At 44.5% G+C, this 144,179-nt stretch overlaps 1 protein-coding gene and 1 long non-coding RNA gene across 4 annotated transcripts; one reads left to right on the forward strand and one right to left on the reverse strand.

The window, feature by feature from the left end:
* Nucleotides 1–2,089: 2,089 nt before the first annotated feature.
* ZFHX3 (zinc finger homeobox 3) lies at nucleotides 2,090–83,415 on the reverse strand. 3 transcript variants are annotated; one of them, XM_040409300.1, is made up of 10 exons: nucleotides 83,042–83,415; nucleotides 49,234–51,995; nucleotides 47,554–48,047; nucleotides 29,394–29,628; nucleotides 16,710–16,817; nucleotides 16,420–16,544; nucleotides 16,150–16,350; nucleotides 13,478–13,583; nucleotides 7,008–12,467; nucleotides 2,090–4,060 (listed from the first exon to the last, which is right to left on the reverse strand). In XM_040409300.1, exons 2-10 carry the CDS (start codon nucleotides 51,947–51,949, stop codon nucleotides 2,571–2,573), a joined length of 10,935 nt encoding a protein of 3,644 aa, XP_040265234.1. In that variant the 5' UTR covers nucleotides 51,950–51,995; nucleotides 83,042–83,415; the 3' UTR covers nucleotides 2,090–2,570. The 3 variants fall into 3 exon arrangements, with proteins under 3 accessions (XP_040265234.1, XP_040265235.1, XP_040265233.1); XM_040409301.1 differs by having other exon boundaries at nucleotides 7,707–12,467; nucleotides 47,554–48,050; XM_040409299.1 differs by having other exon boundaries at nucleotides 47,554–48,050.
* A 2,051-nt stretch (nucleotides 83,416–85,466) lies between these two features.
* Nucleotides 85,467–102,048, forward strand: LOC120980697. The gene is made up of 3 exons (XR_005774563.1): nucleotides 85,467–85,730; nucleotides 100,361–101,681; nucleotides 101,715–102,048. It is a non-coding gene; the product is annotated as an uncharacterized LOC120980697 (long non-coding RNA).
* The last annotated feature ends 42,131 nt before the right edge of the window (nucleotides 102,049–144,179 follow it).

Genomic DNA, 144,179 nt, shown 5'->3' on the forward strand with positions numbered 1-144,179 from the left:
TTATTCTATTAATATGACGACTGTACAATCTGATAATGGTAACAGGCAGAGTGGACCCAGCATGCATGTGGAACCTGCATTCCCTGTATTTTACAGTGGCCATTATGGCACATAACAGGTAGTATTTAGTGTTAAGTTCCCGTCTTATAGAGATCGCCTTGACGCTGGCAGACAGGCCCAAATTATTTTGTACAAAATGTATTTGCCCAGAATATCAAATTCACAAAATAAGTGTAGCATTAGCACCAGATTATTATCTATAACTATGGCATTATTGTACATTATTTGTGTTTGCAAAGTGCTGTTGCATTGTTTTTTTCCCTTGTGTTTCTAGCCATGGCGACGTGCACCTGCGCATTGGGATGTGCTGACTGACCCCCTTTTTCATGCAGTTGTACAATCTGATATACAGGGCCATAATTCAGCAACCGCACACTTCTGTGAAGCTCCATAGGTCTATGATTATGCAGATGGGCATAAAGCAGTAATACTTGTGGAGCACAATATGGCAGCAAATGCAATGCAATGGCTCATGATGGTAGTAGTAAACAGTGATGGTCAGTTCGCAGTGTTCGCCAGCGAACACATGCGGGCTGCCATCTTTAGTAAGGTAGACTCACCCGTCCGGCGATGCACAGGTAAGCCCTTACCTGTGCCTGTGCCGGGAGCCGGTCTGAAATCAAATGCGGTCACCGGGAGCAGGCAGTTCCGAGAACAGCCCGATGAAACAAACGCTCAATAATGACCTGTATTCTCTTACCTTTCTAAAACTGTTACTGCATGATAAAATCCATACTATTAGAGTCAATAACAGAGTTATTTCTTATTTAAACTTTGACTATTGTCTTCCTTGAAGCAACCTGAGCAAAAAAAATAGCATTGCTGTAGACCAGTTGATAAGTTATATAACCACACACCAATTCCATATAACAGACATAGTTTTCCATCTTGTGTGATATACTGGACACAGATTAGTTCTTTGGATCCGTAACATGGTGGTAGCTCGTATGCGTATGTGTGCGTATAAGTCAAACAAAGCCTTCCGGGCCAACACACAAGGGAGGCTTCTCTTTGGATTTTATTTAAAGCATCAGTTTTCATTCAAAAAAAAAAAATATATAAGAAATGTGTGTGCACACGTCTGTGTGTGACAATGTATCTATGCATACATATACACACACGCATGTATACATACACATACAAATGGTTATTTTTTTTTCCACTTTTTTTTGTTTTTTCTTCAAAACAAAACAGACCTCTGCCTACTGACATGAAACAGAGTAAACAGGTAACACTGGGGATGGGAAAAGTGTGCGGATTACAAACACCAAACAACAGGGAATATTACAACCTTTACCGGCAAACCTTCTCCCCCCAAATCCCGACGTCAGGCTGTGTTGCAAGTAAAGCTCATCTGGGGCGAGGGCAGCGCCTGTAACACGCTATGTACAGCACTGCTAATGCAGGCTATGAAGAGCTATGTCTCCCACTGGGAGGGAAAAAAAAAATAAAAAAATTCTAATAAATTTATTTTTAGCAGTGAACGATCCCTGCTGGTAAGAGCCGAGTAATCTTAAAAAAAAAAATAAATAAAAAAAATAAAAAATAATAATATATATATATATATATATATATATATATATATATATGTAACAATAAAAGGGAATGGGTAGAGGGAAAGCTGTCTTTTGGTTAAAGAGCTAACAGGTTGGTTTACAATGTGGCACGTGGGGCATTCACGACCCACGACATGTGTCAAAATGAGAAACGCCTTTGGACACAAAAAAAACTTAAAAATAAAAATACACAAAGGATCATATCCATGTCTGAAAACTGTCTTGAATGAATGGCCTCATCTACAAGAAATACAGAAAGTCTGTTCATTACTCTTTAAAGTATATATATATATATATTTTTTTTTTGAGCTGTGGTTCCTGGATGTGGAAATAATAAAGCATGAATGCCACCCAACAATTTTTGTCCCATGGGAGGCATTTTTTTTTTTTAAACACAGTCCTGAATATTTTTTTTTTTTCTGCCCGGTTAAGTTAGCAATTACTTAAAAAAAAAAAAAAAAAAAGTTACTGAACCAAAAGAAAAAAAATTAAAATAAAATCATAAAAAAATAAAATAAAATAAATACATATATACACACACATATATATCCCTATCCATATATATGTATATATAAAATTCCAAGACCAGAGTCAGAACACGGTGTGAACATTTGACCTGAGAATAACACAATTCCATTGGTTTCTTCTTAACAAAGCCATTCTAGATGAGCAAAAGGGCTGCCGATCTCCACAAAAAGGGACAAGAAAAGGTTGGGCCCAGTTCCCTGTGTTACAGCCGGATGCGACACTAGGTTAAAGGGGAAGAAAACAGGGCAGTGGGTTAGGTGCAGGAATTAAAAATCCACACTGGGGGGGAGGGAGGGGTTCCTCTTTTTTTTTGGTTAAAAGCTTTGGAATTTGCAGTATTTTGTTTGTGAAACTGGTTTTGTTATTTATCTTTTATTATTTAAAATTCATATTTATTATTATTATATCATCGTCCAACTCCGAAGTCTACAGTCGTAAAGAACCCACTCCCACAGCAGTTCGAGAGCCGTCCTCGTGACAGCTTGGGTTCTCAGGAGCGCCTACGGGACTTCCCACCCTGTCAGACTTTTGGCTGAGGTCCGAATCAGATTCCTCAGAGAAACCGTCTGTTGGAAAGGAGGTCGCAACCCCTGAGGTGCTGCACGGGCTTGAGGTAACTGTTGAGGATGAGGAGAATGTGGGGAGAGGAGGTGGTTTTCTGGGAGTACTGTGAGACCAAGTCTTTGTGGAGGCGTGGGGAGAAGCAGAAGGGGAAGGAGGTGAGCGGCTGGCTTTGGAGTCAGCCGCGGACTGAGAGGTAGATGCGGTGTCAGGATTGGGGAAGCAGGCAGAGTGAGGTAATAAACTAGGGTGCTCTTTGGCATTTCTTGCTGTTCTTTTGATTGTTCTGTGTTTGTGCAAGGGTGACTCCAGATGTTGACGCAGAGCATCGCTCCCACACATAGTGGCCTCACAGCCTAAGCAGCGGTAGGAGCCGCTACTGTCACCAGTGGGGACACAGGTCACAAACTCTTGCAGGTTAACCACAGATTGGCCAAAGTAGCAGAGGGACTTCACATGGCTAATAGCCGCCTCCTCACTGCTGAAGCTCAGCTCACACTTCCGGCAGACCAACTTGTACTGCACCTTTGGGACTATAAGTGGGTCCAAGAGACAGTCTGCACCTTGGTTTTCCACTTCTTCTGGGTGCTTTTTGGAGTGCAATACCTCAAGGGCTGCAGGGTTACGTTCTTCCATCTTTGGGGAGTCTTTGGCAGGGTCTTTGTTAGAGGGAGAAACAATAGAAGGTGTTGGGGTTTGGCTTGCTTTGGGCTGTTGCTGCTGCAGTCTTTGATGGTGGTGATGTTGCTGCTGCTGTTTTTGCTGCTGCATTTGGAGCTGGCGCTGCTGCTGCTGTAGGGCTTCTTGTAAGCTTTGCTGATACTGTTGATATTGTTGTAGCAACGAATTTGGTGAAATCCCCATCAGAGCTTGGGAGATTGCTGGGTTGTAAGGGAACAGACTTTCCATTCCATACATTGGCTGCAGGTAACCACCCGGCAAGGCTCCTGGAATCTGAGCACTGTAGTAAGGAGAAAAGCCAGGAACAAAGTAAGGAAGAAACTGGCTCGTGAGCAAGGCAGATGGATCCGATGTCAAGGCTGCTTGCAAAGCCTGCAGCTGGGATGGATCTACCACATACTCCATGCCAGGCATCGAGCTGGAAGTGGATGCTTGAGTTTCCCCCTTCTCTTTCTTTAGTGCTTTCACCCTTTCCTTCTCTTTCAACTTCTCACCGTCTTTTTCTTTCTGCAACTCTTGAGGTTGGGGAGCAGGTACAGGGAGCGTCTGTGAAGGGATGCTGGGGCTTAACGACTTGGGAGGCTGTTTGTTTGGTTGCCCAGAAGTAGGGAGCCCAGGTGAAGGAACTGTGGTGTTGGACATGCCCATCACATTGGATTTGGGAGAACTTAAAGCTGGAATCAATAAAAGAAGAAAAAAAAATTAGTCAACTGAATGGTTTCGAAAAAGAAAAATGACTATTACGTATGTAGACTAACAATTTAGGCTCTGCACTCCTAATCTGCTTTCTTCATTAACAGCATATGGCGGATAACCACATGCAGTAATATTAACATAACTATTCCTCTTAAGAAAAATAAAATGGACATTTCTTCTAACAATGGCACGAATTGGCTTGCATTAGACATACCCCAAGGACACCTAATAGTAGGAGATGTAGTAGCATATGGAAAGATGCTAGTAATATAAGACAATGTCTAGAGTGAGTGGACTTGATGTGTGGTGCAGGTGCGATTCATTATGGACCATTCGGATGGATTCAGAATGTGTGGTCTCTATATACCGGATGCTATGTGGCAAGTCCAGTCACCACAAAACAATGGCAATAAATCTCACCCCATAGGCGGGAACTTGGAGAGTTCCAACGTGTTCTGATCTCCTATTAAAATAACATTACTGCAGAGCCACGAATGAGCAATACTAAAAGCATCAAATGAGTTATCCCACAAACAACATTCACCCCCGGTCAACAGGAGAAGGCATAATTACTGGTGAGGTCAACTGCTAACATCCCCGCTGAACACGAGAATGGGAGTCCCATCTTGCCCTGCTTGTGCATGTCCACTGCTGCTCCATTCAACGCTATGACACTGCCAATAATAGGCAAGAACTGTACTTGGCTAGCCTCGGCAGTCTATGGAACAGCTGTGGACATGCGTGAGCGCCGCTCCACTCAAACGGAGGAACACCCGTTTTTCGTGACTGGCAGAGGTCCCAGCGCTCCAACCCCAACGATTGGGGACAAATATCATTTGTGGAAAACCCCTTTAAGGGGCTGGAGTAAGATTGACATATGCCTTCCAGTTAAAATGATACATTGTAATGTCTGACAATGCAATCAGTAATGAGAATACGAGTACAAAGGCCTCAGCCTGGTCCAACCAGGAACGTAATAATCTATATCTGTGATGGCTAACCTCCGGCGCTCCAGCTGTGGTGAAACATGCACACTTGCTTGGCTGTTCTCAGAACTCCACAGAAATGAATGGAGCATGCTGGGAGTGGTAGTTTCACCACAGCTGGAGTGCCGGAGGTTAGCCATCACTGGTCTATATCATCAAGCATGCCTGAAGGAACAAACACAAAGCACAGACTTCTAGAACGCTTAAATCAGCTGCACTTGGCTAAATCTGCCATATATAGTGTGTATTTAAATTTATTAGTGCTTTTCCCATAAAATAATGTTCTAAAATTATCCAAAACTATGACATGAATGGTGGAAGATGGAACTTCTTAAAATTAAAGGGAATGAGTCATCAGAAAATGACCTATTGTTTAAATCAAGTTTTTGTGTTAAACATTTTTTAAGATTTTTTTGGTGGTAATTTTTAATTTTATATGTCAATAGCTGTACTAAAAAAAATAAAAAATAAAATAAACCTGAAATTCAGCAGTTTTGGTACTTCTCCACTATGACTACTAATAGGCGCCACTTCTTGGTATGTACAGTTCACGTTAATCTGCTCCCCCTTGACCCATAGGTCATGCCTAGAAAACTGTCCCATTACAGTCAGTGAGGTCCCCTCTTGGCTATTGTGTGTATGGCCCATGGTCGCTGCGAGAAAGCATCTCTCTTACCCTAAGTTCACACCTGAGCGTTTTACAGCGCGTTCCTACGCGCTGTAAAACGCACAACAAGGAGAAACCAATGCTTCCCTATGGGAATGGTTCTCACCTGGGCGTTTTACAGCGCGTACGATCGCGCTGTAAAACGCCCGACGCTCAAACAAGTACTTGAGCGTTTTTTTTGGCCGTTTGTCGTGCGTTCCTGTACATAGACTTTCGGGAACGTGCGACAATGTGTGTTCGCTTGTCTCTGTATGCGCGCTTGTAAACGCCCGTACAATCGCGCATACAGAGCGCTCCTTTCAGAACGCTCAGGTGTGAACCCGGGTAAAAGCTGTTAGAATCAGCTCATGCAAAATGGCAGCGCCCATAACCATGTTAATAGAATAAAAAAATATATATATAAAAAATATAATAATCTACAGTCAGAAAATAACATTAGAAAAAAATAAAATGTGTCACCATCTGGTTCTTACTGGAAGAAAACATTTTCTGTGATACTTCCCTTTATTAGGATTGTCTGGGGGAACATTAAAAAGCCAGAATGTGTTAAAATAAAAAATGAAGCATTACCAACCTCACCAATACCTCGCTGCTGCTCCAGTCTCCAATTTCTGGTGTTGGCGCAACAAGCAGGAAGGGGCTGGAAATACCTGCTCAGCCAATCACTGGCTGAGGTGGGTCACTGCTGCAGCCAGTGATCGGCTGTGCGGGCAGCTCCAGCCATTTCCTGTGGGTTGAGCCAAGACCAGAAAGTGGAGAGCAGTGGGGATCGGAGCAGTGTCGGAATGATGGTGGCGGGGAATTAGTGAGTAATGCTTGTTATTTTTTTAAAAATTTTAACCCATCCTGGGCTTTTAAAAAATAAAAAAAATATTCCACCAGACAACACCTTTAATATATATAAAAAAATAAAATAAAATAAAAGACTTGATAGTTGACATGTCATTACTAGGCTACATGCACACGAACGTATTTTGTTTCCGTGTCCGTTCCATTTTTTTTGCAGATAGGATGCGGACCCATTCATTTCAATGGGTCAGCAAAAAATGCTGACAGCACACAGTGTGCTGTCCGCATCAGTATGTCCGTTCCGTAGCCCCACAAAAAAAAAATAGAACATGTCCTATTCTTGTCCGTTTTAGGCATTGTTACAATGGATCCGCAAAAAAACACACAAAAAAACGGATGGCAAAACACATACGGTCGTGTGCATGTAGCCTTAACCTGATATCAGAACACTTTCACGACTACTCTCACTCATCTGGTGCCCACCTGTATTAGCAGGGGTAAATCCTGGCAAAGATGGGCTGTTGATACCGGGTAACAGTACTGGAGGGATACCTTGTAGGGATGAGTATGGTGTTGGAAGATTGAGTGCTTGTAGGGAGGGGTTTTCAAACACACCCTGTTGTTGTGGAGTCAAACCCAGAACCTCATTGGCTTTTTTAATTCTATCCAACTCTTGCTGAGCCATTAGTTGTCTAACAGTGGCCGGATCAAAGTACTCTTTCTCCTTGTCTAACTGGCTTCCAATAGCTTCCTTAACTTTGGAGATATGCTGCAGGGAGAAGATATGATCTCGCACGGACAGACGTGCGCTATATTTAATACCACACAAAGTGCACTCTGTTTTGGGTCCCTCATAGTTAGTTTGGTTTATACCGAAGTGCTTGGCCATACTAAGTTTGGACTTCTTGTCTTTTGCCCGGGCATTTTGAAACCACACTTGGACAACTCTCTTTGGCAGTCCAATATCATTGCCCAGGACTTCACACTCCAACATGGTTGGTGTTCTATAATCATTAAAACAGGATTTGAGTACTTTCAGCTGAAGATTTGTCATTTGTGTTCGAAATCTTTTTTGACCAGGTCGATCCCCACTGTCCCCAGACTTGCCAGCGGAGCCGCTTGCACCTGGGCTAGGAGAACAAGGATCTGCCAGACTGGAAGTTTCACTATAATCAATTATACCTTCATTCTCATACTCTTTGCTGTAATAGCTTGGAGCAGGGCTGACCAATCCAGAAGACATTTGGTCCTCATACTCCGACATGGCCAACATGGCAGATTTCTGCAAGCAGTCACTAGTTGCAGATGTAGATTTGTTGTCGGCCAACATGCCCGTTGTGCTGTCGTTGTCGGCATTGCCTTCATCTCCTGTTGTGGTGTCAGTTATAGCAGTATTCACTGAGGAGCAATCATCGTTGTCTAATTTAGTCTGATCAAAGCTTAAATTGACAGATGAGATGGAAGGGCTCTCAAAATCTTCCATGCCTTCTACTTTAATGGATGATGGGCTGAGCAGAGTCCGAGGAGAAAGATCTATAGATTTACTCACTGGGGAAAGGGAAATACACTGTCCATCATTGCTGTTATGTGGCAAGTTATGAAATGCATTACTGTCAAAAAGATCTTTCATGTGGATTCCTCCATCACAATCAACCAGCATTGCTGATAAATTCATATTATAGCCAGCTCGTTTTGCTTCATGCCAATGTCGGGACCGTATGTGAGCTTCCAGTGCAGTTTTTGCCTTAAATAAAGCTCGGCAAAAAGGGCAACGTCTGTGAGCCTGTGCTGGGCCAACCGCTCTAAACTGACCTTTTCTTTCCCTTGCACGAGTGTTCTGAAACCACACCTGAACCACCCTCTTCTTCAGTCCGACTTCATGGGCAATATGATCCAGCATTTTACGTGTTGGGTTAGAATCTAGCAAGTATTTCTGGTACAAGATCTCTAGTTGCTCCGGTGTAATTGTGGTTCTTAATCGCTTGTCCCTATGTGGTTCATCGCCACCTGTTCCGCTATCGTTCTCCCCTGGACTTGCACTAGCTTTTTCTTCCAGTTTTCTCTTGAGAGAGTTCATTGTGGAGGATGGTGTTGAAGGAGACGTAGCCGAACCAGTTGGCATTTGAGAAAGTCCCCCAGAAAGCAGCTGTCCAGCTAGAAGTGGATTACTGGGGTCGAAAAGCATAAAGGACATATCTATTGGTCGATCCAAAAACTGAGGATGAATAAACTGATTCTGAGCACTAAGAAAATGGAGCTGCTGATGCTCTTGCCAATGTTCAAAGGAAGGGAATGCCAGCTTGCACTGATCACATTGATATGGAATTAACTGATGTGACAAATTGGGCAACTGTTGAGTTGTCGAATGAAGGGACTTCATAGGATGGTGAGAGATCTGCACCGTGTTTGGACTTGACTGAGTCATAGAACAGTGCGAGGCTTGCGTTTGCATGGATGGAGAGGAGATTGGTGGAAGCTTTTGTGGCGTTGCACTAGATTTTTGTTCGGATTGATCCTGCTGTGGAGGTTGAGACTGTGCGCTCTGAGGCTGCTGCAGCTCTTGCTTTGGTTGCTGTGGCTGTTCTTGAGTTTGGTTTTGCTGCGTCCTTGGAAATTCAAAAGGCTTTGGTTTATCATCTTGGGTAGTGTCCGATTTAGTACTATACACAGAAGGCTCATCCATGTCCATCAAATGTTGAGAGAAAGATGTGCAGGCTGTGTTTGTAGACGTTGAAGCTGCATTGCTAAAAGATTGAAAGGGCATAGGAGTACTACATGATGAGCTTGATGGAGTCAGCAAGTCAGTAGCATCCATCGAATCCTCATTTTGGCTGTCATAATGCAGATCTTCATCTTCATCTTTATAGCACAACTTTTTCTGATGTTTAATAAGGTCAAAAATCCTCTGAAACACCAAACTGCACTTTTTACATTGGTAGTTTAAGTTGCTCGTACGGATATACCGGTCATTTGATAGCTCTCGTCTCTCTCCTTCCTTGCCATCAGCTTGGTTTTCGTAGTTCTTTCGTGCTTTTTGCCGAGCATTCTGGAACCAGACCACAATAACGCGTGTAGGAAGGTTGAGTAGATTTGAAAGCTGCTCAAATTCATCATCTTTTGGATAGGCATTGGCATCAAAAAAGTCTTGGAGAACGCGAAGCTGGTAGTCTGTAAAGCGCGTTCTGGAAGACCTCTTATTTCCCCAGTATTCATGTTTTTGAGGCTCTGGAGATGGCGGCCTAGAATCAATCTTCAGTTCTTCCAAGCTAGTAATGGGAGGATTATTAAAATTATAAGGGGAATCTTTGTTGCGTTGACGCTCCTTAAAAAGAGTGTTTCTAAACCAGTGCTTAATGACTTTTTGTGGCAATGCAGATTTATCAGCCATTTCTTTAATCTGTTCCTCACTTGGGGAATTATTGATATCGAAATATTGCCTTAGTACTCTTAGTTGATCATCAGTGATCCTGGTCCTTGGCCTCTTGTTTTGCTGCTGCAGGAGATTGGGATTTAATTGATGTTGATATAACTGGGCCAAGTCGGCAGAAAGGGTGTCTACTGACCCCAACTGTGGTTGCAACTGGGCTGGCATTGACTGCATGGGCATTGTTTGCATCATGAGCGGTGAAAAAATTGGCAGTTCCATTGGCATTGAAAGTTGAGCTAATGACACCGATGACTGTGCTGGTGAAATGCTAGGCGGAGTGAGAGAAGGAGCAGAGACCGGCATGGTTGGTGTGACAGCAGGTTGTGGAGTTGCTGGAGGAGGTGGCGGAGGTGGTGGTGGTGGAGGAGGAGGTGGCGGGGGTGGTGGGGCAGCCTCTGGCGTTTGAGGCCTCAATGGATATAACTTATCATAGTGGTCTCTGTATTGCTTGGCAAATTGTTCTAGTCGCTTAAAGGGCAAATAGCGTTGGTGAACATGCTCCTGGTGGCTTTTGAGTATAAGTATATTGGAGAAAAGCTTTCCACATGAGCTGCATTCTAATTTCTCTAAACAGTCGGTTTGTTCACTCTTCCCATTCTTTTTCTGTGCTTTCTGTTTGTTTTCATTGTATTGAATTACAAGTTCAAAACCAAAATTTTCGAGCAAGGCTTTGGTGGCATTCCCTCGAGCATCTGAAGCAATACGAGGTGGAAGCAAAAGAGTCTCTGAAGAGGAGGAACTAGTCGCAAAGTCTTTCTTTTCTTTACACTTCAAAGAATCGGATACAGACTCACTAACTGCTGTCATTTCATCCGCTCTCTCGGACAACTCTTTTTCTTTCTTTAGCTCCTTTAGACTTTCTTTCCCAGATTTGTTCTTTTGTTCTGATGGCTGCAGAAGTGTGGAGTGAGTCTCGGACATGCACGCCTGAATTTGCTGCTGTTGGAGGAGATGCGAATGGTGAGGATGAGCTTGTTGTGCAAGTTGTAGTGGAGTCTTCATGTCTTCAAGCAAACCTGCGCTACTTCCTGTCAAAGTTAGCGTGCCACTAGTCAGGGGCAAACTGACTTCTGGGTTGAACTGGAAATCCGTACTGGGGATGTAGAAAGGAAACAGTAAGTGTTGCTGCTGCTGGAGTTGAAGCAATGTCTCAGTGGTCATGGGAAAATGAGGGAGAAGAGTTTGGTTCAACAGTTGAGATTGCAAGATGGCAGCTTGCTGTTGCAGCTCTTGCTGGAAATGGGCTTGCACCTGTGCCTGGGCGTGTGCCAATGTCTGGGCTTGTTGTTGTTGCTGCTGCTGCTGTTGTTGATGCTGCCGGGAAGCTATCATGTCTGCTAATTTTTTACGGTTAACATCTTTGTGTTCAGGAGGGCAAGAAACGCCAGCTGCAATTAGACCAGTTGGGCAAGTGTTGACCACTGGTTCAGAAGGCGCTTGACTCATGGAACTGGAGCTCACTGCAGGTGTAACTGTTGTTGTACAGGTTGAAATGGTGGTGACACTGCTACTGACAGGATTTGAGGTTGTTGTGGAGGTCGCAGACGTACAAGTACTGCTGGCGCTAACTCCACTGCTGCTACCACTTGCTGCTTCTAGTTTTGCTGCACGGGCCTTTGTTTGGTGTAAAACAGACCTCATATGGATTTCAAGAGTGGAGCTCTGGCTGTATGCAACATTACAGGTGTTGCACTTGAACGGTTTGTTGTCTGGGCTACTGGTGGGCTCGGGCTGCCCAGTTGTTGATTCTTGCAATGCTCTCTTAAGTTTGTGCAGATGAGAGACAGAATTGTAATGGACCAACAGAATGTTCTTCTGGGTGAAAGACTCTTTGCATACTGTACACTTATAGGGTCGGGATGGATCCAAAAACTTCTCCATTGTAAAATTTGGGCCCTTACGGAAAGGAAGCGCTCGCTTCGGTTCAGAACCGGAGTCCTCTTGCAAAGACCCTGAATCACTCCCTGTGGGACTCTGCTTATCTTCTAGATCACTCTCATCCTCCTTTTCATCATCTACCAGCATGCTCTGATCATCTGCCATTGAAGCATCTCCCACATTTGTAATGTCTCCATTTACTAAAAGCCCACTGTACAGCTGCTGAATGTCAGACTCGCTCAGCTCCAGATGGCTGGTTTCCAGATGCTTCTTAAGAGCTTGGAATGTGCGGAAGCTTCTCTGGCAAAGACAGCACATGGTGGCAGCACGGATCACGTGATACTGTGAATGCAACTGAAGCTTTTCAATGGTCTTGAAAGCTAAGCTGCACTGGTTGCAGCGATACTTGTAAACGTGGCGATCAGAGACTGGCAATTGAGGGCGCTTGTTGTGAACTTCGTTGAAATGCGTCTGGAGAGCAGCAGAGGTTTTAAACACTTGGTTACATCCTTTCTTCCAACATAAGAATCCCGAATCTTCTCTCGCAGAATTGCTGTCACCTGCAGGTGCTTTCTGTTCTGTACTCAGCTCAGTCCCTTCAGGAACAGCTGCACTCCTAGACACCGCTTCAGCCGGTTCTAAAAAAATAAATAAAAAGAGGGAAGAAAAAAACAAGACTGTAACTATACGAGTAAAGGCCTGACTCCTAAACACACTCCTCAGCATCCCATTTAAATGCTTTTTTGACTATTTTTTCCCCCAGTAAGGCTCTAGCAGACTGCGTTTGCGGGTCTATGTTTATCATATATTGTGGAAAAAGCTAACACGCTAAATGTATCCTAGATAGGGATGAGCAAACTTATTTGTTTCATCAGCAACAGTTCTTCACCTGTGAAGGGCTGTCCCTGCAGGTGAAGAAGTGTCTACCCGTCTCTTGAATGACAGGTTCGGACACCTCACCTGGCCCTGACAATCTCGCGCCTCAGCCACTGCCCCAAGTAGCGCAGAGGCTTGGCTTCCGCTTCCAAAGCAGCGACTGTTCATGCACAGTTACCCAGAAGTATAGCGGAACATGCACCGACGCTGCCCCAGGCGCAAGATTGTCAGGGCCAGGTGAGATGTCTAGCCCTGTCAATCAAGAGGCAGGTGGGTGTTTCGTCACCTGCAGGTATCGCCCCTCACACTCTTTGCTGATGGGACAAATCAATTTGTTAAAATCAAAATCGCTCATCATCACTAAGGATGCCGTTTTTTATGCAGTTTTTGAGGCTAAAAACACGAGTGGGTTGAAAACAAGTGGAGAAGCTGTATCGGCCTTTAATACTTTGTCACCTGTTATGATCCACACGCATCAATACGTGTGAACGTGTGGCAGCGCCCTGAACCTAATATTTCATTCACCTGCGAGGCCAAAGGAGTGTCCTTTTAGCCTCCACTGGGGTCGGCATACCTTTTTTACTTTTCAACTGTATCAGGTCGCAAAACAGTTTTTAAAAATATATACTTTTTAACAATGGGAGTCTACGGGATGCCTATACGTTGCCGTACGCCGAAGGTATACACTGGGAAATCTCCCTGGTGTATACCACCGACAAAAGGCTCCAGCGCAGTGTACGCAGAGCCTAAGAGGAAGTTGACTCGCCCTTACCTGAAACCTTCTCTGTATTTTCAGAGATGGATGCAGTTTTCTCTCTCTCCGGTGAACTGACTGGTAAGAACATACTGCTCGGCATAAGCATCTCTGGAGAAGTTACCTACAGACAAGAAACAGGATCTTAAGTACAAGAGTCCAAGCAACCATCATGCCTCACCCCAAAGAATGTCTGAGAGTGTCCCCAGCTGCTCAACAAGCCCTCGTCACTCAGGAGGTGGCCTGCTCTAATTATCAGTACACACTAAAAGAATAATCTTCTAATTAATATTTTTTCCCCTTTCCACTGAATCCTGACTTTGATCACAAAGGGTGTTTTGTCACAGGCGGCCAATTACAGAGATGCACGGGAAGCCCCCCTCCTCCCTCCTCAATCTACCAAGCACATATTAACACCCCTAATTAATTCAGACTGCTAAAGATAAACGAGTGTGTCGTGTTCCTGAGTGAAAGGAGCAGCCTGTTTCCTTAAACTGAGAGATACATAGTCGCCCCCCCCATGTGCATTGTGAAGACACAAGAGATTTTTGAAAGATCGGTTATTAGGAAAAAAAAAAAAAAGCCTTGACACAATGGGGTTAATAATAAAACAGGCTCCAAAAACCGCATGGACAAAACTCGTCAGAAACCTCTTCAAATGTGGTGACAGAAGAGATGGCAAGCAAACAGGAAAACATGTCACATGTCAGCGTTCGGTTGAACAAGTGAGATATTCCAGTCTCGGCAGCGGAGGAAATTAAAGAGTGCACGTTTTTAATTAATCAGATTTTATGGCGATTTATTTGCTATCCATTATTATTTACATGTGGCATTATGTGCACAAAAGATCCCGCCTCGCGTCATCTGGGCGCTAGTATCTGTCTCGAAACGCGTCCAGTACTGTTCCTAATTAATCCGGCATACAGCGTAACCTGTGTTTTGCGCAATGACATAATCAAACAAGGGGGGAAACAAAGGCTTCTTGTCTGATCTTCTCCACTGCGAGGACATTACAGGAAGAGGCATGCGGGATCACAGGCACGGACACATTCTCATTTAAAGGCAAGGGGAGGAATATGTGTCCGCTAAATCCCCACACCCGGCGAGAGCAAAGCTGTATGCAGAGTCTCGGAGAATTCCAGCTCCACAAGACAGCTCTATAATTGTTTTCATACACTTTAATTAGAAAACCTTGCCTGGCCTTGAATAATAAGAGAAAGACTTCTGTACTTGAAAGGTTGAAGTCAATCAAGTGTGAATGACGGCAGACGAGGAGGTGAGCGGGAGACGTTGTCTGCTCTCTACTTTAATCATCTTTCCTGATTGGAATTCTGGCAGGTTTTGAGAGGTCTAATGGGCCTGCTACCTTCTCTGTGCCTCCTGCCTCCGGCATCACATATCAGCTGATCGTACCCAACCCGGCAAACAAAGCATCCAACAACCCATAGGCAACTGAAGCATGAATCAGAACTTAAAGACGGCGCGCCCGGAAAAGTGCCGGCACTGCACCTGTATCCGAGCTCCATCGCCGTCCCTCAGAGCTGAAAGCACACAGTGGCCAGCGTAAATAATGTCCTGCCTAGCACACAGCACGGCTTCTGCAATACACAGCTGCTTGGCCAGATATGTAAATTGCATCATTAAGGAGCACACTGCACCGCTCTGTGCGCCCACTGATCTCTGACTTGCGGGTCAGCGATGCAACGTGTCAGCTGGCTCTCCACTGGCTGCCCATCACGCAGGATAATTACATGCTAATTGTGTGAGGAGGCCCAGCTGATAGAACATGGCCACATTTTCGGAGGCTGTTTACACCATGCTGGGGTCTAAGAGGTGTAAGCTGGACTCTTAGGCCTGCCCTGTAACCCAGCTATTTTTCTTTGCATATTGCAATGAAGGAAGAGGGGTTGGAGGGGGGGGGGCAGCATGCGGCGGATAGATTGAGAAAATCGCCTGACAGTAAAGGGAGCGCTAAGGACACAGACAAAGAAAAGAGGAAAGAGGTCAGGAAAGAAAGAAAAAGCGAGGTCCAACATGCAAATCCCACTTGCAGACAGACTGCGTATTTCCATTACAAAGAGCGCAAAGGTTGGAGAGAAAAACTCGTTAGCAAGGGGAGGATATTAAGGTCACTTTGCATTTACACCGTCTAATTGGCAAACATGAGCCAAGCAGCTTCCACTTAAGGTCCCGGCAATTGTGTGCAAACGACAGCGGAGACAAAACGAAGGTGGCGAGGGGCCGAAAGGCAAGCAAGAGACAGCGTGGTTAAATAAGAGGGCAAGGAAATGGCTGGATGCTGCGGCCATCAAAGCCAGGACTATCCACAGCAGCGTACAGGAGTGAGGGCAGCACAGGCATACGGTCAGGGAAGCGAGGTGACCATTTGCTATGCTCGGGGCAGGCCGAGTGCACGACCGCGGTAACGCAGGATAGGCAGCAGAATCAAAGCCATGGTTGCCGTGGTAACAGACTTGACACCGGGCAGGTTGCAAAGAGCTGTCTGAGTTATTATTAGGGACATTACGTGAATACGAGAAGCACATGCGCACAGCGGTGCCGAGACCATCATCAATGACTTGGACGTCCTCTCCTGCACATGACGAGCGCTTATTCATTCACTGAAAGAATAGTCCTTTAAGATACTAGAACGTACTCCATACGACAAGAACCGTGCCCGGCCCACTCACCGTGACGATAAGCTTTTCCACGCAGTCGGGCGCCACGCTGTGCAAATGGGTGAGGTGCAGCTGCAGGTGGATCTTGTTGTTTAGCATGTCCTGGCAGAGCGGGCACCTCAGCATGGGCTGGACAGAGTGCTGGGTCATGGCGTGGACTCTCAGACGGTTCACATCCGAGTTGCTGTACTTGCAGTATGGACACTGGTAGAGCTGAGAGGGGCCGACAGTTAGTAATGGATCGCAAAAAAGATGAGCAGAAGCCATAACGGCGGACGCTACCTGCTCGATTTTCTTCTCGTCGGCACACTTCTGTCGCTTGGCCAAAGGAGGTTCAGTGTTTGAGACCGACGATAGCTTGGCAGGCATGGAGTCTGGATGATCCTTCTCAGCAAGGACAGAAGATGCTGGAATGAAAAAAAATAAAAAATGAAATGAAGCTAATATCATTCCTTGACCAGCTAGTTTTTCTTCTTGGGTAAAACGCCTGGTGCGTGGCCGAAAGAAGCAACAGTCATACTAAATTCATAGACCTGTGTGACTTCTGCATCCACTGGAGGACGGCTCTTTACCTGCACCTCTGCTGCTCTCCGTGGATCCTTCAGGCTCCTGGTCTTTCGGGGCTTCATCTGGGTCAGCAGCAGCTTCACAAGAGCCATCGGCGTCTTCAGTAGGATCGTCTGCAAAGAAAAAAGGCATTGGAGAATGAAGACGGAGGTTGTGGATATGTGCGCACACGCTCACACATATACAGTCATATATATTCAGCTCATCCATGTACCGCAAAGAAAACCTTCGAACGCGACTCCCTGGGCTCTCACTATAAACTACACCGACCATAGTTAATATATGGCATGATCTGATGAGATGTTGCAGTCCCAGAGTGCAGAATGCTTTATTCCAAGGCTCAGCCAGGAAAAAACTAAATTTGGAGCACACATTGTTCTTAACAAGCCCGGGAAAGAAAAAAAAAAAAAAGGGATTCATTTGTGAAGTAGAACGGAGAGGTTTCTTTTCAGAGGAGAGCTGCAAATTACCAGACAAGGGCCTTCTTTATTGTGGTGTTCCTGTGATTGCTCGGCCACTCGGCCTGGCTGCCACAGTGCAGCTCCTCGTGCGGCCTACAGGTGTCACCCTTAGCATAGCGAGGCAGCGAGCGAGAGCGGAGGAGACAACGTGCCAGAGGAACGCGAGGCTTGGGAGAGACTAAATGACTTCCTAGGTCATAATGTCTGATGTAGAAGAAACACAGTCGTCATCCCTGCTGCAAAATGAATTTCTGCACAGCCTAAACAAGAAGCTGTAAGAAAAAACAAAAAAAACCTGGCTCTGGATAGAGAGGATTCCCAGAGCATCCAGCTTCAGAGAGACATGAGAAAGAATATATAAAATGACATTAATGCAAAAAGGCTCACGGCTACAGTATATGGCGAGCACCTAGTGTGTGTGTAAGGTCTAATTCACAACAGTCGGCAGTACTGCGTCCGTTTACAAATAATAACTAGGATCTAAAATACAATCCACTGAATACGTATCTAATATGGTGCAACTATTTTGCATTTCCATTGAGTTCTATGGGGAATTTTCTACCCTCCGATGATGCATGCTGCATATTTTTTTATTTTTTCAGCATCCATGCACAAAAACATTCATGTAATACATTCACCATTACAGGGGCGATGCGCAGACAATACTGCGCTCATAATTTCGGAGCGGCATTCCACAAGTCCACGTTTTCCACACGTCACTATGTACATAAGGGTAATGCAACGTGAAACAACCGCGCCCGCCGAATGAGCTGTACGTTTATGTAACAGGCAAGTGCGCTTCTTAGATATCCATAACTAATGTTGCATATTTAAGATTTTTTTATTTTTTTGCTCTCCCTTTCACGCTGCGCGGCTCTATCTGCCCGTAGACCTTCTGCAGAAAATGTCGTAAGCAGAGGCAAATTCTGTATGGCAGCTCCTAGCGGAGCGTAAAGCTATTATGTCCTGTCATGGCGAGAATGAATCTCTCACTCCCTCAAAACGTACCCGTGTTCAAATCACCATGAGAAATGTAATTTCAATGTCAGTGGGACAATGGCAGACATGCACTGGAGAGGCCCCTCCTGCGGGGGAGGGGGCAGAGAGAAACAACCCGGCGTCCGCACAAAACCCATCCACATAATAACACATGTACAGAATCAATACGTGTATGCCAGCGCCCGTCAATAACGCAGTTAAAAATAGATCTCACAAGAGCGGCTGCCACGCCGATGTAAAAACCACGGCACGTCAGGTGCCCAGAATCCGTGCAGAAATGCACGCGGCACCAAAGTCATCGAATCATGGGCGGGCGACGACATCGGGTTGGAAAGTTTCAACGTGATTAGGTAATAAAAAAGAAAATAAAAATAAAAAAAAAAGTTTTCTAGGCTCAATTTTATCCTCTATAAAAATTAATTAAATAAGCCATAAGCCCCCAACGGTTTTGGTCTATAGGGGAAGCTGGGATCAACTTAAAGGGGTTGTGCAATGGGTTAATACTGATGACCGATCCTCTCGGCCCCCCCGCCAATCAACGGTTTAAAGAGGTAGCGGCACTGCTTCCCTCACCTGTGTGTCGTCTCCTACTAGAGGCAGCCCAGTGCCATTACAACTGCTCGAACCCAAAATGGCTACCGTCCTCTTCCCCCCTGCTCTATTTAACCCCTACGCCCCTCCCCTCCTCCTTAAACCCACCAATCCGGACCTCCTGCCTCCACCCCACCCTTCTGCTATGCCAATCCTATTCTCCCTGGGGCTCCCTAACCATACCCCCCCCCCCCCCCCCCAGTCATGTGGGCCTACGCTTAGGGGCCCCCCTTCCCCCCTTCCCCCCTTTTCAGTCCGGCCATTTCCTTACAACTGCTCGAACCCGGCCAATCTGATATTGAGGACCCACCCTGAGGACAGGTCTTCACTATTAACCCACTGCGCAACCTTTTTAAAGGGATTGTCCAGTTTACAGTTTTGATATATCCCATCAGGCAGAGGGGGTCCTCTGTTCAGGATGGCCATAGTGGAGTCCAGTTACTAAGAGGGTCTCCCCGGGTCTGGAGGACCAGTCCTGTCTCTGCATTACACAGACATCTCATTCATATGAATGGGCACTGTGTAATACTTCATTTCCCCAGTGGTGGCGCTGCAGGAAAATTTACTGCCAAGTTTCCTACCAGATTACTGCAGATCCAAGGTGAGGGACACTGTCATCGTCTCATTGTCAATGGACCCTTGTAACAAGCAGTGACTGTCCAAAGCGGAGAACCCCTTTAAAGCACATGATGTCATGAATTTGAAGGGGACCCCCTACAATGTAACGCCAACCGAAGTGGAACCTTAACAGCTTGTGAAGTGTGAATCTACATTCTCTCAAGGAGAAGGTCGCAGCATTTATAAGAAGGAAGGGTTGTAAAACGCAGTTTGGAGGTGGATAGTATCCACTCACTTATGGGGGTGGAAAAATGGTTACTTTCTTCTGGAAACAGTGCCACATCTGTCCACAGGCTGTATCTGGTATTGCAGATCAGCTCAACTCAGCTGCAATACCACACACCACCTGTGAACATGTGTGGCGCCGTTTGTGGAAGAAATGTCTTTGGAAGGGATGTTTTTATAATCCTGTAAAACACGTGATCTCAATGTGTGAAGAAACCCCCCTCCGTGTAACGCTCGTGACTGCTGAATCTCACTTGTAAAGAAATATAAATACAAAAAAATAAAAAGATCTGCCCAGTGCAGGAATGTAGAGATGATAATCCGCCTTGTATCGACACAGGTGAGAGAATCCTCTGCACCTCTCATACCCACACAACCCTGACGGCGAGAGGTCTCAGACTCTCGATCAATCTGCCACACATATGGTGCATTCAGTGCTGCGTGTAATCAATATGCAAATCGTCTTCTGCATTGATCCAGTATTAATTTTCAATTAGGGAGCTCACAAGAGGTCTGTGCAGGTCAATACGGGAAGCAGCAGACAAGTTGAGAAGTAGCAGATTCCAGGGGGCTCGGCTGAGACCTCACTGAAGAGCATTCGCCTCGCCCTGAGCCTCCATGCACTCCAACGCCATCATCTCCGGCCATCAGCCACCCGCAGCCCCCCGTAGACGGCCGCTACACTGTGTCCACACAACGAGATAACGGGTCTGCCCACCATTCGTGGTGCTGGCGGCTCATCATTTACAGGGTCGTCCTCTTCCTACTCAATATATTGAAGGAGTCTTAAAAAGCTGTTTGACAACCCAAGTGAAAGCAACTTATTTTTTTGTTGTCATCCAGCTTTTGCAGAAACTGGTCTTAAAAATTTCTAATTTACAGACAAAATCCTATATTTCTATTGTCCTATATTTTGAGTAGAAGACAACGGGGTGCAGCAGCGGCACGGCCAAGGTAAGTCAGTCGCCACTGGTTTCAATATGAAATGATTTTCAAGATCCAAAAGTAATGCGTTTCAGGGCCAAACCGGCACCTTCGTCAGACCAAATTAAGTCAGTCCCCGAAACGCAATACTTAAAGGGGTCCTCTCACTTCAACAAATGACGACATTTATTATGTAGACAAAGTGAATACAAGGCACTTACTAATATATTGTGATTCTCCATATTGCCGCCTTTTCTGGCTTGATTCATTTTTCCATCACATTATACATGGCTTGTTTCCACGGATACGACCACCCTGTAATCCCATCAGTGGTGGTCGTGCTTGCACGCTATATGAAAAAAAAAAAAAGTGCGAGACTATGCGCGCTCCTGCGGTGACGGCCACCAGAGAGGCTGTTGCTTTTTCCTATATTGTGCAAGCACGACCACCGCTGCTGGATTGCAGGGTTGTTGTAACCATGGATACGAGCAGTGTATAATGTGATGGAAAAAATGAACTCAGCCAGCGAAGGAAGCAATATGGAGAATCACAATACATTAGTAAGTGGCTTGTATTAACTTCCTCTACATAATAAAATGCAATTTGCTTAAGTGACACAACCCCTTTAAGAAACCAGCAAAAACGTAATTACCGTGATCGCACCACTGCTGCATCCCCATTCTACACACGGGAGGAGATTTATCAAAAAGGGTGCAAATGAAAACTAGCTTTATTGCCCATAGCAACCAATCCGATTCCTCCTTTCACTTTTCAGAGGTCCTTTGGAAAATGAAAGGTGGATACTGAGGATAGGTCATCAATATCTGCAGTCTGGACAGCCCCTTTAACATGGCAGCCTACAGGCGATGGAGTCCACTTTCTGCGCATACAATAGAGGTATAGGTTCAGACATCCTGATAGATACCTCCGATTGACCCTGCAAAACGTAGTGTAAAAGTAGGTTTTTTAGGATGGGAATGGGGGTTAATGTAAATAACGGATATTATTCACTAAATGCAGGAAGCCATCAAGCAATACACCACAGGACACACGTTTCACGGTGAACGGACCGCAGCATCCCCGTCGCATCCCGGTGGCTGGCCGCACTCCGACAGACGACCCTTTGAAGGACACAGCGCCCTTCTTTCCAATCCACTGCGCGTCGCCGTTTCTCGACTGTACGCTAAACGGCAAGTGCGCACACCAGCAATGTAAGCCACTAAGCCTAATTGGTCACCGCATAGCAGTAATTAGTGCTCGGCTCGTTAATGAGCAAAATCTTTATTGGCTCCATTGATCAGTGGACCATCCGCCTAACCAATGGCAGGCGTAACGAGCTGGTTTATTGGCATAGCAATTAATTAAATCAATTTCTAGCCGGCAGCTGCCACTTGTTCCAAGCTTGTTAGGAGACTGTGACCGGGCAAACGTCAAATGCGTGAGGGACAAGCATCCTCCCTGTGTGCCCAAAGACGCCCTGTGCCAAGGATGCCAGCCTTGGTCCACGCAGGTGGTGCCAGCACATAGGCTTTACCAAGATCTGAGCACTGCGGGCGTTCTCCTTCAGTGGTTTGGTTGAGCCGTTATGTTAAGATTTCCCCCAAAAATAAAAATATATATTTTTTTAAATAGATCTGAGAACAAACAATACGAAATCAAAGAGCGCCACTCTAATGAAGAAGTCAGCCGCTCCTTCAGCCATCTCCATTTCGCTTGGTACCCAAGAATAAAAAGCCCTTGAATCAGGCGGTAATTACAGCTTCTCTTCTAAGTCCTAACTGCAGATCAATGGCACATTTTAAGATGCATTGATTTACAATTAGCATGGCTTCCCCACTTAAGGCTTTCGGAGAAAATTCACTTTTCTGCTCCGTACAGTGTGCTCCGGTAAACGTGGCAAAAGATCTCAAGGGTGCCGCCCGTGGATGCCCTCTCCTGGCCTTTCAGGGTGGAGGGGCGTCACTGAAAGACTGAAATGTAGGCATTGTGGATTACACCTCCTTCATCTAGATAATCAAGGTGGAACCATCAAGATGCCCTATAGAGCATACAAGAATGGGGGTGCAAGAAAATGGGGATACCGGAATACCCGCTTAAAGGGGGTTTCACCCTTACCATAGGTCATTACTTTATGATCAGTGGGTCTCTCACCTCTGGGACCCCAATGATCTTGAGAGTCAGTGTGTGGCCCCTTCACTGTTTTTCCCTCCCCAGCAGCACTCTTGGCCATGCAGCTGTGCAGAACGACACCCTTAAAGGGGTGATCCCATGATTAATGTACAAAATGAAAATCAGATGCCATATAGTACATGGCAAACTCTTACTGACAAAGCTAGGACCAGCCCTGTACCTCACGTGGATCCAGAGATCTCCCCATTCATGGCTCCAATTATTCCTCTAGATTTATTTCAGAAGCGTGTCCCTTCTGCTGCAGTTCTCTCCTCATCACAGCTCAGGGGGTTGTGTCCCTTCTGCTACAGTTCTCTCCTCATCACAGCTCAGGGGGTTGTGTCCCTTCTGCTGCAGTGCTCTCCTCATCACAGCTCAGGGGGTTGTGTCCCTTCTGCTGCAGTTCTCTCCTCATCACCGCTCAGGGGGTTGTGTCCCTTCTGCTGCAGTTCTCTCCTCATCACCGCTCAGGGGGTTGTGTCCCTTCTGCTGCATTTCTCTCCTCATCACAGCTCAGGGGTTGTGTCCTTTCTGCTGCAGCTGGTTGCACTGAGCACGTGCTTCCACCTCGGTTTGCAGGACAAAGAAATTAGAAAAACAGCAGTGGTACCGCTCTACCATTTCATTGAATAACTCGGTAGTGTTCAGATCTAGATGCAGGTTAGTAAAATGTAGAATATTATTTGTGGGACAACCCCTTTAAAAGGGCAGAAAAACAAGTTGCAAAAAATCAGGTGTATTTTGGGGCAAATCCATGCGAGGCACCTGCTGAGGTTGCCACATGGTAAAACGCGACATGTTCATTTTTCTTTCGACAACGCCTTTAGAGCATATCCCCACTGAAAGCAATGGAAAGAGTATCGTAAGTGCTTTTAAGAAGTTTTGGGTGTGGAAAATGCACCGAAATCTGCATCAGGAAAACCTGCTGTAAGTGAATGGGGTCAGCAGCAGGTCCCTACAGCGCTTGGTGTCCAGATGCACCGCTGTGCTAGGAAAACTCAGCAGGGGACCCCCCCAAAAACGGCGATGGCACATCCTGCCGCTATGCCGTCACTTTAAGATGGGAATACCAATAAATGGGGCTTTGGCGCTACGTCGAGGTCATCCCCGCCTCTCCCTGCAAACACTGACCAGAGATGTATCCAGCCATTGAACTTTGGCTCAAGATGGTGAAACAGTTGAACGCTGTGAAGAGGGCGGTATCATTTTGTGCTGCACTGTGGAATTTGGTTCTGCTGGGGCGGTATTCTGCGCTGCACTACAGTATTGCAAGCCCCGCCGACTAAGGTTGTCCCCGCCTACTTGTTTGGCCCGTCTTCTGTCAGTTTGAACCCACCTACAACATGGGGCCGCTTTTCCACTTTTTTCCGCTTTTCCAATCCATGCAGATAAAAATCTGACACGAGCTGAGCCCTCGAAGCACAAATGAATAAAAAAATATTTAAAAAACTGCAAGATGGAAAGGTAACCTAAAAAAATAAAAATAAATCCCGTTGGCGTATTAACATAGGGATCCACACGTCCTTCAAACAAAAGGATGAGGTGAAAATTCCAAGCGAGAGAATGCACTTTGCTCCGTTTCATAGAAGCAAATGGATTTGGTGCTTTTTATACATTAATCAATCAATATTACTGGCCGTCCACGAGCGGCACAGCCAAGATAGGAGTGACCTCCCAGGCAGACAGGACACTTTAATGCTTAGAAGACAGCTCAGAGCTTAGCAACTTTGCGAATATGTTTGTGCCTGATTAGCCCTGGAAGGCAGCGGCTGTGAGCAGTGCACTAAATATGACAAGGTTAGTCGTTTTCAATTTGCGCAGGGAGACGAAATGAGTGACTGGGGGGGGGGGGGGTTACATGTGAGCGGAAGGAGGCGGGTGAGCGAACTGTCCCACTTGTACATGAGGAGAGTCTGCATTCTTCCAGTCTTCGGGAGCTTGCAAGGCACTGAGACTATAATTAAAAAGTGGTCTTCAAAAGACACACAGACGAGGCGGCCATCTTGTTGCCTGATGCAATATTCAGCCCGTCGTCGGCTCACTATGCAGGAGGCCTCACCCGGATGCGATTGGCTGCTCGACCTGTCCTATGCATCCTGCCCAGCTTTCTTACTAGGGCACTCCAGCTGCTGTGAAACTACAACTCTCAGCATGCACACTTACTCGGTGGTTCTTGTAAATCCCATAGAAGTGAAAGGAGGAGTTGTAGTATCGGAACAGCTGGAGTGGTGGAGGTTGCCGATCCCTGTGGTGGGGATATGAAGCGTATAGAAGGTAGATCCAGTAGATGACAACCAATCCCAGATGACGTGGAAACTGAGGAGGGGCGTCCAAAACAGACAATCCCTTTAACTAACCAAAAATGGCTACCCCCGATATTTGCCATCTCACTAGGATTATGTTGCTTTTAGAATGGTTTAGGCTTCCTGCACACTATGTGGATTCTCGTGCGGAAAAAACTCTGCGTTAAACAGATCAGACAAATCTCATGCAGAAAATGGCCCGCCATGTGGATTTTGAAATCTGAAGCAATTTTTTTTTGTGTGCAGATTTCAACCCTTTCCAATGAAAGGGTAATATCCGCAGCGAAAACCGCATCAAATCCGTAAAGAACACACGTGGGTTTGATCAAATCCTGCAGTGCTACTTTAGAGGGGATCTGTCGGCTCTCCCACAAATTCTGGATCATTTTCCTTAGAGCTTTGCATTGTGCCCTTCCTCCGTTATTCCTCCTAGAAATTCATAAACTAATTGTCAACTGGGTGCTACCATTCTCCTAGTCCGTTTGGAGCGTCTCTACGCAGCCTGGACGGTCTCGCAGCATGCAGGGAAACCTCTCCTACGTGGTAACCACCAGTTATCAACGCATTCATGGGAACGGCACCGAAAATACTGCAGAGCTCGTCGCGCAGTGTAGTGGCCGTGCCCGCTTACTGCAACGCTCACCATTCACTTCTGTGGGACGGAGCTGCAGTAACCAGGCAGGGCCACACAGGGCAGCAATATACATGGCCAGGAAACTGCCTTGCACATGCTGTATAATTGTTTGTGGCGGTGCCGAGAACGGCAGATATGCGAGATAAAGCAGTGGTGGTGAAACGCTCCACACCCCCTCCCTCGGTACCACCTCACCGACTGGTACAAGAATGTGATCAACAAAGGAGATAATTATGAATCCTGTTTGTAAGGTATAAATCATGTTTTGGGCATCTCCGAATTACAAAAACTGCTAAAACGCAAGGTAAAAGGGGATCTCCTCATCTCAACATCTGGGGGGAAAAAAAGCATATAAATAAAAAATTTAAAAAAAAAATACTCTGATCATACCTCCCCGCGAAAAAGACACTGAGGCGGAACCAAACGGACCCATCCACGCGGTTTGTTGGGCACTGCTGGCGTCCATCATGTGTTGGATTTGGTTCATTTTCATACATTTTTCTGCTCTTATGATGCAGCGGAAAACTTGACGGCAGAGTGAAGGGCGTCTGATAGAAATCCATGGACATATTAAACTGTAAGCGGTGAGATGAACTTTTTATTTTTTTGGGATATTCGCGTCTCGCCCCAGCCTTGCCCTGTTACCTCGCTCGCACAGCCAGGGGCAGATTACATAGAAGCTGGAATTACCCAGCAAACACTTTAATGCAAAAAAAATTGAGGAGGATGAAGAGTTTCATATCCTCGTCCAAGTGGCCGTGCTCAGAGCAGGGGAGAGCAAACAAGAAACAGGCTGCATGGCATTGCTGACATTCCTGAGCCGGCTCTCCTCCTGTCTCCTGAAGCCTCCTGGTAGCAGAAGATTAGTAGGGTGCCAGCCAGAGGAGACAAAGGGGAAGCCGCAAGGTCTCTCACCGCTAAAAATGCACTTGCGTTTTCTTATAAAGAAAAGAAAATATAAATAAAAATGTCGCCATATGTTACACGGGCAACTATTTAACTGCCGTATGGCGCACAGTGCGATTTTTAAGGCGTGCTTTGTGTCCGACATTCCGATTTGGCTTATATCCCAAGTCATGTGAAGGATCAAGCAGCGACATATAGCGGCTAACTTGGTGTGGATTCTGTGCCAAAAACGCCACACAGAATTATATAAACGGGAGGTCATTATTTATGGGAGCAACCACGCCAAGAAAGGACATGCCTTGGCATGGACACCGCTATAAAGCGTGGCCACATGAGTGGCAGCGCAGCCTCGCTCGGAGACTATTCCGTGTAACGGTGTAGCTGCCTGGCGGCTTTTTGGCACAGAATCAGTGCCAAATTCTGAATGCAAATGCTGCAGTGTGAACGGCCCCTAATAGGTGGCACTAAAGAGGCAGCTTTCTTCCTCCTGGATGAGAGCTCATTTGCATACACTTTTCCCAGTCTAACCTATGAGCCAACCAGAGCCCCACTAGACTTGTGTAATATCCCAGCATGCTCTGTACCTGCAGGCTACAATATTGGTTTCTGGATTGATGCCGACTAGGGGCAGTCACTGAGGTGGTGCTGCTGCTGCCTGGAGAGTCACACTGGCCAGGTCCTTAAGCCTGCTCCTCCTGGCTTAAGTAAACTCTCAAGGCTGGGATGTATCATTACAAGACAGCTTCAACGGCATCCAGCGCAAGATGAGGCCAAGGCCAGTACACCTTGCTGCACTGCGCATGTGCCAGATACCTGCATCGCTGGCTTTGTTTCTTTTTTTTGCGCAGTGAAGTGTAGTGTGCTGGCTTGGGCTACATCTGCAAATGTGCTGGATGCCTCCTGAGCTGAATTGCAATGACGGATTCCCACTTACGGGACTTCAATCAAGCTCGGGAGGATCCTGCTTAGGAACCCAGCCAGAGTGACTCTTCAGGCAGCAGCCCCGCCTCCCGGACTCCTTCCTAGTCATTTGCATGCAAGGCTTGCTGTCTTCAAACCTTTTTATAAAGTATAAGGGCATGTTCATAAAAATAATCAGTGACCGTACAAGTCTGTCATGGCGCCTGTGTGTCCTGTAAACAGTGTACATTGCTGCGGAATATGTTGGTGCTATGATAAAGAGATTGTGGTGTGCATCGGAAGTCCATACAAAAACTGCGCTCGCATCACTGTGGCACTTATCCGCCTCGTGGAAACCAAGCACCACAGGGCGAGCCTTGTACCCGGGTGTTTGCTGCAGGCAGGGTCCTGCATTGAAAAGCCATGTATCTGTATTCTTGTGGTACAGCTTAGTCAGACAATAGGGAACATATTGAGTGTGAAGGAGCTGTATGCACACATGACTGACATGAGATGCTTCACAGAGGGGGCCAGAGAAAGAGAGGGGTAAAGGCCCAAATGATGGGGTTAATGAGATACAGACTCTCCTCGTGCACACAGACACAAAGCATCAGGGCCATGAAGTCCGAACAGGAGAGCGGGGAGGAGACAACTGGTGGAATCAGAGTCTGACAGTAACACTCAACCTCTTCCTGTCCAAACAAAAGCTCCCTTCAAGGAGCGGGCTTTGTGCTCGGGATCCCTTGTAGACCCCCACCCTCTCCAGCCCCACACACTCTCTACAGAGACCTGTAACAATGAGGGCAATGTGCAAGAGGAGAGATGCCAAGGACTCGGCAGAGATTAACACAATCTGCTGAAACAATACGTCCACTAAGAAGATTCGGTCTCACTGGAGGAATGTAGGAGGCCGGCCCGCCATCTTTATTTGACCGTGTATGCAAACGGCCGCCTCTGAGAAGGAGGGAAACGATGCAATAAGGCTGCAGAACGTAACAAAACTGAAGTGTGCGATGTTCCCTAGTTCAGTCCAGGGAGAGGCGGACTGCGGTGCTCCTCAATGGGACGACAGACCTAAAGTCCAGAGAAATCCCTGCCCCCATGTTCCTCAGTGCTACTGTATAACAAATCCTAAGATCTAATGGTGTGCACGGGGAATATTTGCAAGGCTCTGGTCATATCAAGATATTAGAATATATCAAAGGTATATGTTGGGAGTACTCCGTGAAGAAAACCTCCAACATATGTCCCTGGCTATAATGTTATACATATTGCATTTTGCCGTGTCCATCAGGGGAATGTATAGCCACACGGATGACATCCATGGCACATAGGCTACCCATGTTGGAACCCCCTGTATTGCAGACTGCAATCTTCCATACAATAGAAAAAACGCATACCAACATATACCAGCTCAAAGGAGGCCAAACACACACCCTTATGGCCTCCAAAAAGGTGAACTGGAGCCTATGGACACATTGGACATATGCATCCAGAGCTTTTACGGCTTTTACGGCTGCAAAACACAACCTGCTGCGACAAAAGGCGCAGTCTGTTGTGCTTTCCTATACAGTAAAACATAATTTTTTTTTTAATTAACGATACTGGCAAAAAATGCTTTGCTTTTGTGTGTCTGAAACTAGACAAAAGTTGAAGCTGCACAGCAGGCACAAGTGAGAAAACGACACTCCATGTGGCATCCCAGGAGCAGTATGGGTAGGATCGTCTGTCTCTCCAGATACTTGTATAGTCTCATTATTGCAGCAATTAGCGGAAAGTGCCCCAAGGGGAAGATGGAGGAAAAGGTTAGTGTGGTTGGAAAATCTGCAGCTACATAAAAAGCAGATGTGTCTACATAAACACAGGTGTGCGCGTACGTTCCGGTGAGTGTCACATGTGCGATGGGTGCTCACGACCCACCAATGAAGGACATGAGAAAAAAATGAGAAAATCACTAACCGGGTTCTGTAGGAGGTGAAGACGTCCTGATGGTAAAGATCTGGCCGAGGTCTTCGTCCTCTTCTGGAAGTCCTTTCTGGAGCCTCTGCAGTTTGCGCAGACTTTCACTGCGTTGGTGTTTCATAGAACGGACATGTTGAATTAAGTTCAGCTTGGCCTTGGTGGAGTAAGAGCATAGCACGCAGTGGTAGTAGGACGACTCTCCCTCGATCCCGCTCTCGTGCTGTTGTAAGTGCTGCAGAAATAGAGAAGCGAAAGGTAATGCGGGTCTGAAGGGCTAGCCGTTCACACACGACTGATATGCTGCAGATCTTCTATTGCAGAACTGCAGGGAGAAAATGTGCAGCCCATCACAGTACCAGCAAAGCGGATGACATTTTCCCAAAAATTCAGCAGCGGAAACTGACCTGCAGTGCAGATTTTCAATTTGAGGCATGTGAATTTATGCTTCGGAGATCTCCCTTTGCAACGCATAAAGTGACATCCGAGGCAAAGCCACAGCAACTCAGATTTTGCAATGGAAACAAAATCCGTGGTAGTAATACCACTGTGCAAGGACTACACGGCAAGGTTGGTCGTGCGACACAAAGATTGAAGCGGTGCACCGTGGCAAGGCAAGTGAAGCTTATTAATCTGGTTGCGTTACGACACCTGACATGATGCAACAGCATCTTCTGGATTTTGTTTCGCAAATTGCAAGAGAGACTTTATACCATGGAGTTCAATGTAAGCGGCAGATGACCCCCGACTCACTTGTGACAGGTCAGCATTTATTTTAATTTTTTTAATGAGTGTTGCAGAATCGCACCTTAAAATAGCCGTGCAACTTCAATGCAACAGCACAACATTGAGTAGTCCAGGCTGCCATAGCACTTGCTATCGGGACCAGAGGTTGGTGGGACCCAAATAGGGTCCTTTTGATCACACCTGGCGCTGACTCCCCCTAATGTACAGAGGGTGTGGCATTTGCAGAGAGAGCAGAGTGTCTAGGAGTAACGGCAACGCCCCCGTTGCTCCTAGAAGCTCTTAGTTTTTCTCAGCAATGCGGGCACATATGAACATGGCACAAACACAGATGCCATCAGCTGCCGGGCGCACACGCAACAGGTCAGCCAGTCATAGGGACAAAACTGCCCTTTAGTTATTGCTACGTATTCATTTTCTAACACTTGATGGTGGGTGGGCTCCATCTTATTTTGCAATGGGGCCCTATGAACGATAGGTACACTCATGCTTTAGCCCTAGCTAAAAGTGAACGGCAGAATATTCCCAGCCCTTTTTCATAGTTTCTGAGAAAGCTAGGTGAAATCAAATATGGCCACAAGTCCCCAGGGAAGTGTCACCCGATTCCTTTACAGTCCTAGACGGCACTATTGACTAACTATGCGGTAATATAGGGGCGGATGACACATCACTATAACTCGGCAACTTTCCTATTCAGTCATCTGGGAAACCTAAGTAGTAAAGCCATCGTGAGCTGTAAAAGCAGCCATATTGGTTGCCGCTCCGAAATCAATCTATATCAAAAGGAAAATTCCGAAAATAAAAACCCAGATACAAGGCTTTATGTGCTAAGGGGCGGTGCATGGTACAGGGTTTTAAAATAGAAGATAAAACCGCTGTGTCATGCTCCGTCCCCTCCAGTATATACAAGTCTGGAGTGTTCCTTTAAGGACTCCGGATCTACAAGTGGATCAACCCAGATAGGCCACAAGAAGCTGCTCCGACACGGTCTCTTAAAGGCTCATCACTCGAAAGGCCGTTGTTAAACCAGAAATATATGAACCCTGAAAGGAGGAGAAGCTGTCCCTGCCAGATTTACGTGCGGCCATCAGCGCATGTGTCAGCGCATCGATTGCTAGAAAGCTTGTGGGGCTTTTTCTCTCTCCCAACAATAGGAAACTTCTAACATCTGGTTCTTCACGCATGGAAAGCGAAATATTGATCAGGTTTAGCTGAAGCACCACTTTAAACCAGAACAGACAGAAGTACATTCTGATGGAAGGCGGCGAATACCCGGGGGATGAGGGACGGAAGCTTGCACGGCTTTGTGTATGCTGTCCGTACCAAAAACAGCGAGCAGCATCGTCATGCCAAAGAACGACCAGTACTGGTATCACAAGCATACCTCCCAAAGGTCCCTCTACTGGAAGGACAGTCCTTACTTTCTACTGCTATACGAGGTAGAATTTCCACCAAAGATTTTGCCGCAGTTCGGCAAAATCTGCAAAAAAATTTAAAATAAATCCATAGCGAAATCCGCATGTGTTACACGCAGAGCTGCCACAGAATTTTCCGAAATGCATTGCAAAGGAGATAATCCGCGGCACGAATACTACAGATTCTGACGACACAGCAGGTCAGTGTATAATGCAGATTCTTTTCTGCAGAACGCGGATGAGATTTGCGAGAATCTCATCCACTTTGTTGGCACAGTAATACGCTGCAGATTTCGCAACGGCAAACCTGCAACGGATCCGCCTTGTGTGAACATAACCTGAAAGGTTTCCGCTTTTGACCTGGGAGACAGGGGTGTATTAAAAAACGTACTATATTGTTGTCTGTCTACTTACTCTATATTAGACCTCAACTTTTTTTTTTTTTTTAAATGCACATCGAGAGGACCTCCAGTAGAAAGAATTAGTGCAAGCAGATGGGATGCTCACCTCACAGTTGTGCAGGAGGCACAACACTCTGCTGCGCCTCTAAGTTTAGGCCACCACGGGCGGCCGCTCACTCAGAGAGCAGAGATCGGACCAGACATAGAATCCAGGAACACCGTGAAAGAAGTGGAGCTGCTCGCCTTGGTGGAACGAAGAGTGGACGAGTAGAAATTCTATTGCCAGGAATAACATGTCCAAAATGGCCCCTTCTTCAGTTCCAAACCAGTAACGTCCTGGCAATAAAGAACTTTTACTCATCCACTCTTCTTCGTTCCACCGAGACGAGCAGCTCCGGCCACACGAATGTTCGGACGGCAGCTACAGAAGGTGCATGGCCAGCTTTACACATTCTATACACAGACACGTGAATACACACACACACCACCATCACTACCCCCTATCCCCTCCCAAAGGCGCAGAGGCCTCTTTCTCAGCTTCTTTCAGATCTTCACAAGCTCCGGTCATAAATCATATTGTCTTCAGCTGGAGAATCCATCTCTTTAATGAAAAAGTTATGTGAAAGCAGCTGTTCTCCCAGTCCTGTTCCAAATAGTCCATAAAAGTCTACGGCTGGTTACATCCTCACTGTCCACCACCTGCAGACAGGCCTGGAATTTCCTGGCGAATCGGGGAGGGCTACGGCCCTGCACATCATTCATTTTCCTCTCAAGCAAAAGCTCATATTTCCACGTGACATCCCCCCCTGTCCATACAAACAGCACACGGTAAAATGGCCGTCTGGGTTGGCTTACAAAACAAACATCTTTAGATTGTGAGCTTTGTGCGCAAGCAATGTGCATAGATCCTTTAGGTCAGTGCCATATACTATTATAGCCTCTGACCTGTGAAACTACAACCCCCAGCGTGGCAGTCAGGGCTGATCAAAGCTAATCTATGGCCTGGCAGCAGCTGAATCCCAGCCATAACTTGTGGCTGGGCTCTCGACGTCTTTACCCATGCAGCAGATGTAGGCGAGCCGTCCAGCAGAGAAATGTAATATACTACTAGGTTGATATTGCACAATCGCAGTATAACAAGATGCAAAAGTTACTTTTCTTTATCTGCTCTATTATTAATATTCTGCAACAATATGCGGACATGACTCATGACAATCTGGTGGGAAGAAGGAAAAAGAAAAGTAAGAATTAGCAGAACTTTATCAATGTGGAAGGAAAATTATATTACAGCCTGTGATGTAAGGAGCGCCGCCCTGGTGGCTACACCTATCTTGGCTTTACAGCATGGAAGGGAAACGCTATGGATATTCTGCGGCTATGGTAATCTAAAGGGTATAGTCACATGAGGCAGATTTGTTGCAGAAATTTCTGAACGGGGCTAGCAGAAATCTACGCGCGTGTGGCGGAAACATCCCTATTCATAAACGGATTATTAATGGCAGAAATGTCTGCACCAAACCTGCTGCATGCGAATATGTCTCATCTGCTGTACTAGAGCATACTGGCGTCATATGGGGGGGGTATCTTCAGCTTTTGACCCCACGCTATAAGCCGGTGTGGATATCTGCTAACAAGCCGTGGCTCCAGTCTAGCCCTCCAAAGTACCAGACAATCCTCTGGTGGGCACAGGCTCCGAGACCATCGTGGGCTTTAAAGGTCCAGGAGAAAAAAAAACAAACACAAAAAAAAACACAACCGTTTCGAGCTGATCACTTGCCCTTAGGATCTACTTCTTTGAATCAAAACCTATTAGACTTTATTGAGGATATGGAGTTTGGGCCCAGAGAATAATTTCCTCTGGTGGTCCCAAGGAACCCCATTCAGCTACTGGGTGGCTCTCACTAAAGGTGGACCTTCTCCTTCCATTTATTATATGGATGTCCACTAGAATCTGAAGTAACATATTTTTTGCCAGCAAGGCAAGGCAGCAGCTAGGTCTAATGATAGGACGACAGTGGTCATGGCTAGGATAGCAGAATAGTGGCGATTCCATAGAAATGAATAGGATTGCTGCGTCAGTCACAAAAAAATCCAACACTGCTGGATTTTTGGTGGCTCATGTTGCAACCTTATTCATTTCTGTTGGATCACCATTACACTGCGATCCGGCCTGCACCCAGTGTCGCCCTACCCTTAGGGTGCATCCACACTGTGTATACATTGCCTCCGACTTATGCCCACGGGCAAAAAGGTATACTGTGGTTTGGACGTTTTTTAGCGTAGTCCACAATGTTAGCTAAAAACAGCTACGCCAACGTATACCAGGCAGAGCATGGCCCAAAGGATACTCGTCTGGCCTGTGTCGGGTTAATGAGGGCCTATAGATACATATGATGTAAGCGCTGGAAGCTTTCCCAGTACTTGCGCCAAACACGCCCTGCAAGCACAGTGTGAGAGCGGTCATAGATAAAGGCATTATAGTTTACAGGTAGTTTAAATTAAAACAACATATGGCTGCCGGTAAGGCAAGAACCACATGTTGTGTCCCTTTACTCAGGAAAAATACGGTTTACATTTTCTAAAAAAATAAATGTATTCGCCTCTTATTGCGCATTTAGTATTTTAAGTCCGTGCCAAGGTCTGCGATGCAGCGAGATGCGGTTGTTTACAATTATTTGTGCTTTTATTCTGATCTCTTGGCTTTTACTGTAACGTTTCGCACACGGCGGCCGTGCCTGTATAACAGGGGTTAAGAGAAGTGGCATGAACGCTGGAGGAAACGAAGACGCACAAAAATTATTTGCATCGTGTGGCACAGAAAAAGAGCGGCACATAGATGAGTGCCAAGGTGACGAAACCTCGGGACAGGATTAGGAAAACAAGAGAAGAAGAAGATTACACGGGCTTCCCCCGTGCTCACAGGCGTCATTTTTCCCCCCAAGTAGGCTCGGCTCGCGAATGAAGGTGGCATGCCTAAACTACTCCGCTCAATACTAGTCCATGCTAGCCACAGCTACGTCCCCAGAGCCCCCCATTGGTGGCATCTGTGAAGGCGCTGGCATTACGTGCAGTTGTTGATTAGTGCCATGTTAGAAACAAAAGCAACGAGGCAGCTAATATTCACCGTGGGGCACAGGCCTGGGAATCACCAGGAGGTCTTTATAACAGCGGGGCACAAAGGCATCCTGCCCATGTAAGTACTAGGACTCTGCTGGATTACTAGCGGTGAAATAGCAGGGTGCAGGAAATTAATGGAATTAATGGTGGTTTACGGTGGCATGGCCTAAGAGTCAATGAATCAGATTGAAAGGGCTTTTCTAGTTTTATGCCAGTAAATCTTAATCCTTTTCAACTTAATAAAGCTCCCGGATATCATGGAATGTTAAGTTATGAAATAAAAGAAACCCCTATCCATTACTCACCTGTAAAGTACTCCGCCAATCAAGGGATGCCACTCCAGTAGTCCCCGCCCGATCCTGCAGCGTTGACACCATGTACATCATTCACGTGAAAGCTGCAGCCAATCATTCCTTTAAATAGTGACGCTTGCACGTATGGCACATAATCGCAGAGGTCAGGGATAGGCTGCAGGTGGTCACATGAATGATGTACGTGATGTCATCGTTGCCAGACACCATCGGAGCAGTGGCGCCGACATGGCGTAGATTCACGGGCGAGTAATGGGCTTTTATTTATTTTTTATAATTTTATACCATTTCCTGCTACTAAACTCCCAGACAACCCCTTGAATTGCATCATAATAAAAAGTTCTGCAACTATCTAATATACTTTGTTTCACTTCCTCATTATTATAAGATGTATGCATGCTGTCACTGGCTGAAAGAATTTTTGCATACATCAAGAGGTTCTGACCTTAAACTTCTCACAGCTGAGAGTTTGCTACAATGTATGCAGACTTCGCAGTCATCCAGACGCCAGGCTGATACCTTGTACTGAGCTGCATGGACAGGTGGACAGATTTGAGCAGCCATGTTCTGTATAGATAAAGGCACTTGACAATGAAACATAATGTAAATTGGTCACTTCCATCATATGGCAGCTGGATGTATTTTAGGTGAGTATATCTTTAAGGCTGAATTCACAGAGAGCATTTGGCAGTGTTCTGCAAGTTTTATTTGTTTTCAAAAATGCTGAGTTAGACGTTACCTTAAAGCCCATAGAATGATACAATTTTTTTTTTACACACAAACACATAGGTTTTTGGCTAGTTTTACCCCCCAAAATAAAGCATGCTCAGTATATGGCCTTTTACCCCATAGTCTTCTGTTAAAGACTCTGAAAAAGTCCAGAAAAAAAAATTGCATGTTACAAAAGTATAAAATGCAACAAAAAACAAAACACTATGAAAAATGCTTAAAATTCAAGGTGGCGTTAGGGTAGGACTGTTTTTTTGCCCCTTTATTTCAAAGAGGACTCAAAAGATAACTTGTTTTTAGGATGACTGTTACTTGTAAAAGGTCCACAACATCTAAAACATCCAACGGGTCCCTCAAGCTTTAAAACTGAGCAAAAGCCAAAAGGGACTTCAAAATACAGCCAAAAAAGTAACCTCTCCGCCGAAACAGAGCGAGCCAAGCAGTCATTATTGAGAAGAAGGGCTTCTAGGAGATTAAGAAGGTTTCTGCTGTAATCCCACAGCGGAGGATCTCTAACAAGTAACCACAGGTCAGCCAGGCCACCGCCGTGTAATAAAGACAATGTCTAGGAACGTTCTATTCCTCTGGGCCCAATGAGGTACACAGAACAACCCACCCACCAGATCTTGCCCTTATTTTTGTGGAATTTATCAGCAGTTATGCATAGGACGTAATAAATTATCCGTCATTACTACAGCACTTGGAAGGAGCATTATGTGGACTGTAATAAAGGCATTAGGAGTATTCAGAATGCAAAAAGTTTCACTGGGTATTTCTGGCCCAAAGCATTTCTCAAAACTATGATACACAGAGGAATGTTGGGGGGGCAAACCATCAAGTGCGTATAGTGGTGTCCAAAATGACAACTGAGCGTTCTCCTGACAGGGTACTCTTATGTAGTTTAACTGAGTAGGGGGACACTTGGCTTAGGAACACTGGCCAAGAAATGTAGCAGTGCAGGGACAATTCAAGGCAACTATATCAAAGATGACTACTAAGGCTACTTTCACACACTCGCGTTTGGTGCAGATTCGTCATGGATCTGCACAGACAGATCCGCTCAGATAATACAACCGCCTGCATCCGTATCATCTTTAACATGGCCAAGACGGATCAGTCTTGAACACCATTAAAAGTCAATGGAGGACAGATCCGTTTTATATTGGTGTCAGAGAAAACGGATCCGTCTCCATTGACTTACAATGTGTGCCAGGACGGATTGGCTCAGTTTCATCAGACAGACACCAAAACGCTGCAAGCAGCCTCCAAGGCGGAATGGAGACGGAACGGATGCGTTCTGAGCGGATCTTTTTACATTCAGAATGCGTTAGGGCAAAACTGATCCGTTTTGGACCGCCAAAACGCCAGTGTGAAAGTAGCCTTAAATGCTACCTCAAACCTTCCGATTGTCCTGGCTTGTGACCACTACGATGCTACCTCAAACCTTCCAATTGTCCTGGCTTGTGACCACTACGATGCTACCTCAAACCTTCCGATTGTCCTGGCTTGTGACCACTACGATGCTACCTCAAACCTTCCGATTGACTTGGCTTGTGACCACTACGATGCTACCTCAAACCTTCCAATTGTCCTGGCTTGTGACCACCACAATGCTACCTCAAACCTTCCGATTGTCCTGGCTTGTGACCACTACGATGCTACCTCAAACCTTCCGATTGTCCTGGCTTGTGACCACTACGATGCTACCTCAAACCTTCCGATTGTCCTGGCTTGTGACCACTACGATGCTACCTCAAACCTTCCGATTGTCCTGGCTTGTGACCACTACGATGCTACCTCAAACCTTCCGATTGTCCTGGCTTGTGACCACTATGATGCTACCTCAAACCTTCCGATTGTCCTGGCTTGTGACCGCTACGATGCTACCTCAAACCTTCCGATTGTCCTGGCTTGTGACCGCTACGATGCTACCTCAAACCTTCCGATTGTCCTGGCTTGTGACCACTACAATGCTACTGCAAACCTTCCGATTGTCCTTGCTTGTGAAAAATATCCGGTTTCACCTTAAACTGCTAGATCATGTTGTGGTCACCAATTAATGCAAGGATAAAATTTTCTGGACCAGCATCATACATCTTTCCTGGGGTATCCGTGATTTGGATTCCAACACTGTCTAGGCAAAGAGGGCCATACACCCCTGGAGCCCATTGATCAGTAAGCACAGAATTGCCACTGTTGAAGTATAGATTTGCTTCCACAATGGACCTTGCAACGTTTTTGAAACCTCAATTCTGATAAGGTTCCCCTTACATTACGGATGTAGGGTTCTGCAAAACCGGACCAAGCCATGTCCTGAAAAGCAGTAACGTGGGTAACGCTGAACTCAATATTCAAGCCCTGTGTCGCTAAGAAGCCAAGCAATAACCTAAGATACTTTTCATGCCTCTCTGTCTCTATGCTTGGGACATTTATTCTTCATTGAGATGAGCACTTAGCACATATATCAGAACCAGGTCGCCCAGTCACAGCCTCGAGAACCTGCGGTGACAATGGTCAATTAGATAATTATTCAAATTTAAACCAAAAGGACAAATGGTCAATCAGACGCATCGGAGTCTTAATTTTTTTAGCCTCATTAAAAGCCAATATATTTAGACTTTCAGATTAAGAGCTTCCAAGCTTGCCGCGCGGTAAATCAAGCCGATCAGAGGCAGCAAAGTCTGTGGCACTTTAACTTTAAATAATGCAATAATTATTGGATTTCATTATTTTTTTTTTTTTTATAACCGAAGTGCTGGAATGTAAACAATGGATATGTAATTGCAGGAAGGGGAATCAATACGGCCAATCGTTTTCAGCCATGTTAATTGTAAATACAATTGCTCCAAGATGTAAGCTTGTTCTTCGCGCTCCCAGAATCACCCTAACGGATGACGGAGTCCAACTTTCCCATTACGGCTGCTCGTTCCTTTAAGAGGTTCTCAATCAGGTCTGATCAATCTGTCAAGATAATGCATGGATTAAGTAAGACTCCTTCAAACACAGCTTCCCAATCAATAGCCCAAACGGGCTTAATGAGGAGGGGCCGAAACCCACAGGGAACTTGCGCCAGTAGCTGCCTGAGCATGTCTTTGGACTCTTCGTACAGGCTGATAAACAGACCATCTCTTAATGAGCTTGCAGTTTATGCATGCTTCACTAAGCATTAAGCCGCTCCCCTCCCGGGACGGGAAAACAAAATAGATTAACACAAAACAATACGGTCCCAAATTAGCTCCATCTTGGATTGCCTTCTTCTTGCGTTAATTGTGCTTGGAAGTGAGGATAACATTTATCAATGCCGTGCCAGGTTTCATCCCTGGAGTAAGTGTCTCTCTCTCTCTTTTCTCACTGGTGGGTCTTGAGCGCTTTGAAAATTAAGCACACCACTGCCCTGGAGAGATTCATCGCCTCGGATAAAATAGACGTTGCCTAAAGCGACTATTGTGTCATGAGACGGAGCAGGGAAATCGCCACCGTTTTCCTGAGCAGAGGCCAAATTTTTCCCTGGTGAGGGCTAAGGCCTAGTCGGAGTTGGAGACCTCGAGTAGGGATGGAATTCGCACAGATTGCAACGGGGATAAAAGGGGCGGCTTTGAAAAACAAAAACAATAGGCCTGTGTTGTCTTAGCAAGAGGTGAACGGACCCCCCCTGCCCTTAATCCAAACATCATCAGGATGCACACACAACCCCTAAGTGAGAGCAAGCGAGAAATGAAAGTGCAACCTTATACAGACATCTGCTACCTCTGCCACCGATTCTAGGAGATTAATTTCCAAGAAGCTTGGATGCACAGAAAGCCTGTAGTGTGAGGGGAGGAGGGTACGAGAGGATGAGGCTGGGGTCACAGCCTTCTCCTTGTCTCTATTGTGTTAGCTTTGATGCATGCTGTTTTCAGGCCTCATAATGCTGAGCCAGGGCCTTGTCCTTAGGAAACGGCAAAGAGGCCTGCATGTTTCCTAGCAACCTCCTGACAGCCAGCTGGCAATATCCCAGCTGGGGCGACTAAGAAATAGGTGATGCTTCTGGACAGATAAATAAACAGGAGGGCGAGTCACTGGAGGAAAAGCACAAAGGGAGGGAAGCTTCAGACCTCCACACCCAGGAGAAGACTATACACCATACGGTATGTCCCATCCTCACATCTAAAATGACCCTGCGCTGGTTGGGCTGCCTGGATTACACCCATGACTGACAGCGAGCAAGCCCGAACGGGTCCGTAACTACAGAAGTGGCTCAAATACATCAGAAATAGGGAGAGGCTCCCTTCACCTACCAAACGTTAACCCATTATTGCGTACACTCTACCCTGGCGCGGTCTACCTTGCAAATAATACGTCATTGCAGGGAGTTTCTAGGATATTCAGAGCAAATAGAGGGGTCTCCCCCGTTTATAATCTTCACTTTTTTGTGGAGAGCGGCTGCAAAGAGTCTCACGATCTGCAGGAGCTGTCCTGTTCTGGAGTATACAGACAGCCCATTGAATTGAATGGACAAATGTGTAATGTTCTATGTGGCCTGTGGTGGCGCTGCAGGGAAACTGCTCACTTCCTGCCAAGTTTACTCATAGATTGGCGCTGATCGCTGGGGTTCCCAGCAGCAAGACACTATGTGGTCCCTTCTAAACAGTAGGGATGTGGGCAGAGCTTGGGTTTTGCAGGTTACGGGCTCCCAGCTTCCCTTAGTACACATGCGTCTGTTTGTGAATGGCGCACGTGTACGGAATCTCAACCATACATAAGCGACACCACCTATACAAACACCACAGGAGTGTACAGATACAGCAGAGCGGAATTTGTCATTTGTGGGCTCATGGTGTAGTAAAGCAAAAGGAAGTAAGCCAACTAGCAGGCCCATGTAAAAGGCATAGATAATTCCTATATATTTATTCAGGATTGCAAGAAAAAAAAAAAAAAAACACTCTGCATGTTCACAAAGTTACATGCATAGGCCCGGCACACAAATGCACACTATGGTGGGTGCATTCTTTTTTTTGTACCCATATTATAGACAAAACAGCCTTTGGTTCATCAGAACCGGAGTTAGAACATCATAGGCTTTTATAGCTTGGGGGGAGCTGAAAAAGAGTGGATATTGTAAGCGGCCTATGGGGTGGGTATATGGGATTGTGGTTATGGAAGGAAAATACACCCCAGTAAACGTGGACGAAATAATCATCAGACCAATGGTAATGAAATTACTGAGACAAAGTCTCCAAAACCTTAGGCCCTAGTATTAAGTTTGCACGCCCCAAGGCTAGATTTTTTTTTTCCTGGCTCAGAGCCCTCTCTAGCCATTTGGTATGTAAAAAAAAAAAAAAAAAAAAAAAAGCACAGTTGTTAATATCCAGCTCGACACGTAAGGCTTGCAAATCTGCAAAAATCTGCTCTTGCTCTTTTTTTTTTCTCCCTGCAAATGAGAGCAGGAGGCATGTACGAGTGGGAACTAATAAAATCACACCCAAGTTTCCCCGTCTAATTTATCATAAACAGACACGAGCAAAGCAGCTTTGTGCAGGATTAGAAGCTTCATTCTGCTGCGCTGCCGAGAGATGATTACACAGGGGCCAAAAATCTCCATTGTCTCTTTAAGAGAGAAGTCGGTGCAGGAAAAAAAAAAAAAAACACAGACGGGGAGAGAGAGAGAAAGAATAAGAGAACCATTGCCTGCGCTCTCCCCCACCAAAAACCCCGAGGCCTCTTGTGTGTGTACTAACCACAAGCCTTTGAGTGCCTCATGTATTTACAAACTGAGGCATGTTCAAATCAAAGGGGATACCACATGACATAATTCACATTAAAATGTCAGCAGACTGACAATTTATAGAGCCAATCTGCGGAAGGTGAGGAGCAGTAAAGCCTGGGTAATTGTTTAATGCCTACTTAAACCAACGGTGGCTTCGCCTTGGGGAAAAGCGTCACGTGCCGCTGTGAGCTGTCAGCCGGCATGTGCCAGGGGGACTGGAGTTGTGCCAGTCCAGAGATAACAGCTTTCACTTGTAGCTGAGCCGGCCCCATTATATGGCGAGAGCCGACACTCCACCTTCCCCACTAGACAAACAGAAGCTCCCCATATGGTTGCAAGCTGCCAGTTCGGAGCGCCTGCATTTTGTTAGTTTTAATGCGGCCTATCTGTCAGAGCAGTCCCCAAAGACCTGAGCCTTGTCATTCCCCAGCCTACTGGAAATGACAAACACGGAGGAACATCGCGAGGAGAGGAGACACTGAGCAGACGCAACATCCCCAGGCGCAGCGCTGAACAGGTTAAGGTTCCTGAGCTAAAAAGGATAGACAATGGTTAAACTTCTTAAAGACTCGGACCACCGAAACCAGTCGTTGTGGTAGCCGTTTCAATCTGTGGAATGTGGCACGTTGAGACTCGCGAGGTCTGGGTACGTTCAGCGACACCTCCTCCCTCCCTTCTACCTCATTAACTGGAACACATTAAAACAAGTGTGCTTTGGGACCAGAAAATGAGACTGTTAAACTAGGCTCCTCTAATCCTCATCAACTGTGGGAAACGAGGCCGCATCAATTATGCTGAATCAACATATCAACAGTTATTCCTCCACCACTTCCGCAACGGGGAAACGGGCCGACGGGAGTCCCTCATTGCTTTCTGGATTCAACCCCAAAATCCTGCCATCCCGAAGCACGGCTCGGAAGCTGGCCATAAAGGAAGGGATTTCAGACGGCCCGTTTTTAGGAATGGCTTGTTGGTTATGGCTGGTCTGTGTAGGGTGTGACTAGGCCGTAATCAAAACCACAGCCTGAACAAAACAATGGATCTACGGCCTGGTCTGGGCTTCCACTGATGGTCTGACATGAATGAATCCACTATAGGTCATTTCAAATCTGCATCAGAAGGCCTCTGTCACACTCCTCTGTGTCCCAAGAAGAGTGCAAATGGTCTAAATTGGCCTTCTGAAGCCATCCAAGGTCTGTAGCGTTTGCCCAACTTAAAGGATCTGACACTGGGGTGCCGCACATGCACGCTCTTCATGCCTGGGCAACCCTCATAAGGAGGTAAATTCAAAAGGGTTGTCCGGCCTATGCGCAAGCAACTAAACGGGACCGAATCTGTGCCATAAAAACACAACAACAGTGACATGCCGTTCAAGCAGATGTGACCACCGAGGTCTGTTATTGGCCACGGGAGCAAGCCCTTTCCTGGTCCTGCTGGGATTGGACTGCGGACAGTCTGTTTTTTTATATTGGGGCACAGGTCAGGACCATTGAGGTTGTCAGCTCCTAGGTCAGACCATCCCTTTCATGTATTATCAGTATATTTAGATGCATCTACTATTAGCCAATAAGTCACCTAAACCTGACCGTACATAGCTAATTGTAGGGAGAAAACTTGGAAATTATGGATAAGGCAAAAGTGCAACTGCCGGGTGCCGAAAGGCAGGCCAGTGTCTCAGCAATCATCCGTGTGGTATTCAGTCTACAGTTTATTGTAGACTCAGAGCTGTTGGTCGCGTCCATAATACACACAAATCTACGTATGTCAGCCGGTGGTGAACAACAAATTCTTTCCATAGTATATAGTACTCAGTGTCTGCAATGGCAAGAAATTACCTATAGTAAATATATCCAACAGTCTAGACCAGGGATGGCCAACCTCAGGCTATCCAGCTGTTGCAAAACTACAACTCCCATCATGCCTGGACAGTCCGACATCAGGGCATGGTGGGAGTTGTAGTTTTACAACAGCTGGAGAGGCGCAGGTTGGCCATGCCTGGTCTAGACTGACCCTTGCGTCAATACCCCAAAAAACTCAAAAGTGCTCTATTGGCAGTCTATACGACCCGAACCTCATAGAATCAGTGATAGACTGCCATGTGAGATCTCCGAGACCAACGTAAAAACGTCTAAACACAAGAGGCAGGCATTCATACAGACAAAACAAGCAGACTGGCACAGGCGGTAAGCACAATGCAAATCCAAAGGCAAATAATTAGAGTCCTTTATACAGAACAGCACAAGGACACCTAGGGGGTCTCCAGCGCACAGAAATGTGCCCACAATAGCTCACCGGGCCTTATATTTCCATGTCTACACATTGTGCAATTGGCCTCGTCACCGAGCATGGACTGCGTGCCAACACGTGCTTACCTTGGCGCCATACCCTGAACTAAAGCAATTCTATAAAGGAATTTTCATACACCCTATTGTGGAATTCTGAGTTAATATTAGGGGTCTTCAGGAGCCTCATCTCTTGGCCAGGGTAGAGAGAGTGTTCACAAAGCGTGTCTCTTGGTCTGGAGGACCAGACCTGTTCTGCATTACAAGGACAACCTATGCTGTGAACAGACACTGTGTAATGCTTCATCTTACCTGTGGTGGCGCTGCAGAGAAATTGGACACTTACTGTCAGGTATACAGCTGATCGACATAAGGAGGCCAATTAGCGTTATTGATTATTGCCAAGGGACCCATCTAACATGTAAGGAGAACCCCAAAAAAACTTCTACTGCTAAGCAAACTGGATGTACTATAGCGATATATACCCTTGCAAGAAGGCCGGTCTACCCAGGTCTATTTAAAATTAAATGGGTTGTCTCAGCTGGAACATTGGTAGCACATGGCTAGGATATGCCACCAGTGTCAGATAGGTGCAGGGTCCAAAGGGTGGGACCGACACCCATCTCTAGAACAGAGTGCAAAAAGTTCAGGAGAGCGCACATCGCATGCGCAGCCACCCTTCATTCATTTCTATGGAAACTCCGAAAATAACTGGAGCAATGCGCTCGACTATTTCCCATTGAAATTAATGCAGAGTGGGCCGCACAAGCCCGACCAACACTTCATTCAATACTCGGCTATTTTTGGCGCTCCCATAAAAATGAACGGAGTGCGGTCGACCAATGCACAGTGCATTCTCTATGGAAGCTTTGTTCTAGACATAGGTTCGGGTCCCAAAAGGTGGCATATCCTAGCAATAGATTACCAATATTCCAGGTGAGACAACCCCTTTAAAGGGGTCCTCTCACTTCAGTAAGTGGCATTTATCATGTAGAGAAAGTTAATACAAGGCACTTACTAATGTATTGTTATTGTCCATTTTGCATCCTTTGCTGGCTGGATTCATTTTTCCATCACATTATACACTGCTTGTTACCGTGGTTACAGACCACCCTGCAATCCATCAGTGGTGGTCGTGCTTGCGCAATATAGGAAAAAGCACCAGCCTATGTGCACTCCCATGGTCCCGGCCACCAGAGAGGCTGACTCTTTCTCCTACAGTGTGCAAGCACGACCACCACTGATGGATTGCAGGATGGTCTGTAACCATGGAAACAAGCAGCGTATCATGTGATGGAAAAATGAATCCAGCCAGCAAAGGAGGCAAAATGGAGAATCACAATACATTAGTAAGTGCCTTGTATTAACTTTCTCTACATGATAAATGCCACTTACTGAAGTGAGAGGACCCCTTTAAGTAAAGGTATATATGGCATCCATCCATCCAATTTCCATAACATTTTCAGTGCCAACATGATCTGCAGAGTTGTACAATCCTAACAATGCATCTTCTCCGTTTGGTCTACATAGGTCCTCTTTTTTGCAAGTCAACGTGGATCCTCCCCAAAACTGCACTAACCTGAACCTGAATGTTCGAAAGGGCGAAAAGGAAGACGACTAATCTGAACCCGGAGAAACACGAAAAATATTTTTTTTTTGTCCTGGTCAGTTCCAAAAAAGGCAAATTGTCGAAGTCATTAAAAGGCTGGACTCTGCCAGAGATTGTGCAGGGAAAAAAGCCAAGTTGTTCAATGTTCACCTTCAACCAAAACCAGATTTTTGCATCTTTTCTACCTCTGAACTGTCTTTCCAGACACGGCCCCGCAAAGAGAAAGGCCACTTCATGGTGCTCTTGGGTGCACAGAGTTTTGCACACTGTCTTGGCATCTGGAGGGTTTTCTGTATCTGACAGTGTAGAAGTTGATTACATGCAGTTAACTCTGCTCTAACCTGATTATGGATGTGCCAGCCTAATGGATTACATTTGCAAGAGGAAACATAAACATGCAATCAATCTCAATCCACCTCAGATGTGAACTCTTGGTCTGAGGACCACTCTCGTCCACGGTCTCTTTTCCGACCCCGCAGGAGTGTGGTCAGAGTCGGGGGAGATGCTGCACTATGACATTCCCATTAATAGAGAGAGGGTAGGGGAAATGTGGGATAGGTTCAGTCTGCGGAGTGGATGCAATGAGCGTGGCTGGGAAGGTAGGTGGAAGAAGCCCGATGAGATTTATGGGGAACTGTACCTGACCGTTCATACTAAAGCCATTATGGAATGATTAGAGAGGAGGGCGAGGCTTTAAGTCCAGTGAAAATCAATAGAAATGTCTGGAGGAATTCTATGGGGCGAGCAAAAGGCTATTTACGGGATTTTCACTGCCTCTATTTTTACAGCACACAGTTGTTAGAGAATCGGATAGCCAGGAAAGGGGTGGGGGCATGGACTGGGATATAATGGGAAAAAAAAAAAAAGTTGAAATATATATCCATTACCCTACTACCCTGCACCACTGACTACATTGCATTATGCTAATGAAGAAAATGGAAAAACGGACACCCAATTAGGGTCTCATGGTCTCGTCACAATAAATTGAGAACGGCTAGGTTAGATTTACAGTGCGGGGTCTAGCTGGACGCTACTTCCACAAAGGAATCCGTGACCAACCCGAATTCTCCTCAATACAAAAAATACACAGCACATAAAAGATCTTTACACTTATTACAATTTAAAGGGGTTTCTGAGAATTTTATACTGATGACCTATCCACTGGATAGTCTGATCAGTGGGGGGGTCTGACACCCGGGACCCCCACTGATCATCTGGTTGAGAAGGCACCGGCATGCGCAGTAGCATCTCTGCTCAACAAGCACAGCGCCGTACAGTGTCCGTGCTTGGCCCCATTCACTTCTATGGGGCTGAGCTGCGCCTAGGTCATGTGACTGATGAACGTGATGTTACATAACCTAGGCAAAGCTGATGCCTTCCCAAACAACTGATCGGCTGGGGTCTCGCATGTCGGACCCCCACCGATCAGATACTGATGATCTATCCTGGATAGGTCATCAGTTAAAAAAAAAAATCTTGGAAACCCCCTTTAAATAGCAATACCCCTTAGACTGAGCCAATAACTATTACTTCAGACCCCCTTATACACACACACGCTCGGCTCAGCCAAATGTATGTGTGTTCTCAATGGGGCGAGAGGAATAAGCTGCTATCAGACACCTCTGGTGGTGGCCTATCTCCATTGAGAACAAAAGTCAGGAATGTTGAAAGCCAACATGCTCAATGCTTTTTTGGGACACCCTCATACACATTTGATGGTCAGCCAGTCCTACTAGCATTGCTAAACTGACTGATGTTCACAAAGGTCATTGCTACTACAGGACTAACAATTGTGTGGTATTTTACCTTGTACAGCTTGAGGCTAGCCTCGTGTCTGGCGTTCACAGTGTGCAGACGGAGCTTGTCCAGGCTGTTGGTGTAATAGTCACAGGCATTGCACTTGAGATGCACTGGGTTCCCAATGGCTACACATTTCAACCTCCACTCGTTGGCTTTGCCTCCTTCTTTGATATGAGCCACAAGCTGGTACTTCTGAATATGTTTGTCAGTTTTACAATGCAGCTGGAAGTTGGCCTTCAGCTGAGTGTTATAGCGACATAAATTACACTGGTAACAATCTCCCACCACCGACTTCCATTCTTCCTCAGGCAGACTGCGTTCCGCTCCCATATGGAGGCCGAGCATGTCCAGGTTATCCGTGGTGAAGCGGTTACACACTGCACACTGGAAAAGTTTCAGGGAAGGGTCGTTGGTTTGCGTGAAACTCTCACCCAGGTTCATGAGTTCCTCCGACACCAGCTGTCCTCCTCCCAGCCGCATGTCAAGTGGGATTTCACCACCTACTTCAAGTGAACAAAAGTCAAGAGTTAATAGCTGAAAAACTCTACAGCAATATTTCATGTTCCTATATGTCGGTATCTCTTCTTCTAGCATTCAAACAGTCCTAACATTAATACTACCTGCCTAATATTGTATAGGTCCCCCTTGAGCAGCCATAATACCTCAGACCTATCAAGTCATGAACTCCACAAGATTTCTGAAGGTGTCCACCATTAACGTGTTCACCATTAACGAGCACATTGGATCCGGCGAACCCCACCCCCCTACAAATATCTATTAGATATTGGACACGCAAGACCCTTTGCTGGGTCACCAGTAGTCCTCTTTTGGTAGGTACTGACCATTGCATATCAGGAACGCCCCCCATAACACCTGCCATATTGGAGATGCCCTGATGCAGAAGTCTAAAGGTCCTTACGCTTGCCCATTTTTGCTGCCTAATATATCTCGCCCTCTGACGGGTGCCATTTTAAGGATATAATCAAGTATGTATTTGTAATATCTTGCACTTCCACGCTAGTCATCTCCACCGAAATGGGCCACAAACACTGCCCCCAATGTTTTTAATAGCGGCAATCGATACAAAACCACAGTGATGTCTTCTGAAGATCATAAGAGGGATATTACCGTCTCCTGCTGATAAGCATCAGGCTCAAGGGGACAATGGTATATACAAACCCTAGGGCTGAACTCTCCACCGTGACTACTGTACATTGTTATTCAGAGACTTTTAATGTGCAATCTTGGTTATAGCGCAATGGAATCTCAAAAATATGTCTGACGTGTAAAATAAACAGTGCGCTGTAGATAAAAATCAGATTTTCATCATAAAAGTGAGCAGCATGTTAAACGGAGTTCAGGACCACTCTCCCGGCCATGTACATACGTATCTAGGTTGGACCTGTGTTTATAAAGTCCATATCTGGCACATTCTGGTTTCCTCCCTTGGTTTACTTAACTCTCCATATTTTTTGAGGCTTGGTCTACACTTGCCACTTGAGGAAACTTATACTAAATCCCTTTCATACAAAAAATGTGTGTGGTCAAGAAATCTACCAAGTACATTATAAAAGGCAAAACAAACAAAAACAGGGAAAGAAATTGAACAAAATTTTGTATGACTGGATAAACATAAAGCATGCAAGTTAATGGCAAATATGTGCAGATTAGGATATCACTTCTTACCTACTGAGGGTGCCATCCCTGGCATAGGGCTGGTAGGATCTAGTTGGAAACCTCCCATGATATACTGCGACTCATTAGCTGGGCTGTCCATCTTGAGATTCATGTTTTGTGCTAGATAGAAATGATAGAGGTCCGCTTCAGCGGGAGAGGGTAGGCTGCTGATGCCCAAGTGCCTGCCATGTTGAATTTGGGTCATGTTTTGCTGAAGCAGCATCATGTTGTGCATGTGCTTCTCACTGGTCATATGAATGCGTAGGTTCCTAGCGACATTGGTTTCGTAATCACACACTTCACAACGCCAGGTGGGTTTGGTTTTTGGTTTAGTAGGTGAAGGTGCCCCGCAAGAGTTACTGATGTTGGAAGCAGCAGCAGCAGCGGCAGCTGCAGTGGCAGCGGCAACCGCAACCCCGGCAGTGTGGCTGAAAACTTGGTCACTCCCTCCGTTCTGTAGATTCTGCATGTTGTTCAGATGCTTGTCCGACTGCATATGAATACTGAGATTGCCTTTGGTAGTAGTGGAGTAGTTACAGACCTCACAACGGAACGGCTTGTAACCACAGGTATAGCTCTCTCCCCGGGCAAGGCGGGGATGAGGCTGTCCAGATTTGCAGTAGACACAAGAACCACCCGACTCAGGATGCTTTTCTTTCATGTGTGCTTCCAGCGTCTGCTGGTATTTGTAATGCCAGTTACACTTTGGACACTTAAGAGTCTTACATGAGTTCCGAGAGTGCATCATAGTCATGTGTCCACCAAGTGAGCGTGATGAGCCCAGAACAGTGTCACATTTTGGACACTCCACCCCACTCCCAGAAGGGCATTCCCCTATGCCAAGCTCGCAGGGGTTATCGGCATGCTGGTGGTGGGTGGCAAAGTTTCCATCCTCTCCCTCTGCACTTTCATTTGGTTCAGGTGCTGTGGCATTGTCCCTATTGGCACTTTCATCAACAAAGTCCAATTTCCTCCCTCCCTCCGCCATAGTGGCATCAATGCCATCACTGTTAAAGCTTAAATGGTTCCTCCTGTTTGCACCATCAAAGACGACGAAGGAAGAAGAACACGTAGAAGGTATGCCCCTTTCCATAGGCTGGGACACATTAGGCATTAAATTAGAGTTAGAAATACTTTGGTTTGTGAGAGCCAGGTCCTTTTTGCCGCTGCTCTCGGCAAACACCCCAGACTCATCCTGAGGTCTGTCCACAAAGTCATCCTCAAGCCCACGTGGAAACAGTGCTTTACAATCCTCCCCCTCCTCATCACCTTCTTCCTCCATCTCTTCTTCATCCAACTCCTCCTCATCATCCTCATCATCATCATCTGCCTCCATCCTTTCAGATATGTCCTCTTGTACTACCATTGGATGCTTCTCAAGCTCTGTCATTTCAGGTTCCTTGCTAGAGGAAGGTTTGGTAGCACAAGAGCCTGAGGAGCTTAAAGAGACAGAGTTTATGGTGGTGTTAAAGGAAGAGTTTGTCAACCCTCCAAGATTAAGCAGGGTATTTTGGGACACAACATTGACCTGTGCCTGATCTGCCCCACTGGAAGTAGTGTCACTGTCTTTTAGAAGTGCTAGGCTAGCTTGCAAGGCTTCATCGCCCTCCACGCGAATGCCACTAAATTTCCCATAAAAACTATTACCAGGTCCAGTAGTGTTGGCAGAAGAAACTAAGGGATGCTGAAAACTTTTGTTTTTTGGTTCCAGAAAACTAATAAGAGGTTCCTTATCTTTCCCAATCCCTTGAATGATGGCAGAAATGTTCTTGTTACTAAGAATCTTACGCTCATCCTCACTTAGAGTCATTCTATGGTCATGCACAGCATGGGTCACAAATGACCGCACATAGCCAAAGGAAAGTTTGCACAAAAAACACATTAAAATGGGTTTCCTCTTACCATACAGTACAAAGCCATCATATTTGGACAGATCTACATTGTTGGGTACATCTTTGGATACACATGAGCTTTTGGCAGAACCATCACTGTTTAAGTAATCCTTGTTGCTTTTGTGGCGCACATCAAAAACGCGGAAGCTGTGCAGGACAGGGCTTACACCCGCAAGGGTTGAGGTATCCAGGAAAGATTTGTCAGAATTCTCAAACCACTTCCTGAAAGACGAGGCTATGTGGAAAGTGTTAATAATTTGGGGATAAGAAGGGCCCACAGAGGATGTCTCTTCAGACTTCCCTGTAGCATTAGGCAAGGAATTTTTGTAAAGGGAAAGAAGAGCCTCGCTTGGGGTACTGTCACAGGCTTCACCGCTTTGGATCAGCTGGCTGACACTTTCCACTATATAAGCAGAACCGTCAGGTTGATACACTATTTCACCTGCTAAATTCTCAACGTCACTTTCCTCCTCCCCTTCCTCGCTAACATCGCTTTCACTCTCATCCTTCAGCGCAAGAGATGGACGAGTACCAGGGCAGCGGTGCTCCATATAGTCCTGTAAACTAGGAAAGGAGGACAAACATTCGTTGCAACAGACTGCTCTGCTGGGAGACTGCGAGATGGCACCAGATGGGTTAGCGCTTTCAGGGACGCATTCATTGAATGAGCCAGTCAGACTTTCCAGAGACACACGGCTTTCCATGTTGGGCTGCTCCATGCTGCCAGATCGGTCAAGGTGGAGGGCGCGGTTGAGTTCAGTCCATTTTTGGTTTCGAGAAGCGCTGCATCCATTGTCCTTCCCAGCAATGACAGACGTGTCACAGCCTTCCATGGCGAGCTCTGCGCGTAGAGTTCATTGCACCCAATACGGCTCGGATCTGCAAGAAGCAAAGAAAAAAAATATACATTAGACTTGATGAGGCAAATTTTTTTAATTCTAAAACCAACTCAAGAAGTATTGGTAATATAAAATGCATAAGAAGAATCAGAATATATTCCTAAATTACCCCAGGGGGAGAGTAAGAAACAACACCGACATTGCTTATCCAATGGAAGCAAAATTAAAACCCCTCAAAGTTTGGCACAAAATGTTTCATACTTTAATCATGGCTATGGGATGAAATAGCCTCAAGTGCCAAATTCATACATCATTTCCCCGCAATGTCAGCCATTGGGTCTTGAGTGATTGACAGCCCAGTCCAGTAGCACTGGCAAGGCTAGAAGGGCGAGAGGGTTAACAGGCTAATTGCAAAATCAATGCCATAAAAGCTTGGTAAGTTCCAGGAAACTGTGGGAAGGGGAGGCAGCGAGGGGAGAGAAACACTTTGACTGGGCACTAGGGACTTGTTTATCGATGCAAAACCCGTTGTGTTCCCTTGGTCAAGGAGAGAAGGAAGGTCTAAAATTAAGTCCAGCTCATCAATATGTGAACCCAACAGTAGACCAATCGCTCTCTAGAACTAGATGTTCCACTTCAACTCTACTTATTTAGAATGAGAGAAGGAAAAGATTTGGATGACTGGGGGCAAGGGCAACTCGGAACACACATTATTATCTCCTGTCCAGGAAGAGTGTTCCTTAATGGTAAGGACTTGCAGTTCTTTATCATCCACGTCCAGCAATGCTGTGGTAATGCCCGTTGAGCCATCTGCCAGTTCTTTTCACAGCTCCCTTTTCCACCTCTCTTAGCTTTCATCTCTTACTCTGATTGTCCGTCAATAGGAGAAAGGCAGCTCTCACTTAAGGAAGCAGAAGTCAAACTCCACTGGTCGATCAGCACTCTGTCTATAAAACATGTTTTCCCGTAAAATCAATGACCTCCAATCAGAGTGCGGACACTGAAGGCAGCGTGTTCCTCCGCTGTGTGTTCTGCTTAAAGCCAGCAAGATAGCCCTCTTCTAGAGGCTGCAAATCTGACAGCGGATAAAGACTACCCATCTTTCTTAAGTAACCGAACAACCGGCAAATAAAAGCTAATAGACGTGTAGTTCCACATTGTAGAATCACAAACAGCTAGTCTTTATTTGCAAAAAAAAGTGAACGTTCTACACGGACCTGACCGCGAATCAACAGCCAAAACCGTGCTCTCAACAAGTTGGAAACCAGTGCTGTAATCAAAGTGCCGAAAGTCAAATGATCATTACATGGTAATAAAGGCACGAGATGACTTCTGATCCGTCCTCATTTATATAAATATCCCCGTCTGAACACATGTGTACCACTCATGGCAGCGTGCCAATGCTGGGCAGGAAACAATTTTACTGACGGGAAAAAAAAACAATAGCACTAAACAAATGCACAAGGAGGGGGTGGGAACGTGCCACCCTGACATCGTCAGGATTAAATCTGAACAGCGGCACTGTGTAATCTGAAATTGTTAATTAGAACAGTGTTAATTAGGCGGTTTGCTCACAAGAGGCAGGTTGGCATCACACCAAATAAGGAATAAAAGGCCAATAAGGATCATGAAAAAAACTAATTTGGGTAGAAAAAATAAATAAAAATAAAATAATATCATTATTGCAGGCTACTACGCACATTACCGGAGTAGAAAGAATGATGTTTAGGTCACAATCAGCTTTATACTTTGCTATAAATCTTAAAAGGGGTTGTCAGTGTTATAAAAAAAAATTAAAAATAAATAAATGCCAGAACCCCCTCTGTTCCAGCGTCATTGCTCCTGTCCTCCCATCATTAAAGCCATGACAACTGGCTGCTGCAATGATATACCCATATACCGCGAGAGACTACTGTAGCCAATGACTGGCCTCAATGGTATATGACTCCAGAGCACTGAGTCCTGTGATTGGCTGTAGCAGTCATGTGCAGTATACAGACACACCGCCACTGCGGTCACAAAAACGGGAGCAGGAAGCACTGGAATAGAAGGGCTTCAGTGGGGAGTATACTTTTTTATTATTAGTATTCAATAATTTCTTTTAATTGGCTTGAATAACCCCCATTACATATTTTATATTTCAACTGGATATATAGATGGCATTCCTTGAAAAAAAAAAAATTATAATAAAAAGTGACGGAATTGTACAAGGATTGTGCCATATTTTTAAAAAAATTGCGTAAGACATTATTCATATCTGTGTATTGATTTTATATAGTGGAAACTACGACATGGAGCCAAATCCGTCACACAATGGACAACACCGGTACCGAACGAACCCCAGTGCATTATAACGGAGTGGGTCCATTTGCCAGAAATGAAAGTGCTCGACACAGCGTTATTTTTTTACAAAACTGCATTGAAGGCTCCTGACATAAACAGATGTGAACAGAGTCTAAATCTAACCTAGTGTCAGATGGCTGCAATATAGGTGCACTTTAATGTCCATTGTGGGTCTGCCAGTATGTGGGCGTATAATCTCATACCACCCAACTTTTTGGATGGACAAAGAGGGACACTTACAGCTTTGTGTGTAAGATCCAATCACGGGTCGTGAGGAGGCTCATGGCTGCAGCCAGTCTTTGAGGAGTGCATCAGAAGTAAAGTGGCGGGGATTCAGAAAGGTGCCCCTGGGACAGCTCTTTTCTTGCATAGGAAAATATATAAGTCAGGAAGGGACCAGACAGGTTCTGGAGCAATTTACTACATTTATTCAGGCACAAAGAAGTCAAAAAGAGGGACATTTAAATGAAAGTTTATCTGCCAGATAGTGAAAGACCTTTTCTGACTTTTTTTTATTATCTGATCACAGATTTATTCTATTTTCTTAACATGATTAAGGGAGCGGCTATCTTCTTTGAGCTGTTCTACAAAAGCATTAAAAAAAAAAATAATACTAAAAAAATACTTTATGGCAGCCCCGTGGTCCATAGACACAATGGGCAGGAGGGGACCTCATCGACTTCTACAGAAGAGTGTCTGGGCATGCTCTGTGACCTGTGCAGAGGTCATCGCACAAGGAAAGAATAGATAATCTCTGACAATCACCTATTGTGAATGGTGGATAATGTCTTATCCGTACACAGAGGTGATCTCTTTACAAGCAGGATTAGAATGACAGATAAGCAGGTAACTGCAGTAAAGTGATCTGTGCAGACCAAGAAGTGTCTAGTAGCCAGTGCAAAAGCTGCAGGATTTTATGGTTTTTGTTTAACTATAGAGATATTGACATGGAAAAAAAAAATATATATATAAATCTTTAAATAATATATTAAACATAAAAAGGTGGTTTAAACAATAGGTCATTTTCTAATTACACATTCCCTTTAAAAGGAGCAAAGGAGGACGGAGGGACAAGGGACTTGGGTCAAAAAGATGGATGCTTAGGAGGCAGAGGTCTATAATATATTTATATTATACATAGCACCTTTCCCTGGACGCAGTAAAAGTTCCAGACTTCTTCCAGCAAGTGCACACAGTGGCAGCATCTTGGTAAAAGTTACAAGTGCTTCCTATACAGTTTCTTCACTGTGTGTTTTTCTCCCAGCAGGAAAAGACGCGAGGTGAGAGGCTGCCATCAACAGATGTCTCTTTTCCTGTTGCTCTGGCAAAGGGTGCTGGAATTGGCACCATGACAATACAAACAAGAGTTGCCCTGTGCATGCTCATTAATGGGGCACAGCGCACACACACACACAGACACCGAGAATGGCAAAGGCCTTCAAATCTTAATAGGCTCATTAGCATAAACAGCTTTTCTAACAGCAGGAAGCTAAAGGAACTACCATACCAAACAAGACTGCTGGCGGCTCGGTTACAGCCTGGGGATCACCAGCAGAAGCCCGTGCCAGCCTTCTTCGCACAGACGCAGCTGAATGGGGCAGAGCCCTGTCTGCATTGGCAAGCTGCTTTTAGTCAACCATTATCCCTGGAAGCTTCACAAGACTAGAGAGAGAAAAAGGTCTGGGGCACAGGAGGTGCATGTGCAGCCTCTCTGCCAGGTGCACCGCCGCTCTGATGTGACAGATAAATCCTGCTATTGATTTAGTCCCTGGCCAGATCGCAGCCTTTTCACAATCCTATTGATTCTTCATTTGTAGAGTTTATCTAGAACCTAGGAGGTCTCTCATGCAAATACAAGACGACAAACCTTATGGACCTCCAACCCTTCCTGCACTAAAGGATTTGAAAAGAGCTCCTCAGCTTATTAGTCATTGATTTGCATGGAGAAGCTGATAGACCTGATAACCCTTGGGACATTTAAAAAAATAAATAAAAAATTACAATATTCCATTAATATGAAGACCATAAACGAAAAAAAAAAAAAAAGTTTCCATCATCTAACTCGTCCCTTGCACACACAGATTTATTATTGGTGCATGCACAAGCAAAGGGGAAAGGACACCTTCCGAAAGACACCACAGGAAAATCCGGGAATTTTAGCAAAGAGAATCATCCAAGACCGGAGGAGGAAGAAGAGGATACCTGGATCTCTGCAGTTATAGGAAAAGTAAAGCGGTTGGCCCATATGGGACTTTGGCGGCATATTGCTAGGATATGCCATCAATGTCGGATAGGCGCAGGTCTTAGAGGTGGGACCTGCATCTATCTAGAGAACGGGGCCCCTGAAGTGAAGCAGAGCACGCCACGCATGCACGGTGCACTCTCCATTTATCTCTTATGGGAGTCCCGAAAAATAGCTGAGCAAGTGCACTTGGCTACTTTTGGAACTTCCATAAGAGTGCATTGAGTGTGCACCGTGCAGGCGCGACCACCCCTCCATTCACCTGCTATGAAACTTCCGAAAATAGTCAAGTGCACTCACTCGCCATTTTCAGAACTCTCATAGCTGTGAACGGAGGGTGGCCGTGGCCCCGTTCTGGAGACAGGAGTGGGCCCGGAAAAGGACCTGCAACGATCTAACACTGATTGTATCCTAGCGATATATACAATCAATGTCCTAGATGGGCCAACCCTTTCAGCTGGCCATACACTTTAGATCATCATCAGTTGACTCTCCGAACGCTGCATGGACATGTATGGGGGGCTCAGCTAAGCATGCATGTGCCTGGAATCGGAAGAGAGGAAAAAGCGGTCATCCTCTGGCGATGGCTTATAAGAACAAAAGGATTGGACATGCTGAAATCAAACTGAACAATCCTTTTCCCACAAGATCCAACGTTGGGGTAGAGTTAGAAGGCTGCCACACACATTAGACGGCTGGCCGCTACTGCCAATGTTTACCGTGTATGGCGGCTTTAGATCAGGTTACAGGAACCGCACTTGGGACAGGACTATACAGACACTAAAATCTCGGCCACTTTACTGCCGTCTGAGGCCTAAAGATATCGGTAAGGGGGATAGGGGTACAGATTCTTATGTACATCAGACTTAAGTGTATTTATCTCAAACTACAGAGAACCTTACAAAGTCTGAAGAGTATGACATATTCCGTCATAAAAATATAAACATAATGCTGCAAATAATAATTTTTTTAATACCATTTGTGGACACGACAAGGACACATCCTGCTTCGGCCCATGAGCCAAGTACTATATGGGAGATAACACATGGCAAGCTTGTTCTTTTCCAACCACTTTTCCTTTTTTGTGCATGGATATATGAAAGCGTACATTGTTTTTCTTATAAGGGATGTTTAAAGGACGACCTACTTGACAGATTAGTTATGCCACTCAACACCAGAGTCCGGCCTTGTGTTCCTTTAAGAACATGTAAAGCTTCTTAATTGCGCAGAACAATGTGCAGCTCTAGAATCAGACACCCAGTTAGTGCCGAGCCTTGAATTGCCGCCGCCCCCCCCCCCCCCCAAAAAAAAAAAAAAAAAAAAAAAAAGATCGTACAGCAGGAAATAAGCTAATTAGGCTACTTTCACACTAGCATTGTTTTAATCCGGCGTTCAATTCAGACACCGGAACTGCCCGCCGGATCCGGAAAAACGTGTGAAAACGGATTACATTTGAATCCTGATCACGATTTTGATCACAATGAAAAAATGCATTGGAAAAAACGGATCCGCCATTTATGGACTTTAACTTTTTTTTCACATTTTTCGGCTTTAACATGCAAAAGCCGGATCCGTTTTGACTGAACACACAGCGCCAGATCCGGCGTTAATGCAAGTCAATGGGAAAAAGACCGGATCCGTCGTTCAGTCAAAGTATTCAGGATTTTTGGCCGGAGGTAAAAATACTGCATGCTACGTTTTTCTGAAAAGCCTGATCAGTCAAAAAGACTGAACTGAAGACATCCTGATGCATCCTGAAGGACTGACTCTCCATTCAGAATGCATTAGGATAAAACTGATCAGTTCTTTTCCGGATTTGAGCCCCTAGGACGGAACTCAGCGCCGGAAAAGAAAAACGCTAGTTTGAAAGATGGATTAGTCCGCTAGAAGAGGTGAGGATGGGCTCGATGCATCCGAGCATCCAATCAAACTGCATATTGACCAGGATTACTTACTAAGGGCTTGTTCACATTTGCGTTAAAGGCAGGATTTTTTTTTTTTTCAGCGAGTTGGTAAATATTTTTCCCCCCTAAAATAAGGAAAAATTAGCTTCTACTTCATGTGGGATAGTAGGCTGAACATATTACTTTATTCAGCCTTACAGACTATGTTACTATGGGCTATGCTGCATGTGATCAATTGGCAAAATAAAGGCTTCTTGGTAGGCTATGTTCTTAGTAGCGTTCTGAAGCCCATCCACCGGGTAAGTCATGCCCAATAAAGCTGCACACCACGGGACCTCTTTGACTCTAATGGGATTGGTCCACTTTTCTGACATAAATGTCGGATTTCGGACAGACGAAAAATAACGCACTTTGCTGGAATGATCCCAAATAGTCAATGTGGATCCAGTGGTGCGTGGCATTATCCAGCCCTGCCAGATCTGGTGCGTCCTCCTGCCGGATTTCAGAACGCTACTGTGAACACAGCTTTAATAGAGGAGCCACAAATCCACCTCTCCTTGAGCAGGGGCACTTTAAGCAGGAGCGCATATTGAAGCAAGAAAACAATTCAGCTTCTTTTGTCTACAGTATCTGTATTTCATAAAGATTTGAGAATTTAATCCACGTCCCTTCCCAAAAACAAGACCTGCAATGTTTCGTCTACGGAAAGGATACTGCAAAAACTGATCAAAAATGGATATCAACCTGGATGGAGCTCAATGTCTGCAATAAAGGAAGCTCCTCCGACCAGGGTTGGAAGGGTTAACCGCATTGACGGCCACTGATAATTTCAAGCTTGTTCCTTTATTTCATTTTATCCTCCTGTGCTGCTGATAAGCAGGTTTTACCGGAACTGACACGCTTGCAGGCAGCAGAATTCTGACCAGGCTGCAATGAGCTAACAAATTCATTTTCATTGATCAGAAATCAGCAGGGCAGTAAGTGATGGGAAATTCCATTAGACTCAAGCACCTGGTTTCCCATCCTCTCTCTCCTACAGGGAGGGTGATGAGACGCGGGTGAGTATGAGTGGATCCTGCGTGCTCACTCCAGTCTTTTACCAGAAGTACTCCTAAGTTATCGGAGAGGTCTGCAAGCTGGCAGTTCTGCACAGTATTTTTAAGTCCATTAGATCTCATTGACGTTCCTGGAGGTGATGTAGATGGCAGTGCTGAGGAGGACAAGAAGACCGTCTAAGACTGCACCGGGCAGAAACACACACATTATATATATATATATATATATATACACACACACACTTAAGATTAAGCATTCTTATCTGCAAGCAGCTTCTGCATCAGACTGGTGAACGAGGGATTTGTAGTTCTGCTGCAGATATTGCACGGCATAGCCTAGCTTTTGCAGACATACAAAGCCTGCAATGCCTCTCATGATGGGCAGCCCTGTGTCCTGGTTCACTGTCAGGTTGTAGGAGCTCGCAAGGTGCGACATGAAGATGTGTGCTGAAGGGGTTAGCTAAACATGGCCCACAGTGGAGCTGTTAAAGGTAATCAATACCACTGAGATAATACACCAGCCTTAGCCACAATATTGATTGCTGGGAAGATGATAAAACTGTTTATTAGGATAATTGCTGAGACCCTTAAAAAAGAAAAAAAGAAAGTAAAATATAAATTAGTCCCTTGGCCTGGCAGCAGGACCATGGGCACAGGGTGATGCCGCCCGGGGCCGCACTGTAAGCCACCTGCGGTCCGAGGGGAGGGGCCCTGGCGTTCTGACACGGTTTATTTTCCCTGGTAACACCTGTTTGTATCATTGTCCCTGTGATTAGGTTTAATTAGGACTTGGCGCGGGCTCTGCTCGCTCAGCTGGGGCACATCACCGCCTGCCCACAATGAAGGAAACGCCAGCGGCTTCGGCTCTACCTCTCTTACCGCTCGCTCTCGACAACTTCAAAGTAAATCATCAAGTTAAATGCGGATTCCTGAGAAAGAGAAAAAGGAGAGGGAGGGAGAAGGACACCCGAGGCAAAATACAACCAGCACCCTGCTACAGGATTGTTGCTTCACGCTACCCCAACAGGAAAGGCTCCACCTCGGGAGCAGACAATCCTCGAGCAGTGTGGTCAAACCCAAGGCCTTTGAAGTTAGAAGCCAACACTTTAAGAATCAGCCAGTTCTGTTTCACTGCTCATAGGGAGAAACAATGCAAAAAGAAAAAGACTTTTTAAAGAAGCTTCCAAACCTAAACAACCTGCACCTGCTTTATAACACACAGATCTGGTTTATTAAGCTGTCATGTGCTAGGAGGAAATTATCTTAAGCTTTATTTCTGCTGAAAATTATAGCCGACAGAAGAATGCAGCATTCAGCAAAACCGCAAACACGGATCTCCTGCCACGTGCTACGTCTCTAGGGTCAGCACGGTTGGTCCTCATCTGCCCGGCTGTCTATCTACTGATCGGTCTAGCACGGAGGCAGAATTAGAGTACTACCCTGTGCAATTTTTTACATTATTTTACACAAGAAAAATGAATTATTCTAATCCACGAAAGGTCAAACTTGATGGACCTGTGTCTAATTTTAGACTATGTTTAGAGAGAGAAAAACAACACACAGCACTACTATGGATGTATTCAACATTCTGTCCCAATGGTGGCAGCATTAGGTCCAAGCCCGATGGGCCCCCAGTAATCCATAAAAGAAAATAATTACTGCAACACTCTCTGTCTTCAGTCATATATGGTGCACAGTTGGTGAATAAACCATATATGACTGAAGACAGAGTGCTGCGGTAATTATTATTATTTATTTTTTTTAGCCCATGTAACTATGATGCAAACTAAGATGGCTGGAGGATGACTGTAGATGGGCCGTGAACATCTTCCTGCTGGCTGAGGATAAACGGCAACATATGTCACCCGACGGCAAGTCTCAGAAAAGCCACATGGACCAGAAATATTTGTGCAAATTGCCCAGGGTCAGACTGGAGTTCCTTAGGTCCACCAGAAGCTATTCCAACCCCTATATCATCTAGGGCTGCAGTAAATGATTATTTTAGAAATCAAGTATTCTATCGATAATTTTTTGCGCTTAATCGACTATTCTAATAAGAAAAAAGAATTAATAGACTGTTTTCCTTTCTAAAAAAACTCATCAGCCCCCAACACCCTTCGTTTCCCCCTGTGTGATCAGCCCAAGTGCTTCAGTACCCCCAGTGCCATTGGCTCCTCTATCCCCCAGTGCCATGACGCTGTGCACTCCGGGCACCCGGCCTTAGTTGCACCAACTCACCTTTCCAGCAGGGGCGCCGCCGACACTCCATTGTTCCGCGCTGCTCTGCATCTGACGTCACACAGCGCGTCAGGTCACGGTGTGCGTACGTCAGGAGGTCAGTGCAGCGCAGGTGGTGTCCGGAGGCCCACTGTTGGAAAGGGGAGTATTGCGGGCCAGCTGGAGACCACGGAGCGGGAGTAATAGCGAGCGCTTCACTCCCGCTCCGTGGTCACATGACAAATGAATCTTCGATGCAAAAAATTTGCATCGAGGATTTTTTTTGGTGTCGAATTACTCGATTCAATCGATTAATCATTTCAGCCCTAATATCAATAAAGTGTAAAAAATTTTGATTCAAAGAAATAGACCCTAGTGACATTTTATTGTCTCCAAATGTATTTTTTTTCTCCTTGACTTTTGGGGCCCACGAAAGTTTCAGAGCCTAGGCCCACCTGATCCTCTTGTACTCTGGTGGGCCAGTCCGATGATGCACTTGCCTGCAACTTGAGGTTATGTGACTACTTTAGAGCTGTGATATGGCTGCACAGAAACAGCCAAATCGCGGAAAAGTTGCGGCCCAGTTGCATTTTGCATGCAATTTCCTTTGTGGTCTATGACGACAAGTCGAGTGCCATACTGCGACACCATTGATAATCACTAGATGCAATATTGTGCAATTTTCATGTCTCTGTGTAGCTCCAGCCTAAAAAAATAGGGTGCAACATGGCATATCCACCTGACAAACTAGAACCAAATTTTCATGGAGATTCTTGGCCTCTCCTACGTGGAATCCCAGCCTCAAACCAGTGACAAGTGAACTGAATAACATGATCTCGCTATAATAGTATCTCATTATAATGGCCCATGTCAAGGGTGTAAGCTATTTGTGTGATGTTCTGCTGAGGAAGGTGCTGGCATTATGAGGACGTGACACGACACACACCATCTACGTAACCACTGCACAGACAACTACCAACCTTCACCTCAACTGTATCCCCCATATAGCAGTGCCCTCTTTCTGCCCGATAAGAAAAAAAAAAAAAGAAAAAAAAAAAAAAGAGAAACATGACAGAGTTCAAGGTGATGTGATCATTTGGCCTTCAAATTCTCCAGATTTCAATCAAACCGAGAATACATGGTATGCAGTGAAAAAACACACCAGATCATGGAGCTCACATCTTACAATATAAAGGATCTGCTGCAGATACCACAGGACACCTTCAGAGGTCTTCTGAAGTCCATGTCTCGATAGGTCAGAGCTCTTTAGGAGGTAAAAGAGAAACTACAGCATATTAGGAAGGTAGTTTTAATGCTATGGTTGATTGGTGCTTATCCTCTGCAGACCAGCCAGTAGCCGAAAGGGTTAACATTAAGTACTATTTCTTTGTTCTCATCTCCCAGGAGGAATAACCCAGGATCTGCAGCACTCAGGCTGAAAAATGCATGAAGGCCACTTCTCCCTAGGAAAAGACCAGAGCAGTTTCACTAAATCCTTCTTTGTCTGGCCAGTAATTAATATTATAATCCGTAGGTAAGATGCCCTAAACCTCAGGCCAGCGCACAGCTGGGAGACCCTCCCCCTGACCCAGCAATAGGGCCTTGCCAAGTCTCAGTCTTCCCCCCCACCACTCCCTTATAAACAAGATCAGGTTACAGCACCCCCTCCCCAATGTCTGCCTCATCCACATGGCTCGGGTCAGTCACCACGCAGAGGCCAAGTGCATCTCACAAAAGGGCAGAAGGATGCCCTGCACAAACACCGAACCTGCAGATTTCTAATTCCCATTAAAAAGTGAACGCACGTTTCCGGTTCTGGCTGCGATGACAACCTCCTTCTGGAATACTGCTATAGCTAAACAGTAATAAAGCCCCTCTATGAGTCATTACTATACTACTCCGAACAGTTATAATGCCCCAAAAGTGCCGCCCAGCACTTATGACACCTATGGCAACCCCAGTTATAGTGCCCCCAGTAGTTACGCTGCCTGTAGTGCCCTCAGTACTAGAATATTCCCCTTCACCCCTTCTGGTGCCCCAGTACTTATAGTACCCTCGTTAGAGCCATCAGCTGCCGCAGTATTCAAATGTGGGGCACTGAGCAAAACATCCTGGGCCCAAGCCCCAGTTAGTTTGGCCTGAAGAAGCCAAGGGTGGCCATGGGCTCACCAGAGGCCTCGGGCAGTCGCCCAAAACGCCCTTTCGGTAATCTGCCATTGGCTAATCTGGGAAGCAGTGTAGCCACCTTGGATGACAAAAGAGGAGTCTGGGATTCGGTGAATGTAACTGAAAAGATGGAAAGAAGCTCACCGCGTAAGCGTTCTATTCCCCAGTTCATGTGAATTTTTTTTCTTGAACCAGAGGCGATTACAACTTCTTATACTGATCAAACAGGTACACCTTGTAAAGCTACTTTTTGCACAAGTAACGGATGTTGGAAGAAAGCAGCTGCAGGTAACAGAAAGCTTCCAAAAAAACCGCCGAACACTAATGGCATGGTGCCTTCTTTGTGCTAGCCCCGGGCTTTCTGCTGCTTGCCAAGACAGTCTGTAATCCGGGCTTCGTCTATAGCGGGCACCAAGCCAGATTCATGCCGGACACCCAATAGGCTTTTTTAGTAAATGCCATGGAAGGCGAGCTATAAGGCCGGTAGGGCAGTGGAAGGCTAAGGGCACACAGAGGTTTGCGGCTGACCCGGTTGGTTTTTTTGTGTTTCAGAGTGTGCACATCACTCACGCCCCTCTGCAACCTGCCCAAACCTGTTCTTTAAGCCACGCTTTACACTTACTGATTCACATCTGCCCCTGTAGTCACTCCCTCTCCTAAAGGACACGAACTTGGCTGTCGAGTCATCACTGTGTCAGGAAGTGAGGCTTTTCTGGAGAGCTCCCAAGTCATTTCCTAGACAGATACTTCAGCGAGCCTGTATGAACAAACATTCTGCACCAACCCACACAACAATATACATACACACGCTGCACCCGAGCCAGAGGAAGCCGCCAGGATGACTGTACTCTGCAGAGTTGCTTGCTAACTGCTCTGAAATGTACTGCAGTCTCTTTTTTTTGTATGTGTCATCCCTCTCTGTGTTTTAGAAGATCAGGGGGAGGAAAAATATATATATATATATATATATATATATATATATATATATATATATGCAACGGCATGACAGGTGAGAAAAGGGTTACTGGCTTCTAGCCCCATCTGATAAATAGAGCTGCATTAAGAAGGCTCTCTCACTTTGAGATATGATGTCACTAACCTTTATTGATCCACAATCAGGGAGCTCAGCTTATCTCTCCTTCTGATATACTAGCCTCCTGCACTCAAGTCTTGTTTAATACACTGCCCAGCCACACACACATTCCTCGGATAGCCATCCTTGCACCCTACCGGCGAAGAAACTGTATTTTCCAGCCCGCGTGGCCAGGTCATGGAAGTATTTCAGCAATGGCCGTTCTATATCCCCTCCACAATGTTATAGTTGAAATTTTAAGTCCATAATTAATAAAATAAGTATCCATAGGGGATTCCAATTGTCCTTGTGAAGACCCCCATAGGATGCAGCCGGTAATCAGGGAGGGATCAGGCAGAACACATGAAAGACGCTGCAGGACAAGTGTAGGAATTATACCTCCCATTGATTTTCGCTCTGGGGTATTAGAAAGAACACAGCATTTACCAGGAGATTTTTTTCCTTTTACTCCCCTGAAAGCCGACTGCTGACTTTCAATCCTAAGAGAGACTTAAAAGAGGCTTATCAGCCGAGCGATCACTTGAGAGCCCATCACTTCATCCCAAGTCAAAGAAATTATCCTATAGTTCCACTTGGAGCGTCCGTTCCAGACGCACCCAAAAAAAAACTAAGGAATACGATGGGGGCTTGAAGTGTGGAAAAGCCTAAAATGCATCCCTAGTCGCTCATCCAAGTCCTGCCGTAGCCCCGGGCTAGAGGTAGCCGCGAGCCTGTAATCGGCGAGGGAAGACATTAGAAATATCGGCAGTTTCTAAGCAAGACTTTAATTTACTGCTCAATCAATAACTCGAGGGGGTCTATTGGCAAACTGTCTACATCTCTATTGACTCGCATAATTCCGCTTATCAATTTATCAGAAATCATCAGATATGGCTTCAATTTAATAAAACAATTGGAGAACGGAGCAGCGTGGAGACGGCCACTTGGAAGGAGAGAGGCGGATTACGAGATACACTTTCCACATTTGCACCGAGTTCCATTTTAGGCTTGAAAATAAGAGCCGCCAAATGAAGCTTTTGGGACCATATGGTGCATTAGGATGTTTGATGGCCACTGGAAATTAAGAAGCACAGAAAAAATAAAAAATAAAATAAAAAACAACTCCCAACTAAATACGAGGACAGGCTAGTGAATATAGAAGAGCGGTATCATGGAATGGAATAGCAATGTCCCACTCAAGCAGCTCTCTCTGCCACCCTGGCATCTGAATCCCTACATCATATCTACAGGTCTGGGCTTAATTGCTGTTTTGCATTTCATTGAGACAAGTATCCAGTCCTTACACACTGCTAGACAAAAACAATAATGCTCTAATGAGGAGGTGCGTGCTAATTAGCCCCCACATCTCTTTCACCACATTATTTCATGCTAGTGGGCTCTCTACTTACACAGCTTGACGAAAGCCACAATTGGAACTCATGGACCAGCTTTAATTTGGAGACTACATAAGAAAGGCTGTGTTGGGGGGGGGATCTCTAGAGGTGCAATTAAACTGGTACGGGGCCAATAAAAAAAAAAAAGGGGTTTTCCAGGATGTTCATATCATCAGGATCGGTCATCAGCATCTGATCAGTGGGGGTCCGACACCCGGGACCCCCGTCTCTCATATGGCATAGGAACTGCTTAGCCCTATTGAAGTGAATGGGGCTGAGCGAGATACCAAGCACAGCCGCTATACAATATACGGAGCTGTGCTTGGTGAGCCGAAAGAAGGCCGCCTTCTCAAACAGCTGATCGGCGGGGCTCCAAAGTGTCTGACCCTCACCAATCAGATACTGATGACCTATCCTGAGGATAGGTCATTAGTAGTGTTGAGCGAACTTGTGTTTTAAGTTCGGCGTCTAAAGTTCGGATTATCGAAGAATCGCGTTATGGATTCTAAATTCCGTTATGGTCCGTGGTAGCGGAATCCATACCGCGATTCTTTGATAACCCGATGCCGAACCTAAAACGCTCAACACTAGTCATTAGTATTAAAACCCCGGAGAACCCCTTTAATGTTAAAACATGGTGGTTTACCCAAGATAACATGGGTCACAGTCATAGGCCATCTAAGGATCTGTTCAGGACTTATGTTGGGAGGATCTCCTGAAGTAAAACTCTGATGGAAGGGTATGCCGTAAACCACTGTATATGTTGTGTGGATTCGCTCTGGTAAACCACTGTATATGTTGTGTGGATTCGCTCTGGTAAACCACTGTATATGTTGTGTGGATTCGCTCTGGATGCAGTATAGAGGCAAAGTACACAGTTCTTGAATCAAACAGCGGTGTTTATTCACACATGGATGTATACCAAAATGCAGATAAGGTGTATCACAAAACACAGGTGGCTTGGTGTCTGTTCACACACAAGGAAAGTCCATAAACAAAAAAAGTCACCTTTTCTCCTGGGTGTTGATTCACACCCTGTTAGCAGTTCAACCTCATCAAGTCCATAGGCGGCCTGTTCGCCTTTAGAGGGGCCCGAGTCCTCCAGCCCGGCTCAAACCTCAAATCCCAGCACACTCCTCAGTCCACAGCACACAGACTCCAGAGCTCCACGGTCAGAGGGAGGTAAATCCACCACACCTGGCAGTGCTGGCAGTTTTTTTATGCCTGGCAAACCCGGCCTGGAACATGGGGAGTAGTCACCCACCCAGCACTTTGACTACTCCTAGTAAGAGCTGTCCTGGATAAGCTACGACAGCCATGCTAACTCTCAAGGTGACAATTAGCAATAGCTGCTGCTGACACCTAAAATACCGGCATTTACTTCACCGAGGCCAGGAACCTCGGTGACACATACCTTCCATCCACGACGGTCCCTTGCGCCTTCCTACAATGTATACAGTGGAATACGGCGCTAATAGGTTCCCATTGCAGATGGCCAGATTAAAACCCATTCATGTACAATCCACAACACATAGAGGATTTTTATAAGCGGTGAGGTCCATATGACCAGGTAGGACTTGGATATGGCTACCACAGGAGACAATTGTGAACAGTATACTAAAAGGAAACACACCAAAGTAGTACATGCCATTAGCTTCTGTATGGGATAGGAGGTGTGAATTGCACCATTTTGTGTTAAGTTTTTGTTTTTTAATGCTGCATACAATACTACACCATTCTGTCAAAAAGTAACTCTAGCCTGACGGAAAGGAAGTTACACGGAGACTTAGGCAATGTTCACATCTACGTCATGCTACAGTCGATAAATCTCCCAATGGACTCCATTGACTTATAATGGAGTCCGTCGGCACTCCATATCGGTGTTCATCAATTCGACCGGAATAACAACGCTGAATCCTGCGTTATTTTTCCAGTTAAACATGAAGGGACCTCCAACTCAGATCCCAAGGATACTTTTAGTAGCACAATGTGGGGCTATAATGACTGCCGATCAATGATATAACAAGAATATCCCTGATAGTTTAAAGGGCCTTTACATGGGCTGAAACAAACTGCATGGCGAATGAACAATCATTAGTACGATCGTTCTTCCTCCGTACAGTCTACATATTGTCGGAAGCACATCTCCCGTTTACACTCAGGTGTGACAAACAATAATCTTGCAGCTGCATAAAAGATCCACTTGCTCATCTGTCAGATTATCTGTGGGGTGTTTAGACAGGCTGACGGTCAGCCAAATCATAGCCAAAAAAAGTCCCCTCATACCGACACCCACCTGTGGGACTCGTTTCAGCAAATGGCACTTGTGTAGACAAAGTTACTACAAGGCAGTTACTAATGTATTGTGATTCTCCATATTGCCTCCTCCTTTGCTGGCTGGATTCATTTTTCCATCACATTATACACGGCTTATATCCAGGGGTTACGACCACCCTGCAAGCATGGCGGTGGCCCTGCTTGCACAGTATAAAAAAAAAGGCAGTGTGAATAGGCCGGAGCTTTTACTTCTAGTGTGCAAGCACCACCACCTCTGCTAGAGTGTCGAGTGGTCATAACCATGGAAACGAGCAGTGTATAATGCAACGGAAAGGGGAATCCAGCCGGCAAAGGAGGCAATATGGACAATCACAATACATTAGTAAGTGCCCTGTATTAACTGCATCTACATGATAAATGCCATTTGCTGAAGTGAGAGGACCCCTTTAATTTACCTGGTTGCTGCAATTTCAACTTTTGATTAATGTTTGATAAGAATGATGATTATTTGTGCGAATATGGTTAAAAAATAAATAAAACAAAAAAAAAAAAAAATCCTATATCAGAAACCCCATCCGCCTGTGGCAGTGCCCCTTTTTTTCCTATGGCCAGCTTGACATTGTAGGACTGAAGCTCCTTTTAAATGGGCCGAGAATCAGGACAATAATTGGGGAACCTTTGGATTTGATCATTTTCCTGCTCTCTTGGCAAAAGGGCCTGTATACGGTGCTCCCTGTACTGTCTGTAGTATGCATGTGCCTACATTCTGTCCACACCCTGTGCAGAGAACTGTATGCAGAGTGGGAGAGGAGTCCCCTGGGTCATGTGACTGTAGCACGCTCAGATATCAGTACGCATCGGGTCGTGTCTGTGTGTACAGTGCACTTCCCCTTCTGAACCCCTCCCCTCGTCCAAATTGAATTCCTCCACTAGGAGCCATACAGATTACTTCTGCTCAGTCTCCAGAGGTGACATCCAGTTTTCTACCTGGAAGCTGATAAAGGCAAATCCCCCTGAAACCCAGAGGGTACTCTCTGGGGGGAGCACCATTCCACCGGTGTGAGGTCACTAATCCTCCCCCTGGCAGCTTAGAGACCTCCTTGTTAATGTTGTGTAGAGGAAGCGTGGATAAACATTAACCCCACAGGGAATCTGCAATCCCCTTTCACATTCAAACAGATTAATTGATGGAGTTTGATGGCACAGGGAGGGAAACAGGGGCTGTATACAACCATTTAACACTCTCGTAAACAAATCAAAGCAAATACCCTGATTAGCACCAAGTGCCCCAGGGAGGGGCGTCACAGAAGGAAGATAGTTAGCCTATGGCCAACAACAACTTCAGGGTGCAAACTGATACGCCTTGAGGTGAATGAGCCAAGTGCAGGTAATGTGGGAAGATTCTAAGATTAAACTTTACATAAAAAAAAAAAAAGTTGTCTACCAGGCCAGAGGGATTTCCATGGTCTGTGCACATCTTAAAATAGAGAAGATCCTGGCACATATGGGGAGAAAGGAAAGTTTCCAGAAGCTCATGACAAGTCTTTACCCTGGGGGTGGGATGCAGCCAGAAGACAAACAAAGTCCCCCCCCCCCTTGCAACCACAACGTGTGCACCTCTGGAGGATGCTTTCACTATGGAGATGGGACGACTCTCCGCCGCTGTCAGTCATCCTATCCGCATGAGGTCATGCTGCAAAAACCTGAAGAATCACCATGTCAGAAGGGATCAGTACTTAGGCCTGAGACCACGTAATGACAGCATTTGGATATACTTTTCTCCGATGCGCAACGTTGGCCATGTCAACCAAACCAGAAACCCCTCAAAGGAAGAGCAACCCATCTGTAGACTTGGAGATTCTTGGAGCTCATCAGAGCGGGGTACTGTTTGGCCGGACGAGAAGCCTTAGATGCAGTCCAGTGAGTTTATGAAGACTTGCTCTGAGGCAATGCAACATGGGAAGAGGGTGTGCAAATTAGCTTGTGTCAGCCAAACAGGAAACTACTCTATAGACAGCTATTTCGGGGTTTTCGCTCCTCTAGATTGGCCAACTTCAGCTAATTTGCATACTTTTTCCCCCATGGAGATGTGCCTTAAAATAAGTGTCTTCAATGAGAACCAGTATCCACCAGACTTTTCTCCAATACAGAATACATTACGGGACTTGGTGCCGATAGGCCTCTCGCCCGACTCCCTCATATCCATACATGTTCACTTTGGCCGAGCATGTAGGTGTTTTCAATGGAAAGAGAGGAGAAAGACTGGCAGACACCTCTGGAAATAGCCTTTCTCTCTGGAGAACAAAAAGGATCGGACATTCTTGAGTCGGGAGCTCCCCATATACATTAGATTGTTCCGACAGCGTGGGGTCCTTTACATTTAAGTCCTGGTTTCATGCATTACTTTTCAAGGAGTAAATTTAAAGAACATACAACCTGCATTCAGACAAAGCCGACTAACTGCACATGTGAGGAGGAATTTACACCCCTTAGGCTAGGTCTACACGACGACATTTGTCGCCTCCAATGTCGTGCGACAATTTTTATAATGATAGTCTATGGTGTCGCACTGCGACGCGGCAGTCGCAAATAAACCATTTGAGATGGATTTTTCTGCGACTGTCGCGTCGCAGTATGTCGCATTGCGACACCATAGACTAGCACTATGAAAATTGTCGCACGGCATTGGTGCGACAAAAGTTGCAGTGTAGTTGTACCCTATCTGTTGCGCGACATGTCTTCGCGTAGACCTAGCCTTAATCTTCATTTTCTTGGCTGACTGTATCATTATAGAACATAGGGAAGAAACTCAGCTGCCTTGTGATAACTCCTGGATTAAATATGCATTCTTGGGATTAACTCATAAGCATCTCCTCACTCACTAGAGGGGATAGTTATTAAACTAGTTGCATGCATGCCCCCCGCCACACAGAAGTGAAGGAAGACCAAGGCAACTTAGGGTGTTGGGTGACGGGGGGGGGAAGGTAGAAGGGTAATGCACCAGCAGGAGCTGATGTCATGCAAAAATCAGAATGTATTCTCACAAGCCCACTCCCCGCCCCCCCTGTGGCCTCTATGATTGCCCATAATCCTGTTGCTACAAGAAACAGAGTTAAAAGAGGAGAAGATTTATGTTCATAAAAGGGAAATTAGAGAAGAATGCAGCAGGACAGGTCTATGAGGCCTACCAGGCGGAGAGTTGTGGACATCTCTAATAATCTCTATGACTATGCAGGGAGTGGAGCAGAACTCTTGCAATAGAAGTGACCCCCCCCCCCACCCCGGATCCAAGAACGTGGCGACTATACACAGGGGAAGACATAGTCAAATACCACTCCTCGTGCAGAATGCTTGACTCATTGGCTACAGACTTGTTTCCGGCCTGTAATGTTGCATTCCTTTTCTCCAGAAGAGTGTTCACGCAAGTAATGCTGGGGTGCCTACAAGAAAGACGTTTTTCAGCCCAAGATAAGTGGGGAGGGGGGGGGGGGGGGTATGACTCATCTATTCCCACAATCAGCTGTTGGAAGGGGCTGCAGCGTTCTAGTAAGACCTGCACGCTGTTGCTTTAGTGGCAGCTTTGTGCCAATCGCCAATGGCTATACCGGCCGGTTATCGGGAATTGATCCATTTTTGATATAATTAATCAATCTCATAGGACCACTAGGATTAGCAATCAATATTAAATTGTCAGCAGGTCTGACTCTCAGCATTACCACCGTTGGGAGTCACCTGCTGACAATTTAATATTGATTGCTAATCCTAAAGGTCCTACGAGATTGATTAATTATATCAAAAATGGATCAATTCCCGATAACCGGCCGGTATAGCCATGCTGCCAATTAGGCGATAAGAGAAAATGCTTGTTTAGCAGATTTCACCAGGATGAAAGATTTAGGATTATCGGCAGCACATCTCCCTGTGTAATCAGGGTTGTGCTGCTGAAAACCAATAGAACTTAATGAGAGAGGAACGACCGCAGGGGCTATCCTTCCTTCCCACAATCACTTCATCAGCTGATGCAACTTAGCACAATGGACATTTTTATCATCCATCAGCACCACTCCTGCCCAAATATTAGATAGTCTAATAGGGCCTCAGGATAAGGGCTCATGCTTTGGACCGCAAATTGTGGTACGCAATGCACGGGCACCGACCATAAGGCTACCGCATGCGGACTCAAAACCATTCACTTGAACATGGTCTGCAATACACATCGTAGGTCCGCACTGCATTAAAGTAGTGCATGCACTATTTTGCGGTGCGGAGGCACGGACAGAAACTCGTTCCGCACTGAAGCTTCCGGATTGCGGACCGCTGTTTGCGAGCCAGAATACGGGCCTGGCCGGCACATGGTCATGTGCATAAGCCCTAAGCCATATATTGTGATACGGGAAAACCACTTTATTGAACAGTAGGGAATCCACGCCCTGCCTTGTGGTGCCTCAGCAAGGAAACAGATCCTCTAGAATGCACACTGAAATGGAGAATGCTACAGTTAAAACGTTGCAGGTGCACAGAGATATAATATGGGCCCACAATATGGATCAGTTAGACGGCTGCATATGCAGCGTCCCACATCTGTGTGTAAATGGGACACTTTAAACATCTGAATATTTATGTATTTGCATTTTATGGTATTTCCTTTTATCAGGCTGGCAATGTCATTACATCCACTCGCCCCTAGGTGGTGCTGGCACCGCATAATACATATAGCTTGGGTGTGTTTAGACAGAAAGTTAGTCAGAGGTAGTTGGAGTTGGAGTGTGAGAGGAGGAGAAGCAAGTTCATGGAGGAGAGAAACAGGCCTAAATCAACATGTAGCCGTTTTCCTTTCCTTTGGGCCCTGATCAAGCCTGGAGAGGACAACCACAGCAACCAAGCACCAGACAGTCTATGTACAAAGATGCAGAGAGCCTAGCAAGGGTAACAGCTAAACCTAGCTTATGGACCTCATTAGCACAAGTGACCAGGAGTAGCTTTCCGAGTGCCTGGACACAAATGGACAGTTAGTGCGCAGAATTGTCCTTATCCACTACACAAGCCTTCTGGGTCATAGTGGAAAAACCTATTTAGAAGAGTATCCTACAACTAAAGAAGCAGATGTGTTTGCCTGCCACAAGGGAGATCGCCCTTAAAGGATAGCTTATAGTAACTATATATATCAGCATACTTTAGTACCAGAGTGCTATAAAGTGAACTTGGGATTACCGCCGGGATCCTTGCCTGTAAATTATCAGCATTAGAAGAATCCCTCCATTGACAACTGCCACTACCTGATAATAGGAGTACATGCAAACTTATTATTATTTGTGCTATACAAGAAGCTTTCCATTAATAAACTGTACCAACTGTCCAGAGACCATTGATTCTTCAGTAAAATGTTCAACTGGTTTACAACAACCGACACCTCATTCTTACTACCACTACTCTCAACATTTGCACCTAACGGTGCAGGCGTCACGAACCAGGGGCCCAGCCGCAAAAGCACCTAACATCAATTACCATCAAGGGCACCTTAACTTCCATCTGGCTGGTGTTCCCTGCAACCGAGAGTGCCCCGGAGGGTTTCCTGCTGTCTTCCCATCCACTGTAGGCCAGCCCAGGGAGGCATCTGCTAACCGTGAGTACATGAACTATTGCACCCATCCCCTGTGGTTGGGTATTCTACACATACATGAGGCCTAAGTGTCTAGTCACACCTGTCAGAAGACGTTGCAGATATTTCTATGACTGTTCTATCCCTCCAAATGGGGCTTGCAGGAATCCATGTGCATTCTCAAGAAGGAAAAACCCCATTCAAGATGTAAGGACCAGATTTTCAGTCACAGAAATTTCTGTAACATATTTGCCTTGTGTGAATATACTCTAAAGCTGGCCACACACATTGGAATAAAGTCAGACGATTTCACTGGGACCAGAAGACCATCAAATGAGTATGGGCTTCTTCCAATTTTCCCCATTTTGACAAATATCTGAGGAGCGGGCAGTTGGATTTCAACAGATGTATGGCTGCAGCTTTCTCTTCTCTCAAAGTGAGAACACATGCACTCTTGGCCCAAGTGAGCATGCATGTGTATGGGCATTTGGGAAGGGCAGCTGCCAGCTTTCTAATGTGTAGGGTCATACATGGGATCAGGATACATGTTCTCATTACAGCTCTGTGATTCCCCAATTGCAAGTCACTTTTGTAATGATCTTGACGAAAGGATCAGGACATTTTTTTATTTTATTTTGTACGCGGGACAGATTGGATCTGATGGATTACTGCCAAGCTGACCATACACGAGCATGCTCACCACTTAGTCCTAATCATCAATACGTCAGCACCAAACCTCACGAGAATGTCTCTGTACACAGTGCAATATTACAGCAAGAGACAACGCAACGGAGACAAAGTATGAAAGGAACAAATCTCGGCACAAAACACCAGACCCCCAGATCCACACACACATACACACCGGTGCTGCGAGAGACAAAGGGTAGGCATGAATCGGTGTGAAGGTGGGAGGGGAGCAGTGCCAGGAAAGAGAAGAAATATTTAGAGGACACCAAGATCACAGGAGGGTTGGGAGGGGCGAGAGGGTGGCTGGGACTATGCCATCATCAGATAAGGAAGTGCAGGTCTGGACCATGCAGCTGGCAGGCAGGATGAACAGCAGCCCCGCTCACACAGGCAGTCATCTCAATAGCAACTTGCTGATATCTGAATCTAGATTAATGACTGATCAAGAAGATATCGTGGGGGGACGGTGGAGACATTCCAGAGCTGGCACAAGGGAGTCTGAAGACTGAGCTTCAGATGTAACATGCCCGAAAGAGCACATGGCCGACTAATACTCTGCATCTTTAAAAGTGACAGAGCAATACGACAAGTACGCAGTCTGCGTCTGCCGGGGCATGCTGAGATTTGTAGTTTTGCAACAACTGGAGAACCACAGGTTGCATTATTCACATATATCGGCAATAACTCTGTAAACCCCCAGTTAAAATACTGATGCCATTTTCTTTTCTTTTATTGGGGAGGTCTGATGACATTACCTATGGCAAATTGTACTGTTAATAGAGACCATGCAACTGGAAAATTATTACCGGTATCAAAAAGCTTCCTCCGGTCTTGCAACCTTACATTATCAGAAATGTCTTCCGTGACTTTGACCACGCTTATAATTTACAGTCCAGGGGTACATTATAGAACCAGTGGTTACCGATCACACTACAGTAGTATATATAATAAACCCCGACATATTAAAAAGCCACAATCTAACAATAATGGGCATATTAAGCCCCCTCAGTGTGTCCTGTATAATAATGTCACTCCTGCGGTCTCCATCTTCTTTTCAGAAATGTTCAATATCCATGCATTGTGTTTTTCTAAACCCTTCTAGGTACAAAGAGCGGGGAGGAAACGTCCACAATGCAATAATAAATTCAAATCTAAACTCCTTATAGAGAACATAGGACGATCTGGCTTCATCAGAAGAATCTCACTGCATTACAACGCCGACCAATTCCTTTACCTTTTCTTATGTAAGACACTAAGACAGTGCCACCTAATGCTGGGTTGCGCGCAATCGTGGGCCATGTTGGCTAACGTTTCAAGAAGGTCCACCCCGAATATGCTGAATCAGATCTGTAGGTGTCAAGAAGGAAACCGCTATCCTATTAACCTATATGCCATAGACAGAAGCGTGTAACGACCAACACAGAAGATCAGACTTTGGAGAAAGCTTCCAAACGTGTTCCAACTTTCATCAAAGATAATGTATCAGCAAAGAAAGTGGGCTATACAGATGCCTCGTTCTTCTCTTAAAGGAACGTTAACCATAAAGTCTACCGTTTCCTCTACATAGCCATTCCAAGTTGCTTTAGTGTTTTCCAATGGAATGACTGAAAAGAAGTCTAGTAGAAGAAAAAATAATCAATGGCCCTTAAAACTTTTCACGAGGACGTCTACACGAGACAGAACAAGGGAGAAGAGCGACGATTTACATTATATCCAATGCACAATATCGGTTTATTAAAGCTACTGTGCGAGAAAACCAGTCCTACTGGTATAATTTGCTAAGGTGTTCTGCGAAGGAAGCCGATTTACCCTTAAGAAATGAGCAGGCCCGGATAAGGCTAGGTTTACTTGCGTGCTTGGGTCGTAGTCCTGCTAGGTTTGTGGAAATGATGCACATAATCCTTCTACCAAAGTGTAACCGATACAAAAGCATTCTTGTTAAGACTAATATAGGGCCGAAGTATGGGGATATAAATTGCAGACGAGTAGAGGAAGTGTATACATAACCCAATAACTCAATACCCTGTATATGTATACACACACACACACACACACACACACACATCTTGATGGATGTCGCTCAGGTTCTGTTGCTGTGGAGACCAGTGTTCAGCTTTTCTAACTGGATATCCAGAGACGAAGAAGGCGGGATTGAAGGAGGGGAGAGTTTAAAAATAAAAAATCATTGCGAGATTGGTTGATGGTTTAGTTACCAGGATGCATGGTACACCCAGCGCCAAAACCATCTAAATCAACCCCTAAAGTCACCCCCAGGCTTCACGGTAACATACAAGCAAAACAAAATGTACACCCCTCCTTGCTCAGATGACTCTACGTATCCATAAAAAGCACATTGTCATAAAACAATTTAAAAAAAATAGCTGCACTGTTCTACATGGAATTGAGTAACACCTATATGGAAAAAAAAAAAAAAAGCAAGAAAATAAAAATAAAAAAAAAGTAAACTGAACTACGTGCTAAACAGATAGGACATAGAAGATATAACAACAGCATAAATAATGGTGATCTGTGTTGTGGGGTTTGGCATTAGTGGACAAGTCCAGTACCTGCTCCGGGTAGATGGAGGGATCAGCTTGTTAAGAAGAAAAAAAAAAAAAAGAAAGTGCGTACAAGGGGAGGGGGAAAAAAAAATAAAAATAAGAAAAAACACACAGCTGGAGATAACAGGCCAGATGAGAACAAAAGAAAAAAAACAAATATTCCACAGATCACCGTTCTCTCCTGTATTAGATGTAGAATAGGATATGAAAAATGACAGCTCGTTTGGGGGGGGGGGGGGGGGGGGGGAATACTAACACCCTCTCGTGCCCGGTGGATGCTGCCAGGACACTGTTCTGGCATTTGCCGTTTACCGTATATACAAATATATACATATAGATTTATTTTTTTTGCAGTGATTCACTCATCATCAACCAGCAGGAGCAGAAGGATGAAAAGGCCGAAGGATGGTGGGGTAGGAGGGTTCAGGGTACTACAAAGACCAAAACAAAAATTCCAATAAACCATGGTTTCTATAGATACAAAAATCATAAAAAAATGTAAGATAAAAAAGCAATATAGCAATACTTCCTTTCTTTGCTTTTCACTAGCCCTCCCTTCTCATAAACCAGGGAGAACACATAGATCCCCCCTTATTCCCTGCAGTCACACTGAAAAGCACCTTAGCTCAATTCTCACTGAACAAAAGGCCAGCAGCAGAGGGGCACGAAGAGGTTACCCTAGGGTTTCTCAGCGAGCCAAAGTGTCAACACACAGAAGCACTTTAAGCTATTGCTGGCTACCGGAATCAGAGAGCACAAAATAAAAAATATAAAAATGATGGTCTGGATCCCCGGCTCCTGGATGCTTTAATCTGCTTACAGAAGCAATGTCCTATCATGCACTTAGGCCACACAATATGAAACAGATTCATTTTGGACAAGAAACAAGAAAAATGTATATATAAATAAAATAAAAACAGCTGCTAAATTAAAAAACAAAAAACTATACGCGTGACAAATTAAAGTGAACATAACAGGTTTAAAAAATTGCAGGACAATTTACAGACCAAAAAGGAGGGAGTTGGGGGGGGGGGGGCTCCACTTTCGGTTCTCGCAGCATGAGACTATCAGAGCCCGGATTTGCAAATGAATTGAACATTCATTACACAATGTTTTCCTCTCTCTCGCTCCTCTTTTTCTTTCCGAAATGAATTGAGGAACTAAAGGAAAGTGAAAAAGGTTGGTGGGGGGGAAGGGGGGGGAGACAAGTGGCCTCTGATGGGCCAAATGAAATAAAAATTAAAAAAAATAATAATAATCTGTAAAAATATAATAATAAAGAAACAACTTACTTCACTGCAAGCCTCCGAAAGCGAACATCCAGATAGGAATACTGTACCTTATTGCATGGAATTTACCGTGAAAATAAACCCCCAAAAAAATAAAATAAAAACAAATCCCATGAACCAAAATGCCTTGGAAACTGCAAGTTTTCATGTTCAGATACTTAATATTTATTGGTGTTTAAAATTGAAAAAGCCCTTGCTTTGTGTTTGACTTAATACTGGGCCAGACAGAGCTTCTAATGAGGCAGCATTACAATCAGCCTATAATACTGAATTTTTAATGCAGCTTTGGATTCTGTTACATAATAATTTGCAAACAGAAGAGGAAGATGGGCGAAGAAAGCCAACGATGGGCCAATGACATTTAAAAATATTTAAACTGTCACCACATCAAGTAGAAGGGACGTCCACGTCTCAGGCAAATTATATAAATAAAGAAGATAAATGCCCAATAATTTTACAAAACCGATTTAAAAAAAACAAAAAAAACACAACAAATGGTGATACTAGGCCTTAACTGCAAGGACAGCGAACCCACTAGTCCATGATGCCAAATCACATCCATGCCACGGTTGTGGCATTAAATAGCCAAGTGGTTGAGCAACAGGGGGACGTATCAAGCACATGCATCTGACACAACTGAAAATTCACAGCCACGGCAATGATTTAGCGATTGCAAACATGATAACCTATTGAGAAACTGCAAAACCACAGTATCATGGTCAACTTCCTTCCAGCACATAAAAGAGCAAAGCTGAGTCTAAAAATACAGAGAAAGGATAAAACTGAAAATAATTAGATATAAAAAAAAAAAAAACTTTACTACAAAGAATTTCATATTCATCCTGAGACGTACCTGAAAAGGGGGGGGGGGGGGAAATCAAGAAAAAAAAATAGGGTTGGGCTCACATTGAATTATCAGGCAGAAAAAGAGCTTAAAATACTTTCCATTTCTTGTACTAACAAATTACGATTTAAATGTCTTTTTTTTCCCTTCCCAGTTGCAGCAACAGGAATAACTGGTCTGGTGCGATGGGCAGTATATTCAAAACTGCTTTGTAATATGATCTGCAGACCTAACCTTATTTGCCTGAATTCAATAGGGTTTTTGCTGGTTTTGTTTTTAGCTAAGCTTTAGAGCAAATACTTCACAGGCAGGTCGCAATCTGTAACACAAGAGACGGGGACACAGTGAAAAATGAAGAGAGAAAAGAAGTGAAAAAAAAAAACTGAAGGGGAGGAAGGGGCCAGAAAGATTAAAAAACCAAAACTAAACCAAAGCAGTTGGTATTCTTTTCTCTTTTTTGTTAATGTCGCCTCTTAGCATACGAGCTGACCCCGTTTTGTTGGGCAGCTTTTCTGTCATTCCAGGATTTCACTGCACCTTTCTTCACGGTTTCGAACTTGATGTGACCCTAAAGGAAGCAATCACCGAGCCTAGGCAACCTTTCTATAGGACAGAGGGGCAACAAAAAATAAATAAATAAAAAATCCCCCCCCAAAAAATACATAAATATAAAATAATAGAAGGTATCCAAAGCTTGCTGACAGGCCTAGCTACAGATTGACCACATGAAAGGAAGCTTGGAGCTAAAATACAGTATAAACAAACAAAGCAAATAAAATATATATTTTTTAAATTCAACCAAAGTCAAATTAAACCAAAATCATCTAAAATTGACAAATGTAAACATGTTAAAAAATTTTGTTAAAAAATAATTAACACATCTGGGTGCGATGATGAAAGACACAGCGGAAGGTATTGGATCGTATAGTAAGATACAGTTGAGTACTGACAGAAGATGGTCCTGAGGGTGGGAGGGAGTGGGTCTCCTCACCGACCCATCTGAGGGACCAGGGATGTTCAGCATCAGTACCTTTCACCTCCGAGATGGAGGGGGGGGGGGGAAATGATCCAGCTGGTCAACGTCCACATCCTCTAACAGAAGCCTAGTAACAAACCATTTCTGAGGAAGTATTGATGGAAGGGACAGGTCAACCTCTGACACTAGAAGCATGTAAAAGGTGACCTCGACACAAGGAGAAGCCAAAAATAAAAACACTGATGACACTCTGGAGAGCCCAAATGTCCCAATTACGTTGTGTATAATATATATATATACACACACACACACACACACACACACACATATATACATACATTACAATTGAGAGGCAGTAGGAAGAATAAACGTGCACATACTTTCCGGGTGGGAGCGTACACTATCATATAATATCCCCCATATTCCAAACACACAGCAATCCATGGTTACAGTCTGACGTCCGTAAAGAGACATAAGCACCATAAGAATCCCAGCACCCAGAGAAGGAAGACGACTGCCCAGTCCACACAGCTGAAAAGTACAGGAAATGAAGGAAAAGGATTTCCTACAAACACTTATTGATTATGGAAATCATCTCTACATTGTGTTTTTCCCAATAGCCAGCAATGCTTTTTACAATGCATCGAGAAAAGGGGAAAAAAATAAAAATAAAAAAAAAAAGGATATAAAAGTTATATCCTGAGAAAATAAAAACAAGACAACACCACATGACCGGTTGCCCAGAATGACAAAGAGAATGACATCCTATACTAGGTGCATGACACATAGGCTCCCATACTAATCCAGCGGTGATTGCATGGAGCACAGAGCTGCTTCTATCAGCATACAAGGTGACATCCTGCCACTGATGTCACCACACAATCCTCAGACACACATGTTATTTCTTAATATTGTGTGGCGTCTTGAGAGGCTATCCAGGGGACACAAGTGGCATGAGGATAACAATTCTGTCTATAGGATGTGCACACACCAGACTCCACACTGACGCACAATCAAGAGAAAGAAAAAAAAATTATGGCCTAAAAAAATAAATAAAACTTCTCTCTAAATATTGCTACATTCTATCCATTCCACAACATGATCCGGGGTAAAAGGTAATGGTGTATGATGGAGCTCCACATACATGTGTGTGTATAGGGTATGCACACATGATAAAAGGCACAGAAGTGGTGAGGTAGGAATTCACATGGAGCAGAGCATAGGTGATGTGCCCAGTATTAGGTAGCAGAACAAAATAGAACATTGCATGTATGGACCGCGCACCCACTGGTATAAGAGGCAATAACCTGCCTATGATGTAATAATACATGTATGAACATACAGTATAATAACCTACCTATACTGTAATAATACAGAGTCCATATGTGCCTAGCAGGGAAGTATACAGTGCAATACCTTACCTATACTGTAATAACACAAGAGTGGGAGCAGGGTGTCCATATGTGCCTAGCAGAGCAGTATACAGTGCAATAACCTACCTATACTGTAATACAAGTGTGTAGGCATACAGTATAATAACCTACCTATACTGTAATAATACAGAGTCCATATGTGCCTAGCAGGGAAGTATACAGTGCAATAACCTACCTATACTGTAATAACACAAAAGAGTGGGAGCAGGGTGTCCATATGTGCCTAGCAGAGCAGTATACAGTGCAATAACCTACCTATACTGTAATACAAGTGTGTAGGCATACAGTATAATAACCTACCTATACTGTAATACAAGTGTGTAGGCATACAGTATAATAACCTACCTATACTGTAATAATACAGAGTCCATATGTGCCTAGCAGGGCAGTATACAGTGCAATAACCTACCTATACTGTAATAACACAAGAGTGGGAGCAGGATGTCTAGCAGGGCAGTATACAGTGCAGTAACAATACTACAGTGGGAGCAGGGTGTCTAGCAGGGCAGTATACAGAGAAGTAACAATACTAGAGTGGGGAGCAGGGTGTCTAGCAGGGCAGTAACAATACTAGAGAGGGGAGCAGGGTGTCTAGCAGGGCAGTAATAATACTAGAGAGGGGAGCAGGGTGTCTAGCAGGGCAGTAACAATACTACAGAGGGGAGCAGGGTGTCTAGCAGGGCAGTAACAATACTACAGAGGGGAGCAGGGCAGTAACAATACTACAGAGGGGAGCAGGGTGTCTAGCAGGGCAGTAACAATACTACAGAGGGGAGCAGGGCAGTAACAATACTACAGAGGGGAGCAGGGCAGTGCATCCATGTGTATATGTATGAGCAGAGAGCAGCAGCAGCAGTAGCAGGGCTGGCAGGCACAATGACAGAGGAGCTGGAGCAGCGCCGTGTGACAGGCACCCAGCACATGGACGAGAAGTGCCCGCAGGAGCCCGGAGCTCAGGTCAGTCGGGGGTGCCCGGGGGTCCCCGGCAGCAGCTGGAGGAGGGGCAGGGGGAGAAGTTGTCACTTACTGGAGCTGCGGGCTCCGGTCCCGGGTGCGCACCGGCGGCGCTGCACGCTTCGGCTCGGCTCTTCTTCTTCTTTGGATTAGTCCGATCCGGCTCTTCCCGGGGTCCCATGAAGCCGCTCGGGCTGAGCCCCGGAGCGGTGCACGGTGCAGGGGCTGTGGGGCTGGAGCCGGGGGGGAGAAGCTCCGGACACCAGGAGCCGCGCTCACATCTGATGGTCGCCGAGCGAAAAAAAAACTCTTTGGATCTTTATTCTGCTAATTAGTTTCCTGCAAAAAATGGCTGATTAATTCAGTGCGCATGTGCTTCATTACACAGGCACGACGGGAAGGGCTAATTACCAGCGCCTGGATCAATGAGATTCAGAGGGGAGAGGAGAGGAGAGGGGGGAGAGAGGGACAGGGGAGGAGAGGAGAGGGGCTGGGGGGAGTGAGGGACAACAGGGGGCTCGGGGGTGAAGGACGAGGGGGCAAGAAGTGCTCAGGAATGAGTTTGGGGGGTAGAGGAATGACACTTGGTGGGGGGTGGCAAAGTGCTGGGACAGCGGGCAGGGGGCACAGGTGGGCGATGGGCACAGGTAACAGGCAGGGGTGCAGAGAGAGAATCACAAAAAGAAGGCTGGTGGTGAGATGATGGGACAGTGGTGTGGATGGGGGGCACAGGATGGAGCTGGGGGAGAAGAAGTGTGCAGGAATGAGTTAGGAGAGGGGGCAGCTCTGAGGGCAGGAAGTGCAGTGCTGGGACAGTGGACTGGGGGCACCGGGCAGGGAGGGGGCACAGTGTGCAGGAATGAGCCTGGGGGTGAAGTGAAGGAATGGGGAGGGTCTGGGGGCAAGAGCAGGGAGAGGGCAGAGGTGCAGAATGGAGGGGTAGGTAAGGATCTGGAGGCAGTGGGCACTGGTGTCCGAGGGGCAGCACAGGTGACAGGACAGGGAGGAGGGGGCACTGGTGTCCGAGGGGCAGCACAGGTGACAGGACAGGGAGGAGGGGGCACTGGTGTTTGAGGGGCAGCACAGGGGACAGGGCAGGGAGGAGGGGGCACTGGTGTTTGAGGGGCAGCACAGGGGACAGGGAGGAGGGGGCACTGGTGTTTAAGGGGCAGCACAGGTGACAGGGAGGAGGGGGCACTGGTGTTTAAGGGGCAGCACAGGTGACAGGGAGGAGGGGGCACTGGTGTTTAAGGGGCAGCACAGGTGACAGGGAGGAGGGGGCACTGGTGTCTGAGGGGCAGCACAGGTGACAGGACAGGGAGGAGGGGGCACTGGTGTCTGAGGGACAGCACAGGTGACAGGGAGGAGGGGGCACTGGTGTTTAAGGGGCAGCACAGGTGACAGGGAGGAGGGGGCACTGGTGTCTGAGGGGCAGCACAGGTGACAGGACAGGGAGGAGGGGGCACTGGTGTCTGAGGGACAGCACAGGTGACAGGGAGGAGGGGGCACTGGTGTTTAAGGGGCAGCACAGGTGACAGGGAGGAGGGGGCACTGGTGTTTAAGGGGCAGCACAGGTGACAGGGAGGAGGGGGCACTGGTGTTTGAGGGGCAGCACAGGTGACAGGGAGGAGGGGGCACTGGTGTTTAAGGGGCAGCACAGGTGACAGGGAGGAGGGGGGCACTGGTGTTTAAGGGGCAGCACAGGTGACAGGGAGGAGGGGGCACTGGTGTTTGAGGGGCAGCACAGGTGACAGGGAGGAGGGGGCACTGGTGTCTGAGGGGCAGCACAGGTGACAGGACAGGGAGGAGGGGGCACTGGTGTTTGAGGGGCAGCACAGGGGACAGGGAGGAGGGGGCACTGGTGTTTGAGGGGCAGCACAGGGGACAGGGAGGAGGGGGCACTGGTGTTTGAGGGGCAGCACAGGGGACAGGGCAGGGAGGAGGGGGCACTGGTGTTTAAGGGGCAGCACAGGTGACAGGGAGGAGGGGGCACTGGTGTTTGAGGGGCAGCACAGGTGACAGGGCAGGGAGGAGGGGGCACTGGTGTCTGAGGGGCAGAACAGGTGACAGGGCAGGGAGGAGGGGGCACTGTTGTCTGAGGGGCATCACAGGGGAGGGCAGGGAGAGGGGGCACTGGTGTCTGAGGGGCAGCACAGGTGACAGGACAGGGAGGAGGGGGCACTGGGAGCAGCAGTAAGGAGAAGGGAAAAGTTTGTCCCAGGCGGAGGCTCAGCTCCTCAGCATTATATGCATGATGTGTAATTATGGCGGTGCAGGGTGATGGGGAGGAGGCAGCACCCCTGGATATTAGGGGAGGCTGGGTGTACTCAGATGTACTACTGTGTGCCCTGCTGCATGTTCTCAGGGACTGCTACATGTATGATGGGGACATGGTCACACTCACGAGCAGGAAAAAGTTAGGATCAAGTTGTGGCATCACTGGAGAGATCACAGGGGATCATAGGGCATCTGTGGGTGGGGGGTGTAGTCAGAAAACTGACCCTGAGGTATTTTGTGTGGTCGGACACAAATAATCAGGAGCTGCTGCCCCCCTCCTCCCAGGACAGCAGCAGCCACCTGCACTCAGCGCAGCACTCGGGGATGGATGGATGGCCGTGTGCTCGGGCTGTACACACCAGTCCTTACAGTCTGCACCTTTGTACAGGTTACAGATAGGAAGGAAGTGGAGGCCCCTGCTACTGTCACCCACATGGAGGGCAGGAGTCTCCGGGCACTGGTCTTCAGGGGGCTGCACTGCTCAGGTAAGAGAGATACCCCCACATCTTCCTAGACCTGGTCACACACTAAGTGCTGGCATTGTATATGCCCAGGATGAAAACTTCAGGTGCCCATGTCCGGACATCTATTCCTCTATATATCTGCACAATGGGGGTGTTCAGATTTCTCCATATACTTATACCGTCACCCACAAGGAGGACATATATACTCATATAGAACACACATATATACTACATGATATTATGATGAATGATTATTGTACAGAGTATAAATATATATAATGAACATACAGAAATATGTTGCTAATCACTGGAGGACTCATCTCCTAGTCTATGATTTTTGTTGAGGTAGGACTGGAGATTGTTCTTTATTTTCTATTATTTAGAATTGTTTTATGTTCTACAATATTTACCACAGTCCTTAATAATAATAATAACAATAATAATGATTCAAATAATAACATTTACCTAAGCTATACATTATATATATTCATATTCATTTGTTTCTAGATATATATCTGTGTGTGTGTATATATATATATATATATATATATATATATATATATACATACATACAGAGAGAGAGGAACATTTATCCCAACACCTACACATAATACATATATTTGTCTTTGTATAGAAACAAATGTTTATACATATTTTGTTACAATTCAATATATTGTCTTGTTCTGTTTATTTGTATTTTTATTTTTGCTGTCTGTATTATTCTATTTCTTTCTCTTTCTTTCTTCCCTGTTTATTGCTATATTCCTGTCTATCTATCTGATATTTATCTATCTATTATCTATCTGATATTTATCTATCTATTATCTATCTATCTATCTATCTATCTAAACTGTTAATTGCTATATTCCTGTCTATCTATCTATCTATCTAATATTTATCTATCTAGCTATCTATCCAATGTCCTGGACAATATGATATCGAGGTACTTTTGTTGTTTTCAGCTCCTGGTTGGTGAAATCCGATTATTTTCGTTGCATGAAGGCTTTTCACAGCGAACTCTTGTCATATTCGTTGTGTGTGTCTTGTATAGTGGGGGGCACCTGTGTGTTCGTTGTGACTGCAGTGTGCACACATCTCTGGGGTCAGGTGTAACCGGGGCAAATGTGTGCACGAGACCAGAGGAAAGTTTCACTGCACACAGCAGAAAACTGGGGGCATCCCGACCTCCTGTCCTGGAGACAGCATTAACCTAGTGGGTCACTACTGATACAGCTGACCCATACACAGCTCTATATATGTATGTGTGTGTGTGTATATATATATACATACACAATGTGGTGGTTGCACCTGGAATCTTCCAGAGAGAAGGCAGTTGTATTGGTGGTCTCCCCCTCCCCTCAGTTATTTGCAGACACATATGTGAGGGTCCTGGTAATGTCCATGAATAACTACAGCCTCTTCTATGGGGCATCAGCCCCAGTGACAGCAGTAATCCCATTGATCTGCTGGAAATAGCCGGGGAGGATATAGGTAGGGGCAGCAGGAATGAACAGTGGGGTGCAGTTTAGGGCAATATGGGGGACACATAAGGCAGGCAGGAGAGGGGTCAGCACAGGGCAGGAGGGGGCTCAGGGGGAAGCCCCATGACACAACAGCTGCTCTCACTTAGACTCCAGGACTGGGAGTGTAAGCTAACAGCACCCCGAATATACTGTGCATTATACACAGACTGGTGCCAGCCACCTACCTGCTGCCCCCAGCACCTTGCCTCCTGCAGACCACCTGCATTGCATTACCTTTTTCAGTGCCCATGACAGTACAGGGGTATAGAATCCATGTCAGCAGCACAGAAAGCTAGTTCACAGCAGAAAAAGACATGGAGGTATACACTTATATGGATAATAAAAAAATATATATATATAAAATAAAAATAAATATATATATACCCTGTCAGTAATAGCACCCTAATGAGGTTACTGTAAAATGAATTTCAAATATGTATTTATGTGGAGATGCAAAATGACAGATGAACAAAAATAAGATATAAAACAGGTGAAATATGATAGTAGATGTCAGTAGATAGAAGGCAGTGTATAAAAGATGTTTATTGAGTAATTCTATCTATCTCATATCTATCTATCTATTATCTATCTCATATCTATCTATCTATCTATCTATCTATCCATCTATCATCATACCACACCACTCTACACATTTTCCATCTGTTGTGTATACTGGAAATGTATTACAGCTCAGCCCTACACTTCATCCTATAGGGTCACTTCCACATACTTTATGAAAATAGAATAATTGTCATTGTTATACAATGTGTGGTACTTGACAATGACCACACTGCTGAGCATTAGTTTAGGGCTTTTGAAATCCATAATGGTTCATGAAGCAGAGTCTTACCAGCAAATCATACAACAGATTATGATTTAATTAGAATATGTTGTGAGGATAACTGGCGAGATCCATAGCATGGTAATATTTAGTAATCTAAGTCTGCGCCATTGCGGACAGAGCGCTCAGGTGGTGCCTCTAGTATCATTGTCTCCTGTGTATATAGCATAATCAGGCTGCCCTGCTGCACACACTGCTTGACCCCGGCTCCATAATACAGGCCCAGTCCTATCATGTCACATTCATAGATTAATACAACAGCATGAGCCTCTCTACCTACCAGATAGCCTGCCAGCTCTTAAAATAGTATTAGTGGGATCATTCTGTCATGTACAGATGTGGCCTGTGCCTCTTGCCCCTCTACCTTATCATATCAGTCAATAGATATGGGTAGATATCGTGTATTTTCTTTTTATCAAAAACAAGACAAAACCAAAAAAGTGTGTGTGTGTATGTATATATATATATAGCATTCCTATGTCTATATGAACAGTAACAGATATTGTGCACCACCAAGGTCCCCTAACTCAGCAAATTGGCCAAAATGGTGGTGCAAGCAAACACTGCAATGTCTGTCCCTATGACTCCACAAGGGTCTACGTCCTGATGTCTGCTACACAAAGGGTGAAGTGTCATTAGAGGTGTCTGTGGCAGCTGTATAGGTAGTAAAATGACCGGCGGTGTACTGTGCAGCATGGAGAATATAATGTATAAACTGGATGGTCAAACTGGTCAGTGCTGTTTTTGTTGGCCTGTTGTTCCTTTCTACCTGTCTCATTGATACTTCAATATACCTTGTGTCTGGTAATCCTCTATAATATGCCTTACCCTATATGCACGTCTGCTTGGGAGATTTCAACACAACACCTTCCTTTCAGCCTCACGTCCAGGTGTATGGCGTTTACTATCTATCTATCTCATATCTATCTATCTATCTATCTATCTATATCCTATCTATCTATCTATCTCATATCTATCTATCTATCTATCTATATATATATTATCTATCTATCTATCTCATATCTATCTATATATCTATCTATCTATCTAATCTCTATCTATCTAATCTATTTTAATATCCATCAAATCCCTTTAACCTGGCCTAAATATGGGGCTTAATTTTTAAATATTCTGGATTATTAGACTGTCATAGGAAAGTAAATAAAACGCACCTTTAAGATTAGAGAAGCTCCAGCAAGACAGCTAGAAAAAATAAAATAAAAATGCAAATATGAAATGTACTACTATCCGAATCTCAATTCTGTGCTCTGACTTACATGTTCTCTTTTAGTTCTGCCTTGAAAACAAAGGCTATCAGAATATTTTGGGTTCAGCCATTTTTTTTACTGTGTGTTTACACATATTTTATAATATCTGTATGTTTAATCTGGAGCTATTCAAATATTTTTTTTGCCTATGATACATCCATCTCTTTAATGCATGTAGTCTTACCGCTGCTGCTGTGGCTAAAAAAAATAAGAAAGGGCAGACATGAACAGCCAGAGGCATCACCAGGGGTACCCAGCAAATGCCCACATCTGTAAGCAGATCACTGTAACATATGTACTACTTCTATCTATCTATCTATGGGCTCATGCACACAACCGTATGTATTTTGCGTTCCGCAAAAAAACGGATCCGCAAAAAATACACATGATGTCCGTGTGCATTCCGCATTTTGCGGAACGGAACAGCCGGCCCCTAAAAGAGCAGTCCTATCCTTGTCTGTAATGCGGACAATAATAGGAAATGTTCTATTATTTTGCGGAACGGACATACGGAAATGGAAGGCACACGGAGTAACTTCCTTTTTATTTGCAGACCCGTTGAAATGAATGGTCCGCATATGGTTCCGCAAAAAAATGGAACGGACACGGAAAGAAAATACGTTTGTGTACATGAGCCCTATCTCATATCTATCGATTATCTATCTATTATCTATCTATCTATTATCTATCTATTAATCTATCTCTATCTATTATCTATCTATTAATCTATCTATCGATTATCTATCGATTATCTATCTATCTATCGATTATCTATTATCTATCTATTATCTATCTCATATCTATTATCTATCTATCTCATATCTATTATCTATCTATTAATCTATCTATCTCATATCTATTGATTATCTATCTATCTATTATCTATCTATCTATATATCTATCTATTACCTATCTATCTATCTATTATCTATCTATCTATCTCTATCTATTATCTATCTATTAATCTATCGATTATCTATCGATTATCTATCTATCTATCGATTATCTATTATCTATCTCATATCTATTATCTATCTATCTCATATCTATTATCTATCTATCTCATATCTATTATCTATCTATTAATCTATCTATCTCATATCTATTGATTATCTATCTATCTATCTATTATCTATCTATCTATCTATCTATTACCTATCTATCTATCTATTATCTATCTATTATCTATCTATCTATCTATTATCTATCTATCTCTATCTCTCTATCTATCTATTATCTATCTATCTATTATCTATCTATTATCTATCTATCTATCTATCGATTATCTATCTATCGATTATCTATCTATTATCTATCGATTATCTATCTATTAATCTATCTACTATCTATCTATCTATCTATGGCATAGTAATTAAAATCTACCTTTAGGTCTATGAATATCTCTCATTTGGCAGTAAGCTACACAGAGAGTTGAATAGTTTTCACACAAATGGCAGTAAGGCCTCAAAAAAAAAAAAAACAACAACCCTTTGCAGCTGTGTCAAAAAATATGCAGTAACCAATCCAGGCCATAAACCTCTTCATTATAAGCACGCACCTGTAGGTTATAAAAAATAGCATATATAGAGCATCATTACAATGCATACACATATAGAAAAAGTGGATTGTAATGAAAATGCTGTAAAATTTAATTGCTGAAGGGAAAAAAAAAAGCTACAATGAAAAATCTGCACAGAAGACGGGCACCCTGCACACACTCGTATACACACCCGAACAAGAATTTTAATGGCACAATTACACTGGTTATTCCTAAAAGCCTCTCACGCCGCGGAGTCAGATAAATAGACGGTGATTTAGATTGCACCGTATTCAGACATGTTCCCTTTTTTTTTTTTTTGCTGGTGAGATTTGCAGAGCTGCTTTATGCATTATTCAGAGTCCAGAAAATAAATAGCGTCGGATGTTGGCTCGTGCCTATTGGAATGTAGGAGTTATGTCTGTGATACCGCCAGTCAAATCACTTTTTTTTTATTTTTATTTTTTTTCACTTTTTGGTTGTGCTACTGCTATTGGGTCGGAACATTTGAACGCTGGAAAGGGTATTTGTGATAAAATGTACCCGTTGTGTCTGGTGGTGCTGGCAGCCATTTTCTGGGAGGAGAAAAAAAAAATCTGAATTCACAAGGGAGCAGGAGGAACGATATACCTCGTGCCTCGGTGATAGTCCTAGCGCGGTATAGGATATATATTTCTTACAGGGACGCAAAGTCGATATTGTCTGCATTTGCTGTATAGGTGTCTGCAATGCATTGCTCCCTGTGATCAGCCATATTTCCTCCTGACAGGAAGTCCAGGGAAATGTCGGTCACCTATGTCCAGTTTTGAGAGCTCCCTGACGTTACATTAATGGACATCAGCAGCTCTTGGAAATTGGGGGGGGGGGGGTTGTCCACGTTTTTGTCTTCCATGTCATTTTTTATGTATGCATCAAGAATATATACGTACAGACCTGTCCGAAGGAGAATCTCTTACATTGTTTTCCACTCAGGAGCTTGATAAGAGATACAGGAACTATCCCCCCCCCCCCCCCCAACAACCTGCAAGCTTAATAACAAATGCATGGGTGGTTTGCATACAATCTGTCTGAAAAGAATGCAAGAATATCATTTCTGATGCAAAATGCCACGCAAACCCCTAACGTAAATTTTAGCATAGATTGTAAGCTCTTGCGAGCAGGGCCCTCACTACTAGTCTTTCTTGTGACGTCTTTTGTTTTGTAAATGAACCCCCTGATTGTAAAGCGCTGAGGAATATGGGGGGGCTATATAAATAGAAATCTGCACATTTCTGCATACTGGCAGGTGTGGAGCTGATGTATGTACGTACTGGGAACTATCTCTAATGTCAGGATTTACAGCGCCAAAGGAAATAATTTTCTGGAGAGCAACCAAGACCCAGGATTTTCAGGTTTGGCTCGATATCCCTGCTATGTTCATTTCCAACATACCCAGGGAGTGCCCATTCACAAAACCGAAAGGCCCAAAGGCTGCAGAAAATAGAGCATACCACAAGGCGCGGAAATCCGACGAGCAGGGTGAAAGCTCTGACAGCAAAAATAGTCAAATATTAAAATACAAAAAAAAAAAATGACAAGCAGCCCAAAGGCAAAGCGAGCCCCTGTAATCTGCAGTCTGACATGTACACCTCGCACAGCCGCATCCCCACCTTGTCAGATTGCACACTGTAGTACTCGCCGGCGCCCACCGCCTAGTAAACTGCGTTCCTGCTCCATCAACTCCGCATGCCCTTAACCCCTCACTTGCCACTGGGCAACACGGAGATATTCAGTGGCCAACCGTGAAAAAGAAAGCAGTACTGTATAGACAATATGTTATATTATGGAAGATGCGATTAACATATTCCTTGTAAATTCCATTATCTGATTGGAATAGGAGCATAATAATAATATAATACAATAATAAGCATATCATTAATAATAGTAATGGTAATAATGGTACAGTCCAGTAATAAACATTGAGAATAATCATAATAATGCTGGCAGTAATATTAATATTATGACCATGGTGATGAATAGATACTGGCAGTAATAATGCTACTACTAATGATACTGCAGGTAATACTGATAATAATGGCAATAATAATACAGCCAGTGATAAATACTACGAATAGTGCTAATAATACTGGCAGTACTACTACTACTAATGATACTGCAGGTAATACTAAAAATAAGGATAGTGCAACTGGCAGTAGTACTATTACTAATGATACTGCACATTATCGTATGCTAGTATTACTACTACTACTACGGATAACGGCGGTCATACTCCCAGTACTAATAATATGTGCAGTAATACTAACAATATGCTGATGAAGACATCGGTGATAAGAAAAAATAATACTACCACTACTACTGATGATACTAGCGGAAATACTACTACTGCCACATATGATACTGGCTATAATATTATTAATATAGAGATAATGATGCTGAATAATGATAATAATACCGGCAATAATGCTATTACTATTAGCTGTAATACTACTGCTATTAATATTGGAAGTGTTATTAATATTATAACAATGAGGATGATTAATGATATTAACGCTGGCAGTAACAGTACTAATAGTAATACTAGCAGTAATACTGAAAGTAATTGATAATACAGTCAGTAAAAAATACTGAGAGTAGTGATAATAATACTTGCAGTAATAATACTATTACTAATGATACCAGCAGTGATATTAATAATATAATGATGACGATGATGATGAATACCTGCTGCAATACTACTAATAATAAGAATATTAGCAGTAATACTAATAATATGATGATGAAGATGGTGACAATAATAACACTGGTATGATGATAATATTCATAATAATAAAAATATTATTAATATGAATAATATGACAATGAGAATAAAAACAATTTAATAAGGGTATGATGATGATAATATTAATAACAATACAGGCAGTAATACTGCTATTAATAATACTGGTAGCAGTAATAATAAAAATAATAAAACAATAATAATAATAATAGGTTGACAATAATATTAATGGTAGTAATACTACTACAAATAATAATAATAATACTGCCAGTAATACCATTGATGCTACATAAATAATGGAGCTACTAATAATATTAATACTGCCAATAATAATAATGTCATTATTACTCATCTTCTCCTCTTACAACTGCTAATAGTAATATTAATTATAATTACTATAATACTGCTGGAAATAGTAGTAATATTCAGTAATAATAATTACTAATAAGCGTGGTAATAATCATATAATTAATGTAAGAAGACTCATGCTGTGTGAGCTGGAATATAATGGCAATGCTGGCGAGCGAGCCTGGGCTTCTGCAGAGAATAGCTGTGTGCCTGGAGCCTTTGTCTATGTCAGGGGCTTTCTCCTCTCTGTCCCCGGCCCACATGCGCAGATATCAGGAATTCCTCATTTATTTACCTGCCAAGCAGCACATGACAGCCTGGTGTTCAGGGAGACATGACGCTTGTCTTACACCCCCCAATAACCTGTCACCCTCAAGCACCTTGGCTTCCCTGTCCGTGTGTGATGTGCAGCACACGGGGACAGTCATGTATGTGACGGTGGCAGTGACAGAACGCACCTCATTTCTCCTTCATCACCAAAAACAGACTACACGGAGAAACCGCATGTCCTGATGCTCGCAGGGGTTTTGCAGTTATGCATCGCTTATGTGTCGTGGTGCCCAAAGGGGTGTCAGCGACGCCGTCGGCGATATATATATTCACATCATCTCCCAAAAGCCATTAATGTCTAAACCGCTGGCAACAAAAGTGAGTACATCCCTAAGTAAAAACTGCCAAATTGTGCCCAATTAGCCATTTTCCCTCACCGGTGTCCTGTGACTCATTAGAGTTACAAGGTCTCAGGTGTTAATGGGGGGGCAGGTATGTTAGATTTGGTGTTATCGCTCTCACACCGGTCACTGCAAATTCAACATGGCTCCTCTACGGCAACGACCCCAAACACCTCCAAGACGACCACTACCTTGCTAAAGAAACTAAGGGCAAAGGTGCTGGACCGGCCAAGCATGTCTTCAGACCTAAACCCTATTGAGCATCTGTGGGGTATCCTCAAACAGAAGGTGGAGGAGCGCAAGGTCTCTGACATCCACCAGCTCCGCGATGTCGTCATGGAGGATGGAAGAGGATTCCAGTGGCCACCTGTGAAGCTCTAGTGACCTCCAAGCTCAAGAGAGTTAAGGCAGTGCTGGAAAATAATGGTGGCCACACAAAATTGGCCATTTTCACTTAGGGGTGTACTCGCTTTTTTTGCCAGCGATTTAGACATTAATGGTTGTGTGTTGAGTTATTTTGAGGGCACACCAAATTTACACTGTTATACAAGCCGTACACGGACTACTGTACATTGTATCAAAGTGTCAGATCTTTAGTGTTGTCCCATGAAAAGATATAATAACATTTGAGGGGTGTACTTACTTTTGTGAGATACTATATATATTATACACATAATTGCTGATAGTATTCAGTATTCAGCATATAGCATCCCATATTCCACAGCGCTGGACACATATATAATTATATATCATCCCTGTCACAAACTAATTTGCCAATACACGCTAGAGCCAATTTCATAGGAAACGAATTAACCTATCAGTATGGAGTGTCGGAGGAAAGAAACCACAACATCTGGAGGAAACGCATGCAAACACGGAGATTATACCGATGTTGGGTTCCCATACAGGAGTAGTAAAGGAGCCACTGAGTGTACGGTAATTACAATGCAATAAGGATAGTCTGCCTACAACATAGTGGAATATTATGGTGCTATAAAATAATGGATAATAAATCCTACTTATAAGGGAGCAGTAATAGGCCAGTAACCAGGCACAACTGCTACACTAATATAAAAAATGCACACAAACAATAAAGTAATATCCCGTCACTTCGTCCTTAATCTCCTCCTTTCCTTTCACTGTTGTTATAATTAAAGCTGATAAATAAATCACACAATCTCCTGTCTGTGCCCCATGATCACAGCCATGTCCCCCTCCTCCTTCTCACTGTCCTGTGTTTGGCTGTAAGACACTGACGGCAGCCGGACCCTCCCTCCTCTGTCTGCAGCTGGAATAAACGTCCCGCCCGAGTCAGCAACATGCAGAAAATCAAACGGGTGCGGCAAGTTTATCTACTCTTTATTTGTATCATTTGTTTCTGGGTTTTGTGTTTATTTAATATATGTCGATTTCTAATCATGTAAAGTCAGCTATGTAAAATAAAAGCTAGGGCATGACGATAGAGTCCCACGCACGAGACGCAGTAAAATGGTGTCTGTGTCCGAGCTCAGTTTTGCCCTCTGGAGAGAAAAGTCACACAAATTCCCACCTTACATAGTAACATAGTTTCTAAGGCTGAAAAAAGACATCTGTCCATCCAGTTCGGCCTGTTCTCCTGCAAGTGGATCCAGAGGAAGGCAAACAAAACCCTGTGAGGTAGAAGCCAATTTTCCCCACTTTAGGGGAAAAAAATTCCTTCCCGGCTCCAATCAGGCATCAGAATAACTCCCTGGATCAACGACCCCTCTCTAGTAGCTATAACCTGTAATAGTATTACACTCCAGAAATACATCCAGGCCCCTCCTGAACTCTTTTAGTGAACCTTGATGGAACTCTTATCAGTCACAGAATACAATCGCCACACAAGGAAGAAAACTCTCTCTCTCTAGTGCAACCTATAGGTAGTCATGGACATGCCAAATTAACACCTGGCTCTACTTGGAATATAAAAGGGGTTCTCTGAAAATCAACTTAAAATGGCTGCAAGCAACCTGTCGTAGAATGTGAGCAGGACTGGCTGCCTCCACTTGCTGATCTGCCAAGAGAGGGAGCTCACTACACACTGCGCTCTAGCACTACCATATACTTCACATTGGTGAGCGTTCCTGTCAGGCTGCCCAGCCATGATGGCATATCATAGGCAGGATCACAACACCACCATCTATTGTAGAGCAGTGCAGTAAGCCCTATCCCCCTAGGTTCGCTCTGCAAGTAGAGGTAACCAGTCCTGCTCACATTCTAGGACAGGCTGCAAGCGACCTTTTTTAATCCTTCCTGAAGAACAGACAGAAATGAAATAGCACATTTTATCGCGGATCTCTCACAATGGTATGGTGTAATATCAGTGTGATAATCTGAATACCGTCCATCCTTAGGGACCCATGGAATATGTATAGGTTCAGACTACAGCAGAACTTACCCCACACCATGTATAGGTGCACATGGCACTGTGTGATATATTTGGGGGGGCTCCCAGAGATCCTGCACTCTTCCAAAGTGAACCAGATGCTTTTAATGTAATACCTGCTAATATGATAATATGTGCTCCCTGGCCACGCTCTATGTTAAATCATGGTGAAACAGGAGCAGTAATAGAACATGCGGACAATGACAACTGCTGCGGCCAATAATCATGTTTTAATTGCTGCAATTATTAAAATGTATCTTAGAATAACTGAACGTGAATAATTGTAATGCATTTTGCATTGTACTTTTATTTCACCTGTAATTGACCACTATTCTGGGACTCTGCTACAGTACATTTGGAAAATCTTCAGTCCCTTTCACTATTTTTAACATTTTGTTATGTTGTGACCTTGTGCTAAAATAAAAAAGGAAAATGTTATAATAATAATAATGATAAAAAAATAAAAATAAATTATACTTACCATCTCAAACCCCGCCATTCCAGTGCTGCCACTCCTCTCTACTGGGAATAGAGGGGGGCTTTGGACGGTTAGTATATTTTTCATTGGCCGAGCATGCATGTGTTGTGAAGGGGAGAGGTAAGTGAGCCAGTGGCCGATATCTGGAAGGATCGTCACGTGTTGTTGAAATCCAACATTCTGATCCTTCCCCGATATCTGCCATTAGCGCATAGTTGCAAGGGCCCCATACACATCAGGTCCTACAGAAATCAGTGGGTTCAGCCGACATTAATCTAAGGTGTATGGTCAGCCTAAGGGTTTATGCACAGGACTTAAGGACAGTACTTAAGGACTTACAACAACCTCCTAATGAAGAACTGAGTGTGCGGTTCCTTACCACATATGATTCCCATCGATCCTCCTCATATCAACCTTCTCAGCAGAGTAGAGTGGGCTCGAATGCCTCTTCTGCAGTCATGGCTCAATAGAGTCCTGGTGCAGAGACATCAGGGTGGTGGGGCACACTTGGCCGGCAATGCTTCGGTTTTGTTTGGCTGTCATAGCTAAACCCTGGTGATGGTGACCCTATTGGGTTGCATATTATCATTCCCAAGTGTAATGTGTATCCAATATTTGACTTTTTTTTTTTATAACCATTACTGGGATCTCTTCCCATTTTTTGGCTAAAACATGGTGGGCAGTGGAATGATTTTGCAGAATGTCAGTGGGAAGAGGTCTATCTGCAGCACTTGACGACTGCCCTAAGTGCCACTTTATGTTGCTTAGAGTCATGGTCATTTCCTTTTCCCAATACAGCCATAAGCTTAAACAATTGCAATGGGAATATTCAGATCTCGTATCTGGCTGAAATTGTAGGAGGATAATTACCACAAATCCCTCATAAATATTCATCCACTTTATATGTGAGCCGTGGGAGCTGCCAAATTCCACCTACATACGTGTCAGGCACGGGTCTAGCAGCCATATCTGCTATAAATAAGCCACATATCTAATAGCTCATCACTTCTGATTTGAACTTGTGATCCCCCCGGTCTCTATCCAAACATACAATTTTTCGTTTTTATGTTTTCTTTACTTTTTGCACATAAAGTTAAAGCTGCCCTCCGGTTAGAGAAAAAATAAAAATGAAAAGAACACTTACCCGGTGCCCTTCTTTTAGCTGCAGATCCATCCGTTCCTCGGCATCTTTTCTACCATCCAAGATGGCCCCATGGCTTGTCATACTGTGCAATTCCTGCTGCCCTTGGATTGGCCAGCACTGCTCATATGAACGGTACTGGCCAATCCAAGAGCAAGGCTGGACAATAGGAAGTGGTTTGGCTTATTGTGGTCTGAGAAGCGGTGCAACCAGCATCAGACTGAAGTCCCTGGGGCCCACCAGAAGAAATTATTCTGAGGACCCATGATCTTAAGGGCCCTGTTTTATTAGGAGACCATGATTGTCAGAGCTTAGGCCCACTGGAGGATCCTCTGGTGGGCCAGTCCGACTCTGGGTGCGACCATCTTGGATGGCAGAAGAAGAGCCTGAGAATTAGCAGACCTGCAACTAAAAAGATAACTAGGTAGGCGTCTGGTTTGTTCAACAGCAAAATGTTTTTTCTTTCAACAGTTAAATGATTCTTGAACCGGAGGTTCACTTTAATGCGTTAGGTAGCTATAGAGAAGAGATATTGATGGTTTTAATCTGTTGATAATCGAATGTCCTCGGCCCACCATAGACATTTACGTGGCTGATGTTTCTACCATAACCAGGGCTGTGGATCTGGTAAGCGAAACTATTACTCCGACTTCTCTAGTTTTCCACACTCAGACTTCAACCACTCAAAGCTGACTCCGACTTTATTATCTCTCTTCTTTTTAACAAATAGAGACCTTAGATTGATAGAGCTACAATAATATAGAAAGCAAATATGCCACAAGCTGTGAATGTAACACCTTCATTGTACAATGTTAACAGTCTAATATTATTATCTTGACCCCGGAGTTCTACACAAAACTCCCCCGACTTCGACTCAGGTCTCAAATGTCAAATCTCTTTGGCCATTGATGAACGGCTTCTCCTGATGGGGCAGATTTCCACTGTTCATACTAGCACCTGGCTTTTCTTAGAATAGAGCCATAAACCACTATGCCAGGTCATTTTCGAACACATACCAACGAACCCTGCCAAATCTCATTAACTATATATACACACACACACAGAGTATATATGCAGACTGTACTAATCTTGCTAGACCTAGACATCTGTTGTCTCCATGCTCATTTCCCATACACATGCACGCTCATCTTGGCCGAGGGCGCATGTGTTCTCAATACAGAGAGGTGAATATGCCACTGGCAGTCAAATTTGGTGGCAGCGTATCATTTGTGGGAAGAAAGGGTCAGGCATGTTGAAATCCAACTGTCCGATCCTTGTCTCCTCCGACGTAATATTCTTCCTAAATGTATCTCTACACAAAATAAAGGTAAAAAAAAAGTAGCACCAAAGCATGTCTCAAAACAATTTTCACAGGCTCAGCACCGCGGCGGTCTCAGATTATCAACTGTAATGGTTGGTTAGCAATGAACCGAAATACAAAAAATGATATCCCCGGAGATTCCTCTGATTCAAGAAACTTGCTCCAAAAACAAAGTCTATGAAAACAAATTGTCTTGCCAAAAGTCATTACTACGCTGTGTACAGTAGTGAGCACTGAGGATGTGTTATTTCAGCCTGCCTGCAAATATGTCAATTAACCATGAGGTGGAGGAATTCTGGCGCTTTAATTCTGTGTGTCTGTCTTTTGTCTCCTCTTCTAGATAAATACTGGGATGATGTCCAGCTATCTAATGCTAAAGGAACCAGAGGGAACCAAGTTGTCTGTCCCGAGGCGGCTCGTATATACAGAGTTATGCTCATACGTATTATATATACATTTTGCCCCCTTAAAGGGAACCGAGCTCTAGCTTTGGGGCCACTTAACCAGCAACAGGGGTCTAGCATCCCAAACCTGCCCATATAAAAACGGTCTGTTTCGCATTGTGTAGCAAAAGAATTTGTAACTTACCGGGGCTCATCCCCAGTTTCATCAGGGGCATGTGCACTGCGCACATGAAGAGGAGGACAGCACACTTCATTGTGCATGTGCAGGAAAGCCATGTGCACTGCCCTAGAATTCAATGCACATGCCCCAGCTGCATAATGATACATGAGCGGTGATGTGCATTGTCCTAGGATTCATCTGTGCAATGTGCATGCCCCAGCTGCATTACAGTGCATGCCCCAGCTGCATTACAGTGCATGCGCAGTGAAGCGATGAGCACTATTTTGCATTGTGCAGTAAAATATTTTGTAATTTACCAGGTCACATCTCCAGCCACATTGGGCGTACATGCATTGCACATATGAAGCAGAGGACTGTACATCTTAGTTCATTGTGCATGCGCAGGAAAGTGATGTGCACTGTCCTAGGATTCATCATGTGCACTCCCCAGCTACATAATGATACATGTACAGGGAAGTGATGTGCACTGTCCTAGGATTTAGTGCACACATCCAGCTGTTATAACAGTGCATGCGCAGTGAAGTGATGTCTACTCTCCTAGGATTCATCATGTGCACTCCCCAGCTACATAATGATACATGTACAGGGAAGTGAGGTGCACTGTCCTAATATTTATCTGTGCCATGTACATGCCCCAGCTGCATACAGATGCATGCACAGTGATGCGAGGTATACTATCCTTTCTTCATCTGGTGCAATGTGCATGCCTCAGCTATATAATGACACATGCACAGGGAAATGAGACATACTGTTCGTGGCTTTATCAAGGCAATGCACTTGCGCCTGAGCTTATCTCAAGTAAGGCCTCATGCACACAACTGTATTTTTCTGCAGTCTGCTATCTGTTTGCAAACGGAGAATCAGATATGGCTGTGTGCATGTACTTTACTACACAATGCAGAAACGCTACACTCCAGCTGCCTGAAGACATCTAGTGACCGCTTCCCCTTGATTTTTCGTAGTTAGCAGTAGGGTTCAGGCCAATATCTGCATTGAGTTTTTATAGTCTCCTACTGCATGGGTTCTGCAAATTTCTAAGACCTCAAAAACCTGGCAGAACCACCTGGTGAATGGAGGTAAATGGAGCTCCTGCGCTCCCCACTGCGGAGCTGTGGACACTCTGTGTGCCTCCATATGGAGCCATCTTTCAGAGTTGTTCTCTCCTAAAAGCGTCTATGGGAAAATAGCTCTGTAATAAAGTATCCACAGGGGTGCACCTAGCTTTTCTGCTGCCTGAGGCGAAAACCTAACCCCTTTGCCAAAATGGCCCAGGGCCCTTCTGCTGCCCCCCTCTTGCCCCTACCTGGTGCTGCCTGAGGTGATCGCCTCACCTGGCCTCATTGTTGGTGCCCCCCTGAATGTCCAATACAACACGGTGCATTTATTCTTCTGCTTACCTATACAGGTATACAGAGGTCCAGTAAAGCCAGTAGATATGACAGAAAGCCGTGGATCTGTCGGTTGGCTTTATATGATGTATTTGAGACCCCACCATGGATAGGGACTAGTGTAAGTGCATTTACTGATCAGTACTATGGATTCATGTTTTTTTTTTTTTTTACATGTATGTTGCTTTGCTTTGACCCTGAATAAATAAATGTTACCCACAGTCCTTGAAGTGCTGTCTATTTTTATGTTTTGCGGTGTTCCCTGGATGTTTTCATAAATCGCTCCAGCAAATGCACATTAAAATATACAAAATGAGATGTCTATGCAAAGATCGATATGCAAACAAGCTCGGAAACTGTATCAACAGGGACATCTATTTGGCCAGTATGACCGCGACACCAGAGCATAGTGATCTCGCACACATGCGAAGCTGAAGAATAGGTCCAGGGGTGTAACTATAAACTTCAAAGCCCATAGGCACAATGTGAGGCCCCAGACCCCAAGATTGCTATGGATAATGTCAAAATGTGAGGTTAGATTAGGTAGACGTACGTAGATTAAGTTCATTGGAAAAGATGGCAAATTCAGTCCTTCTTGGGATGAGCTGCAGCCCGGTGGAGACGCACATGAGAAGGGATCAGCGAGAAGTTAGCATATTAACCCCTGGGGAACTAATTAGTGTTTTCAGATTTTTTTGTTTTTTTGTTTTACAAACACCAGATTTAGACAGGAGTTAAAATAATTGCCCCTGTCCTGGTACCAAGATGAGAATAAAAGGTTCCCCCATGCAAAAGCCCAGTGTGCAATACATAAATTATAGTCTGTCCAGCAACAATTATATCCCATTCTGTGTACTGTCTGTCTATCTATCTCATATCTACCTATCTGTCTCATATCTATCTAATATCTATCTATCTAATATCTACCTATCTATTTATCTATCTCATATCTATCTATTATCTATCTATCTTATATCTATCTATCTATCTCATATCTATCTATCTATCTATCTATCTATCTATCTGATATCTACCTATCTATTTATCTATCTCATATCTATCTATCTATCTAATATCTATCTATCTCATATCTATCTATCTATCTATTTATCTATCTCATATCTATCTATCTCATATCTATCTATTATCTATCTATCTATCTATCTACCTATCTATCTATCTATCTCATATCTATCTAATATCTATCTATCTATCTGATATCTACCAGTACCTATCTATTTATCTATCTCATATCTATCTATCTAATATCTATCTATCTCATATCTATCTATCTCATATCTATCTATCTGTCTCATATCTATCTATCTACCTATCTATTTATCTATCTCATATCTATCTATCTATTATCTATCTGTCTCCTATCTATCTATCTATCTATCTATCTATCTCATATCTATCCATCTATCTATCTTATATCTATCTATCTCATATCTATCTATCTCATATCTATCTATCTCATATCTATCTATTCATCCATTCATCTATGTTGTATCGGTCTATCTATCCATATCATATCTATCTATGTTGTATCTGTCTACCTATCTATCTATCTATCTGTCTCAAATCTATATAATATCTATCTTATATCTAACTATCTATTCATCTATCTATCTCATATCTGTCTATCTACAGTATCTATCTATCATAAATCACATCAGGCCTGAGGCTAGAGCCCACCACCTGCCCTACACTGTATTACCCATCTGGGATCGTTGTGGTGAAGCAGTTGAGACCTGCTGCTCCCGGGAAGGATTCATGGTGCTTTTGGGCACTGAGCCAGACAATGCAACAGAGAGGAAATAATTAATTAAGGACTCACAAAGGCAGCAACAGATTCTTTCCCTTGTGATAAGGTAGAGAGGTAGATGGGTTAGAGGTGGCTGAGAATTGGAAAGAGGACATGCCAGTAAACACTGGGAATCCCACCAAGAGCCATCAAGAGGGTTCATAAACCACTGGGGAAAAATGGCCCATTAAAGAGTCTATTAAGCTGACATTAGGTGTCAGATCATTACCGTGGTCTTCCAGGGAGGGGATTCTGCATGTAGGACATTAGCAATGTAATAGCTACATTTACCACTTATTGCAGTGTGATAAAACACCTCTACGTGTTAAAACGGACTTAATCAGAGAGCAGCCGGGTATAGGACCCAGAGCAGGAACACAGTCAGTGTGGAAGGGACGACCAGGGAGAACATTGTGTGGACCAAGGGGGTGTTAAGAGGCTTCCAGGAGCTGGTAATAAGTGTTTTGTCTTCACCCACTATTTATGAGTTGCTGCAGGCTGTGCAGCCCTTACCTGGGTGTAATAAGCATTGCACAGTAAATCTGGGGATTCAGGCCATAAACAGCTTTTAAGCACTCTCTTGAGCCAATGTGCAGATCAAGGGCATGGAGAGCCTGTGATATTGTCAAAATAACCTCAAGACACATTGTAATATACTGCACCAACCCTATGTAACCTAACAGCAGCTCCGCAGACAGGTGCCCCCTGGCATGTGAGGTGCAGATGTATCCTGTCCTACTTTGTATGTAGTGCATAGGTGGATACTCGCTGCAAGTAATCCAACATGTGCTAGCTAGATTAAGGTTCTGCTTTGTGTATTCTAAAGATGGCCATAAACCTTAGATGGCTGTTGTTCTGCAAACTATTCCTTCCAACCCCCCTCCATACACATGCATTCTCATCTGGTCCAAGAGCGCATGTGTTCTCAATCGGGAGAGGGGAATAAGCGTCTGTCAGATTACTCTGGCAGTGGCTTATCTTCTTTAGGGCATTCGGAAATCCAATGTGTCCGATAGTTATCACCCCTGACATCTGCCATTGGGGAGATTCAGGACATCTGCATATATATTAGATCAGAGGTCCCAACCTGTGTCCCACAGAGCCACAGTTTGTGGCCTTCATCCTCCTGGACAGAAACACAGCTGATTGTGCAATCACCAGAGTGCCGCACAGCCCTGGATTAAAGGTCCTGCAACTGCACTTTAGCAAGAGCAGGTTGGGTCCCTGGGATCCGAGAAGACAGAAGTAGTCTATTAACACTTCTGCATTCTCCTCAGATAGGTGCATAGTGCTCAGTAAATAGAGGAGGCAATTGAATCACGTGATCGCTGGGTGTCTCAGAGGCACAGCAGAGCTGCAGGGTCTAAGCAGACCCTGATCAGCTATGCCTTGTACAAAGCCCCCACAGGGAGCTGTTCTCCCTTGTAAAACTGGGGCTCCTTTGGATACAAAAACGTCAATGTCCCCTAGAGGTCTGTCAATGAGGCAAAAGGATATTAAAAAGGAATTTAAAAAAAATGATAAAAATATAACATACAAATAAAAATATAAAATAAAAAGGAAAAAGTGCAAAATAAGTGTCAGTGTCTTTTAATGACCTCTTGGCAGATATATTATGTGTCAAAAATATATAGAAAAAGTAAGGCTAGTTTCACACTAGTGCTAAGGATCTGTTAGGCCTCTTGCACACGAACGATACGGATTAGATCCGGATGTGTTCACGGTGCGTTCAGTCAAGTTTATTCAGTTTTGTTTGCGATTGCGTCCAGTGGTTCAGTTTTTATTGCGCGGGTGAAATGCACAATGATGCGTTTTTCACGCGCGTGACAGAAAACTGCATCCGCAACCGCTTTTCACGCAGCCCCATTCACTTCTATGGGGTCAGAGTTGTGTGAAAAACGCAGAATATAAAACATGCTGCGAGTTTCACACAATGCACGAGTGATGTGTGAAAAACAACGCTCATGTACACAGACCCATTAAAATGAATGGGTCCAGATTCAGTGCGGGCGCAATGCGTTTGCATGATGCATTAGACCCGTGCGGAAAACTCGCTCGTCTGAAAAGGGCCCTAAGCTGTTCCCTGCTGGAACAGCCTGCTAGATCTCTTTACATTTCGGCATTGCCAGAAGTTTGTACGTCTCCGTCTGGCCTCATTGAGTATAATGTTAACCAGCGGAGATCCAACTGTATTCCAGTAAATATGCAGAAAATTGTCAGGCGGTTTTCTTCTGGGCGAGAATTGGCATATTTGCCAGTATGCGGTCGGATCTCCATCGGCCTCCATTAAAAGGGGCAGGACGGACACTTACAAACTTCCGGCAATGCCAGAATGAAAAGAGATCTGGCAGGTTGTTCCCTGGAAACTAGTAAATAAGTAAATAAAATAAATGATAAAAAAAATAAGAAAAAAAACACCCACACCCAGTAAACTGGCACCAATATCGCCCTGTTCACCTGAAACTATATATTTTTTTTATATATCAAAACAACTGACACAACTGATACCGGAAAACCCCCCAGGTCAACAGAACATGATCGCTGCAGCCGGGAGGTAATTCATTGCAGCTTGATCTGGAAGATCAAAATTTTCAGGCCAATTACTGAGTTTTCATAGTAACGCTCATTCCTGATAAATGTATAATCGTGCCGCCCATCAGCTGATGAACGCGCAATCACTTGTTTGTCAGCTGATTTGCATCTTTGATCAGAATGAAAGATTTCTGCTTATCGTCAGCACATCTTCTTGTGTAATCAGGCATGTATTGCTGATAACCAATAGAACTAAATGAGGGCGGAATGACCACGACAGCAATCATTCCTCCCTATTCACTTTGCATAGGCATAATAGGCCAATGCAAACAAGCGCAGAGAAATATGCCAAAAAAGTTGTACACCCCCGTATTAGATTGTCACAGACATGACCGCCCTGTCACATGACCTGGGTGCAACTGCCAAGGGTAGATCTATTTCACACACTAACTTTTGCATGCCACTACACCAGGCAGGCCAAAGATTGAACAAAAAATCACACCCCAACACAGCCTTTCATGCACCCCCAAAACACGCTGCCGCCTCCTATCGAATTCTACAGGCGAAAGAAACCTCAATGCCGCCTTGCTCACAGGCAGACACACAGTAGAAGTAGCCAGTAGCCACACTCAGTGTGGGGATTCGCTCTGGTAGTTAGGATAATCGGGGCAGTACAGAGGCAAAATATACGTTCGTAATTCAAACTTCAGTGTCTATTCACACATGATGCCAAAAACAAAACGTCACTTTTGCAGCGTTACTATTACTTCACATCCAATGGCAAGTTAATAAAACAAAAGTCACCTTGGTGGCAGTTCTGCCTTAGAAAATTCAAATACAAGCTTTAGGCGGCCTGTTCCGCTGACACATGGGTCTCCGCTATCCAGCCCAACACAGGCCTCAGATCCCAGCACACAGGCCTCCTGAGCTCCACTGTCAGACGGAGGGAATACTCTCCACCTGGCAGTGCTGGCAGTTTTTTATGCCTGTCAAAACCCAGCCTGGAATGTGGGGAGTAGTCACCCACCCAGCACTTTGACTACTCCCAGTAAGAGCTGTTCCGGACCAAGGTGTCAAACAGCAACTGCTGCTGACACATAAAAACCGGCTCTTACTCCACCGAGGCCAGGAACCTCGGTGACACGTAACTATCATCCACGATGATTCTTTGTACCTTCTTACAGCAGAAACACGGTAACACAAAACGCACTTATACCCTAACACAAAGCTTACTGGATTTGTTTAAAGGGGTTTCCGAGATTTTTTTTTACTAATGGCCTATCCTCTGGATAGGTCATCAGAATCTGATCGGTAGGTGTCCGACACCTGGGACCTCCACCAATCAGCTGTTTTGCGTAGGCGTTCCTGCTAGTGCTGCAGCCTTGTCTCAGCTTTTCCTAGGCCAGTGACGACATTTTCATTGATCATGTGGCCTAGAAGCAGCTCAGCCCCATTCAAGTGAATGGGACTGAGGGCAATACCAAGCACAGCCAATATACAATGTACGGCGGTGTGCTTGGTAAGCTGCAAAAAGGCAGTGGCGCTCACAGGAGTGCCGATGCTTTCTAGAAACAGCTGATCAGCAGGGGTCCTGGGTGTTGGACCCCCACCAATCAGATATTGATGACCTATCCGGAGGATAGGCTATGCTCACTGGCTATGCAAATTTTTTTATTATATGCAATTACAGAAGTCTTGAGATCCAGGTGCTGGTTTGAAAACTGTAGAATATTTTTCATGGGACAACCCCTTTAAGGGTACTTTTACACTTGCGTTAGAGGATTCCTGCAGACAGTTCCGTTGCCGGAACTGCCTGCCGGATCCGGAAATCCGTGTGCAAACGGATAGCATTTGTTTCTGGATTGGGATGCGGATCCGGCTGACAAATGCATTGAAATACCGGATCCGTCTCTCCGGTGTCATCTGGAAAAACGGATCTGCTATTTTTTTTCTTCTCAATTTTAAAGGTCTGCGCATGCGCAGACCGGAAAGCCGGATCCGGTTTTCCGGAACACTTGGTACCGGATCCGGCATTAATACATTTCAATGGAAATTAATGCTGCAGTATTTTCTCCGGCCAAATACCGTAAGAGGCACTGAACTAAAGACATCCTGAACGGAATGCTTTCCATTCAGAATGCATTAGGATAAAACGGAAGCGTTTTTTTCCGGTATTGAGCCCCTGTGACGGAACTGAATACCGGAAAACTTAAACGCTAGTGTGAAAGTACCTTAACTATCTATATGGTGTGTGATATATTCCACCAAATATGGATGTATCTTGTATGCATGTCACAGTAATATGCCCAGATATGTTCTCCCTCACAGTAATATGCCCAGATATGTTCTCCCTCACAGTAATATGCCCAGATATGTTCTCCCTCACAGTAATATGCCCAGTTATGTGTGTGTTTATGAGGTCAGGAGATGAGAGATAAGGCTTCACGAGCCGTCAGCTGATGGAACTCAGGAAGATTTTTAATTGCATGTACCACAAAAATTTCTGAACATTTTTAACACCAATTCAAAAAATTATTTTGAGCCCAAAATGAGTAAGAATGCAATCATACAAAAACTGCCTCAAAGGTGTCTATAACTTACAGCTATACTTAGCTATGAGTGGAGTTTCCCCCTCAATCATACACAGGCTGAATAGAGCTTAACTTCTCTGCAATGTGTAAACAGCTAGGAATGGATTCCTGAGACCTGTTTAAAGAGGACCTCTCACCACTCCTGACATTCCTGTTTTAATAGCTCTATGCATTCCTCACGTACTAACAATTCTGGAGCATCTATTCTTATGTCTGTATGTTGTGCCATTCCTTTCTTATTTCTACTAGAAGTTATGAATGAATTGCTAGCAGTCTGCAGTAAGGGTAACCAGTTGGGGGTGTGTACCTGCACATACTGACTCTGTCCAATCAGTGCTGCCATTTTCAGACTGTGCAGGTACACACCTCCAACTTGTTACCTCTCCTCTGTACCCTTACTGAAGGCTAATAGTAATTCATTCATAACTTGTAGTGCAAATAATAAAGGAATGGCACAACATAGAGCCATAAGAATAGATGCTCCAGAATTGTTAGTGAGTGGGGAATGCATGGAACTATTAAAATAGGCATGTCAGGAGTGGTGAAAGGTCCTCTTTAATCATGCGGGGTCACTAATACTCTGGGATGAAATGTATGTTTGCAATTAGAAATTAAATATGAACATATACAATACTCCACAGCAGCACCAAAAATACAGAAAATCCCCCCTCCCAAAAAAAAAAGAAAAAAAAGAAAATCCAAAAACAATATTGATAGATAGGGCTCTAATGGACCTTCATATGCGTTAAATTTCATATAGAATTCACATGAAATTTATTTTCAAGTGGATTCCATATGAATTTGAAAAAAAAATGGTATGCCCCAGCGGACGCCATATTACATGCTGCTGTGCCCGGAGAAGTCACAGTGCAAGTGCAGATTTCTCTATTTACTTCTATAGGAGTTCTGAAAATAGTCAAACACACATACTATTTTTGGAACTTCCATAGAAGTGAATGGAGGGGGCCACGCATGAGCACCACCTCAGACAGGGTTCCATTCTTGAGATTGATGTGGGACCCGCACCTGTGAGAATTCCTCTTTACATAAAACAACTATTGATATTGCTCATTGACTGAATTCACAAGATCTTAATTATAGAAACCAGAAATCACCTCAAGACCTAAAATCATATTGGGGGACACCAAAACTGTGCAGAAAAGAATTTTTTAAAATGTTAGGGTCTACAGTCGTGGCCAAAAGTTTTGAGAATTACATAAATATTGGAAATTGGAAAAGTTGCTGCTTAAGTTTTTATAATAGAAATTTGCATATACTCCAGAATGTTATGAAGAGTGATCAGATGAATTGCATAGTCCTTCTTTGCCATGAAAATTAACTTAATCCCAAAAAAAACTTTCCACTGCATTTCATTGCTGTCATTAAAGGACCTGCTGAGATCATTTCAGTAATTGTCTTGTTAACTCAGGTGAGAATGTTGACGAGCACAAGGCTGGAGATCATTATGTCAGGCTGATTGGGTTAAAATGGCAGACTTGACATGTTAAAAGGAGGGTGATGCTTGAAATCATTGTTCTTCCATTGTTAACCATGGTGACCTGCAAAGAAACGCGTGCAGCCATCATAGCGTTGCATAAAAATGGCTTCACAGGAAAGGATATTGTGGCTACTAAGATTGCACCTCAATCAACAATTTATAGGATCATCAAGAACTTCAAGGAAAGAGGTTAAATTCTTGTTAAGAAGGCTTCAGGGCGTCCAAGAAAGTCCAGCAAGCGTCAGGATCGTCTCCTAAAGAGGATTCAGCTGCGGGATCGGAGTGCCACCAGTGCAGAGCTTGCTGAGGAATGGCAGCAGGCAGGTGTGAGCGCATCTGCACGCACAGTGAGGCCAAGACTTTTGGAAGATGGCCTGGTATCAAGAAGGGCAGCAAAGAAGCCACTTCTCTCCAAAAAAAACATCAGGGACAGATTGATCTTCTGCAGAAAGTATGGTGAATGGACTGCTGAGGACTGGGGCAAAGTCATATTCTCCGATGAAGCCTCTTTCCGATTGTTTGGGGCATCTGGAAAAAGGCTTGTCCGGAGAAGAAAAGGTGAGCGCTACCATCAGTCCTGTGTCATGCCAACAGTAAAGCATCCTGAGACCATTCATGTGTGGGGTTGCTTCTCATCCAAGGGAGTGGGCTCACTCACAATTTTGCCCAAAAACACAGCCATGAATAAAGAATGGCACCAAAACACCCTCCAACAGCAACTTCTTCCAACAATCCAACAACAGTTTGGTGAAGAACAATGCATTTTCCAGCACGATGGAGCACCGTGCCATAAGGCAAAAGTGATAACTAAGTGGCTCGGGGACCAAAACGTTGACATTTTGGGTCCATGGCCTGGAAACTCCCCAGATCTTAATCCCATTGAGAACTTGTGGTCAATCCTCAAGAGGCGGGTGGACAAACAAAAACCCACTAATTCTGACAAACTCCAAGAAGTGATTATAAAAGAATGGGTTGCTATCAGTCAGGAATTGGCCCAGAAGTTGGTTGAGAGCATGCCCAGTCGAATTGCAGAGGTCCTGAAAAAGAAGGGCCAACACTGCAAATACTGACTGTTTGCATAAATGTCATGTAATTGTTGATAAATGCCTTTGAAACGTATGAAGTGTGTGTAATTATATTTCACTACATCACAGAAACAACTGAAACAAAGATCTAAAAGCAGTTTAGCAGCAAACTTTGTGAAAACTAATATTTGTGTCATTCTCAAAACTTTTGGCCACGACTGTACACACAAGACAAAGCTGCACAGGCCAATAGCAGTCTTTGGGTGCCGTGTCACTGAGAAGTACAAGATCTTTCTGCAGAATTTTTACCTAATGATTATGAGCCGTTACAGCCAATGTTTTATCTAAATTTGTAAAAAGCAGTTAAAATGTCTGTCTGACCAAGAAATGTGATATTCATGGTATAGCTGAGAGGGGAGAAATCAGAGGATGTAAAAAGGGATTATACTGTCAGCTGCCAGAGGGGGAAGGAGTATGTCCAGAGCCCACCCCCAGCAACTCAGATTAGCAGCTGCACCTAGGTGGACACACATGGAAGCAGAATATGATGAATATATATATATATATATATATATATATATATAGTATATATAAACTCTGTAAATTACTTTAAAGGGGTTTTCCGAGATTCTAATATTGATGGCCTCAGGATAGGTCATCGATATCAGATTGTGGGGTTCTGACCCCAGCACCCGCTAATCAGCTGTTTGAAGAGGCCGCAACACTCTTTCTGACGTCGCAATCATTGGTCACATGGCGTATGTGCAGCTCAGTCCCAAATGAATAGGGCTGAGCTGCAATACCGAGCACAGCCAGGGGCATAACTAACATAGCGGCAGACAATGCGACTGCTATGGGGCCCAGGGCAAGAGGGGGCCCAGTCTTATTTGAGATTATCTCTTCTACTGGAGGTGACTTGGTCAGGACTCTACCCTCTAAAGGAACAACTTTTAGCAAACAAGGCAGTGGAAAAATGGCCCAAGGGTCATTGGAAAGGGTTCAGGCAGAAGCCGTTCTGTCCTGTGTGGGGGCCTTAAGTCTCTATGTACGCCACTGAGCGCAGTCATTATACAATAGACAGCACTGTGCTTAGTAAGCTGATCGGCGGGGGTGCCAGGAGTCGGACCACCTCCGATCATATATTGATGACCAATATATATCACCAATATAGAATATATAACAATGCATGCAACACATTTAAAATGTTATAGGCGCCCCCCCCGTATTTCCTCCCCCCGTTTTCCAGCCCCTTGTCTTGGTCTTATATGTTCAGACCCATCACACTTATTTACATGCATATAATAGCCATGTTTCCTTTATAATTGGGCACAGGTTATATTGTCCTTTTCCTCACTTGCTTTGTGATTATGTATCTCATTTTCATCTTTGCCTCAATAAAATATGATTGAACCATAAAATGTTATAGGCGATGAATAGACATCATTTTTAAAGTTTTACATCACACTTTTCACCTACATTCTGTATGTGTAATCCTCTTGCACTATGCAATATCCTTAAAATACATATTCCGGGCCAAATATGCAATAGCAGATGTTTAATATCTTTAAAAAAAATCCTATTTTATATACAAAATTAAGTGACAAGGAAGCATCTACAGCATAAGAGACATTCCAATCCAATCCCTCCATCTGTCATCTCACCCTCAACTGTGGGGAAATTAAATGAATCCACATAATGGAAGATTTTCTTCATCACAGCTTACAAGATCTAGCCTGGAAACAAATTAAAATATTCTAGCGTAATTACATTTTTCCCTTTGGTCTGGGTGCTTGTGAGTGAGAGCTTCTGACACATAAGGTATATGGCAGATAATTCCGGTATTTCCATGAGGAATGGGAGATATCATTAAAAATGGTTCATAAGTTCTTAAGCTGCATCTATAGTCATACAGACAATGCAGGGAGGACTGGGACATTTAATCTACAGGCAAATAACGAGTACTGATGAAAAGGCTTTCCGATAAGTATGGAGTAGTGATGATCGAGCATGCTCGGCCGAACACCTGTACGGCTCGAGCATCTCGATGCTCGGCACATGGCGGTACTTGGCCGAGTACCGCATGTGCTCGAGCGCCATGCTCGAGTCTCCTCCCCGCAGCCAATAAACTTGGAGGTAAGTGCTGCCCTCACTGTAATTTATATAGCACCTGATGACGCATGTTCGGCTCATTCGTAGTCAGGGAGAGCTGAGTATAAAAAGGGACAGAGAGTGTAGGAAGTGTAATAGAATTATTATTTTTTGTACAAAAACGTTTCATAGACCCAAAAGTCCTTGTAAGGACTATTGTGTGTGACAGCAGCAATATATGTTTGTAGCGCAACCTGCGCTAAATTGCTCAGTGAGCTCAAGAGCTGTGCATAGGGAGGGACAGACAGTGTAGGGAGTGTTATAGGAAGATTTTTATACAAAAAACTTTTCAGAGACCCAAAAGTCCTTTTAAGGACTATTGTGTGTGACAGCAGCAATATATATTTTTAGCGCATCTTGCGCTAAATACCGCATAATAGGCCGCTGCGAACAGTTAAATTATTCACGCCACATCTCCTATGTAAAGTGTGCGCATCCCTAAAATATCTGTGACATCCAGTGCACTTTTCTGTAGACGGTGTCCGCTGCGGACAGTTAAATTATCCGCGCCACATCTCCTGTATAAAGTGTGTGCATCCCTAAAATATCAGTGACATCTAGAGCACTTTTTCCGTAGATGGTATCCGCTGCGGACAGTTAAATTATCCGCTCCACATCTCCTGTTTAAAGTGTGCGCATCCCTAAAATATCAGTGACATCTAGTGTGGTACCTGTCCTGTATAACGTTTCCTAATCACAAATACCTTTGTAATTTTTTTTGCGCATATACTTCTAAATGCTACGCTACTGTACGTGTGACATACTTTCAATCATATATCACATTTAAAATGAAGAAGGCGAGCAGTAAGGGACGGGGAACTGGCCGTGATGCTGATGGTGCACGCAGAGGCCGTGGCCCTGGGCGCGGAAAAACTGTGCCTGCTGCCAGAGCACAAGAAAAACAATCATTGACGATACCTAGCTTCATGTCCCAGTTTGCAGGGCCGCGCAGGACACCACTCTTGAAGTCAGACCAGTGTGACCAGGTGGTCGGTTGGATTGCAGCAGATAATGCTTCCAGTCGGTTAAGCACCACCCTGTCTTCCACCAAGTCCAGTCTCAGTAGCCAGGAGTCTCGTCAACACAATCCTCATCCTGATCCTACTTCCTCCCACCATGTACAGTCTGGCCAAACAAGTGATCCCACACTCGGATATTCTGAGGACCTTTTTCATCGCCATTACTTGATTTGGCTCTCTCGCCAAGCACGCTTGAAGAGGGACATGAGATCTTGTGCCCTGAATCCCAACTTCTTGAGCATCCACAGTCACAAGAACATGACGGTGGGGAACGGCAATTAGTGTTTAATGAGGTGGATGATGATGAGACACAGCTGCCAATGAGTTAACCGCAATTACTGTCTCAAGAGGTTGATGAAGAGGATGAGACACAGTTGTCAATCACTGAGGCTGTGGTTAGGTCAACAAATCCGGAGGATGATCAGAGTGAGGAAGTGGAAGAGGAGGTGGTGGACGATGAGGTCACTAACCCAACCTGGGGAGGTGGAAAGCCGAGCGAGGACAGCAGTACAGAGGGGGAGGGATCTGCAGCACCGCAACAGGCTGGAAGAGGCAGTGGTGTGGCAAAAGTGAGAAGGCGGGCGACACCAAACAGGCTGGCAACTGTTCCACAGAGCACCCCATTGCGGAAATCTCCCTTGCCAAGGGGTAGATGTTCCACAGTATGGCGCTTTTTTGAGGAAAGTGCGGACGACAAAAGAATAGTAGTTTTCAACCTGTGCCATATGAAAATGAGCCAGGGCGCGAACACTAGCAACCTCACCACCACCAGCATAATCCGCCACATGGCATTCAAGCACCGTAATAAGTTGGACGAACGACTGGGTCCACAATCTGTGTCTGCGGGTCACACCATTGCCTCCTCCTTCCCTATGTACGTGCTGGCCAATCCCCTGTCGAAGGCACAGGCCCGGATGCCTCCCGCCCTGCAACTGGACCTTCGCAAGCACCATCAGCGACCACATCCACTTCTGTGTCCCAGCGCAGCGTCCAAATGTTCTTACCCCAGGTCTTTGAACGCAAACGAAAATACCCACCCACAGGCCATAGCACTAAATGCGCAGCTTTCCAAATTACTGGCCCTGGAAATGTTGCCATTTAGGCTCGTAGACACTGAGGCCTTCCGCAGCCTGATGTCGGCGGCCCTCCCACGTTACGCAGTCCCCAGCCGCCACTATTTTTCAAGGTGTGCTCTGCCCGCCTTACACCAACTTGTGTCCTCTAACATCACACGTGCCCTGACCAACGCAGTTACTGGGAAGGTTCACTTAACAACGGACACATGGACAAGTCCATTCGGTCAGGGACGCTACATTTCCCTGACAGCACACTGGGTGAATGTTGTGGAGGCCGGGAGCCAGTCGTACCCTGGGATGGCACAGGTGCTACCGACGCCAAGGATTGCGGGACCTACATCAATCAGGGTTTCCGCCAGCACCTACGTTAGTGGCTCCAAACCCCACCACTTCTCCTCCTCCGTCTCCGTCTCCACTTCCACCTCCGTTTATCCGCGTGCAGCACCAGCCAGTCATCAGTCGGTAGCTGGAAGCAGTGTAGCACTGCAGTGGGGAAGCGGCAACAGGCCATGCTGAAGCTGGTATGCTTAGGGGACAAACAGCACACCGCCACAAGTGGATAAGAGACCAGACTGAGATGTGGCTCTCGCCACTCAACCTACAACCAGGAATGGTTTTGTCTGATAATGGCCGTAACTTGGTGGCGGCTTTGGAGCTCGGCAAGCTCATACACATCCCATGCCCAGCCCACGTGTTCAACCTTGTGGTTCAGCGGTTTCTCAAAACCAACCCCAATTTGCCTGAGCTACTGGTTAAGGTGCGCCGCGTGTGTGCACATTTCCGCAACTCATCAACAGCTTCAGCCGGTCTGTAGACGCTGCAGCAGCGCTTGAAATTGACAGCTCACTGGCTGTTGTGCGACATGAGCACGCGCTGGAACTCCACGTTCCACATGTTGGCCATGCTTTATGAGCAGCAGAGGGCAGTAGTGAAATACCAGCTGCAACATATTTGTCGCCTTTCCAGTCAGCTTCCGCTGTTCACAAGCGAGGAGTGGGCATGGATGTTTGACCTCTGGGAGGTTTTAAGAAACTTTGAGGAATCAACACAGATGGTGACCGGCGATAACGCTATCATCATCGTAACCATCCCACTGCTGTGTCTACTCAAACGCTCGCTGCTCACAATTAAGGACGACACTTTGCACATGGAAGAGGTGGAAATGGGGAAGACATTACACAGGGTGATAGCCAGGCCACCCTCAGTTTGTTTTCTCAGAGCGAATTGGACGACGAAGAGGAGGAGGATCAGGAAATGGTTGCCTCCGCTACAGAGGGTAGTACCCATGGAAGTTTAATTCCATCTGTTCAGCGTGGGTGGGCAGAAGAGGAGAAAGAAACTAAGGAGATTAAGAGTGATCCTCCTGATGACGACAGCAAAGTCTTGCCTGTTGATACTCTGGCACACATCTTCATGTTACGCTACCTTTCCCGCGACCCGCGGATTATATGCATTTTAGACAACACGGATTACTGCTTGTTCACCCCGCTGCAAAGAGAAATTCTCATCTCTCATTCCTCTGGTGGAGAGGACAAGCAAAACAGTGCAATAACAGAAGATCCTTGTTGAAAAATTGCTCCAAAAATTTCCATCTGACAATGCTGGTGGCAGAGTCCATAGTTCCTTGGCCAACCGAGGAGGGGAGACACCATGAAGCGCGGCCTAGTGTCACAAGGAGGGAAACATTTTGGAAGATGGTGATGGAGTACATAGCGTCCTCAATGATCCCTCAGTGCCTTACAACTACTGGGTGTCCAAGCTGGACATGTGGTACGAACTTGCGCTCTACGCCCTGGAGGTGCTGGCCTGCCCTGCCGCCAGCGTTTTGTCTGAGCGTGTATTTAGTGCTGCTGGTGGCATTATAACAGATAAGCGCATCCTCCTGTCAACTGAAAATGCTGATAGGTTGACTCTTATAAAAATGAACAAGGCCTGGATTGACCATGACTTCTCAACTCCACCAGAGGAAATCTGATGAACATAAAGGCACTTTAAATGTGTTGTTTATAATGTTCTGAATACACTGTATTCCCATGCACCCCTTCCACCACAAACAAGGGTATATGGTTGAATCTTCCTTTTCTCATACTCCTTCTCCTCTTCCATCATATCAACACATGCTTATTCGTGGCATATAATGCCCTCGCATATATGCCCTTCACATATAATGTTTTACAGGGTTAGCTCAGCTGCAGGCCCTCGCATAGAATCTTTAGAGGGTCAGCTCACCAGCAGGCCCTTGCATATAATGTTTTACAGGGTCAGTGCACCAGCAGGACCTCACATATAATTTTTAGAGGGTCAGCTCACCAGCAGGCCCTCACATATAATGTTTTACCTGGTCAGCTCACCAGCGGGCCCTCGTATATAATTCTTTACAGGGTCAGCTAGCCAGCAGGCCCTCGTATATAATGTTTTACAGGGTCAGCTCACCAGCAGGCCTGCACCTAAAATCTTTTACAGCGTCAGCTCACCAGCAGGCCCGCACCTAAAATCTTTTACAGGGTCAGCTTACCAGCAGGCCCGCACCTCAAATCTTTTACAGGGTCAGCTCACCTGAAGGCCCTTGCATATAATGTTTTAGAGGGTCAGCTCACCAGCAGGCCAGCACCTAAAATCTTTTACAGGGTCAGCTCACCAGCAGGCCAGCACCTAAAATCTTTTACAGGGTCAGCTCACCAGCAGGCCAGCACCTAAAATCTTTTACAGGGTCAGCTCACCAGCAGGCCAGCACCTAAAATCTTTTACAGGGTCAGCTCACCAGCAGGCCCTCGCATATAATTTTTTACAGGGTCAACTCACCTGCAGGCCCTTACCTAATTATTCCTAATAGGTAAATTGCGAGCATGCTGCCTTGCTTGGATGTGGTAGCCGTAAAATGTGGTAGCACCTAAAATCTTTTACAGGGTCAGCTCACCAGCAGGCCCTCGCATATAATTTTTTACAGGGTCAACTCACCAAACAGGCCTGCACCTAAAATATTTTACAGGGTCAGCTCACCAGCAGGCCCTTGCATATAATTTTTTACAGGGTCAGCTCACCAGCAGGCCTTCACCTACAATCTTTTACAGGGTCAGCTCACCAGCAGGCCCGCACCTAAAATCTTTTACAGGGTCAGCTCACCTGCAGGCCCGCACCTAAAATCTTTTACAGGGTCAGATCACCTGCAGGCCCTTACCTAATTATTCCTAATAGGTAAATTGCGAGCATGCTGCCTTGCTTGGATGTGGTAGCCGTAGCTGTTTCTAAGGCTCCCTCTCCCTCTCCAGAATCGAACCCTGATTCCCAGTTACTCGTAGTCACCATGGTTTGTGCTGACAATAACATTAAAAGTTGATAGGCCAGACAATGGATCATTGGCATCACAAGGACGTGCGATCAGCCCCAGGTTATCTAGAGTCACCAAAGCGGCAGCAGACCCTCACCCATAATGTTTTAGATGGTCAGATCAGCAGGCCCTTGCTCCAAATGAGGGTCACCAGCAGGCCATCAATCATAATTTTTCAAGGCTGTGTATGATGCCCTCCTTTATGTGTAACAAAGGGTGTATTGTAGTGCTGAGTCCCACTACATGAACAATTGTACCACAATGTGAATGAGGCCCTCCTTTATGTGTTATACAGGTTGTATCGGAGTGCCTCTTCCTCGTAATTTTTGGCAGCACTTGCACTTTATATACAAGTAAATATACAGGAAATAATGTTTCCCAACAATTTTTCCTTTAAAATCGATTTTATCTTCGGTTTTATGTGGATTATTGTCAGTCTGTAAAAGTGGCGTACTACTCGGACAACATCATTCCTAGCAGCGACCTGGGAGTCCAAGATGCATCCATACATCATCCCCATGCTGTTTCCAAACCATTTCGGTGGTGTTTCCATCAATTTCTGACCTTTTCCTATGAACCAGGCACCCTCCCCTCTTCAGAGCAAGGGGTTTCTGGTATAAAGCTCGGGTTCCCCCCATTGACTTCCATTATACTCAGGTGCTCGGTAGAGCACCCGAGCATCCCGATGTGTTCGGCCCGAGCACCCGAACACTATGGTGCTTGATCAACACTAGTATGGAGGGCTCCACAGACATTGGGCTAAATGCAGGAGAAAGGAATAACACTGACAAGTTAGTTGGACTGTGGCACTTTGTGAGACACAGGCGATTTTAGCAGACATCGAAAGGGATAATAACTGGTTGGGTATATCTGGACGGTCACCTAGGATGGTTTTGTTCATGTTTTTGCATAGATGATCGGTCAGGCAAACCCTAAATTAAATACCTTTAAAAGCTACAGACACCTTTAGGGCATTTTTTTTATGATTGCATTTTAATCTTTTTGCGCTAAAAATCTTTTCTTTTTTTTTTTCAATTGGCCTTTATTAAAAATGTTCAGCCATTTCTGAGCTACAAGGGTTAAAAATTATGTCTGTTTGCAAATTGTCAAATAAAAAGACTCCTATATTCCACTACTACTCAGTGCTACTCGGCATTACTAACTAGATACTCACCTAATAAATTGATATACCACTTTAAAGCAATCCAGTGGAATACGGGAGTCTTTTTCTTTGATTTATATTTGGCCTGGGAACCATCCCCTGCTATCCACAACGCTAAGTTGGAGTGCCATCGAATTTGTTACTGATATTTGCAATTTGTCAGTATGTTTTCTTTGAATCCCGTCATCTGACGACTCATGTGTAACTCTTATCTCTGATCTTCTGACCCCGTAAACATTCATTATAGCTCAATTTCTAACAAACTGATAAGAATATGGCTTAAATAAGTGTTTATGAGGTCAGGATATCTGAGATAAGGGTACTTTCACACTAGCGTTTTTCTTTTCCGGTGTTGAGTTCAGTCACAGGAGCTCAATACCGGAAAAAAACTGATCAGTTTTATCCTAATGAATTCTGAATGGAGAGCATTCCATTCAGTATGCATCAGGATGCTTCAGTTCAGTCCCTCTTACGTTTTTTGGCCGGAGAAAATACGGCAGCATGCTGCAGATTTCTCTCCGGCCCAAAATCCTGAACACTTGCCGGAATGCCGATTCTGGCATTAAGTGTTCTGGCAAAACGGATCTGGTTTTCCGGTCTGCGCATGCACAAACCTTTAAAAATGCAAAAAATAAAATAAATACCGGATCCGGTTTTCCGGATGACACCGGAGAGACGGATCCCGTATTTTAATGCTTTTTTCAGACGGATCCGCATCCGGATCCGTTGACAAATGCCACCCGTTTGCGTCAGGATTGCCGGATCCAGCAGGCAGTTCTGGCGACAGAACTGCCTGCCGGAATCCTCTACCGCAAGTGTGAAAGTACCCTTAGGCCTCTTTCACACGGGCGTTTTGCACTAGCGGGAGAAAAATCGCGCATGTTTGGTACCCAAACCCGAACTTCTTCACAGAAGTTCGTGCTTGGGATCGGTGTTCTGTAGATTGTATTATTTTCCCTTATAACATGGTTATAAGTGAAAATAATAGCATTCTTAATACAGAATGCATAGTACAATAGGGCTGGAGGGGTTAAAAAAAAAAATATATATATAAATAAACTCACCTTAATTCACTTGTTCGCGCAGCCGGCATCTCTTCTGTCTTCATCTGTGAGCAATAGGACCTTTGATGATGTCACTGCATTCATCACATGATCCATCACCATGGTGATGGATCATGTGATGAGCGTAGTGACGTCATCAAAGGTCCTATTGCTCACAGCACAGATGAAGACAGAAGAGATGCCGGCTGCGCGAACAAGTGGATTAAGGTGAGTTAAATTATTATTATAATTTTTTTAACCCCTCCAGCCCTATTGTACTATGCATTCTGTATTCAGAATGCTATTATTTTCCCTTATAACCATGTTATAAGGGGAAATAATAATGATCGGGTCCCCATCCCGATCGTCACCTAGCAACCGTGCGTGAAAATCGCACCGCATCCGCACTTGCTTGCGATTTTCACGCAACCCCATTCATTTCTATGGGGCCTGCGTTACGTGAAAAACGCACAAAGAGGAGCATGCTGCGATTTTCACGCAACGCACAAGTGATGCGTGAAAATCACCGCTCATGTGCACAGCCCCATAGAAATGAATGGGTCAGGATTCAGTGCGGGTGCAATGCGTTCAACTCACGCATCGCATCCACACGGAATACTCGCCCGTGTGAAAGGGGCCTTAGAGCTACACATGACAGGATTCAAAGAACACATACTGTGACATGTAACAGCTTGATAACAGACTGATTTTAACCCTTGTATCTCAGAAATGGCTGATGAATATCTGGTGCATCTCTATTCTCAAGAAAATTAGATTTTATGTGGACTGCAGCAAATTACCTAAAAATATGCAAATAGCATATTTTTTGTGCAATGATGTAATATTGTACTTTCAGTACAAATGTTTCAAAATGTAATGTCCTGTTTCAGTAGATCGTTGGATGTGAACTATCTGTGACAGTCTGTAAGTGGTGAGGCATAGTGACAGATTTGGAGGGAATACGGTGGCTCTCCTGTGTGGGCAATATGCAAGGTACACGTGTCTAAGCTGACTCACCCAGTCAGAAAAGGCAGGCGTATAGGAACATAGGATGACAGGCACTCTATATGAGGTCACCAGCAGATATCAACAAAGGACAAGGGATAGTGTGTATATGATAAAAACTATATTTATTTGGGTAGTAATAAAAACGTTATCAATATCGGTCACTCCCAATGTACAGGGAGAGGAGTGGGTGGTGTAAAATAGATAAATGGATAAATGAATAAAGAAAAATAATTTGAAAATGTGATGATAAAACACCCTGTATTGGGCTATAAGTCCAGAATCATGGTATGTACAACTTTAAATATTAGACAAATATAGTCAATAGTCTGAGATGGATTCAGTTGAATAAAATAAGTAAAAAGTTAGTACAAAGATCTAAATTGTGACAGGTTTAAAAGGATATATCAGCAGCATTCCAGATCCGATGTATGTGTATGCACAGCTATGCGAGTTATTTTCAGCGAACCAGTGCCTGGTGGCGTCCCACCTAAAATTGGCTATCTGGTCGCTGTTACCTTTCTGGAGGATCGTCGGTTCTTCTATGTGGGTGTCTCCGCACAGGATCCTCTGTGTACGGGGCCGGCAGCGCGGTTGCAGATGGATGCGATGACTGCGAAGGGCTGCTCTGTTTGTGGATCGGTCTGTCGATGCGAATGTTGCTGTCTTTTCCTCCGGTCAGAGGGCTGCTGACTGTGTCTGGCGTTCTTGCCACGTGCGGCAGTTTAGCGCTTTTTTTTTTTTTCGGGCGCTTTAATTCCCGGTGTTGTCAATGGATGGAGGCAGCCTGATGGTGCAGGGGAGTTTGGAAGCTCTTCCCAGGGCTTGCATAACCATACGCGTTTCGAAGGATTGCAGCCTTCTTCATCAGTGGTCATCCACTCTCTCTTAAAATGTTCACATTCACGCTTTTTGGGTGCTTTTCTATACAGCATATCCAGATGCAAACCCTGGACGAATGTGTATGTGGACGTCGCTGAATGTCTTCCTTCCATCATAGGCAGCCATGTACTTTGCTGCCATCTAGTGTCTATTGTTATATTAAGTTTTATGTAAGTTATCTATGCTTTAATTTCATTATATCATTCATCTTGTAAATTCGTCTCTTAAGTGAGACCATATCCTGTGCTCTACAGTCTTTTCCTGTTTGTCAGACATGCATCACAGAGCTGGAGACAGAATTTTTATTTGACCTTTATCATCATTTCTCAAGGTACATTCAATAAATTACCTAAAGGCATAAAGGCAATTCCTCATAGGAATTCTACATGCAACTGGTGTTGCTAGAGGAATGAGTATACCAAGTTCACCATCTTCCATTGCCTATACAAGAGACTGCCATTCACACTCATCATAGGCTTCTCTCGCGCACCTCAGTGGCACAACAAACACCACCTATCTTGCTGCATGTCACCAGTGTTAGTAAGAACATGTGCCCACTGTTTTTTCTATACTATTTTTTTTTATACTTTTTTGGCACAGACACATTTATTATGTACAGTTTTTATACCCAGGAGACTGACTGTGTGTTCCACGCTTTCCTGTTTTCTTTTTTCTACTTAAAAGTAGATGTGGTTTAGTGGAATTGTAATCTGTGCCAGTAATGTGCACCAAATTTTCTGGACAAAAATAATAGACTAAACTAAGCCAAGAGTCAGCTTAAAAAGAGAAAAGTGTCTAAAGTCTAGTAAAATGCGGCAAAGCTATTACGCAGTGACTACCTGTTCTAAATATTAGCATTAGAAAACTTGGCCAAATATTCCTTAGGCTAGGTTCACATCACCGTTTCGCTTTCCGTTCTTCTGACCCAGATTCCCTGCCGACAAGCTGTTCTGCAGTACCTCTAGCGTCAGAAGTAGATCTCTGAACTACACAGCTCCGCCAGTTGTGTAGTGGACGGAGCTGGTTAGTGCAGCGCTGCTCTCATTGATGTGAATGAGAGCAATGCTGCAGTAGTCACCTCCATGAATGACACAACAGGCAGAACTATGTAGTTTAGGCGCTGACCTATGGCACTGAAACCACTGCAGAACAGCTGATCGGCAGGGATGTGGGTTGTCGGACACGTACCGATCAGCTGGTGATGATCTGTGTAAAGGGTTGGAAACCCTTTTAATAACACAGCTTGAAAAATCAGTTCTTGATGTTCTGTACATGTAATAAGAAATTCATACACAGACCATGCCTTGTGCATGTGCAGAGCCTTCTTTGTGCAGTCGCCGTATGTGCAAGCATTGGTGCATTCAGGACACTGAATTACAGCACACAACCAAATATGTTAATAGCCTGATGATCAGCTGTGGTTATTGAATGCCCACCGTTTTCCCACGCTTATATTAGTCTGATCTGAAGTGTAAGTGGCAGAAAGCCAATGCTGGCCACTTCATTATCTAGTGACCTTCGTCCTTTTGGCTGGCTGTAATCCTCCACGGTGGTGTAACCCAAGTGACCAGGCCTCATTAAAGGTCATGACCTGCAGGGTCTCAATACAGGGTCTTTTTTTCCCAGGAACACAACTTCTGGCTGATTTTCTCTATTAGCCTGGAGGTCTTTGTTGGGGATGCTTTAAGGTATTTAGGACCAAATGTCATGAAAGGCCAGCGGCCCCTTACAGAACAGAGCTTGACTGCTGCGCGTTAACACTAGTGGTGTCAGGGACTCATAGCAGCTGGCTCCAGGCTGTGATGTCTATGGATACCTGTACGTAGATGTATTGATGAAATATGGCACAAGACTACAAGCGGCAGGCCATGAGTCGAGGTCCGCTGCAGGTACATTGATCGCCAAGTGCTCTTTATTCACCAGAAGGATCAGTTCCTAAAAGGTTAATCACTTTGTAAAATCTATCAAAGGGTTTAGAGAGGAAATGTTTGTATTGACAGGAAGATCCTGATGCCTGAGGCTACAGGAGAGCCAGACAAGCAGAGGCTTTTACAGAGGAAGCAGAACTCACTATAGCCGGGGTTCCTGAGCGGAACACACAAATCACCTGAGTCTTCATTCACACCCAACTTACGGAATTAGTTGTCATGGAAATGAAGGTGAATATTTACCGAGCGAGTGGACTAGGTGTGTAACAGGCATACACGGTGCAAGGAAGGGCTGGAGGACATACCTATCACACACAACACAACAAATGATATTCTTTCCTGCACACCTTGTGGTGATGGATTGCTCTGTGAAACGAAGGACGATAAGGAGCTAATCGGTAAAGCAAACAATCATATACATACAAATATATCAATACATCATTAACAAGGAAGTATAGGAGGCGACTGAAACCGGTGGCTTATGCAAGAGCTACAGGAGAGTAGTGGAAAGTTACAACGCCAGGTGGAGGACACGCAAACTGATCAGAATGTGCACTAAAAACATCAAATTAAAAAGCAGTAATAAAATACGGCAGTAATGCAATTTCAATAGAAAAAATACTTTCAAAAAATGTTCGCTTTTGCACGGCAGTCACAGTGAGTGTGCACCTGCCGATTAGTTTCTCTTCATTAGGAGGTGCTCGCTGCGGGTCCTTTTAGACGGGATGATGATTGCCCAATTATTACTGAGCGAAAACATGCTCCCGATAACCCCCCAAAAATAAGCAGATGCTTGTTTGTTGGGCGAATGTATCATTTATCATCATTTGTCAATAGCATGCCATCTCAGGTAGACAGGGGACGTGCTACCAACTAATGACAACTGCATGGGGCCGAATGATCGCATTACTGATCGCTCGTCCCCGTGGTAATGATATTTGCCTCAGATAACCGACATACTGGTGCTGAAAGTCTGCTGTGTGAAAGGAACCTAAGGTACCTTTTCCATGGGCTGATGACTGGAAAAGAGGGTCCATAGCAATTTCCGGACGGCTGATCAACGACCTGTCTAAACCCCCCAGCAATCAGCCAACAAAGCTCACTTGTCGGCTGATCCATAATAATTGTTTGTTGGCACCACAGAGGGATGCGCTGCCAAAAATATACAAACTATATGGGGGATGAACGATCGTAGTAAAGATTGTTCATCACTATTCTGTTTGTAAAAGACCCTTTAAATGAGCACTGATCTATTTGTTTTACTGGCCATCGTTCTGGGCCGCAATCGGCCATGGGACCACCAAGAATGGAAGATAGCTATTTAATTTCTAATGTAACGACAGCTTCATAGGTCAGGCTCTCACAGATTTCATATTTCAGTCCAGTGTTGTCACGGAAGGGCGTGACTTTTTTTTTTTTTTCAGTCCACATCTTGAAGATGCTTGATCATGATGACACACTCTAGACTAGTTTACATGCTGACTATATTTTCCCATTCACCTGCAGCCAATGCCTGTCTGCTGAGTTTTAGAACTGCATGAACACGCACGGGGAAAAAAACACCTCTAAAACGTCCATATAAATATTGGGTCCAGATGGCGGCAGATGGCTGTGAAATGCCTTTAAACTGCTTCACTATTGATCCAAAAATCAATAAGAAAATGGTAACCTTCTATGTTAGCAGTGTCTCGGGATGCTCTTCTGCACATCACACCACCAGTGTGGGAAAAGTTTGGCCACATTCACACGTCCGAGTTCGTGATGATATCCAGATGGCCATGAAGATATCAGTGAAGGATCCATGTTTGGTCTTTGTGTCCTTTTTGCCCTCCAAGCGTCATCCGTATTCCACTGCCAGGCTGAAAATTAATTTCCAAAGCATCTCCTACCAATGGTCCATGAAAACCACAGACCAAACACAGATGGCATCTGTGTTGTGTCCATGCTTTTCATGGACCCATGATCCATAATCACGGACAAAAATGGGGCATGCCTCTGTGATGTCACCATGAACCCACGGTCCGTAGAAAACCACTGATGTGTGAATACAGACATTAAAGTCAATGGATGCATGATCGGTCCGTGATTCACTGACGTGTGAAAGAGGCCTTAGGGAATGTTCAAATGGCTGTATTAGGCCTCATGCACACAACCGCTCCGTGCGTTGGGGACCGCAAATTGCGGTCCCAAATGCACGCGCAACGTCCGTGCGGCAACTTGAATGGATCTGTGATCCGTCGGTACCGCAAAAAAAACAGAACATGTTCTATTATTTTGTGGTGCGGAGGCACGGAGAGAAACCCCATGTAAGCACTCCATAGTGCTTCATTGCCTCCGTTCCGCACCGCAGCTCCGGATTGCGGACCCATTCACGCGGCCGGTGCTCGCATATTGCGGACCTGCTGTTTGTGGGACGCAATACGGCCACGGCCGGGCTACGGCTGTGTGCATGAGGCCTTAGGCTGATCTCACATCTGTAGGAAGAACAGAAAAAAACGGATCCTGTAAAAAAAATTAAAAAAATGAAAAAACCTGATCCTGAGCATCAGTTGTGCTCATTAAGCGATTTCCATCTGAGATCTGTTATATTAGACGAAAAAAAAAAAAAAAAGTCCTGATAGATCAGCAATGGTTTTCCATTTAAAGCATTATTCTGTTGCAGATTTTAATCTGGTTTTCAGGCCTTCCTCATTGGTTTCGCTGGGAATTTCCATGCAGAATCCGCACCATATTTATTCCATGACAAGGGCTATCAATCAACGCACAAAAAAATGTTCCATATGAAATACAAAGTGGATATCCCATTAAAAACAATAAGAGGCAGATCAAGGGTGGCAAACATGGCAATATCCGCATGGAAAATCTGCCATGTGAACACGGTCTTACTTAGGCCCCTTTCACACGGGCGAGTATTCCCCGCGGATGCGATGCGTGAGTTGAACGCATTGCACCCGCACTGAATACCGACCCATTCATTTCTATGGGGCTGTTCAAATGAGCGGTGATTTTCACGCATCACTTGTGCGTTGCGTGAAAATCGCAGCATGCTCTATATTCTGCGTTTTTCACGCAACGCAGGCCCCTTAGAAGTGAATGGGGCTGCGTGAAAATCGCAAGCATCCGCAAGCAAGTGCGGATGCGGTGTGATTTTCACGCACGGTTGCAGGGAGACGATCGGGATGGAGACCCGATCATTATTATTTTCTGTTATAAGGGAAAATAATAGCATTCTGAATACAGAATGCATAGTAAAACAGCGCTGGAGGGGTTAAAAAAATAATAATAATTTAACTCACCTTAGTCCACTTGATCGCGGCCCGGCATCTCCTTCTGTCTCCTTTGCTGAACAGGACCTGTGGTGAGCATTAATTACAGGTAAAGGACCTTTGGTGATGTCACTCCGGTCATCACATGATCCATCACATGATCTTTTACCATGGTGATGGATCATGTAATGACCGGAGTGACGTCACCAAAGGTCCTTTACCTGTAATTAATGCTCACCAAAGGTCCTGTTCAGCAAAGGAGACAGAAGGAGATGCCGGGCTACGCGATCAAGTGGACTAAGGTGAGTTACTTTTTTTTTTAAAATTTTTTAACCCCTCCAGCGCTAGTTTACTATGCATTCTGTATTCAGAATGCTATTATTTTCCCTTATAACTATGTTATAAGGGGAAATAATACAATCTACAGAACACCGATCACAAGCGGGTTTGGGTACCAAACATGCACGATTTTTCTCACGCGAGTGCAAAACGCATTACAATGTTTTGCACTCGCGCAGAAAAATAGCGGGTGTTCCCGCAACGCACCCGCACATTTTCCCGCAACGCCCGGGTGAACCCAGCCTTAGGATTTTCAGCACGGAATTTCACCCTTTGCCATTCCAAGGCAAACCCTCAGCAATATCTGGGACAAATCTGTAGGAAACGCAAGCAGATTTTTTGCTGCAGATTCATTGTGGAATTTGCCATGGAATCACAGGAAAACCCACAGTGGAATACTGCTGCAGAAAGTTTGGATGAGTGAATGTACGCTGAAATCTGTGGAAATGTGTTACATGCAGATTTCAACCTTTGCATTGCAAACGCGTAGAAAATTCACAGTAGATGGGGCGTGCTGGGAATGTGAAAATCTGCAGCATGACCTCAGATCAGGGCAAGTTAATTTTCTTGCATCGTGTGAATGGGGTCTTGTACGTGAAGATAATGGGTGGGAAATGTATGGACCCATCCTGAGTCAAATTATAAGGGTGTGTTCACACGTATCAGCAATATTGCAGAGCAATGGTAACGTGTCCTAAGAACAAAGCAGATGGGTTTTTAAAAATGTAACTCTGAAATGAATGGCATTCAGCAGCGAGCTGTTTAAATATCATCCACTTCTGTAGTAACAGATCCCTGTTTTTATGCACCAATATCCGAGACAAATATCTATTCATGTTACTATACAGAAATATCTTCAAACAGGAAGCCGTTTTCAGAATGTGCTTTTATTCCTGGTGAATGTATATTATACACAGAAGCTGATCTCATGACCTATTCTTACTGTGGCGTACAAACACACAATATAGCAATAATATAGTAAAAAAAAGTCCTTGCAGCGTAGTATTAAAAGCTCTTCCCACTGCATAGATGTGTAAGGCCTCATACACACGGACCTATTCACTTTAATGGGGCTGCAAAAGATGCGGACAGCACTCCGTGTGCTGTCCGCATCTGTTGCCCCGTTCTGTGGTCCGCAAAAAAAAATATAACCTGTCCTATTCTTGTCAGTTTTGCGGACAAGAATAGGCAGTTATATCAATGGCTGTCCGTGCCGTTCCGTTCTGCAAATTGCCGAACGCACACGGACACCATCCGTGTTTTGCGAATCCGCAATTTGCTGACCGCAAAGCACACAACGGTCGCTGGCCTAAAACACATCACACATTAGGGATATGTCTAGAACCTAGTGACATCTTAGTCTGCACGTCTCCTCGATTCACCTGAATAGAACCGCACAAGATTCTGATTCTAACAAATCCCCCAAATTTTTTTTTTTATTGAGTTAAATTTCCGAATCAATTCACTCGTCTCTAGTAAGAAGTCAAAAATCTGTAATGATAACAGGAAGGGCTCATGCACATGGCCCTAGCTATTTTTGTGATCCACAACTTGGGGAAGCGCAAAACAAAGATACTGGCTGTGCATTTTGCGGAACGGAACGTCCTGCCCTCCAGGGGCAGACTGGGAACTTAAAGTGGCCCTGGAAAAAATACTAAAATTGGCCCTGTTTTATAGTCGGGTCCAAATTGATGGAAGGAAGGTCCAACACAAGTGGTCGGGGCCAGCAAAACCATGTTGCGGCACGTTATACAGGTGAAACTCGAAAAATTAGAATATTGTGCAAAGTTCATTTATTTCAGTAATGCAACTTAAAAGGTGAAACTAACATATGATAGACTTATTACATGCAAAGCGAGATATTCCAAGCCTTTATTTGTTATAATTTGGATGATTCTGGCTTACAGCTTATGAAACCCCAAAGTCACAATCTCAGGTTCCCTTTGCTCAGGGGGTATGGATTAATTAGCTGACTGGAGGGTGACACTTTGAGCCTAGAATATTGAACCTTTTCACAAAATTCTAATTTTAAGTTGCATTAATGCAATTCCTTTTAAGTTGCATTGCTGAAATAAATGGACTTTTGAACGATATTCTAATTTTTCGAGTTTCACCTGTACCACCCCAACACAGCCAAATATCACAGTACATCACAAAATACATCCCCAAAAACTTCCACTGGCTGGCCATGAGGAGGGCTCAGACGGCCCCTTGGGCATCGGCCCACCGGGAGATTTCCCTGTGAGTGCTATGGACAATCCGCCCCTGCTGCCCTCTATTGAAACGTCCTATCCTTGTCCGTATAGGATAGCAGGTGCCATGGAATGGACATACACATGGTGCGCTCTCCGCATCTTTTGCGGCCCCATTGAAGTGAATGGATCCGCATCCGACCCGCAAAAAATGCAAATCGGATGCGGACAAAAAACACAGTCATGTGCATGAGCTCGATAAAGTGGGGTGAGCTTTTTATTTCCAGAGCTATTCCTGTCACAGTTGAAAGTAAAGAGGAACCGTCCACTCTCCTGGCATGTCTTTTTAGCGGCTACTTGCATCCTCCATGTAATAACAATTCTAGTGCATCTATTTTTATGATCCTATGTTGTAACATTCCTCTGTTATTCCTACTAGAAGTTTATAAATGACTGGGTGTTACCAGTTGGGAAGAGGGAGGGGGGTGTCCTTGCAGTCTGACACTGGCAGCACTGATTGGACAGTGTCAGACTCTGCAGGAAAACACCCCCAACTGGTAACACCCAGCTGAACCTTTATTGCAGACTGCTGGCAAATCATTCATAAACTTCTAGGGAGAATAATAAAGGAATGGCATAACACAGAGGGATAAGAATAGAGGCTCCAGAATTGTTATTAACTGGGGAATGCAAGCAGTCACTAAAACAGGCATGTCAGGAGAGGTGAGAGCTCTTCTTTAACATCAGGGATTCAGCATCGTTCATAAGCTGAAAAGATGCAATAAAACGTTTTACCAATTGTCATTTTTTCATCTCAGGGTGAATCAATTCATTCATATTTTCATTAACCTGGGAGAAGTTAGCCCTGTGCTCGCCGTCGCCCCCTGCGGAGTGGAGCAGTAGAAGTGATGACAGCTCTAAGCACATTTCTATAAAATTATTTGTTGTGCTAAAGTAAAAAATCCTTGCATTATACTCCCCCATGCAGATAAAGCTTAAAGGGCTTATCTGGGTTTTAAAAATGAATGACCTAGACTTTGATCAGTGGGGGATCGGTCTGAGCGCCAATCAGCTGTTTTGAAGGACTGTGACGCTCAGGCGAGTGCTGCAGCTTCTTCATGGGTTACACTGGTCCATGCTGCAATAAGGGTAGCGCCTATGCTGGGAATTGCAGCTTTTTCCCATTTGTGGGCGCTTCAAACTGGTGATCGATCCACCAATCTAATATGAAACAAAGAACTGACCCATCACATAGGACAGAGCTTCTAATAAAAGTACCTACCGCACCACTACTAAGCATCAGCGAGTGCCTCGTTATTATGCGCTGGTGTACCATTGCAGTCAAATGTATTGCCCCGTGATTGCTTTTGCTTTTGTTTTTTTTATCTCTCTCCCCAGTTAATTCATATCCTGAGAAGAGTCTATCAATTTTTAAAGCTTGGATAATCCAGTAGGCATTAAATACCTGACGAGCTGCACAGGTATTTAAAGGGGTTGTCCCACGAAATATATTCTACAGTTTTCAAACCAGCACCTGGATCTGAAGATTTTGGTAATTGCATGCAATTAAAAATTATGCATAGCCAGTGAGTTATTCAATAAAACCTATCTGTGTAGCGGCACCTACTGTTAGTTTTTTTCTTTCTTATTTCTTTGACCTGCTCACTGAGGTGGCCGCACATGCTCAGTTTCATCCTTCATCTGCCTCCTGAGCTGTGATAGGGAGAGCATGGACACGCCCCTGGAGCTTTCAGCTTGATATAAATGTAGCAGAGCAATGAATGGGGAGATCTCTGGACCCATGTGAGGTACAGGACTGGTTCTAGCTTTCTTAAAAAGAGATGGTCATGGATTATATGATGTCTGATTTTAATTTTTCACATTAGTCATGGGATAACACCTTTAATTAAAGAGGTTTTCCAACTTATTGATGGCCTCCTCATGCAAGCACTGCAGACTCTTCTAGGTTTACCTTCATCCGTCAACCTACACATTAACTACTTAATGCCATAGGTGCAGGGAATTGCAGCTTCATCCAATCACTTGAATTGAACGAAGCTGCAATACTCTGCACTGCCACTAGTACATGTATGCCACACAGGTACAGTAGATGGTCTGAAGAGGCTGCTGCACCTGCACGAGCACTACAGCCGAACCAAACAGCTGATTGATGGGGGTGCCAAGAGTCACCCCCTAACTGTTTGATATTTATGGCCTATCCTGAGGATAGGTCATCAGTATTCCGATTCCAGAAAACCCCTTTAAAGGTTCCTTCACACACAGTTTTCATCCTAGGGAAATGTTTTGTTTAAAAATAGTTTAAAAAATGACAGACTTGATCAGCGTATTTGTAGAATTTTTTAGGCATTGTGAACCCATCCTAAGGCCTCTTGCACACGACCATATGGCTTTTTCAGTATTTTGCAGCCCACAAAAAACGGATCCGCAAAAAATACGGATAACGTCCGTATGCATTCCGTTTTTTGCGGAATGGAACAGCCGGGCCCTAATAGAACAGTCCTATCCTTGTCCGTAATAAAGGCCAATAATAGGACATGTTCTATCTTTGAACGGAAAAACGGAAACAGAAGGCATACGGAGTACCTTCCGTTTTTTTTGCGGATCCATTGAAATGAATGGTTCCGTATACGGTCCGTATACAGAACGCAAAAAACGGAACGGAAACGGAAAGAAAAAACGTTAGTGCGCAAGAGGCCTAAGGGTCATTGGAGGTCATTTACAAAGAACAGCATTTTACATTGGTCTTTGTATCCCCCCTGCACTGGAGGAGAACATTGATCACTGCCGGGTGCGTGTCACAATTTGTTTTTTAAGGGTTCATTCACACGTCCGTATGAGTTTTGCGAACATGGACACCGGCAATGTGCGTTCTGCATTTTGCGGACCGCACGTCGCCGGCACTCTCATAAAAAATGCTTTCTTGTCCGCAATTGCAGAGTGCGGATCCGGAAGTGCGGATCCGCAAATACGGATGCGGACAGCACATTCCGGCCCCATTGAAAATGAATGGGTCCGCACCTGTTCCGCAAAATTATGGAACGGATGCGGACCCATTTTGCGGACATGTGAATGGACCCTAACTCAGAAATGTCCTATCCTCATCCGCAAAACGGGCAAGAATAGGACATGTTCTATCTTTTATGCAGGCCGGGGAACAGACAAACGGATGCGGACAGCATCTTTTGCGACCCCATTGACATGAATGGGTCTGCATCCAATCTGCAAAAAATTGCTGATCGGATGAAGACCGTACAAAGAGTTGAGTGCCTGAGCCCCGATGGTGCACTTGGTTTTGGCTTAGTGCAGTGTAAAAAATGGTGTTACAGGGAGCACCGCATTCTGTACTAGGGCCTGACTGGATGCAACGACGTTACCCGGATGCTGCTCCGCTCTCTCATTGATTTCAGGCTTCCCTGATCTGTAGGGCTGTCTGCAGGTCAATGTCAAGGTCACAGATCAGGCTGGGGCCACTTGCTAATATAGTGTCAGCTAACAAGATGTATGCAGTGCAGAGACAGTGTCCATCTCCTGCCATCGCTGACCTCACCCTGGGGGAGAAGGGTGTCAGCATTATTGGAAAGCTGCCACTTTTGCAGCTGATGGAAGTGTCTGATAACAGCTAAAGACTCTTTGATTGTGGCGACAGAGGCAGCACTGAAGGCAGTTCATTGACCCACCCTGTAGAGCAAGATTATTGATGCTTTGGATTTTCTTCACTTGATTAATTCTTCCTATCCCCACCCACGCTTGTAATATTGACGACACTCTGCATTCAGGACTATCCCTAGATTCCCAGGTCTTAGAAATATCTGCTATTGGTTTTCATGAAATTCATCTTTTCCAAGAGTTCAGATCTCTAAGGCTCTGTGCAGAAAGCATTTGAGCCCTATGTTTAGCATATATGACAGGAAAAGCTCTTCTTGACGGGCATCAAGAGACTGTCCATTCGGACTCCATCGGGCCAGTGAACATGGTTATCATCGTTATTAAACTCAATCTATTAAAAAACCATAAACAGCGCACATAGGGCAATATTGATTGGTAAAAGTACAGGGGAAGGAGGAAACTAGTCCTACCCACCTGATGTAGTGGTGCTGGGCGAACAACAGCTTGAAAAACCTTGAGAAATCGCTGGAGTGATGGCTGCAGCCTGGTGGTTCTGCCGGAATGATGTCCGGAGATCAACACAGATAAACGTGGTAAAAAGGGAAGCTAGAACTGGCGATGCTACCCAATGATGGATTCAGAGAGCGGGTATCTCTTTCATGTGTTTATTAACTGTGTACAAACAACACGTTTCAGGACTGATATAGTAGGTGAACACATTGCACCCGCACTGAATCCGGACCCATTCATTTCTATGGGGCTGTTCAGATGAGCGATGATTTTCACGCATCACTTGTGCGTTGCGTGAAAATCGCAGCATGCTCTATATTCTGCGTTTTTCACGCAACGCAGGCCCCATAGAAGTGAATGGGGTTGCGTGAAAATCGCAAGCATCCGCAAGCAAGTGCGGATGCGGTGCGATTTTCATGCATGGTTGCTAGGTGACAGTCTATTCACTGTATTATTTTCCCTTATAACATGGTTATAAGGGAAAATAATAGCATTCTGAATACAGAATGCTTAGTAAAATAGCGCTGGAGGGGTTAAAAAAAACAACAACAAATTAACTCACCTTCTCCTCTTGATCGCGTAGTTCCCAGTCTCTTCTGATGAGCTGTCGGCTAAAGGACCTTTGGTGACGTCAGATCACATGCTCCAATCACATGGTCCATCACCGTGGTGATGTACCATGTGATTGGAGCATGTGATCTGACGTCACCAAAGGTCCTTTAGCCGACAGCTCATCATTAAAGAAGTAAAGAAGAGACCGGGAACTACACGGAGGAGGTGAGTTAATTTTTTTATTTTTTTTTAACCCTCAATTGATCACCTACTAAGCATTCTGTATTCAGAATGCTATTATTTTCCCTTATAACCATGTTATCTACAGAACACCGATCCCAAGCCCGAACTTCTGTGAAGTCAGTTTTTTAACACGCGCGTACAAAAAACATTGCACCCGCGCGATAAAAACTGAACATCGGAACGCAATCGCAGTCAAAACTGACTGCAATTGCATTCCTACTCGTGCGGGTTTGCCGCAACACACCGGGACGCATCCAGACCTAATCCGGACACGCTCGTGTGAACCCAGCTTTATATTTAGACCATTTTCTACGCCTAAAAAAAAGGGGTAAAAAATTGTGAATGAGACAGGCCTGCCGGCCTTCCTCTTCCCTGCCCATGTCTACTTTATTAAACCTGGCGTGAGCGGGGATTGCTGTGCAAAGGACCTTTGAGCTGCAATCTATGCCAGAAATACGCCTAATTTAGGCATATTTCTGTTTGATAAATGTCTATAAAATATGTCTATAAAATGTATACCACTATATGTCCATATAATGTATTCCACGATATGTTGATACAATTTATTCCACGATATGTCTATACAATGTATACCGCTATATGTGTATAAAATGTATACCGCTATATGTCTATACAATGTCTACCACTATACTGTATGTCTATACCATGTATGCCACTATATGTCTATACAATGTATACCACTATGTCTGCACAATGTATACCGCTATATGTCTGTACAATATATACCACTATATGTCTATACAATGTATACCACTATATGTCTGTACAATGTATACCACTATATGTCTATACAATGTATACCACTATATGTCTGCACAATGTATACTATATGTCTGTACAATGTATACCGCTATATGTCTATACAATGTAACCACTGTATGTCTATACAATGTATACCACTATGTCTGCACAATGTATACCACTATATGTCTGTACAATGTATACCACTATGTCTGTACAATGTATACCGCTATATGTCTGTACAATATATACCACTATATGTCTATACAATGTATACCACTATATGTCTGCACAATGTATACCACTATATGTCTGTACAATGTATACCACTATATGTCTGTACAATGTATACCACTGTATGTCTGTACAATGTATACCGCTATATGTCTGTACAATGTATACCACTGTATGTCTATACAATGTAACCACTGTATGTCTGTACAATGTATACCACTATATGTCTATACAATGTATACCGCTATATGTCTGTACAATATATACCACTATATGTCTATACAATGTAACCACTGTATGTCTGTACAATGTATACCACTATATGTCTGTACAATGTATTCCACGATATGTCCATACAATGTATTCCACGATATGTCTATACAATGTATACAGCTATATGTGTATAAAATGTATACCGCTATATGGCTATACAATGTCTACCACTATACTGTATGTCTATACCATGTATGCCACTATATGTCTATACAATGTATACCACTATGTCTGCACAATGTATACCACTATATGTCTGCACAATGTATACCACTATATGTATATATAATGTCTACCACTATACTGTATGTCTATACCATGTATGCCACTATATGTCTATACAATGTATACCACTATATGTCTATACAATGTATACCACTATATGTCTGCACAATGTATACCACTATATGTCTATACAATGTCTACCACTATATGTCTATACAATGTATACCACTATATGTCTGTACAATGTATACCACTATGTCTGCACAATGTATACCACTATATGTCTGCACAATGTATACCACTATATGTCTGTACAATGTATACCACTATATGTCTATACAATGTATACCGCTATATGTCTGTACAATGTATACCACTATATGTCTACACAATGTATACCACTATATGTCTATACAATGTATACCACTATATGTCTGTACAATGTATACCACTATATGTCTATACAATGTATACCACTATATGTCTGTACAATGTATACCACTATATACTGCAGTGGCATCCTGCAGTTTCCGCTCCCTCACAGCCTCACCCATGGCCCTGTCCTGTACCATACAACGTGGCTCCTTACATACGTGGCAGTGTTGCACTGTTTGAGCTACTCCTTTATAACCTCAGTCACTATGCCCACGTAAGGAACATGACATCCCTGTAGTTTTCCCAAAAGAACCTGCAATGGTTAGAATAAAAAAGCACTAATACAGTTCACATACGGAAACAGTCCAAAGAAATATACACACACAAAAAATACATAAAACGGATAATAAAGTCTGAGAACAGTCACACGGATATCCAGAGGGGTCTCTCTCCACACCTCACCAGCTCAGAGATGAAGTTTACGGAAGCCTGAACCTAATTTGCCGACTGACAATACAATGATGTAATAATTATCAGGATTATGGTTTATACCTTCAGGAGGAAATATGAGCTTATTCACCTTGTTTCTAACCTTAGTCCTGTGAGCTCATTTAATCTGCATCCATTTTGTTTGAACATCTGTAGACTGATTTATGACAATCTCATATATTCCTCATAAAGGACGCAGCTCAAAAAACGAAGCATTTAGGAAACTTTCTTACAACAACATCGAAGTTCTTTGCAAAGATAAGTTGACTTTCAGGTCTCAGATACAGGACATCTAGAGCTATTTCCCCAAAACATTAACTTTGAACTTCATGGCACTATCTGGGCACTGTTTGCAGCTGTTTATATGGGCACTCTATTGCACTACAGCAGTACTGCACAGCACTATTTGTATGAGCGAGGCGGCACTATCTTGGTACTGTGTGGCACTATCTGGGCACTGTTTGCAGCTGTTTATATGGGCACTCTATTGCACTACAGCAGTACTGCACAGCACTATTTGTATGAGCGAGGCGGCACTATCTTGGTACTGTGTGGCACTATCTGGGCACTGTTTGCAGCTGTTTATATGGGCACTCTATTGCACTACAGCAGTACTGCACAGCACTATTTGTATGAGCGAGGCAGCACTATCTTGGCTCTGTTACATTTCTACCGTTTTTTTTTCTAACGCCATATCCACAGTATGCCGAGTTATTGAAAACAATTCCACAAATCCCCTAACCACAGTGTTATGTACTGTGATAAATATCTTCTGGCACTCTGCAGTGCATGTACCGTTCATGTACCTTATCTGGCTGCAGTGTTGTTGACCTAAATAAAAAAATCATATAGGGAAGAATATGCAGGGAAATAAATGTCGAAATAGACAATCATTTTTTGAAGTAAAACACAAGCATTTTCAAGATTTTCTGTGGTCAGATTGGGCAGCGGCTGGGAGGAGCTGGTATGGAGGATGGGTGTGGTAGTGGATCTGACTTTCACAGTGGCTGTCCTCACATCGTTGCTCCCCAGAGAGAGCTGTACAGTGAAAGAAGGGTACACCCTTTCTTCCCTCGGGGCTCACCCTGGTTTTGGGGCTCCTGCCTGATGGTAGGTGAAGTGCCTGTGATGTTAAATGTCTGTATCGGTGCAAGGCAGGGCGCAAGGGGTGCAATGGCCAGCATATGGTGTAGAAGTCAGAAAACCAGGCCAGTGGTAGTAGAATAAACCTCTCTCTTTGCTGTAGTGCAAAATGGGTGTTGTAGTACATCCAACTATAGCCGAGACAGTTCCAGCTGTGCAATTCTCTCCTAGACAATGAGCAAGGATGGGAGTTATGGCTTCTTTTCTATCGTGCTGAAGTCTTTCTCAGTAGAATCCATGGCAGCAACAGTACCTTGGCAATGATGAATGTAGTGTTCACTGCGGAATACAGAATTGGACACGTCTGGTCAGGAGGAATCCAAGTGTGAAGGGGGCCTTAATGGTGTCCCTCACAGCAGCAAAGTCTGAATGGCTGTAGTAGCAGGTTACCTTTCTAATTTCTATGCTTTGCCATGTAGATTGTACGTTCTTTTTTTTATCTTACTCTCTTTTTATTCTTCTCTTTCTGCAAAGATCTGTTGCAGAAGTCTCTGAAGCTTTCTGGGTCTGAGAAGAGGGAGCACATCAACTCTGCCACCTCTCTCTCTGAATTCTCCCTAGAACAACCTCATGCTAGGGATGGAACCAGCCAGACCTCTCTAGTCTTTATTTCAAGCACACTAATAGCTCAGCATTACATTGATTTGGTCGTAGAACCAGTGGTACGGCCATTTCTCCAAATTGTCCCACTAGCCATTTTTCAGCAGGACAAATGCCAGGTCATATGCTGCTCATGCTACTGTGAGCAGCCTGTGTGGCCTAAACATTCTCCCGTGGCCTGCAGTGTCTCTGGACTTGTCTCCCATCGAGCACATCTGGGATGTCATTGGTCGTCAATTTCAAATCTTGATGATTTGCATGTCCAAGTGCATTCAGCGAGGCAGAACATTCCTCAGACAATCATGAATAACCTCACTGATAGCATGCCAAGGCGTGTAGGTGTGTGTATTTCTGCACGTGTATTCCGAATAAATCGAGATGTTGACAATATTTAGTTTCCATTTCTTTTATCATTTGCATATCATTAACACGTCTATCACACCTGTGATTTCCATAATTCCATGACTTTTCCTTCTTGGTGTTGCAATTTCAATGTTGAGGAGTGTATATACTCCATAACATCAAGATACGCCTCATTCTTTCTCATCCTCCCGAAGGCATTGACTTTTGTCTTCTGCATTACTCAATGCTCCTAAAGCTACATGAAGTTATTAAGCACTTTTGCTGGTGTGAGCTGGCACCGGGGTAGTCTGCATAGTTAATGGAAATGTTACTCCAATCAGCGCTATTTGGAAAGATATTTAAATAGAAAGACCTTCAAGTTTCTGGCAATAAGGTCTTAATTTCCTGTCATACATATTTTAAATGAAACATCTAAAATGGTCTGGTGTGACTAAAAGAAAGGGTGGGGTGCACTGATGGGAAACAGAGACCGTCTGCCCAATCTCTATAATTCTGCCAGGCTCCGACGAGAGGTCTCAAGCTCGTCACCATTTTCCTGCGCAGATTTGAATATGTAAATAGTCTCATGTGCTCTTCAAAGCTGATAATATACAGTATTTTGTTCCCTACTTTATCCTGGGAGATTATTTTTTGTAACCCAAATTATTTTGCATTGTTAATATTTAAATCCACATTAAATCCAGATTAGTGCTGGGGAGATATGACAAGATATTTACACGAAACAAAAAACATCAAATTACTGCAGTCAACTCATTCTGAGAAATCCTTTTGTGCGGTGACGGCGTCCGCTCGGACGGGTTAAGAGAATGGCGCGGTAAAGCAGCATCCACACCTCACGCCATCACCCTCCCTAGTGCTGTGCAACATCCATCACCAGAATTAATAACACAGATAAATCCAAAATAAATCAGGATTAGCGTGAACTGCATCTTGGGGTTTAGGAAAATGAAAGGATAAAGAATTCTGCTGCTTAACACTATCACTGCTGGGCGGAGGGGCTAAATGTGTTAATTCCATCCAGGTGAAGTCTTTCGTCTCGTGTTTGGTTTTTAAGGGCGCAATTCCATGAGACATTTGTGAATGCATGGCCCAAAAAAAACCGGTGGCGATTCATGTCTAGTAAACATATAAGGCTACCTGCACAAGTTGCATATTACTCTCAGTTTTTCCGTATGGATTTTCGTGCGGAAAAAATCACAGCATAAGGCCTCATGCACACGACCGTTGTTTTAGTCTGTGTCCATTGTTCAGTTTTTCGTGATTTTCTGCGGACCCATTGACTTTCAATGGGTCCGTTGAAAACTCGGCTAATGCACCGTTTGTCATCCGCGTCCGTGATCCGTGGTTCCAGTCCGTCAAAAAAATATAACCTGTCCTATTTTTTTCACGGAAAACGGTTCGAGGACCCATTCAAGTCAATGGGACCGTGAAAAAACGCGGAGGCACACAAGATTGTCATCCGCGTCCGTTTTTTTCCTATCATTTGCATGGCAAACTTGACTTAGACTTATTTTTACTTTCCTTCATGTCTGGTGATCCTCCAAAAATAAAGGAAGACACACGGAAACAAAAACGGAACATCGCTAGGATATGCTCCCATTGTCTTATAGGTGCGGGTCCCACCGCTGGGACCCACACCTATATCTAGAATGGAGCCACGAAAGTGGTGGAGGGTGCACTGTGCATGTGCAGCTGCCCTCCATTCATTTTCTTTGGGGCCGCTGAAAATATTTCCGTCGGGCCCATAGAAGTGAATAGGAGCGGTGGCCGGTTACACGTGGTGCACTCCCATTCACTTCTATGGGGAGAGCGCTTGGTGGTGGCCAGACCGGAGTCCTCCAGCCACCACCTTGCGGGGCGCCGTTCCCAATATAGGTGTGGGTCCCAATGGGGGCATATCCTAGTGATATGCCCCCATTATCTGAGATGAGACAACCCCTTTAAGTTCACCTGTAAATGTTAGAGTGCAATTTAGGTTCATCCTCAAATTTCACCCACAAGCTAAATATCCCTATCTTTTTGTGAGTAGTGTATAAAACAAATGTATATATTCCTCCTATTTTCACACTGGCCACTAGGCCTAAAATATGTTACACACCCTATTGCTCCTGCTCGTAAGGACTTAGGGGCCAGAGAACCAACTCATCCGGAAGGCCACTACTCAAGAGCGACTAAAAGAATACAGAACTACATGTTCAAAGCTACAGTGTTTACAGCCAGCAACAATACCAATTCAGACACTGCTGCAGGTAAGGGACTACAGCTCAGACACCCATCACCTAAATCACATTCAGGCCAGACCAACTCAAAAGCCTGCATTACACAGTGGACACCTACAGCAATATGTGCCAGTGTTCAGCTGTTATCCAGAAGGTCAGGAAAGAGACATCAGCAAGACAGCTTACTAGAGGTACCATTATCTGCCAAACCTCATCACCTGGGGAGAGAAATTGCACTGTGTACAAACTACTGATGGATGAACTTCTATTTTGCCCTTAGTAAAGAGAGATTTTTAGTCTTCTACTTCTGGCCTGATTTCCTATACCACCTTTTAACTGCACTGATCCCCAGGGAGTAATGACCTAAGAGAGTACACTGTGACACATCATCTCATCAGAGCCACTACTACTCCCATCCTCTGCACCAGCTAATCAGGGGCTGCAATAACTACTGAAAAGTTACCTCTACAGAACAGGAAATATTGACCTATTATTAAACCTAGTGACCTTTGTGAAAATTGCAGGATTATATGCATTTTTTAAATATATATAGTGAAACAACAAAAATTCTAAAAAAATGTTTACCATAAAAATATGATTTAAACAATAGATCATTTTCTGATGACACATTTCTTTTAAATGGACCGAGCTACAGTCACAGATATGAAGAAGATATAACCATTAGTGATGAGCGAAGCAAGATTTGGACCCTAGAGTCGCTTTGCTCAAAATTTTGGATGAATGCTGTACGGAGATCAGTCTCCATACAGCATTAAAATGTAAGGCCTCCGATAAGGCGAAGTTAATTATTTAAATCCCATGAGGTCTACCTGCCCCAACTTATATCCTTTATACTGTTAAGGAAGGGTATTAGCTTAACGAGGTTGTGTCACTTCAGCAAATAGCATTTATCATGTAGAGAAAGTTAATACAAGGCACTTACTAATGTCCATGTTGCATTCTTTGCTGGCTGGATTCATTTCCATTACAACCACCCTGCAACCCATCAGTGGTGGCCGTGCTTGCACACTATAGGAAAAAGCACCATCCTATGTTCTCTCCCACAGTCTCGGCCACCAGAGAGGCCTGCACTTTTTCTTATAGTGTTCAAGCACAACCACCGCTGCTGGATTGCAGGGTGGTCGTAATCATGGAAACCAGCAGTGTATAATGTGATGGAAAAATGAATCCAGCCAGGAAAGGAAGCAATATGGAGAATAACAATACATTAGTAAATGCCTTGTATTAACTTTCTCTACATGATAAATGCTATTTGCTGAAGTGACACAACCCCTTTAACGTCGCATGCACATAACCACATGAAAAATCAGTACCGTACAACATTGCAAATTGCTAATTTTTGGCAGTGTGTTTTCATATGGTGTTTCTTATGGGGACTGTATGAATTCCAAATACTTCCTTCTAAGTTCCATATGGCATTTCCTACAGGTATGGTATGAGTTCAGATATAATTTCCTACCAGCAGTTTAGAGAATAAATTGGTATTCATGCGGTACTCATGTATTCACACAGATGCAATTTTTTTATTTGCAATTTTGAAGCCTCCACTGAAATCCGACACACAGAGTGCATGCAAAAAATCTAAGTACAAACAAACATGGTTATAAAGAGCTTCAGACACCTCTACAGAATAACAATACCGCCGCATTACAACTTGGAGCTGGTATGGAGCCACTATTTTTGGAAAACTCCATGCCAAATCCTCTGTG

Source organism: Bufo bufo, chromosome 10, assembly GCF_905171765.1.
Source record: "Bufo bufo chromosome 10, aBufBuf1.1, whole genome shotgun sequence".
Lineage (NCBI taxonomy): Eukaryota > Metazoa > Chordata > Amphibia > Anura > Bufonidae > Bufo > Bufo bufo.

Coding starts and splice junctions, on each gene's coding strand:
- ZFHX3 (XM_040409299.1), bottom strand. CDS start 51,949: ATGGAAGGCTGTGACACGTCTGTCATTGCTGGGAAGGACAATGGATGC. Junction 16,545..16,709: donor GGAGAGCAGCAGAGGTGCAG/GTAAAGAGCCGT, acceptor TTTTCATTCCAG/CATCTTCTGTCCTTGCTGAG. Junction 12,468..13,477: donor AAATACAGAGAAGGTTTCAG/GTAAGGGCGAGT, acceptor TTATTTTTTTAG/AACCGGCTGAAGCGGTGTCT.